The sequence below is a fragment of the Macrotis lagotis genome, chromosome 8, assembly GCF_037893015.1.
Source record: "Macrotis lagotis isolate mMagLag1 chromosome 8, bilby.v1.9.chrom.fasta, whole genome shotgun sequence".
Taxonomy (NCBI): Eukaryota; Metazoa; Chordata; class Mammalia; order Peramelemorphia; family Peramelidae; genus Macrotis; species Macrotis lagotis.
Window position 1 is genome coordinate 26,764,045 of NC_133665.1, and position 144,179 is coordinate 26,908,223.

At 38.1% G+C, this 144,179-nt stretch overlaps 2 protein-coding genes and 1 long non-coding RNA gene across 5 annotated transcripts; 2 read left to right on the forward strand and 1 right to left on the reverse strand.

The window, feature by feature from the left end:
* Nucleotides 1–33,213: 33,213 nt before the first annotated feature.
* LOC141495351 (uncharacterized) lies at nt 33,214–99,873 on the reverse strand. 3 transcript variants are annotated; one of them, XR_012470745.1, is made up of 5 exons: nt 98,535–99,873; nt 77,907–78,047; nt 43,147–43,311; nt 39,281–39,412; nt 33,214–34,077 (listed from the first exon to the last, which is right to left on the reverse strand). It is a non-coding gene; the product is annotated as an uncharacterized LOC141495351 (long non-coding RNA). The 3 variants fall into 3 exon arrangements; XR_012470747.1 differs by lacking the exon at nt 33,214–34,077 and adding an exon at nt 37,434–37,945; XR_012470746.1 differs by lacking the exon at nt 77,907–78,047.
* Nucleotides 82,427–83,916, forward strand: CCL21 (C-C motif chemokine ligand 21). The gene is made up of 4 exons (XM_074196557.1): nt 82,427–82,608; nt 82,903–83,023; nt 83,200–83,388; nt 83,510–83,916. Exons 1-4 carry the CDS (start codon nt 82,548–82,550, stop codon nt 83,550–83,552), a joined length of 414 nt encoding a protein of 137 aa, XP_074052658.1. The 5' UTR covers nt 82,427–82,547; the 3' UTR covers nt 83,553–83,916.
* Nucleotides 99,874–118,670: 18,797 nt separating the features above from the next.
* CCL19 (C-C motif chemokine ligand 19) lies at nt 118,671–120,670 on the forward strand. Its single transcript, XM_074195942.1, has 4 exons — nt 118,671–118,921; nt 119,617–119,743; nt 120,072–120,165; nt 120,356–120,670. The coding sequence occupies exons 1-4, from the start codon at nt 118,870–118,872 to the stop codon at nt 120,371–120,373; spliced, it is 291 nt and encodes a 96-aa protein (XP_074052043.1). The 5' UTR covers nt 118,671–118,869; the 3' UTR covers nt 120,374–120,670.
* Nucleotides 120,671–144,179: the final 23,509 nt, after the last annotated feature.

The window sequence follows — 144,179 nt, forward strand, 5'->3', positions numbered from 1 at the left end:
ATTATATAATGTAATAAGCCTACAAGAATTTCCATTTTTACATTGGAAACTGAGACGGAAGCTAAACGTGGTGGTTTCGTTGTCATCATTGATAATAGCAGATTGTTGTAAAAATACTAGTGAATCTATTCCATTCTGCATTTTTTTTTTGTTCTTCGATTTTTATCTTGAGACACTAAAGCTTAATTGGATTTGATGTCAAGCTTTCTTTAGGTTCATTTTTCCTCTCCACTCTTTTTTTCTGTTTTGTAAGTCAATGCTGTTCATAATCCTTACATTCCTCCTCGGAATCATTAGTTTGACCAGACAGACTTTCACAAGGAATGTTCTATAGTGGAACACAAGATCATCCATTTGCATATCGTTGAAAAAGTAAAGAATAAAAGGTGTAATTGTGAGCATGTTGCATCATATAGCTGAGGAGAAACTCAAAAAACAATAAATAAAAGGTGTCATCAAGATGAGAGATAACAATTGGAAATCCAAGTGCTTTGATGCTACCCTGAGATTTCTGAACAAATTAAGGCTAGCCTCTAGCCCACTGGGTGAACTTTAGAAGGACATGTGCAAGAGTTATATGGGACCAGGCGGAATGGGTGCATTTTGATCTGGTATCATTGCAGGGAATATTCAAAGTAGTGAGATCACAGATCAATTTGAGCATCACTAAAGATATGGCTTGCAAACTGTGGCCTAGAAAAGAACCATTAGTTGATCCATATAAAGGCAAGTGTCATGATCCTGACATCATTATCATCACATTGTCTGACAGAATGAATGATGATGTTTGCCCTTCATTATTTTTTAATATTTTTATTTATTTTTCAATTATATAGAATAGTAGTTTCTACCTATCATTTTTGTATGGTTTTAAATTTTATAATTTTTCCCCTACCTTCTCTTCCCTCCCCCCCCCCCACAGAAAGCAGTCTGATAATCTTTACATTGTTTCCATCATGCTATATATGGATGTAAATTGAATGTGTTGAGAGTGAAATCATATCCTTGAGGGGAAAATAAAATATTAGAGATGGCAAAATTATGTAGCATACAAGATACTTTTTTGGTAATAGACTTTGGTCTTTCTTTAAACTCCATAGTTCTTTCTCTGGTTACAGATGGTATTCTCCATGACAGGTACTCTAAAATTGTCCCTGATTACTATGTTGATGAAATGAGTAAGTCCATTAAGACTGATCATCACCCCCATGTTGCTGTTAAGGTGTACAATGTTCTTTTGGTTCTGCTCATCTCATCCAATATCAGTTCATGCAAGTCTTTCCAGGCTTCTCTGAAATCCCATCCCTCTTGGTTTCTTATTAACATTTTATTTGTTTTCCAATTATATACAATAGTAGTATCTACCTATCATTTTTGTAAGGTTTTGAATTTTACAATTCCCCCTTCCCTCCCCCCGAAGGCTGTCTGATAGTCTTTACATTGTGTCCATGTTATACATTGATGTAAATTGAATGTATGATAAAAGTAAATATAACTCCCCCCCCCAAGAAGATGAGAAAGCTCAAGAATAGAGAGAAAGGAAAAAATGTACTTCAGTCTGTGTTCAGATTCCAATGGCTCTGTCTCTGGGGTGAATTGCTTTCTTTATTGCTTATTGCTTATTCTTAATTGCTTTCTTTAGTCCATCAAAGAAGTTGCTTCAATATTTTTCCCACAGTTGCTATTACTAGCTGTACCTCCACTCTGTTCCTCCCCACTCTCATTTATTCTATTCTCTCTCTCTCCTTTCATCCTGGCCCTGTCCAAAAGTGTGTTGTATCTGAGTACCCTCTCTGTCGATCTTCCCTCTCTTTTGTCACCTATTCCTTCCTTCCTTTCCCCCATTCCCCTTTATGCCATCCCTTTCTCTAGGGTAAGATAGATTTCTATACCCTATTGAGTGTGTATGTTATTTCTTCTCTTAGTCATTTCTGATGAGAATGAAGGCTCACTCATTCCCCCTTGCTTTCCCCCCCTTCCATTCCATTGAAAAAGCTTTTTCTTGACTCTTATGTGAAATTTCTTAACTTCTTCTTCATCTCCTTTCCCTTCTTCCCAGTACTTTCCTTTCTCACCCTTGACTCCATCTTTTTACTATATTCCACCCCTTCCTATGTCCTTGTCTATATATGCTCCTGCTAACAGCTCTTATAAATGAGAAAGTTCATATGAGTTATCAATATCCTCTTCCCATGCAGGAATACAAACTGTTCAATAACATTAAGTTCTTCATAGTTAGTCCCTCTCTTCCACCCCTTTTGTGATTCACAGAGTCCTGTACTTGGAGATCAAACTTTCTGTTAAAATCTGGTTGTTTCAATAGGAAAGTTTGAAAGTCGCCTGTTTTGGGGCAGCTAGATGGCATAGTGGATAAAGCACCAATCCTGGAGTCAGGAGTACCTGGGTTCAAATCTGGTCTCAGACACTTAATAATTACCTAGCTGTGTGTCCTTGGGCAAGCCACTTAACCCCATTTGCCTTGCAAAAACCTAAAAAAAAAAAGGTCCCGTTTCATTGAAAGTCCATCTTTTCCCCTGAAAGATGATGTTCAGTTTTGCTGGGTAGTTGATTCTCTATTGTAAACCAAGATCTTTTGCCTTCTGGAATATCATATTCCAATCCCTATGAGCCCTTAATGTAGATGCTGCCAGATCCTGTGTAATCCTGACTATGGAGCCTAGGTAGTTGAATTGTTTGTTTCTGGCAGCTTTTAGAATTTTCTCTTTGATGTGGGAGTTTTGGAATTTGGCTATAATTCCTGGAAGTTTTACTTTGGGGATCTCTTTCAGGGGGTGATTGGGGAATTCCCTCAATTTCTATTTCACCTTCTGCTTCTAGGATCTCAGGGCAATTTTGCTGTATTAGTTCTTGAAAAATGAAGTCTAGGCTCTTCTCCTGGTCGTGGCTTTCAGATAGCCCAATAACTTTTAAATTATTTCTTCTGGATCTGCTTGCAAGATTGGTTGTTTTTTCAATGAGATATTTCACATTTTCTTCTAACTTTTGGCTTTTTTTTGGAAGAGTTTTAGTTTTTCCTGATCCCTTGCAAAGACATCAGCTTCCTTTAGTTCTATTCTGCATTTGAAGGAGTTATTTTTTTTAGAGAGCTTTTTTATCTCCTTTTCCAGCTGGCCAATTCTGCTTTTTAAGGCATTCTTCTCCTCATTTGCCTTTTGTTTTGCTTTTTCCATTAAGCCTAAATTGATTTTTAACATATTATTTCCTTCAGTATTTTTTTGTATATCTTTCACCAAGCTTTTGATTTGGTTTTCATAATTTTTCTGCATCACTATCATTTCTCCTCCCAATTTTTCCTCCATCTCCCTTAATTGCTTTTCAAAGTCTTTTTTGAGCTCATCCATAGTCTGAGCCCATTTTCCTGTTTCTCTTGGAGGTTTTGGATTTGGAAGCTTCGATTTTTGTCATCATCTGAGTATATGAATTGATCTTCCATAGGACTAAAGTAATTCTCTATGGTCAGATTCTTCTTTTTCTGTTGTTTACTCATTTCCTCAGTCCAAGACAGCCCTTCCAAGGCTTTGGGGTTTTTTAGGGGGGTGGGGGACACCCCACTGGGACCTTTATTCCTCCAAGGTCTTATGCTCTCTTGCCTGTACTTTGATATGTAGATGGACCCCTGTACTTCCCTCTCTGGAGCTATAAGAAGGGATCCAGCTTAGTATGGAAGCCCAAACTGAAACCTGGATCTGAGTGTAGTCTAGCAACAGAGTCCTACCCCAAGGGAGAGCAGAGAAATCTCTGCAGACTTCCTTTACCATTTCTGGGGGGTGCGGGTTGCTTGCTCCAGATTCTCACTGCAGATTCTGCAGCTGGTGCTCCTCACTCCACACTCATTCTGGTGTAACAGGGTTCTCTCACCACCCCTTCAAACTGTTGCCAGTGATCTCCAGGCTGGGCTGGGCTGCGCTATGCTGCAGCCAACCCTCCCATGGAACTTCTAAGTTATCTTGGACTGAGAAAATATATCACTCAGTTTTTCTGTTGGGTTCTGTCCCTCTAAATTTTGGCTAGAGCTATAATTTGCTGGCTTTTGGAATTTTGGGGGAAGGAGTTCCAGGGAAATGCTGCCTTTACACCACCATCTTGGCTCTACCCCCCTCTCTTTTCTGCCCTTCATTCTTGAAGACTATAACATCAGGGAAGTGATGCCATGACAAGCAAGTGAATTAAACTTGAGTGAGAGATGCTGTGCCAAGTCACCAGTCTCACTTTCTCCTTCAGTGGCCTGATATGAATCAGGATAACTGGAGCCAACCCTGGATGCAAAGCAATCATGATTAAGTGATTTGACCAAGGTTACACAGCTAATAAGTGTCAAGTCCCTGAGCCTGGATTTGAACTCCTGTCCTCCTGACTTCAAGGTCAGGCCTCTATGCACTGTACCAATCAGATATCCCCCCCCTTTTTTTGATAAGACAGTGGGTTAAGTGGCTTGCCCAAGGTCACACTGCTAAGTAAGTATTAAGTGACTAAGATCACATTTGAACTCAGGTCCTTCTGACTACAGGGCTGGTGCTCTAACCACTGCTTCAAGTTCTGGGTTCTCAAAGAACTAAGCAGACACTCACAGCCACAATCTTAAGCATTGCTTCAGCTTCCCTAAAGGGACAAAACCTATTGTAGCAACTCTCTCTTGCCTCATAATTTAGGACCTCCTTGTGATGTCTCAAATCTGGGAATTATGATAGTAGTGTATGTCTAGCACACTTTGTCTTTAGGGATGGCTAGTCACTTTGCCTTAGTAGGATTTGAATTCTGTTGAGATTTATGCTTGCTCTTTGGAATAGTGTCTATACTTATATCTTTTGGTCCATGTTCTTTATCACAGTCTTCTAGAAGTTCTGTTATGGGAGTAAGAAACCAGCTAATCAGAACTTCGGCCAGGTAGGCAAACACCTAGGTCTCTTTCCCTCCAGTCCCCAGTCCACCAAAGGGTATGAGAAGCCTAATATGAAAAGACCTCATCCTCTTCATCTTTTCTCCCACCTTGTTTACTTCCTTCCCAATCTTTTCTTCTGGTCTTAAAACCAAGGGTCATATTGAACCATCAGGAAGAAAAAGTCTTTTCTAAGGAAGCCCTCTCTGATATCCTCCTTACAAAGTCAGGAAGGGGGTAGGGTGGAGTGAAGTGGTAAGAACTGGTGAAGAGTTGAGTAAAGATTGCATGACTAGAGAGAGAAGAATGGAGAACTTATGTGAGCTTGTTTCCCTTGAAATGGAAAATAAAAATGAAAGAAAAAGAGTAAATTCCCATTCTCCCACTTACCCTTTGTCTTTCAGTGACAAAGAAAAGTCAAAAGGTGTCTCAAAGACTCAGAACAAAGAGGTAAGATCTTAAATTAAGCCTTTAGCCCTATTCAACCTATCCCAAGCATAAACTTTCCTCATAACTCCTTGGGGTCCCAGAAAAATTCAGAGCCCAGAAAAATTCCTAAAGCTTTTACTCTGTCTATGTTATGAGAATGAAGGAATGAGGGGGATTGGCAATGATCCACCTTAACCCAAAGTGATCTTTTAGAACTCCTGAGGCTGTGAGAGAGAGCCTGCCTTCCCAAGCTTCGGACCAGATTCACCTACTCAACAAGTTCCATCTTTCCTTGTGCCTTATGATGTCCTTCATCCTCACCATGACTTCCAAGTATTCCAGCCTTCAGTTCTTTCTAAAACTATGCCCTTTCCACTGGCTACACTTTTCTCCTTTCCCTATCTTGATGCCTTAGTGAACCAGTCCAAATAGGCACCATCCTCTATATGCATCCAATCCATTGCTCCTTGGCCTATCCTTCCTCATGTCTTGACCCAGCATTGGACAACTACTATCAGCCTCAGCTCCTTGCTGAGCTGGAGAAAGTCATGAAATTGTGTTGACTAGGGCCACTATAGCTGTCCTTTTACACATCCCAAATCAATTCACTCTCATCAAAATGGCTATTGCAAACCTTCTCATCTCTCTTCAAACCCCCCCACACCACTCCATGTCCCTGCTTTCTCAATTGAGGGCTTCACCTCTTACTTTGCTTAAAAAAAAAAAAAAAAACCTTGAGAACCTTAGATAAGAACTCCCTCATAATCCCTCCTCCTCATCCCCTCATCCCACATCATTTAGACATCTTACTCCACTATCTTCTTCATCCATCTTTGGAATAGATGATTCATTCTCCTTGACAAGACAAACCCCTTTACATGGATCTTGTTTTTAAATTAAATTTCATTTTTTTCCAGATCCATATATACTTTCCTTCCCACTTCCCTCCTCTCTGCCATTCCCAACCCCACATTGAGAAAGCAAGAAAAACAAAATCTCTGTTACAGACACATACAGTCAGGGAAAATGAATCTCCCATTGGTCATTTCCAAAAACCATATATGTCTCAAAGCTTGTTAGCGTATTTCAGCTTGAGTCCTGAGAATTATGATTGACCTTTGCTTTGCATGCATCTTCCCTAGCAAGCTGCTCCTTCTGAAAGTCACTTTCTTTTAATCTTCAGTCTCTCCCTATCTACTGGCTCATTCCTTGTTATTTGCAAACATACCCATGGTTCACCATCTTTAAAAAAACCTCTCTTGAACTTACCATCCTTGCTAATTTTCTCTCTATATCTCTCCTCCCTTTTATGACTAAACTCATTAAGAAAGTAATTTACAACTGATTCCTCTATTACTTCTACTCTCTGATCTCATAGATCAACTGAATTTGCTCTCTCCAAAGTCACCAAAGAGCTCTTTTATTTTTTTACTTAATAGGGCATAGAAATCTAGAAGAAAATGGAGATGAAGAGGTTGGGAGAAAGGGGACAAGGGAAGGGAGCAAGCATGTAGGGGATAGAGAGGATGGATCATGGGAGAGGATAGTCAAATATAACACATTTTCGTTTTTACTTTTTGCAAGGTGGTGGGATTGGATGGCTGTCTGGGACCATGGGGCTGGTGGGTGCTGGGTCTCTGGAGGGTAAAGTAAGCTTAAGACCTCTTGGCCCCAGGGCCAGTGCTCTGTCTATTGTGCCACTCAGCTGTCCCACAGCACACTTTTGAAGAGGGACAGTGAGAGGAGAGAGAAAATATAATAACTGGTAGTGGGGAGAAATGGATGGAAGGAATTACAAGCAGCAACAGCAACTGTGGAAAAATATAGAAGTACCTTCTCTGACGGACTTATGATAAAGAATGTGATCCTCCCCAGAGACAGAGTTGATGGTATCAGAACACAGACTGAAGTATATTTTTTTCTCTTTCTTTCTCTTTATTTCTTGTAAGGTTTTTTGATTTTTGTGGGGAGAGGGGGGATCATGTTTACTCTTACAAGAAGACTATTTTAGTAATGTGTAAATAAATAAAAAACATAAAATTTTTAAAAATGCAAAAAATAAAATTCTTCCCCTCTTCACAATCTCCCTATTATTTTTGAAGCCAGTACACTCTCCTAGTCACCTAGACTCACAGCCAGTATCAAACTTGACTCCTCACTCTATATATCTACTCTAGTGCCAGTTCTTATCATCTCCCCCCTTCACATTTCTCAGCTCTGTTCCCTTCTCTCTATTCACATAGCTACCATTCTGGTGCTGGCTCTTATCACCTTATTGTAATAGCCTTCCAGTTTGCCTGCCTGCTCCTAGTAACTCCCCAGTCCTGTCCATCAACTCCTCAGCAGACAAGCGATTTTAAAGCTCTGACCACATCACTCCTACTGCTCACTGAACTCTGTTTAACTTTTAAAGCCTTCTCAAAACTGACTTTCCTAAATTTCCAGTCTTTTATACATTTCTCATTTCTCTCCAGGTATTCCATAATCCTGAAACACTAATAATCTTCCTGCTATTCCTTACATATTACAATCCCATTGACTACCATTTTTTAAAAAGAATGTTTTGTTTATTTTTGAACATTTTTATTTAAAATTTTGAATTCAGGGGGCAGCCAGGTGGCGCAATGGATAAAGTACCGGCCCTGGAGTCAGGAGTACCTGAGTTCACATCTGGCCTCAGACACTTAATAATTACCTAGCTGTGTGGCCTTGAGCAAGCCACTTAACCCCATTGCCTTGCAAAAATCTAAAAAAAAAGTATGTAACAGATTTCCATATTAATCATTTTGTACAAAAAAAGACTCAAATAAAAGAAAATGAAAGAAAGTGATGCTTTCAGTTTGTTTCAGTCTATCATGGTTCTTTCTTCAACATAAGTCTTTGGGCTTTCACCCTTTGGGCCTGGAATACTCTTCCTCATTATCTTTGCCTCCAGGTTGCCTTCAAGAATCAGTGACAATCTCACTTTCTGAAAAAGATCCTTCCTGTTCCCCCACCTCCACCCCAATACCAGTACCTTCCCTCTGGGATTAGATAGCTTGTATCTTAATGTTGTCTCTCCTGAATGTGATTTCTTTGAAGGCAGGTTCTGTTTTTGTCTTCCTTTGTATATACCCAGTGCTTAGTAAGGGATAAATAAATGCTTGTTGATTGATGGATTGATTTGCTCACTTCCTAATTTGGAGATCTTCCCAGGAAGATACCAAGATTCCCTTGGAACTGCTGTCTATCCTGAAAAGGTGATCCTACTCCCTTTTCCCATCTGCCCATTCCCAGTGTCATCTAAATTAATCCCAAATTCCCAGTTTGTGGGGAGGAGGACTAGTGGACCTGGACAAAAGAACTTGCAATGAGTATATTGGATATTTTGTGATTGGAAGATAGGGGGCCCATTATTGTGATAATGCTCAAAACAACAAAAAGTTATTGAATTCTTTATAGGGCTTCCTTTCTAGTAAGAAAAAGATGCCCATAAAGAAAAAATGAGAAGGTAATATGAAACATCTTTTCAAAACTCAGTACTAGCCTCACCAGGTTCATTGTTCCTGGGATTCAAAAGTTAGTAATTGATTAATCTCTATTTTGAAAGGCTACATAAGACAGAACAGAACTACCTAGATTTTGGAGTTGTCCAGCTAGAAAAATGTCTTCTCCATAACTGAGGCATAATCATACAAATTCTCTATCCAGCTATTATACTATAAACACACAGAAAAAGTGAAAACCATAAAATCTTAACTCTTTTAGACTGTCCAGGACTTCCAGAGGTCATGTTCTTTTCCACTGTCTTCAGGCTCCACAGTTGCTAAAATAGGAGCCATAGACTCACAGTCTACAACTCAGTCTATACCAGCAGATTTTCATCTTTTTTTTCCCCCTATGTGTCCCAGATCCCTCTGGCAGACTAGTTTTAAATGCATAAAATAAAATGCAAAGGATTATAAAGGAAACCCATTAAATACAATGCTCAAAATATTTTAAGCTCATGGACTCCAAGTTTATATTGCCAGGCTATGAGTTTCTTAAGAATTCCTGTAGAAGGGTACAGAATGTGACACACTTTTCAGAACTGCCAGATGACATTGGCTATTTGAGGAGTTATAGAATGAGGTTTAGATTCTAGGCCTCAATTAGTTTTAGTATGACTTTCCCTTCATGAATCTTTTCTGTTCCAACTGGCTCCTCTCTTCCCTTCTCTGACTGTCCCTTTCTGTGTCATGTACATCTTTGGCAACCTGGTGAAGTCCATGAATACTTTTCAGAATAATGTTGTTAAAAGCATAAAATCAAATATATAGGATTTGAAAAGGAAAAATATTTATATTGAAATATAGTTATCAAAATAGATTTTAAAATCAATTTCACCAATCTTCTGAAGTATATCCACATACACTTCTTCAGGGGGCAGGAGCTAGCAGGGAGCAGGTACCATGAACCCTGGATTAAGAAATTCTACTTTGGGGCGGGGAGTGGAAATGGAAGCCTCATGGCTCATTTCTAAGGAAAAAGGAGTAACTAGTGTTCTGTTTTCTCAGGAGCCAAACCAGGGTTCCCAAGGAAAGCAGCATTTGGAGGCTGCTGTGTAAGGACCCCGCCTTCTCCATCTATAATTCTGTGGCCTTAGAAACCAAGCACCTGCTATTCGATGAGAAAAATTTGTTGAGCACATCAACTGGGTCTTCTTGCCTAGATGGGATGACTATATCTACTTTGTCTTTTGACCAAAGTTTGGACCTAAGCTCATCTGGGGAATACCTATTGCCCCATTCCTGTCCAAACTCCTTTAACTGAGGTAGGCTCCCAGTCTCCTCCCATGGTCCCTGGACTGAGCTAGTCCAGCAGAACAAGAAACCCAATATAACAAATCCCTTGATTACCCACAAAGGTCTCTACTTCCAGACCAGAGAAACCCAACAACCCAACAACAAAGCACATGCTAGTTTCGGCAGCATATAATACTAAAATTTGAAAAATACAGAGAAGATTAACAAAGCAGGATGCCATTGATGATGGGGACCTGTCTATTAAGCTGAGTAAGCAGACCAAGGATTTTTACATCAAAAGACATGTTGTTGAATACTGAGTTCCTTCAGCTAATCCTCGCAGTTTTGCCTAGCACCCTTTCCTTCCGTAGTCCTGAAGGCCAGAAGATTCTAGAGATGCACATTGAAAAGAGGGTATGTCCAGAGATGGGGCATGCCCAAGAGAGTAGAAGAGTCACTCAAACAACTCAGGCCAGAACCCCCTCTACACTGGGAAGCAAACAGACCCTTTCATCCCAGAGGAGGTCTCCAAGAGATCTGTAGCAGAATTGAGGACTGTAGCACCCCATAACGTGGCACCATGGGAGTCAGAGTAACCTGGGCTGTCCTCCTTGTGCTCCAAGTTGCTCCCTGCTGAACTAGGAAAAACAGAGTTGAAGAGAACTTCTGAAGAGTTCCTAAAACCCATTAGCATGGACATGCCTTCTCTTTCCATCCCTTGTCCCTCTGAATGGGGGGACAAGTGGAGTCAAGACTAGATGCCTACAAGAGAAGTACAGCCAATTTTTCTGGGGTCTTCCCTTTCTGCACAGAGAATCTCTGGTAGCCTCCTTTATGAGTCATGATTCCCTCTCCTCACCCACCACTACCAACAAGCTCTCCCCTATGGACAATACTCTCTTCTTCAATGAACTATCTTACCTTCCCTGGTTGCCACATTCTACCATGCCTTTTCCATCTACTTCAATCAGGAGCATCATCAAAGCCCCTAAAGAGACTCAAGAGACTCATCTACTCTCTCTGTAGATGAATATGAAACCTTGGAGTGGCATCTGCTACAAAGACAGTTCCAGGTGCTGTGGGGTCTGCCCTCCCTAATGCAAATACCTCCACTGTCCCATAACCACCCTGATCATGAACTTGGAGTACTTGGCCTTCTTATCAGGATTACCTGCCCTTTATTATGTGACTCTCTATATGGAAATGTCCCCTTTAGCTATTTCCCAAATTGATATGCCTGATAAGGGGAGAAGGGTCATAAAGAAACAAATTGGTCCCAAGAGTTTAAGGACTGAGGTTGAAGAACAATTCTTCCCAAAGCAGAGGTTAATGACTCCACTGTGAATTCTGAGGACACTAAGAATGAATTACTAGTTTCCCAACAGATAAAAGTCTCAAAGGCAGAACCAAAAAGAGGAGGTAATAAAGAAAGTTCAGAGAGAATAAATGAGCAAAGAGAGTTTGACTACCCACAGTGACCCTATTCACCAAATAAGTCTGTCATCTTGCATCCCCCCCCCCCCAAGACAAAGGTGTTAGAAGTAAATAACAGGCTTTGAAGAAAGCTTTAGATTCCGGGGAAGTCTCTAAAGCTTGGAAAATCTTATTTGCCTGAGACTTACTTAGGACATGTTCCCACAGTTGTGAGTCCAGAAAATCCCAAAGAATTACAAGAAATTCTCAGCCATCCAGAGAAACAAGAGCTCCCAGAAATGAGCTCATAACCAGCAGCTCTAGATGCTGAAGTTCCAAGTTGGGCATATATTAAGGAACAGTTCTCCAAAGAACTAGAGTTCAGTTTGATAAGGATATCAGAAAACCACACTAAAAGCTGCCCAACAGCCATTCAAAAGACATCCTCCCAGATCCCAGGTCTTCAGTTTCCACAGTAACCCAGCCACACAACCAAAGAAAACGCATTAGGGACATGGTTCATGCCTTGATGTTCACATGGAGGCAAAAAAAGAGCATCCCAGGCTAAGAGGAGTACTAGATAGAGCCATAGACTCCCTGGGATCACCAGACCAAGGCCATCAGCTCAATCCCAAACAAGATTGAAGACTCCAAAGGGGAAGATGGAGGGGAGGGGAGGGGAGGGGAGGGGGATGCAGGGTGGAGACCTCTTCTCTTAAAAGGAGCTATGCCCTCAAGCCCAGAAGAGCAACAAAGTTTCCTATCAGGAGGACTCAAAGAATCTCACATCCAGGGAACAGTGACCATTATCAGACTGTTCCCCTCCAGAAGCTTTCCCAATCATTTACCTGTTAGGGACTGTTGTGTGTGGGAGTGCTAAATCTTCATCACCTGATGTTTTTGAACACCAGAACATTGTTTTACTAAATGCCATGGGAATGGGAGTGGATTAGGGTCTGGGAAGGTATTTAAGCACTGGTATTTGGTTTAATAAATGGAGACCTTGGGGAACTTGTCTTCATTGTCTCCAGCCCCTCAATGCTTGCCTGGGGAAAGTTAAGGGAGTCTGGAAAGAGACTCAACATATGATATCTGAACAGGGACTCAACATTTCCCAAAGCTAAAGATTCAGGGGCAGTTTCTGGAGTGCCAGGGAGGAAAAAGATTAAGAGAGATGACTATGAAGGCAGCCAAAGGAAGTTGAAGGACTCATTTTGTCCAACAAGGGACCCTAAACACACTCAATCCAGTGGCCCTAAAAATCCCATCAAAGTGACCCAGAGAGCAACAAGTGTACAGATCTCAGACAGAACAGTTTAATCTTTTCAGAGTCAACCCCCTTCAGAAAACAGCTTTAAGGATAAAATAAAACATTTCCTTTACTGACTCAACCTCTGGAAAAAGCTTAATAGTCACTACTCATCTTACACCTTCCCTTGGGCTGGAATGATACAAACCAAGTCCATCTTGTCCTCAGCTAAAGGCTCCACAAACAAGAAAAAGAAAGCCAAGAATAACATGAAATTTAAGGAGCACTACTACCCCTTCACAAGTAAGAATCTTCTGGCCAACACTGAGGGCCCTCTGAGAAATCAGGTTCACCATCCCGATTGTCACAAGGACCATCAATACTTCTGGAATTTGGAACTGTAACAGTGCTCCAGTCACTGTTCAGATATGTGCATTTCACAGGAAAATGACCCTGCTTCCCTCCTGCCTTTGGCTTTCTCAGAAAAAAAAAAAAAGCCCAATTCTACAAAAGAAAGTTCATTCATATAAATGCATAGATTCTGAAAAGGACAGTATTCATTTCCAATAAAGAGGGGCCACCTTCCTTCCCAAATACATTCTATTCCTCTAATGGGAGAGCAGTCTTATGTCCCTTCATCTACCACACTCCCCTACTTAGTTATTTGAGGATATAGGGGGAAAAGGGGAGAGAGAACCATCTGGCATTTTAACATGCCTCAAGATTTGTTTTCCTTAGGACTTCCTGCAAAATCTCAGACCAGTGTTCCAGAAAGAGGTGGGGCTTGTCTACCACAGCTGTGATCAGAGAAATGAAGGTACCAGGAAGGAAAAGGACTGGGAGTTGAAGCAGTTTCCCTTAATGATATCTGAGCAAATGGGAAATAAATAAATGTGGTTTAAATGAAAATACATTTTTGTGGATTAAAATTGGCTAACCCTCCTCTACCCTTTGCAGTGTTTAGTGACTCTCTTTGTCAATTAGTGGGTTTAATGTGGTCTCACAGGTCTTTGACCCTGGTCAGATTAAAGATTTCTTTCACTGGGCCGACCAGGCAGTAAACAGAGCACCGGCCCTGGAGTCAGGAAGACCTGAGTTCAAATTTGACCTCAGATACTTAATAATTACCTAGTTGTGTGAACTTGGGCAAGTCACTTAATCCCATTGCCTTGCAAAATACAGAAAACCAAGAAAAATCTCTTTCATTGATCTGAATAAAAGACAAAGAAGATAATGTTTTACCAATGACAAAGCTAGGAAGAGTAACTAATAGACAAATTTCAACAGTTTAGAATTCTGAGCTAAAATTTCAGATTCAGTTTTACCAGGGACAAATAAATGTGAGGCATACATTAATCTTCAGTCAAAAAGTTATAGGACAGTTCTGTCCTGTAGGACAGGAGAAAGCCCTCTTAGTGGGAAGAATTTTGGCAAAAGAACAACCTCAAAACAGCTAGGAAGTGTCATAGTGCTCAGTGCTCCTCTGAGCTGGGCTGGGAGTCTGGAAGAGATGAATTTAAATCCAGCCTTGGATACTACATAGCTGGGTGACACTGGGCAAATCCCTTGACCTTTACTTACCTCAGTTTTTTCAAATGTAACTTGAGAATAATGGAGCACCTACCTACCAGGGTTGCTGTGAGAATTAGATCAAATATTTGTAAAGTGCCCAGCACATGAATTCTATATAAAAGCTTGCTAACAACATCATTATTTTCATCATCATCGTTAACCATAATCTCAATTTCTTGTGGCTAGTAGAAAAAAAAAAGGTTAACACTTTTTAGGACATGTTCCCACAGTTGTGAGTCCAGAAAATCCCAAAGAATTACAAGAAACTCTCAGCCATCCAAAGAAACAAGAGCTCCCAGAAATGAGCTCATAACCAGCAGCTCTAGATGCTGAAGTTCCAAGTTGGGCATATTTTATTGTAGAAGTATAATGTTCCCGTAATGGGAAGCCATCACTCCATTGAACTCTATCATCATCTGGAGTACTGTGAACATTTCTAGATGAAACATTTTTAGAAGAAACATTGAAAATCTAGAATGTATGTAGAGGAGGACAATCAAAAGAGAAATCAAAAACCACAGCATGAAGAGAAATAGATTGAAGAAAATGGTTGGGAATGTTCAACTTGAAAAGACTAGAAATACAGAACCATTCCATTGTAAAGCTTTATTATATCCAATTGTGAAGCATTTTCAGACATAAATGTTATAAATGGTGGTTAAAGGCAGCACATAAATGCCTATTTAATGTGTAACCTAATGAAATGTAATACTTTACAATTAGTAATTCAGAACCTAGTAACCAAATCTAACCATATTTCTATGAAAATGCAATTCCAATTCTGCTCACTAGGATATCCTCTGCCCTTTTCTGTGGGTCTAAGAGCTCATCCCCCCCCCCCCCCCCCCCCCCGCTTTCCCCACTTCATTGCAAAGCAGTGGAGGTGTGTGGGATAAGAATCCACTTTAAAAAAAAAATATGGAGACTTCTCTGAGCAAAAAGGAAAGTTTATTTTGGCTTTTCTCAAGAAAAGGGCACCCCCAAGTCTCACAAAGGTAGTGAAGATCAAGGAGCTGCCCCAAGGTGATAGTCAAGCCAGATTATGTGGCCTAGCACAATTTCCCCCTCCCTAACCCCCTCTCTTCCAACCTGATTGGTTAAAGTTTTCAGAGTTAACAATCTTTACAAGTAAAATCTACCCAGCAACAAAGAGAAGAATAAAAGGTTTTCATAAAATATTACCTCACCATCCAGATGTTGAGGGTATCAGAAGATTTCTAATGACCTCCTGTTAAATAAATTGTCTGAGTATGCAAGGCCTTCTTAGTTTAGCACTTATCAAACAAGAGAAGGCAGGCTACTGTTCTCACAGTCCATTATCAAACAGATGGCTAACTAAGACTACAAGGTCTCTTCTCTGAAAGTATTCCACTATTTCCCTCCCTAACAGAATCAATGCAAGGTCTTTCTGGAAACAGTCCACTGTTTCACTCCCTAGCAGAATCAGGAGAGTGTCTGACTGGGAATGCAAGGCCTCTCTCCCTCTTCTAAGAATAGTCTAAGATTAATAGTTTGTCTTTGTTTTAATGATTTTTAACCCTGAGAGGACTTCACTAAGAATATTAACTCTTAAGAGGAATATTCCACTTAAAGGCATTGGTGAGGCCTCCAGCTAGCTAAGGAAAGAATTCAAGAAGGGTAGGAATTTTAGGGCAAGAATTCTAGGGATGGGACTCAGGAATGATCTCCGAGGAATTGAGTGGTAAAGACAGAACTGGACAGTAGGGATCAAATAGAGAAATCTACCTTCAGAGGTATTGGAGTTGGCCTAGCAATGTATAGTTATTCACTCCCCATTCATTCTCTATCTCAATCACACACTCAAAACTATTAAAATACCATCAGGCAAAGTTTAACACTGGGAGAATGTCATCTTTTATGAGTTAGACTGGTTTACTGGAAAGAACACTAAAATGGGAGATAGGAGGAAGAGAAGGGAGAAGGGAGAGAAAATGCATGTTTGTTCATTGGAAAAGAATACTTAAATCTAAAGTCTTTTTACTTTAAGAACTATGTTCAAATTCTTGCAGCAATTGTTAGTTGAATGACCATGAGCAAATCCCTTAAATCTAATTGAGACTCAGTTTCCTCAACTGAAAAAGAAAAAGGGGGGGGGTAATTCTTGCAGTAGTTACCTGAGTCTCAAATGACATGATGTATGAAAATATTGCTTTGCTGGTTTTCATTACTCCAAGGAATTCTTGAGTGTCTTTTCAACTCATAGTTTTAGAGAGACCAAGAACACTGACTCACTGCTAAGATGTTACAGAAACGGAACCTAAACCTGGGGTTTCTGGACTTTGAAGTCATCTCTCTATCCATTGTACTATACTACCTCGCCCACACACAGTCATTCGTTTTTCAGTGTCTATCATGTATTCAGCACCCACCAGAGACTTCTAGTAAGGATCATAAGATGATAGAATTGGAATGAACTTTCAGGTCATAAATCAGAGATCTAGAGCTGAAGGATATGTAGAGGTCAACTAATCCAAACCCTTCATTTTATAGATGAGTATACTAAGATCCAATGAGGTTAGGTGACATGTCCCAGGTCCCACAAGTAGTCAGAATAAAACAGAGACTCCAACTCAAGTCTTCTGACTCTGAAACCAATATTTTGTCATCTCTACCAGGAGAGCAAATAGGATGAAAACCAAGAAGCTTGGAGAAGGATGCTTGACCACCTTCAACCAAAGAGGCTTTGGGGTTTATTTATCCTAGATACAGCCTAACTTGTAAGAGCTACTATCAATACCCTCCTCCCCTAGGCCTTGATGGATTCACAGGCAGAGAAATAGTGTGATGGAGTATGAAGAATATTGCCAGGAAGCAAGAGGTAGCCAGAAAGAGTATTCTATCAGCAAATAAGCCCCATAACTTAATCTCACCTATTGGAACAGAAACTCACTATTTGATAAAAAAAAATTATTGGAAAAACTAGACAGCAGTCTGTTAGAAATAAATATGGACCAACATTTCAAGTTGTATACCAAGACAAACTGCAAATGGGCACATGATTTAAACATAAAGGGAAAAATTATGAACAATGTAGAGGAATACAGAAGAAATTACTTATTAGATCAATGGACTGGGGAAGTGTTTATTACCAAATAAGAGATAGAGAGGTTCATAGGAAATTAAAAAGGAAAATTTTAGTTACATAAAATATAAAGCTTTGGTATAAACAAAGCCAATGCAACAAAAAGAGAAGAGAAATGGGAAATTGAAAAAAATCTTTACAGCAAATTTCTGATTAAGGGTCTTATATTTCTAAGATATAGAGGAAACATTAAAGTTTATAATAGGCATTTTGCAAAAATTATATGCTTAAAGGAAATAAATGGGCAGTTTTCAGAGGAAGAAATCCAAGTTATTGATGGTCATGTGAAAACATGTTTTAAATCACTAATAATTAGAGAAATTAAAACTACTCTGGTACCTCACACCATCAGATTGACAAAAGTTGAGAAAAAGGAAAATGACAAATGCTGGAGGGATTATGAGGAAACAGGTAGATTAATGAATTTATTCAGTCATTCTGGAAAGCTATTTGGAACTATACTCAGCACTAATTTTGAATACTTTTTGATCTAACAATAGCACTAATAGGACTATACATCAAAGAGATCAATGAAATAAGAAAAGGACCTATATGTATAAAGGTATCTATTGCAGCTTTTTTTATTGGCAAAGAATTAGAAACTGAGGAGGTGCCCATCAATTGAGGAATAACCAGACAAGTTGCAGTATATATATGTGATGTAATGCTATTGTACTGTAAGAAATGGGAATGGTTTTAGAAAAACTTGAGAAGATTAGTATGAATTGATATAAAATGATCCAATCAGAACCAGAGAACAATTTATAAAATAACAAGTCTGTAAAGCCAAATAATATTGAAAGACTTAGGAACTCTGATCAAAAATAATGGAATATCCACAGTTCCAGAGGACTCATGATGAAACACGCTACCCACCTCCAGAGAAAGAGGTAATGGACTCAAGAGTAGCCCTGAAACTTTTTTACATATATAGCTTATGAAGAAATTTGTTTGTCTTGACTATATTTTTTATGGGTTTTGCTTTTCTTACTTCTTCAATGGGTGAGGAAGGAAAGGTGGGAGAAAGACAATCTGGAACTGAAAATAAAATTGAATTTGTTTTAAAAAAAAAAGAAGATAAATGATCATTCTATTAAGTATTTCTCTGACTACCTGTGATCTTAGATAAGTCACTCAGAGAATATTAGAATTGGAAGGAACCTCAATCCATATCTGAATGGGAATTTCCTGTATAGCATCACCAACAAGTAGAGACCAAGCTCCACCTAAAACTCTTCAGTGAAGGAATATCTGTTACATCACAAAGGTAGCCTACTTTTAAATAGTTCTAAATATTCCATTACATGAAAATTTTGTGTCACTGCTCTTAAGTTTAATTCTACTCCTAGTTTTCTGAGGGTCTATAAGTCTAATTTCTCAAATGATTTCAAATACTTGAAGATAGTTAACATATTATCCCTGAGTCTTCTTATGGACTAAACATTCCCAGATCTGATCTTCATATGGTCTCCAGGTTTCTCACCATGCTGATAACAATAATCTGAATATACTCAAGATTATCTAAATTCTTCCTCAAGAATAATACCTAGTATTGAACATAATGCCCCAGTTGTGGTGTATGCAGATCAGAGTTCCTCATCTTTCACCACCTAGAGGTTATGCAATCTAGGACTGAGTTAATTTTCGTAGATGTTAGCTCATATTGAGTCTTTGATCTCAAAGAACTACAGCTTTCTCACACAAACTGTAGCCTAATCATACTTCCTTCACACTCTGCCTCTCAAATAGACATTAAGTGACATTAAGTAAAGACCTTTCCTTGTGTCCCTATCAAATTTCTTCTTTTTAAGTTTTTTTATCTTTTTTCATCCATTTGTACATGTCTATTTCCAAGTTACAAAGTTTCCCTCCACCCTTCCCTCCTACCCCCTCCCCTCAGTTGGAAATGGTCAGGTTAGCATTTTACAGACATATTTTGTTAAATATATTTACATATTAGTAGTTTTTTGGCATGAGGAATCAGGATTAAGAAAAAGTGATAGTGGGGCAGCTAGGCAGCACAGTGGATAAAGCACCGGCCTTGGAGTCAGGAGTACCTGGATTCAAATCCAGTCTCAGACACTTAATAATTACCTAGCTGTGTGGCCTTGCTTGGGCAAGCCACTTAACCCCATTTGCCTTACAAAAACCTAAAAGAAAAAAGTGATACACAAGATTCGGTAGGGGTGGGGTTTTTTTGGTGTGTATTTTGTTTTGTTTTTCTTCCTCTGGGTGGGGATAATATAGTCCATAATCTGTCAAATATGTTGTCCTAGCTTTCTGGACTGCCAAGAGGGGTTGCTTAAATCAAGGTTGTTCATCTCATAATGTTAATGTATAAATAGTTCCCTTGACTCTACTCCCTTCACTCAGCATCAGATCCCACAAGTCATTCCATGCTTCTCTAGAGTCTGGCTACTGTTTCTTATAGAACAATAATATTCTATAGTATTCATGTACCATAACTTGTTTAGCCATTCCCTAATTGATGGGCATCCCCTCAATTTCCAACTCTTTGACACTATAAAAAGGGCTGCTATGAATATTTTGGAACATGTAGAACTTTGATTTCTTCTGGATATAGTCCTAGAATTGGAATTGCTGGGTCAAAGGATATGGACAGTTTTATTGCTCTTTGGGCATAGTTCCATATTGCTCTCCAGAAAGGTTGGATCCATTCACAACTCCACCAGCAATGCATCAATGTTCCAATCCCATAACATCACCAACATTGATCATCTTCCCTTTTTCTCATCTTTGCTAATCTAATAGGTGTGAGATGATACCTCATTCTTGTTTTAATTTGCATTTCTCTAATCAATAGTGATTTGGAGCATTTTTTCATATATATATATATATATGTGTGTGTGTGTGTGTGTGTCTGTGTGGATAGATAGATAGATAGATAGATAGATAAGTTTAATTTCTTCATTTCAAAACTGTCTATTCATATCTTTTGGCCATTTATCAATTGGAGAATGACTTGTGATCTTATAAATTTGATGCAATTCTCTATTTTTAGAAATGAGACCTTTATCACAACTCCTGGTTGTGAAGATTGTTTCCCAGCTTTCCACTAATTTTGGCAGCATTGAATTTATTAGTGCAAAAATGTTTTAATTTAATATATTTAAAATCATTAATTTTGCAGTTGATAATGTACTCAAATTCTTGTTTGGTCATAAATTTATCCCTTTTCCATAGATCAGATAGAATATTTTTTAGTCTATTAATTTATCTGTGGTATAGCTCTTTATGTCTAAATCCTGTACCCATTTCTTTATTTTGGTATAGGTGTTAGATGTGGCTTTATGCCTAGTTTTTAGTTTTTGCCATACTATTTTCCAATTTTCCCAACAATTTTTGTCAAATAGTGAGGTCTTATCCCAGAGGCTGATGTCTTTGGCAAATAGTAGATTGCTGTATTTGTTTACTGTGTTTTGTTTAGAACCTATCCTAATCCACTGATCCATTACTCTAATTCTTAACTAGTACCAGGCAGTTTTGATGCCTGCAGCTTTATATTATAGTTTTAGATCTGGTAGAGGTAGGCCACTTTCCTTTACATTTTTTTTTCCATCAGTTCCTTTGCTATTCTTGCCCTTGCATAACTCCAGATGAATTTTGTTACTATATTTTCTAGCTCAATAAAGTATTTATTTAGTAGTTTGATTGGTATGGCACTGAATAAGTAATTTAATTTGGGTAGAATTGTCATTTTATTGTATTAGATCAACCTAACCATGAGCATTTGACATTTTTCCAATTATTTAGAATTGACTTTATTTGAGTGAGAAGAGCTTTATAATTGTGTACATAGAATTTCTGAATTTGTCTTGGGAGGTAGATACCGAAGTATTTAAGGTTGTCTATAGTTATTTTACTTTTTTAATGGGGCAATGGGGTTAAGTGACTTGCCCAAGGTCACACAGGCAATTATTAAGTGTCTGAGGCAGGATTTGTCCACTGTACCACCCAGCTGCCCTTTACGCCACCTAGTAATAGTAATTTTAAATGGAATTTCTTTTTCTATCTCTTGTTCTTGGGTTTTGTTGTTCATATATAGAAATGCTGATGATTTCTGTGTGTTTATTTTATATCCTGCTACTTTGCTGAGTTTGTTAATTGTTCCAAGTTTTTTAGATGATTTTCTCAGGTTCTGTAGATATACCATCATATCATCTGCAAAGAGTGAAAGTTTTGCTTCCTCATTGCCCATTCTGATTCCTTCAATTTCTTTTTCTTCTCTTATTGCTTTTGCTAGCATTTCTAACACTATATTGAATAATAATGGTGATAGTGGGCATTCTTGTTTCACCCCTAAATTTATTGGAAATGCTCCAAGTTTATTTCCATTAAATATAATATTTGTTGATGTTTTTAGATAGATACTATTTATTATTGTAAGGAAAACTCCATTTATTCCTATACTTTCTAGTATTTTTAATAGGAATGGATGTATTTTATCAAAGGTTTTTTCAGCATCTCTTGAGAATGGTTTCATATGGTTTCTGTTGTTTTCACGGTTGATATGTTTAATTATGTTGAAAGCTTTCCTAATGTTGAACCAACCCTGCTTGCCTCATATAAATCCAACCTGATCATGGTGTATTATCCTGGTAATAACTTGCTGAAGTTTCACTGCTAAAATTTTATCTAAGATTTTTGCATCAATATTCATTAGGGAGATTGGTCTATAATTTTCTTTGTCTGTTTTGGTTCTTCCAGGTTTAGGTATCAGCACCATGTTGATGTCATAAAAGGAGTTTGGTAGAACTCCTTCCTCTCCTATTTTTTAAAATAGTTTATGTAGAATAGGAATTAATTTTTCCTTAAACATTGGGCAGAATTCACTTGTAAATCCATCTGGACCTGGAGACTTTTTCTTAGGGAGTTCTTTTTTCTCAAATGGGTTAATTTATTTCCTCTTCTGTTAATCTAGGCAGTTTGTATTTTTGTAAATATTCATCCATTTCATTCAATTTGTCCAATTTATTGACATACAATGGCAAAGTAGTTCCTAGTTAACTCTTTAATTTCCTCTTCATTGGTGATTAGTTTACCCTTTTCATTTTTGATACTGGTTTATCTGGTTATCTTCTCTCTTCTTTTTAATCAGATTAACCAGAGATTTGTCTATTTTATTGGCTTTTCCATAAAAACCAGCTCTTAGTTTTATTTATGAGATCAATGGTATTTTTGCTTCCTATTTTATTAATCTCTCCCTTGATTTTCAGAATTTCTAGTTTGGTACTTAATTGGGTATGTTTGATTTTTTTTCTTTTTCTAGCTTTTTTAGTTGCATACCCAATTCATTGATCTCCTCTTTCTCTATTTTTTAATTCATGTAGGCATTTAGAGATATAAAGTTTCCCCTCAAAATTGCCTTGGCTGCATTCCATAAATTTTAATATGATGTCTCATTATTATCATTTTCTTGGATATAATTAATGATTATTTCTATTATTTCCTGTTTGATCCACCCATTATTTAAGATAAAGTTATTTAATTTCCTATTAGTTCTTAGTTATCTTTCCCTGAAGCTTTATTACATGTAATTTTTATTGCATCATGGTCTGAGAAAGTGTGTATTTATTCTTTCTGCCTTTCTGCATTTGATTTTAAGGTTTTTGTGCCCAGTATATGGTCAATTTTGGTGAAGGTGCCCTGTATTGCTGAGAAAAAGGTATATTCTTTTATATCCCCATTAATTTTTCTCTAGAGGTCTATCATATCTAAGTTTTCTAAGACTTTGTTCACCTTCTTAACTTCCTTCTTGTTTATTTTGTTGTTACTTATCTAGTTCTGAGAGAGGGAAGTTGAGGTCTCCCATTATTAAGGTTTTGCTATCTATTTCTCCTTGTAATTCAATCAGCTTTTCCTCTAGGAATCTGGAAGCTATATCACTAGGTGCATACATGTTTAGTAATGATACAGCTTCATTTCCAATGGTGCTTTTTTAAGAAGATGTAGTTTCCTTCTTTATCCCTTTTAATGAGATTGATTTTTGCTTTTACTTTGTCTGAGATTAGAATCATTTTTCCAGATTTTTTTACTTCAGCTGAGGTATAATATATTTTGCTCCAACCTTTTACGTTTACCCTGTGTGTATCTTTCTGATTCAAATGTTTCTTGTAAACAACATATTATAGGATTCTGATTTTTAATCCATTCTGCTAACCATTGCCATTTTATGGGACAATTCATCCCATTCACATTTACAGGTGAGATTACTAATTCTGTATTTCCCTCTATGCTATCTTTCTCCATTTACATTTATCTATTTCCTTTCCTCTTATTCCTCCTCACCAAAATTTTACTACATTTCTCCTTTGATTTATTTTTTTAATTTAAATTTCAATTTATTTTCACTTATACCTTCCCTTCTCTTTTATCAGTCCCTTCTTCCCTTATCTTCCCCTTTCCCAGTGGATTAAGTTAGATTTTTAAACCCAAGTGAGAATGTATCTTATTTCTTTACTGGGTTAAATCTATTGAAAAGAATTTACACAGCATTCAGATTTTCTCTTCTTTCCCTCTAAAATTATAAATCTTTGTTCCTCTTCTCTTGGTGCTCTAATATGCTTGATAAGCTCTTATTGTTATCAAGATATCATCACAGATTGTTTACTTGGTTGTTTGATAAGCAGCATTGACTCAAATTGCATCAAATTATAATTATAATCATTTTTCACCTTACCCCTTTTCCAGTATCTTTCAAGTATACACAGTCCTCTTCACAAGCCAAAATATCCTCCAAATCCATATCATTTCTTGAACTATTTGTGCCCCTCTCCCCTGGCCTATTTTCTTTCCCACTTTACCTCCCCCCTCCCCACCCAAGGTATTTAATACCATGTTAAGAGAACCAAGGCCCTTTGTGTCTTCCACCTTACCCTCCCACCCACCCAGGGTGCTTAACCCCTTGTTAAGTGAAGCATCCTGATCTAATTAATTGAAAGTATTTTCAAGATCTCTAAGTACTAAGTACTTAAGAACTTTAAAAATGATTGTAAAGTAATAGAGACACTGTCTCAGGTCCTTGAAGGTTTTGATGTCCTCATTAGACAAGGTGCTTAGCACCTTGTGATTAAAGCCAGTCAGAGTGTAATGAAATACTTAAGTTAAAGTTGACAGTCCTGCATTTTTTTCAGGGGTTTTTATCTCAAACATTGTAATGTGGTCTTGAGCCTCTTCAATTGAAAGACAAGATGCAATTAAACCTATATCCCTTAGATTCATTCTCTTCAATTATATTCTACCCTCTAAATATCCTTAGGGAAGTAAAGTTCTAATGAGTTGAAATTGTTACATCTTCCCTTTTAGGGACCAACATTTGTTTAAAACAGTTTGTTTTTTCAGTCCCCTTTTTCATTTACCTTTTTTATGTAGCTCTTCAGTTGTGTATTTGGCAATAGTTTTTTGTTCAATTCTTGTCTTTGTGTCAGGAAATACTAGAAGTCCTCTATTTCATTGAACATCAATCTTTTTCCCTGGCAATATGCTGAATTTTGCAGGGTAGTACATTCTGGGTTGTAATACCACTCGGAAATATGTTATTCCAGTTCTTCCAATCCTCCAGTGTTGAGTCTGATATGTCCTGTGTTCCCTTTTGAGTGGGATATTCCCACTTAAGAGTTAATATTCCTAGAGAAGTCCTCTCAAGGTTAAAAATCATTAAAACAAAAACAGACTACTACTCTTAGACTATTCTTAGAAGAGGGAGAGAGACCTGGGATTCCAAGCCAAGCACCCTCCCAATTCTGTTTGGGGGGAGGGGGAATAGTGGAGCATTTCCAGAGAGACCTTGCATTTTAAATTAGTCAATTATTTGATGATAAAACTATCTTAACTGGGAGAACAGTAGACTGTACCCATGAGAAAAATCTTGCATTCCAATGAAGCTCATAAGACTCCTCTTGGTTGATAAGTAGACTGTTCCTTCAATAAGATAGTTATAATCCTGAAGGTTACGGATGGTGAAGCAATATTTTATGAAAACCTTTCATTCTTTTCTTTGTTGCTGGGGTAGATTTTCACAAGAAGAATGTAACTCTGAAGCCTGAGTGGAATATTCCCCCTTAAGAGTTAATATTCCTTGGGGGTGATGATCAACCCTGATGGACTTGCTCATCTCTTCAGTGCAACAAGCAGGGACAATTTTGAGCTATCTGCAATGGAGAATATCATCTGTATCCAGAGAAAGAATTATGGACTTTGCACAAAGACCAAAGACTATTACTGTCAATTAGATAAAGTGTTATATTATGTAATTTTACTATCTCATACTTTATTTTTCCTCTTTAAGGATATGATTTCTCTGTCATCACATTCAACTGAGATCAATGTATAACATGGAACCAATGTAAACACTAACAGAATGCCTTTTGTTGGGGGGGGAAGCAAGAATGAGGGAAAAATTGTAAAACTCAAAATAAATAAAATCTTTCTTTTGAAAAAAGAGTTAATATTCTTAGTGAAGTATGGGGCAGCTAGGTGATGCAGTGGATAGAGCACCAGCCCTGGAGTCAGGAGTACCTGAGCTCAAATCCAGCCTCAGTCACTTAATAATTACGGAGCTGTGTGGCCTTGGACAAGCCATTTAACCCCATTTGCCTTGCAAAATCCTAAAAAAAAAAATTCTTAGTGAAGTCCTCTCAGGGTTAAAAAATCATTAAAACAAAGACAGACTATTACTCTTAGACTATTCTTAGATTTCCAAATCAGACACCCTCCCGATTCTGCTAGGGAGTGAAACAGTGGACTATATCCAGAAAGACCTTGAATTGATTCTGTTAGGGAGGAAAATAGTGGAATACTCCCAGAGAAGAGACCTTGCAGTCTTAGTTATCCACCTGTTTGATAATGGACTGTTAAAACAACAGCCTGTCTTTTCTTATTTGATAAGTGTTAGTAGAGTCCCTTAGAAGACCTTGCATACTCAGACATTAATTTATTTAACAGAAGGTCATTAGAAATCTTCTTCTGATACCCTCACCATCTGGATGTTGGGGTAATATTTTATGAAAACCTTTTATTCTTCTCTTTGTTGCTGGATAGATTTTTCACTTAAAGATTGTAACTCTGAAAACCTTACCCAATCAGTTTGGAAGAGAGGGAGTTAGGGAGGGGGAAATTGTGCTAGGCCATATAATCTTGCTTGACTATCACCTCGGGGCAGCTCCTTGATCTTCACTACCTTTGTGAGACTTGGGGGTGGCCTTTTCTCGAGAAAAGTCAAAAATAAACTTTTCTTTTTGCTCAGAGGAGTCTATATTTTTTAAAGTTGATTTTTATCCCACACACTGTATTTGAGTAGTTTTCTTTTTGCTGTTTGCAATATTCTCTTTTATTTGAGGGTTCTGGAATTTGGCTATTACAGCCTTTGGAGTTTTTATCCTGGGGTCTCTTTCTAGGTTCTGTGGATTCTTTCAACTGTTATATTGTTCTCTTGTTCTAGTAGATTGGGGCAGTTTTCCCTTATAATTTCCTGCATGATGTTTTCCAAGTTCTTCTGTTGGTCCAGGAATTCTAGTAGTCCATTGATTCATAGATTGTCTTTTCTAGATCTGTTTTCCAGGTCATTTGTTTTCCCTAGAAGGTACTTTACATTTTCTTCAATTTTTTTTAGCCTTTTTATTTTATTGATAGAATCTCACAGTCTTGTAGATTCATTGGTTTCTAACTGTTTTTAGGATTTTATTTTCTTCAATTTCCTTTTGTGTTAACTTTTTAAAGGTGTTGAATTCTCTGGTCAACTTTCCACAAATTTCCTGTATGATTTTCATTTCTTTTTTCCACTTTTCTCTTTCTCTTGTTCTCCTTCTCTTCTTTGGTTTTTAAATTCTATTTTAAGTTATTCAATGAGCCTTTGTATTTGAGTCCAATTTATAGATTACTTTGATACTTCTATGAATGATATTTCCCACTTTCTTCTTCAGATATGGCATTGCTGTCATCTTTATTTGTAAAGTATTTTTCTATAGTGAGTGCTCTTTTAACTTTTTTGGTCATCTTTGTTGTTGGAGTTTTGCTCCTGGGGTATATGGAGTGTAGATCCAAGCTTTTATTTTGCTGGGGCTGGGATCTGATCCCTGCTTGTTCTTGGCCAAGATGCTGCCTATGTAGTACAGGCCTTGCCTTTGCAGAGGGTGTTTTCCCCCCACCTCTACATTCAGGTTCTGACTTAATAGAAGATTGTTCCCAACTCAATCCTGTCTTCTACCCCGGTGTTTCTGAGTTCAGACTTTGTTTGGGGTTGGGATCCTTCTGCTGGTTTGCTATCCACCAACTGGGACCTCTGCTATTATCAAACTGTCAGGAACTGGATTGTTCTGTGGCTAAAATCCTCCTGCTGGCTTTCCCCACTCTCCTGCCTCCTAGACTTTTCTTCCCCTTTTCCCCCAAAGAGAGAGACCAAAGACCCTCCATGATGTCTGCAGTTGAAAACTTTTTTGAATCTTCTCTTTTTCTTGGTGGGATTTGTAGTATGAATGTCAGAACAGAGACTTCATGTATCCTTGGTAGGGAAAGGCTCCGGGAGCTTGTTGACTTCATACCACTATCTTGACTCCGCCCCAGAAGTCCACCCTATCAAATTTCATATTATTAGAGTTGTCTTGGAAAGATTGTTCTAGATCCTAACTATTCCTTGTCCTTTGTAACCTCATGTCATATGCAAAATCATTCATTTTGCAGTTTATAATGTGCGCTAATTGTTGCTTGGTCATAAATTCCTCTCCTTTCCAGATCTGACAGATAGATTATTTCTTGGTCTATTAATTTATTTGTGGTGTCACACTTTATGTCTATCTAAATCCTGTACCCTTTGTGATGTTATTGGGCATGGGTCTATGCCTAGTTTTTACCATACTGGTTTCCAGTTTTCCCAACAATTTTTTTCAAATAGTGAGTTCTTATATCTTTGGGTTTGTCAAATAATAGATTACTGCTGTCATATACTACTGTTTCTTTTGAATTTATCCTAATCCATTGCTTCTAGAATGGATCATTAAAGGGATGGTTTGTGAGTATTTAGCAATAGAAGCAGTGGTTACTAAAAACCAATACAAAAACATTCATAGCAGCCCTGTTTGTGGTGGCAAAGAACTGGAAATCAAGTAAATGTCCTTCAATTGGGGAATGGCTTAGCAAACTGTGCTATATGTATGTCATGGAACACAATTGTTCTATTAGAAACCAGGAGGGATGGGAATTCAGGGAAGCCTGGAGGGATTTACATGAACTGATGCTGAGTGAGATGGGCAGAACCAGAAAAACACTGTACATCCTAACAGCAACATGGCGGCGATGATCAACCTTGATGGACTCACTCATTCTATCAGTGCAACAATCAGGGACAATTTGGGGCTGTCTGCAATGGAGAATACCATTTGTATATAGAGAAAGAACTGTGGAGTTTGAATAAAGACCAAAGACACAACTTTAATTTAGAAAAAAAGACTGATATCTTATTGTCTGATCTTGCTATCTCTTATATTTTATGTTTCTTCCTTAAAGATATGATTTCTCTTTCATCACATTCAATTTGGATCAGTGTATACCATGGAAACAATGTAAAGACTGGTAAATTGCCTTTGGGGGGAAGTAAGATTGGGGGGAAAATTGTAAAATTCAAAATAAATAATCTTTTTTTAAAAAATATTCATAGCAGCCCTGTTTGTGGTGGCAAAGAATTTGAAATTAAGTGATTGTCCTTCAATTGGGGAATGGCTTAACAAACTGTGGTATATCTATGTCATGGAACACAATTGTTCTGTTAGAAACAAGGAGGGATGGAAATTCAGGGAAGCCTGAGTGAGGTGAGCAGAATCAGAAAAACATTGTATACCCTAACAGCCACATGGGGATGATGATCAACCTTAATGACTTGCTCATTCCATCAGTGCAACAATTGGGCACAACTTTGGGGTATCTGCAATGGAGAATACTATCTGTGTCTAGAGAAAGAATTGTGGAATTTGAACAAAGACCAGAGACAATTATTGCATTTAATTTTAGGTTTGGGGGTTTTTTTAGGGTTTTTTTTTTTTTGCAGGGGGGGGTAAGTGACTTGCCCAAGGCCACACAGCTAGGTAATTATTAAATTGTCTGAGGTCACATTTGAACTCAGGTACTCCTGACTCCAGGGCCAGTGTTCTATGCACTGTGACAGCTAGCCACCACTAATTTAATTTTTTTAAATGTTATCTTCTTATGTAACTTTGCTATCTCTTATCCTTTACTTTTCTGCCTTAAGGGTCTGATTCCTCTCTCATCACATTCAACTTAGATCAATGTATACCATGGAAACAATGTAAAGACTAACACAAAGCCTTCTGTGGGGGTGGGGGGAGGGAAGCAAAATTAGGGGAAAAATTGTAAAATTCAAAATAAATAAAATCTTTCTTTTATTAAAGATAAAAAGAAAAGAAAAAAGAAACCAAAAAAAGTGCCTGAGTCACATTTGAACTCAGGAAATTGAGTCTTCTCTGGCCTAGCCATTCACTATGGTGACTCCTAGCAGTCTCTTCTAAGGTTGTTACTATTTTAACATTCTTGCAATATTCTGCAACTTTAATTCCTTAGGAAGAGCAAGGAGATATTGTCATCATCTGTCCTCCAGGACCAAAATTGATCATTTTAAATACATTGTAACATTTCTCTGTGGCATTTGCTTTGGCTTAGACAGCGTCTTCTATACATCCAGGGAGACAATTGACCTCTAAATTAAAATTCAGTAAAAATAAATTTTGATATTTAAACTCATTTTTTTTAAAAAGTCAGATAACTCAAAAATTCAATATCTTAAGTCAACCACCAGGTGGGACTCAAAGCCTGAGTGGTTACACTTAACTGTGACCAAAAAAATCCCACTTTTCATTTCCAGCATGATTTCACCATCCCCATTCTTCCACTGCTTTGAAAATTAAACTATATATCTTTTGACCCAAAGGTACTACTATTAAGCCTTAATCCCCAAAGAGGATAAAATACCCCATTAAAAAAATGTTCACAGCAGCTCTAAGGAGTGTCCAATAATGGGAGAATGGATAAATTATGATTTAGTTTTAATTCAGGGACCAACACTTTAAATAATATTTGATAGTTATTTTAGCTATTTGGCAACATGATCCAGTGACTAGAGAGCTGGTCTTTGAATCAGGAAGATCTGTATTCAAGTTCTCCCTTTTGACCTTGGGCAAACTTGTCCAGGGCTCCAGAGGTATTGACCTATATCAGTAGAAGGAATTTTCTCCTCCAAGAGTTCCATTTTAAAATGAGATAATCATGATCTTTGCCCCTCCTTCCCATTAGGATAATTTAGACTCTTGGCTTCTCTAGCTTTTATAACCAATGACTACAGAGACCCAACATATGGTCCCCCCCCTTCTTATTGTTGAGTCATTTCAATTGTATCCAACTCTCCATGATACCATTTGAACTTTTCTTGGCAAAGAAACTAGAGTGATCTTTTTATTTCTTTCTCTGGCTCATTTTACAGATGAGGAAACTGAGGTAAACAAGATTAAATGACTTGCTCAGGGTCACAAAGATAGGAAGTGTTGAGGCTGAATTTGAATTCTGTCCCTCCTGACTCCAGAACTGTCTCCATCCTCTGAGCCACTTAGCTGCCCTCATTTTTAAAGACTATACAATCATATAGACTCCATTCAAACACTATACCTTTTTACAAGTCCTTTTAGGTATGAGCACGAAGTGTGGTCTTAGGACCCCTGGGCTTCCCAAAACTCTCTTAGGGAGTCCAAGAGGTCAAAAACTATTTTCATAATAAAACTAAGATGTTATTTGCCAATTAAGACACTCCTCTCTTCCAACCACATATCTGTGTAAAGCCAGATTTTCTTCATCCATTTCAACCAAAACAACATATTCCAACAGATTGAACGCAGAAGCATTCTATTAAGCCTTCTATTAAGCCAGATATTAATGAGATTATCAAAATCATTTAAAACAATGATATTCTTACTAAATTTTTGTTTTGAAAATATAATTACTTTCACTAAAAATATATTAATATGTAATGGCATTATTATTAAATGAATAAATATTTTTAAACTATTCATTTAAATTTTTAATATAATAAATATTGATTGCCTTAACCCACAAAGTTCTTTGAGGTTAGTCATTTTTAAGAGTGCAAAGGGATTCTGAGACCAAGGAGTTTGGGAACTGATAGCTCAAACCATGATCCAGAAATCCTCATCGCATTCTCAGGTACATTAACCAGATGTTTGCATGCTGTAACTTGTATATACTGAGGTTCTTTTTCCTACACAATCCTGCTTTTTGATCACCTCTTCCATAGAATCAACAGGCTCCAACCCTTTTCCTCCTCATCTTTCTCTGGGACCTGATCCTATCTGGGAGAAAGATATTTGTAACCCATCAGGATTACAGGGAGAAAAAGGAGGATTAAAAAGCAGATGGAAGCAGGAGAAATTGTCTGCTAGATCCTTGGGTAGAAGAAAAGCTGAGAAAAGAAACCTTCCTCCTTTCACTGAAGGGATGGGGGATAACAGGTGTAGAATAGTATATAAGGTGTCAGATATAATTCCTCCTCCTAATTCCTATCTTGCTAAACTTTGTTTTCTCTTTTTCTTCTTTAATCTTTATTATAAGGGAAGCTTGCAGAGGAACAGAGTGAGATACATATGGAAAGGAAGGGAGGGAGGGAGGGAAGGAGGGGGCAGGGAGGAAGGAAGGAGGAAGGGAAGGAAAAATGGGAGAGAGGAAGGAAGGAAGGAAGGAAGGGTGGGGAGGAAGGTCGAAAGGAAGAGGAGGAAGAGAGGGAGGAAAGAAGAAAGGAGGAGGGAGGGAGGAAGGAGAGGAAGAAGGACTTTTTAAATCCCTACTATATTCTAGGCATTTTACTAAGAGTTTTATTAATATTATCACATTTCATCCTCCTAACAACCCTGTGATAAATATTATTATTATTCCCATTTTACAACTGAGAAAAATGAGGCAGTCAGAGGTTAGGTGACTTGCCCATGGTCACACAGCTAGTAAGTATCTTGAAGTCATAATTGAACTCAGAGCTTCCTGTCTCCAGGCCTAGCACTCTAAGACACTGTGGCAGTGTATTGGAATGCAGGACAAACAAGGGGCATCAACCAGAGTGGGCTGAGAGGTAGCAAGAAGGGCTAAGGAGTCTGGTCTCACACTTCTCCAAGACACTTCAAGGCCCAGAGCCCATTTAACTCCAACTCTACTTCCTCATTTTTGGTTTTACTGTCAAGAAATAGAAAAGGCAAAAAAATTTTCCCAGTTTTCTGATATTGTCTGAATACTGATTGAAGTATGCTATTTCCACTTTCATTTCTTTTATTCTTTTGTTAAATTTGAGTCTTCCCATACAAAATGACCGATATGGAAATATTTTACATTGATTCTCATGTATGACCTATAGCTGATTGCTTGCCATCTCAAGGAAGGGAAAGGGAAGGATGGAATTTGGAACTCAAAACTTTTTGTAAAATGTTATAAAATTGTTTTAACATTTAATTGGTAGAAAAATTAAAAAAAAATTCAGTTTTTGCAAGGCAATGGGGTTAAGTGGCTTGCCCAAGGCCACACAGCTAGGTAATTATTAAGTGTCTGAGGCCAGATTTGAACTCAGGTACTCCTGACTCCAGGGCTAGTGCTCTATCCACTACACCCCCTAGCCACCACAAAAATAAAATATTTATTTAAAAAATTAAAAAGAGAAAAGAAATGGAGCATGCATGAAATAGCTACAAGGACCACTCGGTCACATCTTGGCCTGAAACACCAGGTCTTAAAGCTGCAGAACACAAAGGGACTACATGACCCCTGATGAATCTGAACCATTTCTTCCAATCTGGACTAGGTTCATCCATACCCGTTGCCTGGGCCCCAAAGATCTCAACCTTCTCATGAGCTATAGATGAAGGAGATAGAAAGCCCTTGGGAGAAAGTTAGGAAAATAGAAATAGGCAGAGGGGGGTCCCAGGAGACACAGGAACACTTGTGTGAACCTTTGAGCAGAGAGATGAGATGGCTAAATTCTCTGAGAGACATGGAAGCACTTGGCAGATCCCCCACCTGGTTCCTCCCAGCACTTGGGGGATGCATCTCCTCTTTTACCACATTAAGGGGGTGACTTGATTGGTCTCTTTTATGCCTCAGTTTCCCATTTCCTTTTTACCACTCTGACCCAGGCTGGAGTCAGAAGCCACATAACAATCTCTGACCATTAGAATTGGAAGAAAGCTTAGCAAACATCTAGTTCAATCTGTTCATTTTGTAAATGATGAAAAAGAGGACAAAAGAGATGCTACAACTTGCCTCAAGTGTGTTTTTGGCAGTCAGGGTTGGGATGGAAAGAGCTGGGCCTCTTTCTAAATAACATTCATTGCTGTTTCCAGTTTCCAATAGGATCTCAATTAAGCAGGTTGAACTCAACTGGGCAGCCTGGGTGAAAAGCAGGTTCTGCTCACTCCCTGAATCCTCTGCTCACTACTCACCTTATTCTGCAGAAGGGACTTCTCCAATCTGTGTGACACCTGGATCAGGACAATGCTGTTTAGGAGATGAGTCTCCAGCAGGAGCTATCTCAGGATTTGCCAGTTTGGTGATGTATCCTGGAACTTGACTCTGAAAACTTCTGGGAAAAGACAATTGGGAACCAAATCGGACAAAGAAAATTATAGACCAATCTCGCTGATGAATATTGATGCAAAAAATCTTAAATAAAATTTAAGCAATGAGAATATAGCAAGTTATTACTAGGATAATATGCCATGAACAGGTAGGATTTATACTAGGTAGGCAGGGATGGTTCAATATTAGGAAAACACTCAGCATAATTGAACATCAATAGCAAAACCAAGAGAAATCATATGATTATCTCAATAGATGCTGAAAAAGTCTTTGATAAAATGCAACATCCATTCCTATTAAAAACACTAGAAGTCAGCTAGGTGACTCAGTGGATAGAGCACCGACCCTGGAGTCAGGAGTACTTGAGTTCAAATCTGGTCTCAGACACTTAGTAATGACCTAGCTGTGTGGTCTTGGGCAAGCCACTTAACCCCATTTGCCTTGCAAAAACCTAAAAAAAAAAAAAAAAAAAGTATAACAAAAACTTGGTACAGACCCACATCTCACACCCTATAGCAAAATAAGGTAAAAATGGGTACAGAATTTAGACATAAAGGGCAACACCATAGATAAATTAATAGACCAAGAAATACTCTTATCTATCAGATCTATGGAAAGAGGAAAATTTTATGATCAAACAAGAACTTGACTACATTATAAACTGCAAATGAATCATTTTTATTATATTAAATTTAAAAGGTTTTGCACTAATAAAATCAATACTCCCAAAAATTAGAAGGAAAGCAGAAAGCTGAGAAACCATCTTCACAACTAGGAATCCTGATAAAGGTCTCATTTCTAAAATATATAGAGAATTGCATCAAGTTTATAAGGTTAGAAATCATTCCCCAAATGATAAATGGTCAAAGGATATGATAGATAGTTTTCAAATGAAGAATTAAAGCTATATATAATTATATGAAAAAAAGTTCCAAAATCATTATTGATTAGAGAAATGCAAATTAAAACAACCTCACACTTATCAGATTGGCCAAGATGAGAAAAAAGGGGAAATGATCAATGTTGGAGAGGTTGTGGGAGGATTGGAACACTGATGCATTGCTGGTGAAGTTGTGAATGGATCCAGCCATTCTGGAGAGTAATACCCTTTGATCCAGCAATTCCAATTCTAGCTCTATAGCCAGAAGAAATTATAAAAAATGGGAAAAGTCCTACATGATCCAAAATATTCATAGTAGCTCTTTTTGTAGTGGCAAAGAATTGGAAATTAAGGGGATGCCCATCAATTGGGGAATGCCTAAACAAGTTATGGTATATGAATACTATGGAATATCATTGTTCTGTAAGAAACCATAAATGGTCAGACTCTAGAGAAGCATGGAATGACTTACAGTATCTGATGCTGAGTGAAGGGAGCAGAGCCAAGAAAACAAAATACACATTAACAACAACATTATGAGATGATCAACCTTAATGGAAGTGTCTCCTCTCAGGTGTTCAAAGAGTTAGGACAACCATATTCAACCAGCTAAGGATAATGTTATCCCCATCCAGATTAAGGAAAACAAAACAAAACAAACAAGAAAAACCAACCCTTCAGAATCTGATGAACACTTTATAAAAATTATCCCTTATGTATCTCTTCCCCTTAATCCTAATTCCACATACTGAAAATGACTAATATATAAACATGTTTATCCAAAATATGTATGTACAATGCTAACCTGACAGTTTGCCACTGATGGAAGGAGGGTGGAAGGAAATTTTTAACTTAAAATTTTACATAAGGGCAGCTAGGTAGCACAGTGAATAGAGAACTAGTCATGGAGTCAGGAGGACCTGAGTTCAAATTTGACCTCAGACACTTAATAATTAGCTAGCTGTGTGACCTTGGGCAAGTCACTTATCCCCATTGCCTTGCAAAAAAATTGCGTGTGCATGTAGATGAAAATAAATGAATAAATAAATTTTAAAAGAAAAAGAAAGATAAAAGAAAAAAAGATAATCGGGGGGGGGGGGGGTTCAATTTCTCCTCCATCTTGAGCCATGCAGAAGGAAGTACAGATGGTAAGTAGGATTTTTAGATGTCAGCTCCCTGGCTTCAGAACTGTGACAGAATGCAGAATCCAGATATCAGAACTCATAAATGAAAGGATGAATGCCACCAGTCAAAGGAGAAAGAGTCAGAGAAAGAAAGAGAGGCTTTAGTCAAAGCAGCTGGTACTTATTTATGCTATTTATCTTCTGATGGGATTCTCCTTCCATCCCAACACTGAAATATCTGATTATAAACAGATCAGATTTAGTGGCCACCAAATCCTTTTCTTGTTTAATTAGTGAAAGGGCAGATAGAGATTTGGGAAGACATCTTGTTCATTTGAAAGACAAGAAATACATACTTGCTTCAATGTGGGCTGAAGATGAAGGATGGGAGGAACAGACACTGATCCTATATGGAAGTACCATAAGCAAAAGAGGAGTATTAGTATCATACTATGTGACCATATGTTTCCAATAAACAGCAGAAGTTGTAAGCAGAGAATCATAATATATGCAGACTTTCATATATACATACATATATAATATAAACATACATATCACTACACCTATCTGAGATAAACCCTCAAGGCCAATGGAAGTAGTTCCAGGCTCCTATGGGGTGTTTGTGCTCCATAGGACTGACCCTCATACCATGTAGAGGGAAGTTTCTCATACTTTGCTGTACATGATCAAGGTATATGTGGAGCTGTCACCCTTGTGACCATTCATACCCATTCTCTTAAATATGATCCTTAAATATGGTAGTGCTGCTTAGACATTATTGCACTCTGCTTCCCTAAAGCCTGATAGTCCTTTCTAGACATTATTGAACTCTGCTCCATTGAAGCCTGGACAAGGGAACACCAGCACAATACTCCTTTGCCTTTAAAAAAAAAAAGACACTAAATCAGTGCATGTGACTTGTCCAAGATCCTGCCATGGAACAGGAGCCAGAAATCTGGAACCCGAGCTGCCTGTTAACCAGCTACATCAGCTGTTCTGGAGCTCTGAATTCCTGTAATTCAGGATTTTGGCTTCTTCTTTGGGACACTGGGAATGTCCAATATTTTGTTCTTTCTGGGAAAATATCTGTTTATCATTAACACAAATATTCTTGTGTGCAATTCCCTAAAGTTTCAAGTAGTGAAAGGAGAGAAAGTCTAAACGAACCTTAGATTTTAACAGAAAGAGGAGTTTGCTTCTCTGGGATCTAGCAGCAGCAGCAGCAAAGAAATGAGAAGAAAAATAAAGTGATTTCTCCAGACCTCTTCCATGGGCCCTCTCAAATAGCCTACCTAACTCTCCTGTAACCACTCTGGTTGCTAACTTCCCAATTCCTGAACATCCCAGCCTGCCAACACAACGAGGTCCTTTTGTTTTTCCCTGTCCTTGCAGCTATGGCAGCCTTAGAACAAACAGTCCAAGTTTCTTGGTTCTCCATAAAAACAACAAATCACTGACTCCAGAATATAACCTGCCTATTTATCACTGTCACTCTAACATTTCCTTAAATTTCTCAGGAGAACACAATGGATTGTTGCATTACAAAAACAGGGTGGGGCAGGCATTGACTTCATGGGAAAATGGAATTGCCAAATCACCTGGGGAGGCAATAGCAGAATTAGGGGTAGAATTCAGTAAGATTGTTATTTCCCCTAGGCAGTTAGGTGGGTATAAATGAGCTCTTCTCCTTTGGAGCTTTGATTGTAAATTCCAGAGAATGTCTGCAGGAGAAAATGATAAACAGAGAAGAGCAGAAAAAAAAAAAAAACCACAAAAGAAAAACAAACCTTTTCAAATGTTCCAAGCAAGCATTCCAGTAGTAGCCAGTTTCAAATGCCCAGCCTTTAGGGAGGAAGCTGGTCTTGTGGCTAAAGATATAATGATGAGTAGAAGTGTGTAAGGGATTAAGTGACTGGAATGATGGATTCACAGGTTCCAGTTTTACTCTAAAATTTCATCCATGATTGTAACAAAGATGTGCAGCTACCCACAAGCTTCTATAATGGGTGGGCCTGGTGAATAGTAAGGTTATACTTCTTAGTCAGTCACATGGCAGAAACAAAGATAGGAACAGAAACATACTCATCCAAATAAGAATTCCATTAGAGGAATGGTAGAGAACTCCTGGGAAGAAGAAAGTGGAGAGGGGAACCCAAGGGAGGTCCCATAAAGTTCAGGCATAGTATCTGGAGAGTCCTGATGTCCAAAGGAGGAGGTACTACACTAGAGTAGCCTGATAATGTACAAAGTCCAAGGAGTGAGTGGGATTACCTGCCATGATAGTTAGACTCACCATGTTCCTTTTCCCAGAAAGGTAGGTAGAAGATAGATAATGGTGAGAAGAAGGGTCCCCATATCATGATACTATTCAGAACTATAGGTGTGGATTTATTTGCTTGGAAAATGTCCTTCAGAAAATTAAGCATGTCATCAAATAGTTAAGGGTTGTCAATGTGGGAAAAAGGGAGTTGACTTATTCTTTAAGACTTTAGAGGGATAAACTGATATGGTTCTAAAAGGCAGTTTGGGGCTCATTCTTTTTTTTTTCAGGTTTTTGCAAGGCAAATGGGGTTAAGTGGCTTGCCCAAGACCACACAGCTAGGTAATTATTAAGTGTCTGAGGCCGTATTTGAACCCAGGTACTCCTGACTCCAGGGCTGGTGCTTTATCCACTGTACCACCTAGCCACCCCCTGGGGCTCATTCTAAATCAGAATAACTAATATATAGAGCTGTCTTTTGATGGAATATGGGGTTTTTTGGAGGTAATAAGTTCTCCTTTCTCCTTCAGTGGAGATAATTTAAGCTATGACTAGATGACCAGCTATCAGGACCCAGGGTCTGAACACATTAAGTGCTTAATTAACATGGTGACTGACCATTCAAGAGATTCTTCATAGGTACAGGTTTGGACAGAAAGGCCTAAGGTCCCTTCCAATGCCAAGATTGTCTGAGTTCTATGACGTAGGGGGAATTATTTATGTTTATGATTCCAAACATGCCCAAGAAATGTAGATGGATGTTTACTGAACTATTAAGCTCTAATTTTCTTAGTAATAAAGATATGCAATGCAAGGAAAAGAACATTAGATTCAGAGTCAAAAGACTGGAGCTCAAGTTCCCATTCCATTTACTTTTGGAAATCCAATTTATCTCTCTGAGCCTCAGTTTCCTCATCATCCAGGAAATGCTTGTACAACTTACCTTTATGCTTTGTAAATCATGAGGCACTAGAAAAACTCAAGCCTCCTTCAAGGACCAGATGCAGTTCTTTGAACATGGGACATCCTCAGTAAATTTTTGGTTGATCAATTGATTGATTGCCAGGGTCAGGATCTAGTAGTATAGATTCAAGGAGAGTAAAGAGAGATAAAAAAAAAGAGAAGCTTTTATTGTTGCCTTTGAAGGTACAAAATGGAAAATAACCATGACCTCAGGCCTCAAGGGAAGATGACTTATGAGATGATATATAATCAATAAGATGACATATAATTAACACAAATAAGTACCAATCAATATTAGCACTTTGAAGCTCAGAGGATTAGGGATGAGGTTTCCATGTTGGAGAATGGATGGAATTAAGCTGATAAGATTTATGGGAGGGGTTGTTAGCTTTGAGCTGTTGTTTAAAGGATAAGCAGGATTGGGGTTTGATTGCCAGGAAGAGGAAAGTTTGTGGGGAGGTTTTCCTTCCCCCAAGTGGCCTGAGGCCTGATAGAGAGACCTGAATTGCAGTACTTCAGCTGAAACATAAACACATTGGGTAAGGTTGACTGTTAGAGAATTTTAAAAATTCTGGAGAAAATGGTATGTAGTATTCAGGGTCCCTCCTTCAAAACAGAATTTGTGATCACTATTCCCCTAAGCTTGAAGCATATGGGTGGGTAGAAGTGAGTTTCCAAACCCTAAATCACAGCTCAAGAGACCCCACTACTGTGGTATTTTTTTTTCACTACTCAACTAGCAGACACAGTTTATTTATATCATTATCTATTACTTCATTCCTGCCTTCATTTCTTCATCTATTTATAGGTAGACTTTTAAAATAAATTTATTTTTATTGAATTTATCTATTAATTTTTTGATTGATTTTCAATTTTCTCCCTCTCCTACCCATTAAGAAGACAAGCAGGGGCAGCTAGGTGTTGCAGTGGGTTGAGTACCAGCCCTGAAGTCAGGAGGACTTGACTTCAAATTGGAACTCAAACATTTAACAACTACCTAGTTGTATAATCTTGGGCAAATCACTTAACCCCATTGTCTTGCCAAAAAAAAAAAAAAACGGCAATAAGTACAATATCTATTATATATACAAAGTCATACAAAATGTATTTCCCCATTAGCTTTGTGGAAGAAAAATATAGCCACCTTATCCCTTCCAACCTCCATCCTCATGGCACAAGTTATCATTATTGTTGTTTTGTCCTTCATTCTGGAAGAGGACTGTGACATTAGAGATGTGATGCCATGAGATACCAATGAATTGGATTTAAGTGAGGGAGGGCTGTGCAAAGTCACTACCTCACTTTCTCCTCTGAAGTTATCAGAGTCCAGTGGTCAGATACAGATCAGGACATCTAGAACCTCTGTGAGCAACAGCAGCACAAGTTATCACCAAATGTGGATAAAACGGACACATGCCATCCATTACACAGGACTCACACACTTCTTTTTCATGTGCAGTTCTGCTTGACCTCTACTACATGGACCATTTCCACCCCTTTGGGTGGAAAAACCCTTTAGGGTTTTGCTGTTGTTGTTGATCCTTTTAGTAGTATCTGATTCTTTTGCAACCCCATTTGAGCTTGGTTTCCCACCTCCCTTCAGTGCATTTAGCATTTACCATTAGATTGTAGATTATTTGAGGGCAGGGACTGTCTGTCTTTTTCTTTTTTTTATTCCTAGTGCTTAGCACACTGCCTTAGCACACATCACAGTAGTTCCTTAAGAAATGTTTATTGAATTGAAATATTAGTAGCTCATTTCTCTTAAGAGCCAACATTGCCCTCTGGTGATGATATTTAGATCAGCTATTTTTATTCTTTATTAGTTCTGAAGCTTTGTTCGCATTATCTCTCTCTCTCTCTCTCTCTCTCTCTCTCCTCAAAGGGACTTCAGTGGTCTAACCTACCCCTAAAAGAGGGATGGGCTTATAACATCAATGAGATGCAGTAATCTGCCTTTCTTGGAATACTTCAATGAGCCTTAAGTATGCTATGTGTGTGCAGTATTTCGACTGAAACATAGTCAAACACATACGATAAGGTAGACTTTAAAAATTCTGTAGAAAATGGTGTGTAGTATCACAGGTCCATCCTTCACAACAGAATTCTTGAACACTACTCCTCTAATCTTGAAACATATGGAGGGTAGAAGTAAGTTTCCAAACGCTAAACCATAGCTCAAGAGACCTCACAACTGTGTATTTTTTTTATTATTCAACTAATGGACACAGTTTATTTCTGTCTTTATTACTTCATACCTTCCTTCATTTCTCCATCTATTTATTTATAAGTAGACTTTTAAAATAAATTTATTTTTATTGAATTTATCTATTTTTTTATTTTCAGATACAACTCTCCTTCCTCTTCCACCCATTAAAAAGGAAAGAAGGGACAGCTAGTGACACAGTGGATAGAGCACCAACCCTGGAGTAAGGAAGACCTGAGCTCAAATGTGGCCTCAGACACTTAATAATTACCTAGTTGTGTGATCTTGGGCAAGTCACTTAACCCCATTGTCCTGTGAGAGGGATGAAGAAATTGCTGGGTGAAGACTTCTCAGAGTCTTAGGAAAGTAACCTCTGAAGTGTCTCAAGAAATATTGTACAACTATCCCATTCTTATCTTCACAGAAGCAGACCCCTGTAAAAATAACCCCACCTAGTCTCAAAAAAAACAAAACAAAACAGGGCAGGTTGTCAAGAAAGAATCATGTCTTGCCTTACCAACAGCTTAACAATGGGGGCAGAAAGACCCTGATGGGTGATGACAAGATTGTGAGCCCCTGACAACAGAGAGGGACAGGATGGGTGTATGAGGAAATGCAGTCAAAATTTGTTTATCAGTATATAAAAATCTATCTTGCTTCTTCCATTTCGCCTCACTCTACCAGACAGACTTGCTGGTGGAGGTAACTCCCTATTTCTGCAGAACTGGAATAAAACTGCTTTGTTTCTACCTTGAGAAGCCTCTCATTTAATTATTTTAATTAATTAATCATTTTAATTAATCAGTTGTCTGTCCCACACACCTGCCAAAACCAAAAAAGAAAACAAAAGAAGACAAGAAGTACAATATCTATTTTATATATAAAGTCATACAAAATGTGTTTCTCCACTAGCTATGTGGAAGAAAAATATAGCCACCCTATCCCTTCCAACCTCCATCCTTATGGCACAGGTTATCATTATTGTTGTCTTGTCCTTCATTCTGGAAGAGGACTGTGATATTAGAGATGTGATGCCATGATATGCCAATGAACTGGATTTAAGTGAGGGAGGGCTGTGCAAAGTCACTACCCTCACTTTCTCCTCTGAAGTCATCAGAGTCTAGGGGTCAGATATAGATCAGGACCTCTGTGAGTAACAGCAGCACAAGTTATCACCAAATGTGGATAAAAGGGATACATAGCATCCATTACATAGAACTCACAAGCTTCTTGGTAACTCCATTTTCTCATGAGCAGTCTTCTTGACTTCTATTTCATGAACCATTTCCACCCCTTTTTGTTATTGAGTCCTTTCAGTAGTATCCGACTCTTTGCAACCCCATTTGAGCTTGATTTCCCACCTCCCTCCAGTTATATACCATTAGACTGTAAACTACTTGAGGACAGGGACTGGTTGTTTTTTATATTTCTAATGCTTAGCACACTGCCTTAGCGCACATCATAGTAGTTGCTTAAGAAATGTTTATTGCATTGAAATGCTAGTAGCTCAGTTCTCTTAAGAGCCAACATTGCCCTCTGGAACAGTTATATTTAAGTGTGTGCGGGGTGGGAGGGGCAGACTTCAGTGTTCTAACCTATCCCTAAAAAGTTTTTAACATCCATGAGATGCATTAACCTACCTTTCCTGGAATACTTCAATGTGCCATAGGTATGTTGTATGTGTATATATTTTTTTCTCCTCATCATCATCATCCTCCTTTTCTCCTGATTACATTCCAGCTTGACCATAGGGTCTTTACAACCAAGACATGAAGCATTAGACATGAGTCACATCAAGTCACAACCTGAAGATGAAGGAAGGGAAAAGAAAGGATGAGAAGCAGGAGGAGACAGGCAGAATTCTAATTGTGAGAAAGTTTTTTTCTTAAGTAACAAGTCATTCAGAGGACCCCCTAAAGAATATATTTCAGTGCCTCAAAGAGATGGCACTCCCTTCCCATCTGGAGAAGTGTTAGGATCCATTGAGAAGCTTTCGATTTTTCAAGGCCAACTCTGCCCTGCAACCATTGTTCCTTTGAAACACAGAACATTTTCAAGGGGACTCTCTGAAGACCTATTGCCTTATTATCAAGTCTATTATATTCACATCAGGCCTAAACTGACCTCTTGATAACTTCTATGCTCCTAATTCTGTCCTCAGGGACGCATAAAAAACTTTCCCTAATCCCTGTGATTGACCTTCAAATGTTTAAACTCAGTTATCCTCCCAAGTCTTTCTTTTTATGTATAATATATTCCCAGTTCCTCCAACTGCCCACTAGATGAGGTAGTGGGTAGAATGTTGGAATTGGAGTTAGGAAGACCTGAGTTCAAATTCTGCTTCATAACACTGGGCAAGTCATTTAACTTGTCTGTATATTATTTATAAAATGAGGGAGTTGATGGAGACCTCAATTTCCTTCCAGTTTGCATTGTGTAAGTCTGTAATGCCAATGGGCCATAGATGTCAAGTCCTTCACCATTATATGATTGCCCTCCTCTAGACACTTTGTCATTGCCCCTCCTAAACTGTGAGAGTCAGAACTGAATACAGATGTGGTCTGACAGGGTAGAGAATAGTGGAAAGTTCACCTTATTCCTGCAACTAGTGCCTCTCTTAATACAGTCCAAGACGACATTAATTTTTGATTGTTATATAACTATTGATATTATCAAGCTTGTGGTCTGCTAGAAATCACAGATCTTTTTCAGACAAACCATTGTCTAACCATGCTTCCTCCATCTACTTGTAAGCTTGATTTTTTTTTGAACCTGCTAAATAGTCAATTTGATCCAGAGTTGGCAGGTAGGTGGAGCAGTGGATACAGCGCTACTGGACCTAGAGTGAAGAAGACCTGAATTCAAATCCAGTTACACTTAATAGTAAATGAATAAGTCACTTAATTTGTTTGACTCATTTTCCTCAACTGTCAAATGGGAATGAAAATAATAACATATTTACCTCCCAGGGTTGAGGATCAAATGAAATATATTTATCCCTTCCACTTCATGGGGATTAGGAGTGCAGCACCCTTACAATTTGGAATATCCACAAATTTTTAGGTCCTTCTTTCATACCAGAGGTCTGAATTGTTTTCATTTTTATTTATGGAGTTTATTGTACCCCATTTTAAAATTTGGATTATGTATTTGGTCATAGGCCATATTATACAATATTGTATATAGTTATATATATATATATATATATTATATATTTATGAATTTCTAAACTTTTTCTGTGTCATCTGCTGATCTTCTTGTGTTGCCTGAGTCTTCTCCAAAATTCCCAAAAAATGTCCATTTAATTTTTATGTCGATCCATGATATATCAAAAGCACAATGGGCAAAATCACAATGAGGAAATAATAACTGTACTATTTGTAAAGCAGTTCACATATTATTTGGCACACAGTAGGTGTTATATAAATGGTAGTCATGATGAGGATGATCTGGATCAGTCAAGTTCTTAATCTGAGGTCTGTGAACTTGATTTTTAAAATTATTTAATAATTGCATCTTAATAAAATTAGGTGTTTTTTTCTCTTTTTCTAATATGAATTTAAAAACATCATTCTGAGAAAAGGGTACCTAAGCTTCAGAAAGAAACCATGAAACAAAAACATTTTGAGTATTCTCATTCTAGTATTTGTACTTTTTTGCTTTTTTACTCCCATCAGCCAAAGAGGTGGTCTGGAACAAGGAAGAGAGAGATCTGACCTTGAAGTCAGGAAGACCTGGATTCAAATCCTATCTAACAGATACTGGCAAACTTGGTGTCCTAGATCAAAGATGTCAAAACACCTGCCTTGCAGATCCCCTAGGCTAGCAATACTTTAGAGGCAAGTGGTAGATGCTCCTGGTGGGAACTATTAAACAAAATAAATAAAAATACAACAGAACATAAAGTTAATATATGATATTCTAAATTAAATTTGTGTGAGGAGGCTCCTTCTGAAAAGTTTAGTGTTCTTATTTTCATTTGAGTTTGACACTACAACTCTAAGCAACTTTCTTAACTTATAATTTGTGGGTACTCCCTAGATCTGCTCTGATAGAAGGAGTATCTTTACTGAAAAGTTCCTCAATTAAAGGACATCACAGGCCCAATCTATTTTCCTTATTATTCCATCTAACATCTTAGCCAACTCTTTTTTTTAGGTCTAGCCTTTTGTCAACTGGAGATTTGGTAAGAATCCTAGAAATCTATGCCTTTATACATGTGAGTGATTAAAAATATTAAATGAAATGGGATTAAGTACAGATTCCTAGGTAACTCCACTGGAGACTAACTCTCTACTGGCATTTCTACAACAGTGGCGTTAAATGATCATTGTAGACACATATTGACTTAGAAAACCACAAATTAACATTATCTTGGTCATATTGTATTTCTTATGAATTTTGGAAAACATTTTCCAATTACATTTTAATCTGGTTATTCCAATTTTGACACCTCAGCTCTGTGTGGATGCTGGTAAATAGCAAACTTATTCCTATTGCTATTGGAATTTGACAAACTGGGGTGGCTAGGTGGCACAGTGGATAAAGAACCGGCCCTGGAGTCAGGAGTACCTGGGTTCAAATCCAGTTTCAGACACTTAATAATTACTTAGCTGTGTGGCCTTGGGCAAGCCACTTAACCCTGTTTGACTTACAAAAAAAATTTTTTTTAATTTTAAAAAAAAGGAATTTGACAAACTAAGGCAGTTCTCCCAGTGAGTTATCATTTGTTAGCAGAGGCATGCAGCTGGTATTACATTAGGTTTTTGGCTAACTTCCATTTGTGCCTTGGTGTGTCTTCCTTCTGACTGACAAGACTGTACAACATTTGGCCTTCCCCTGGCCGATGCAAGGCAATCATGATTAGTGGACATTTTAATGAAGTGGTGGCCTAAGATCTCAACTCCTGTCTATTACTTCACTTTTGGGTAGGGGTGGGAACAGTGAATAAGGACAACCTTCTTCAAAATTAGAGTTCTCTAAAAGGGGAATAGATTAACACAGGAAACAGGAAATTCTGCCCCACAAAATGTTTTCAAGAGAATATTGGATTACTCTGTTAGAGATTTTTGCAGAGAGAATTGTTCTTTTTAATTTTTTTTCCCAATTACATGTAAAAACTATTTTTAACATCCATTATTTTGGGGGGGTTTCAAGACAATGGGGTTAAGTGATTTGCCCAAAGTCACACAGCAAGGTAATTATTAAGTGTCAGATTTGAACTCAGGTCCTCTTGACTCTAGGGCTGGTGTTCCATCCACTATACCACCTAGCTGTCCCTTTAACATCCATTTTTAAAAATTTTGAGTTCTAGATTCTCTCCCTTCCTCCAGGTCCTTGAGAAAACAGCATTTTGATATAGAATATACATGTGCAATTATGCAAAATATAATTTCCACATCAACCAATTAAAAAAGAAAACAGACCCAAAAAAAAGGCCAACAAAAATAAGGGGAATTTTAAAAGTATGCATTCGTGTCTACCCTGGAACAGTATCCAAAGCCCTGCTCCTCCATGGCAATAATTGTCTCATTCCTTATGACTTGGGTCCCTGCTTTCCTGCAGCCACAATTACTAGTGTTCCTTTCTATCCTGCACATGAGACCAGGGATCCTGCTCCCTTTCCAGTGACCACACATACTCATCTCTGTCCTATAGCTGTTACCAGGGCCCCTGCTCCTCTGTGGCCCCAAAAACTAGTGCTCCTCTTCACCCTGGGACTGCAACATGTATCTGACGGGCAATGCAATAGGGTCCTGTACCCAGTGCCACCAAAGGGTCCCCTATATTCCACCACTTCCAAGGCTTCTGATGATTGTTTTCAGAGTGACCTGTGACCCAATCCTGACCGGCCCCCTCAGGGAGACAGACCTTTCCTGTCAACCTCCTAAGTTGTCAGACTGGAAAACTGATTCACCTAAAACTTTTGTTTCCCATTCCAGAATCTGTCTTGATGCCTTATTTTATTTTGAAGTTGTTTGAAGGGAAATTTGGGAGAGCTCAAATGAATTCTTGCCACTACTCTACCATCTTGTCCCTCTCTCTCCAGGTGTCTGTTCATAATTTTCATAAGCAATTTCCAAATAGTCCATCAGAAAGAATCCCTCTTTACAAAATAAACTTCTAAGTCACTTTCCTTCAGTTGTGAGAGGACCTTGTTTCTCATTGAACTGCTTCATTATTTTAAAACTTCACAACTTTCAACAACTTTTCTCACAGAGTCATGAAAAAAATCTGAAGATTCAAGGGACTGAAACTCTGGCAAGTCCCCAAAGAACTTCACAGATATTTACTAAGTCTGTAGTACTTTCCCAAGCTGTAAGTAATTATTATTATTATTATTATTATTAATTTTAAAACAAAATATAATCAATTAAATACTTGACAGCTTGTTTTAACCCTAACAATATTTCCTATAAAAAGAGGAGTCAATTTTTCAATGAATGATTCCCCAAAAATCATAATGCAAGAAAAATTAGAAGCCTAACACCATAAACAATATTATGGATTTTAAAAAAAAACAGAAAACCTATTGCCAGTCAAATAACATCAATTTGGTTGAATGCATTTCCAAATCATCTTACCTAGTAAATCACTTAATCCATCTATCAATTTGACAATCTGTACTAAAACAAGTAGGGAGGGCAACTAAGTGGTCCAGTGGATAGAGCACCAGTCCTGGGGTCAGGAGGATCTGAGTTCAAATGAGGCCTCAGAAAATAATTCCCTGTGTGACCCTGGGCAAGTTACATAATTCCACTGTCTTGCAAAAAAGGAAGAACAAGTAGGGAATAATTATACTTTTATTTCTTATTCATGCAGCATCTAAGTAAATAACCTTAATGCCAAATATCAAGTATATTTTCCATTAAAATATTGGATGTAAAAGTGTTTTACAATTAAAAAAGGTCATTCACCAAAAGATAAGTAACAAAACATATGAGAAGTTCTCAAAAGAAGAATTGCAAACTATTAACTTCCATGTAAATCACTAATAATAAGAGAAATAAAATCAAAACAACCATGAAATTTCACTACACTATGCAAATTGGCAAGTATGACAAAAATTGGGAAAAGTCAATATTGGAGGAGGCTATAAGAAGGTAAACACATTAGTGCATTAGAGCTATGAATCTCTAACACCATTTTGGAAAGCAATTTGGAATAATGAAGATAAAGTGACTAACACCAAACTCTTTGACCCAGAGATTCCACTACTAGGTTTATAGGAAGTCACTGACCACAAGAAAGTCTCCATACATATGAAAATGTTTATAGTAGTACTTTTGTGATAGCAAAGAATTTGAAAGTAAATCTCATCATTTGGGAAATGACTAAAATTGCATGCATGAATGTAATTGCTATAGGAGAAATATCTCCTCTGTAAGTTTGTGTGGTAGATAACTGTTACAAAAATAAGTCTACCACAACACAGAAATTATAGAGGTAAAAATCTAGGTTTCACTATGATTGAGTACAAATTCAGGAGGACAATTAGGTGACACAATGGTTCAAACTCAGGAAGAACTGATTTCAAATTCAGTTTCAAACATTTATTATCGGTAGAGCCAAGATGGCGACAAGAAGGGATCCAGTCTTAGGAGCTCTCTGATAAAATTCATCAGCTAAGGACTCTAAGTAAACTTTCGAGAGACCCAGTGAGGCAGTTCTCCTACTCAAGGTAACCTGGAAAAGAGCAGAAAGGCTCTGCTCCCTGGGGATTGGAGAGGCAGCCTGCCAGAGGGGTGGCCCGCCAGAGCCAAAGAACTTCAGCCTCCCGGAGGCAGCCCCAGGGTGCTGGGAGTCTCAGCTCACAGCAGCGGGGGAGTCTCCTGAGCTGCACCCCAAGGAGCACCAGGCACAAAGTGGGGGGAACAGCAGGGGACCTCTGCCAGAGCCAGCATGTGGAGCCCAGCCCTCAGGGCACACAGCAAGCAGCTTGGTCTTTCCCCAGCCCTGATCCAGGAAACAGAAGCAGGCAGAGCTGGTAAGCAGGAGCCTCCAGGGCATGAGCCCATTGAGCTGAGGGAGTGGAGTGAAGAGAGACTGCAGAGCTCTGTGCTCTGCCTCTGGAACAGGACTCTGGGGCTCTGACCACATTCAGATCCTGATCACAGTCTAGGCCCCCCCATAGAACAACAGGGCCCCCCATCTCAGCCCCGTGGCAGAGTGGGGTGCTTATGGTCATTCACAGACCAGGAGGGAGGACAGAGCCTCACACACTGAGACCCTTGTGGGAGTGTCCCAAAAGCTTAGGAAGCACCCCCAAACCAGGCCCAGGCCAGGAAAATGAGCAAGCAAAGAAACAAAAGGAAGACTATTGAGAAATATTTTGCAAATGAGCACAAGAAGGATCAAAATACTCAGTCTGAAGATGAGGAAGCATAAGCTCCTGCATCTAAAGACTCCAAGAAAAACAGAAATTGGGCTCAGGCTATGACAGAGCTCAAAAAAGACTTTGAAAATCAAATGAGGGAGTTGGAAGAAAAACTGGGAAAAGAAAGGAGAGAGATGCAGGAAAAACATGAAAATAAAGTCAGAAGCTTAGTCAAGGAAATCCAAAAAAATGCTGAAGAAAATAGCATGCTAAAAAAACAGCTTAGGTCAAATGGATAAAACAGTTCAAAAAGTTATTGAGGAGAAGAATGCTTTAAAAAGCAAAATTGGCCAAATGGAAAAAGAGATAAGAAAACCCTCTGAGGAGAACAAATCCTTCGGACAAAGAATAGAATTCAGGGAGACTGAAGAATTTAACAGAAATCAGGAGTCAATACTTCAAAACAAAAAAATGAAAAATTAGAAGAAAATGTGAAATATCTCATTGAAAAAACTGATATGGAAAACAGACATAGGAAAGATAATTTAAAAATTATTGGAATACCTGAAAGTCATGATCAGGAAAAGAGCCTTGACATCATTTTCAAAGAATTACTACAGGAAAATTGCCCTGATATTCTAGAAGCAGAGGGCAAAATAGAAATGGAGAGAATCCACCGATCCTCCCCAGAAAGAGATCCCAAAAAACCAACCCCTAGGAATATTATAGTCAAGTTCCAGAATTCCCAAGTCAAAGAGAAAATATTACAAGCAGCCAGAAGGACACAGTTCAAATATCGTGGAGCTGCAGTCAGGATCACACAGGACTTAGCAGCAGCTACATTGGAAGCTCGTAGGGCTTGGAATACAATATATGGGAAGGCAAAAGAGCTTAGAATGCAGCCAAGAATGAACTACCCAGCAAGGCTGAATGTCCTCTTCCAGGGAAAAAGATGGACTTTCAATGAACCAGGGGAATTTCAAAGGTTCCTTTTGGAATGGCCAGAGCTGAACAGAAGGTTTGATCTTCAGATACAGGACTCAGGTGAAGCATGGAGACTGGGGGAGAGGGGGGAAATATGAGGGACTTCATGATGATGAACTGCATGTATTCCTGCATAGAAAAATGACACTGATAATACTCATATGAACCTTCTCAGTTAATAGAGCAGGTAGAGGGAGCTTTTATAGTTGAAACACAGGAGAAAGCTGAATTTGAAGATAAAATATGGTGTAAAAATGGAGTCAATAGAAAAAAAGGGAAATGGAATGGGAGAAAGAAAAAGGAGAGGGGGAATAGTCCAAGATATTTCACATAGGATTTTTTTTATTACAATGAGATATTGCAATGATATGGAAGTGGGGAGGCAAGGGTCAATGAGGGAACCTTTGCTCTCATCAGAGATGGCTAGGAGAGGAAACAGCATATATACTCAATGGGGTATAGACATCTGGAGTAAGAAAGAGGGGGGGAGCAGGGGGAAGGGGTAGGGATGTGAATAAAGGAGGAGAGGATGGACCATGGGGGGAGAGTGGCCAGATTTAACACATTTTCTTTCTTACTTCTTGCAAGGGGCTGGGATTGGAAGGCCTGCCCAGGACCATAGGGCCAGGTGGATTCTGGGCCTAAGGGGTGGTATGGGGGCTCAGGGCTTCTTGGCCCCAGGACCAGGGATCTGTCTGCTGCGCCACTCAGCGACCCTACAGCAGAGTCAGAGTGAAAGGAGAGAGAAAATAGAGTACATGGTAGTGGAGAAATAAGAAAGGAAGGAGTTGCAATCAGCAATGGCAATGGTAGAAAAATGTGGAAGTAACTTTTGTGATGGACTTAACATAAAGAATGAGATCCACCCATGACAGAGTTGTTGGTGTTGGAACAAAGACTCAAGCACATTTTTTGTTATTATTATTTGGGGGAGGAGGGCAAGTGGGGCTGGATGGCCTGCCTGGGGCCACATAGCAGGGTGATCTTTGGGTGTCTGGGGCCAGATTTGGACCCAGGTGCTCCTGGCTCAAGGGCCAATGCTCTGTCTGCCACCCAGCCACCCCTACTATTATTACTATTTTATTTTATTTTGGGTCTTTTTTTTCTTTCTTTTTTTTTTTTGGTTTTTGCAGGGCAGTGGGGATCGGGTGGCTTGCATGTCACACAGCTGGATGATTGTTGGGTTTACAAGGGGGTGCTCGTGGCTCCAGGGCTGGTGCTTCATCCATTGCACCACCTGGCCATACCTACAATTATTACTATTATTTTATTTTTATTTTTATTTTTTTCTCTCCCCTTTACTTTTTTCGCCCAAGCAAGTCTATCTGTATTCATGGGGGAGGAGGGGTATTTTGTTTACTTGCAAACAAGAATATTTTATTAATGTAAAAAACATTTGTACAAAATAAGAATAAAAAATAAATTAAAAAAACATTTATTATCTATATGACCCTGGGAAAACCACTTAAACTTGATGCCTCAGTTTCCTCATCTGTAAAATGATCTGGAGAAGAAAATGGCAAAGCCACTCTTAAGAAAACCCCAAGTCGGAGCAGCTAGGTGGGACAGTGGATAGAGCACCGTCCCTGGAGTCAGGAGTACCTGGGTTCAAATCTGACCTCAGACACTTAATAATTACCTAGCCGTGTGGCCTTGGGCAAGCCACTTAACCCCATTTGCCTTGCAAAGAAAAAAAAAAACCTAAAAAGAAAACAAAAAGGAAAACCCCAAGTCATAAAGAGTAGGACAGGATTGAAACAACTAAACAGCAGTAATTGTTCAGAATTTTAAAACAACAACAAAAATCTCTGAACCAAGATTGGAATTTCTGTCAGATTTTATAGAGAAAATTTTATCAGTCAGAAAAATAATTTTTTAACATTTTAAATATTTTTATAGCCTCTAAGGCCATGAAGGTTACCCAAACCTAGTCAAATGAATCCAATTCAATTCCTTTTTTTTATTATTTTTTTAATTTATTTAAGGCAATGGGGTTAAGTGGCTTGCCCAAGGCCACACAACTAGGTAATTATTAAGTGTCTGAGGTCACATTTGAACTCAGGTCCTCCTGACTCCAGGGCCTGTGCTCTATCCACTGTGCCACCTAGCCACCCCTAATCCAATTCAATTTCACTTATGCTTCTTTAAGTAAGGCTAAACAAACTAAATCAGAATCAGAATCTCATACCTTTGCTAAGGATAGTTAAGCAGATTCTCCATATTCTCTAAATAAGATTACATATTAAACAACCCTACACTTAAAATCTACAAGATTACATTTTAAAGAAGTCACAGTTTGAAAGAAATTGAAAAAAAAGAGATTTACATGCTTCAGATTTGAGTCAGGAAAATTCTCAGATAAAATCTTTTTTGGAAGGTTTTAGAAATTATTTCCATTTGATTTCTTATCTCAGTAATGTCAAACCCTTCACTTAAAACTATCATCATTTGAGTCAAGGGGGTTTTTTTGTTTGTTTTTTAGCCAGGTGCGGTCAATATTAACAGCAAACAGATTTCAAGAGTCAGGCAGATATTTAGAAGAAATGCCATAATAAAAGGAAAATGGAACCTTCCCATCACATAGCAAAATATTACTGTGTTGTAAGAATGATGAATAATATAATGAATATAGAAAAGCATAGGAGGAGCTGTATGAAGTGATGTAGATTGAAGGACCAAGGAAACAAAATACACAATAGTTATAATGATGTAAATAGAAAAAAACCCCACAATTAATCAATAAACACTAGTTATATGACCTTGGGCGAGTCACTGGTACCAGACACTATGCTGAGCCCCGAGGATACAAACAGAAGCAAAAAACAACCCCTGCCTTCAAGGAAATCACAGTGTTATAGGGATGGTGACAAATATATACAAACAAACAATATACTATGATGTATATGATGTTTGTTCTTCATTCTCAAAGATGACCATGGCATCAGGAAAGTGATGCCATTACAAGCACATGAATGAAATTTGAGGGGGAGGTGCCTTCTCCTTCAGAGTCATTTGGGTCCACTGGCCAGATATGAATAAGGACACCTGAAGATGGCCCTGAATGGGAAGCAGTCAGGGTTAAGTGACTTGCCCAAGGTCACAAAGCTAGTAAGTGTCAAGTGTCTGAGGCCAGATTTTACACAGGATAAATAAGAAATAAAAGAGAGAAGGCATTAGAATTAAGAAGGGTGTAAAACTCAAAACCTTGCAAAAAATGGTTGTTGGAAACTGTCATTGCATGTAGTTGGAAAAATATAAAATATTTTTTAAAAAGAAAAGAAGAGGGGTTGGGGAAAACTTCCTGAAGAAGGTGAGATTTTAGTTGGGACTTAAAGGAATCCTGGGAGGTCAGTAGCTGGAGAGAAGAAAGAACCTTCCAGGCAAGATTGGTAACCAAAGAGAATGCCTGAAGCTGAGAGATGGAGTGTTTATAGAATAGCCAGGTGACCAGAGTCATTGAATCTAGTATGTGATGGTACTGGAAAGATGGGAAAGGTAAAAGGGGGCTAGGTTTTGAAGGTCTTTGAATGCCAAATAGAGGATTTTGTATTTAATATTGGAAGCAATAAGAAGTCATTGGTGTTTGAGTCAAGAAGTGACATAATCCAAACTAAGTTTTAGGAAAGTGGCTGAATGGATGATGGATTAGAATGGAGAGTCTTTGAGGCAGGTAGACCCATCAACAAGCTATCGTAATAATCTAGGAATGAGGTAGAGAGAACCTGAAGTATTGGTGGCAGTGTCAGAGGAAAGAAAAGGACTTATTGGAGAGATGATATATATATATATATATCATCCTTTTGAAAAAGGAATGTTGCAAATGTTGCAAAAAAAAAGAATAAGCACAACTTCAAAGAAGATATCCCACCCCATCCCTTACAAAAATAGGAGGTCTGACATGTGGCAAATATTTTCATATTTTTTGATATATTGATCAGCTTTGCTGACTTTTTCTTTTTTGTTGTTGTTGTTGTTTTAAAATTTTGTTATGTAGGGTATTTCTCCAGGAGGGGAAAGAAGGAAGAATATGGGGGAAATGTTAATGGTGTTTTTTTAAAAAGACGTAAATAAAATTTACTGGATAGCTAGGTGATACAATGAATAGGATACCAAGCTTGAGTCAGAAAGACTTATCTTCCTGAATTCAAATCCAACTCAGCCACTTTCAGTGTGATCCTGATAAAGTTACTTAATCCTCTTTGCTTCAGTTTCCTCACCTGTGAAATAAACTGGAGAAGGAAATGATCAATCACTCCAGGATCTTTGCCAAGAAAACTCAAAAACTTAAAAAAAAAAAATACTCCACAAAGAGCTAGACATGACTGAAGAACACCAATAAAAATAAAATTTAGTTTTTTTAATTGCTTTGCAAATCTTTAAAGTACTCCATTAATGCACAGTATTATTTCTTCCTTTTTTGGTGGGGAGAGCAAGGCAATCAGGGTTAAGTGACTTGCACAAGGTCACACCACTAGTCTCAAGTGAGGCTAGATTTGAACTCAGATGTTTCTGACTCCAGGACCAGTATTCTTTCCACCTATCTGTATTATTTCAAGAGACAGTGAATCTTGACAGAAAAAAACACTGAACCTGGAGTCACAAATCTCTGGCTATATAACCCTGAAGCAACCTCTCAAACTTCAGTTTCCTCATCTTTAAAATAGGAATTACATCACCTATTTCACAGTATTGTGAGGATTAAACAATATGGCAAGTGCTCCACAGACCTTTAAGAGCTATTTAAATGGGTCCCTCCTCATTTCCACCTCCTGGCTTCCTTTAAACCCCAACTAAAATCCCATCTTTCTCAAATCCTATTAATTCTAGTGTCTTCCCTCTATGAATTATTTCATATTTAACCTGTGAGTGTGTGTGTGTCTTTGGGTGTGTGTGTAGTTTGATTTGTTCATTTTCTCCTTCATTAGACTATGATCCTTGAGAGCAGAGATTATCTTTTGACTCTTTTTGTATCCCACATTTAGCAAAATAGCTAATAGCAGGTGTTTGGTAAATCTTTTTATTAATTAACTGATAGAATTAAGAGGGACTGGGAAAATCTATAGAAGATGAGATTTTAATTGAGACTTGAAGGAAGCCAGGAGGCAGATTTAAAAAGGGAGAAGATTGCAGGTAAGGGTGATAGCCAGAGAGAATGCCTGAACCAAGAGAGACGAAGTGTCTTGTTTATGGAATGGCCAGGAGGTCAGTGTCGCTGGATTAATAGGTACCTGGGGGAATAAAGTATAAGAAGACTGGAAAAGCATAGGTGAGGGGAGGAAGATATGACATTATGAAAAGGCTTTGAAGTCCAAACAGAAAATTTGATATTTGATGCTAGAGGTGATAGGGAGCCAGTGGAGTTTATTGAGTAAGGGGAATGATGTTGTCAGATCTGAACTTAAGGAAAATGGCTAAATGGAGGATGGACTAAAGGAAGGAGAGATGAGGCAGGCAGATCCACCAGCAGGCTCATGCAATAATCCAGGTATGAGGTGATAAAGGTTTGCACCATAGTGATGGCCATGTCAGAGGACAGAAGGGGGCATATTTGAGATATATTGCAAAGATGAAATCAACAGATCTTATTAATAGTTTGAATATGTGGGGGGGGGAGACAATGGATTGAACTCTAGATTGTGAGTCTGAGAGACTGAAAGGATGGTATTGCCTTCTTCAATAAAGGGGCATGTTGAGTTTAAGTTGTCTACTGAATATCCTGTGTGAGATGTCTGCAAGATTGTAGGAAATGATAGTCAATGAATGATAGTCAAATGAAAGTCAATAGAGAGGGATTACGGATGGAAAGGCAAAAATATGGCACTTTTATGAAGTGTAGGTGTCACTAAAGGGATGGGAGTGGCACTGTTTTGGGTAGATAAGCAACTCTTTCCATCATCAACCTGCTAGTAAATAAGTTCTTGCCATGAATAGATTTCAAGGATTCATGAATTTTTTTTATCTCAACATAATTGGTTCCCTTTTTATTCAGATTACCTAAGGGATCTATGACACAAAACACATACACACACACACACCACCCTCTTCCTACTGCAGGTTGGCTACCTAACTTGGCCAATCTGCTCTGTAAAGCTAGTGTTGACTTCATTCTTGAAATACTCAGAACAGTTCACAGGGCAAATTGCAAACCCCAGGCCTACTCACAATACCCCAGATGTTTGCCTAGAATGACAACACAAGCAAAAATCAAAGGTGACCTCTGGAGCAATCCTGCCAATCTCCTCCCCAGGGATTGGGGAGCCAGTAAGCAAGCTTTCCAGAGTGGAAAGTGAAGCCCAGGGGAGGGAAGTGAATCACCAAGGGTCAATTAGTAAGTGAATGGCATCATTGGGGTGAGAAGACAGGCATCCGGATTTAAAGTTCTGATCCGAACCAAGCCATGAGATTGTATCATGTACAGAGCTTCCATGATTAAGATGAGAGTGATAGGACATAGCCCAAAAGGAGAAATTTTAAAATTCCATTCTGTATGGCCAAAGGAGAAGAATTATATTTTAAAATCTATATAAAATCCTGTAAGATATGAATTTTATTCCCAAATTCTCTCCTCCTAGGTGCAGACTTGAAGTTGGAGGAAAATAACCTGAGAACAAATAAAAATGAATACAACAAAGATAACCTCAATACATGTATGAAATGGGTTCAGAAGCCTGGATGAATGATTATGAAAAGCTGGCAGGGGTGGCATTAGGGAGAGTATATTTATGTACCCTTCCATGTCATGTTCTTTGGTGTCTCTGTGAGAAATAGAATTCTGATCCAAGAAAGCGATTCTCATTTTCTTTTATATTTAGAAGGAAGCTTCTAAATTATTCAGTATGGGGCTATCTCCTAGGATCTAAATATTCTTCATAAAAGAGCCTGTGATACTTCCAAAGTATATGTTTCAATTTCATTTACTCTGAGTTGGAAATCATGGGAAAGGCAAAGAGATCCCTTACTCAAGGATAGATCTAAGAATTGCCCCCATCAATGATGATTTTTCCCTACTAACCTAGAGGCTTCTAATCAAGGCCCAGGACCTCCCATTTTAACTCCAATCACAGCATCATGGCACTGTCCCTCATCACCTCTCTTTAAATCCTGCATCATTCCCAGGCCAGCACTTTTGTCATTACTTACTTTCCACAAACTATAGAGCACCAACTCTCTCTGAACATCTCAAAGCATTTCATTGACTCTAGATTTCAAATTCAGGGAAACTTTTTTTATTTAATAATATTTTATTTTTTCTAATTACATGTAAGGACAATTTTCAACATTCATTTTTGAAAGTTTTTAAATTACAAAATTTTCTCTCTCCCTCCCTCCCTTTTCCCCTCCCCAGAATTGTTAGCAATCTTATACACGTTGTACCTGTTAATCATATAAAATATTTTTCCACATTGCTCATGTGGTGAAAGAAGAAACAGAACAAAAAGAAAAAACCACATGCAAAAATGTGAAAATAGTAGACTTTTAATTGCATTCAAACTCCATTACTTCTTTCTCTGGAGGTGAATAGCATTTTCCCGAATATTTTGGAATTGTCTTGGATCATTATACTGCTGAGAGAAGAGCCAAGTCAGTCACAGATGATCATTACACAATGTTACTGTTACTGTGTACTGTTCTATGTTCTTCTCATTCCAGTGAATACTTTTTTCCAGTGAATATTTATTAAGGAACAACTATGTGCTAGACATACCACCCAGATACTAGAAAGATCACACATTTTTAAAAAATTTTTATTATATTTCGAGTTACAAATTGTCTCCCTTCCTTTCTCCCTCCTAATCCTGCATTGAAGGTCAACATTTGACATAGATAGATGGATAGATAGATAGATAGATAGACATAGACATAGACATAGACATAGACATAGACATAGACATAGACATAGACATAGACATAGATATAGATGATGATAGATTAGATATAGATATAGATGATATAGATGATATAGATTAGATATAGATATAGATATAGATATAGATATAGATATAGATATAGATATAGATATAGATATAGATATAGATATAGATATAGATGTAGATGTAGATATAGATATAGATATAGATTAGAGATAGATATAGATATAGATATAGATTAGAGATAGATATAGATATAGATATAGATATAGATTAGAGATAGATATAGATATAGATATAGATATAGATATAGATATAGATGATATAGATATAGATAGATTAGGAGATGGAGAGAGAGAGAAGAGAGAGAGAGAGAGAGAGAGAGAGAGATCAATACATGCTTCCATATATCAGTTCTTTCTCTGGAGGTGGATAGTATATTCTAAGTCCTTCATAGTTGATTTGAAAGGTCCTATTATTCAAAATAGCTTAGTCATTCTCAGTTGTTCTTTGAGCAGTATTGCTATTACTATATACAATGTTCTCTTGGTTCTGCTCATTTTACTCAGCATTACTTCATGCAAGTTTTTCCATGTTTTCCTAAAATTAATGTATTGTCATTTCTTAAAACACAATAGTATTCTTCCATCACAATCATTTCTCAATTTATTTCTTAATGTATTCAGTCATTTCTGAATTGGTGGGCACCCAAGTGGGCACCCAATTGGCCACCAAAGAAGTGCTATAAATATTTTAGAATGTAAATCTTCTTTTCTTTTTTCCTGATCACCTTGGGAAGTAGACCTAATAGTGATATTGCTGGGTCAAAGGGTATAGACAGTTTTTAAGTCTTTGGGAATGATTCCAAGTTGCTCTCTAAAAGATCACAAAATTTAGGAAAGCTTGGATCCCTGCTTTTGTGAATCACAGGAACATAGATTTAGAGTTGTGAGGAAATGTAGCAGCCATCAAGTCTATTCTCCTTATTTTACTAATAAGGAAATGAAGTTAAATAACCTACTCAGAATCCCACACTTAGCAAGGACTTGAATTTATATCTTCCTGCCTTTGACTGGCATTAATGTTCCTATACTAGGCTAAGTTTCATTGGTGCATGACACATGGCATGAATAACTATAAACCAAAAGATTATTTAAGAGATTTTTTAAAAGGCAGGTATGAAAAAATACCTATTTGTACAAAAATATTTAGAGCAGGTCTCTTTGTGGTGGCTAAGAATTGGAAATTGAGATGATGTTCAAATTGTAGTATATGATTATAATGGAACACTATTATGTATTATGCTATAAGAAATGATGAGCAGGGGCAGCTAGGTGATGCAGTTAATAGAGCACCAGCCCTGGAATCAGGAGGACCCAAATTCAAATCCGGTCTCAGACACTTAATAATTGCCTAGCTGTGTGGCCTTAGGCAAGCCACTTAACCCCATTGCCTTGCAAACCCCCCCAAAAAAATTAAATGATGAACAGAACAATTTCAGAAAAAAAAAACTGAAAAAACTGAAAGGAACTGATAAAAAGTAAAGTGAGCAGAACCAGTAGAACACTGTACATAGTGATAGCAATATTGTATAATGAACAACTGTGGATGATTTAACTATTCTTAGCAATACAAAGATCCAAGACAATCCCCAAAGGACTCATGATGAAAAATGTTATTCACTTCCAGAGAAAGAATTGGACAGATGGTGTCTGAATATAGACCAAAGTTTCATTTCTTTCTTTCTTTCTTTCCTTCTTCCTTCCTTCCTTCCTTCTTTTATTTTTCTTTCACAGCAATGGAAATAAGTTTAACGTGATTGCACATGTATAACCTTTATCAGAGGGGAGGGTAAGGGATGAAGGGATAGAGTTTGGAAATCAAAACTTTCTTAAAATGTTAAAAATTGCTTTTACATGTAATCAGGAAGAAAAAATGTTTTTACATGTAATTGGGAAGAAATTTTTTAGAAGAAAAAACAAGTGATCTTAATTTGAAATTGAAGAAATTGAGTCTGCAAACACTTATTAAGTCTACTATATGTAGGTGTGCCAAGAGCATTATTTCCTAGACTTCTGCCATGTGAGTCAGCTGAGCATTTCCTAAGGTCCTACACCTACCAAAACTAGATCGGTTGCTCCTTCAAAAGTACTGAACCCCACCTCCAGATATATATAATTGTTCCAAGAAACCAAGGCTTGAGCTTTTGATGTGGCTTCCCAGTTGCCTTGCCCTTGAGAAGTTAGTGCCCTTCAGGCTTGATCTGTTACTATTGCATTTTTTTAAAAAAATTTTAATATTTATTTGTTTTTTCCAACTACATGCAACAGTAGTTGTTGCCAATTGTTCTTTTTTGCAAGGTTTTGAGTTTTATAATTTTTTCTCCCTCCTTCCCTTCCCTCCCCTCTCCCAGTGAAAGAAAGCAATCTGATATAAGCTCTATATTTTTTTTAATTTTTTTTTAGTTTTTGCTAGGCAATGGGGTTAAGTGGCTTGCCCAAGGCTACACAGCTAGGTAATTATTAAGTGTCTGAGGTCAGATTTGAACTCAGTTCCTCCTGACTCCAGGGCCGGTGCTCTATCCACTGTACCACCTAGCCACCCCTAAGCTCTATATTTATAACCATGCTAAATATAGATCAGTATTGAACATGTTGTGAGAGAAGAATCCAATCCAAACAGAAAAAAAGAAAACATTAGAGAGAAAAAAAATGACATAATACATAAGACACTTTTTAAAAATTGAAAATAATAAGCTTTGGTCTTCATTTAAATTCCACAGTTCCTATGCTAGATCTGGATGGTATTTTCTATCACAAGTCCTTTAAAATTGTCTTTGAATATTGTACTGCTGAAATAAACAAGTTCTTCATGACTGATCATCACCCCATGTTGCTGTTAATATGTAATGTGTACTTTTGTTTCTGCTCATTTCACTCTGCATTAATTCATGCAAGTCTTTCCAGGTTTCTCTGAAATCCCATCCCTCCTGGTTTCTAACAGAACATACATATACCACAATTTCTTCAGTCATTCCCCAATTGATGGACACTCATTCAATTTCCAATTCTTGGCTACCACAAACAGGGCTACTATGAATGTTTTTGTACAAGTGATGTTTTTACCCTTTTTTCATGATCTCTTCAGGGTATAGACCCAATAGTGTTATTGCTGGATCAAAGGATGTGCACAGTTTCATTGCCCGTTTGGGTGTAATTTTAAATTGCTCTCCAGAAAGTTTGGATCAGTTTGTAGCCGCTGGCTACTTGAGTTCTGTTCTACCTGTGAGGAATCATTATTATTCAGACTTGGAAAAGCAAGGGTGGAAATAAAACAAAAATTTATTAAAAGAAGTTACAACACATAGGAAGGGATGGGAGAGAGAGAGAGAGAGAGAGAGAGAGAGAGAGAGAGAGAGAGAGAGAGAGAGAGAGAGAGAGATGAAAGAACAGCCAAGCAGCTGGGGCTGGGCCAATAGGTCAGAGAAGACTGCAACCCTGAGTGGGAGTCCAACCAAGGTTTTTATGTCTTGCCTCTCATCCAGAGGGCAAAAGGTGAACTCTCTTTCCTTCACTGGACCCAGAATTAGGTAGAATGTGAAGTCTAAGGATATCAGGATACAAATTTTACATCAAGAATGGGGATCTCCACCCAATTTGACAAGATTAATAGCCTTTAAGATTACAAATTTTGTTTCTGTTACAATCATAATTGTCTATATCTTTTCCACAGTAGTCAATTTACATCTCAAAAGTAGGTGGTAATCAATTTACATCTCTACCCAATTTCTAGTCACAATTCTCTTAATCTTTCCCCTGCATCAAATTCACAACTCCACCAACTATGTATTAGTGTTCCAGTTTTCCCATATCCCCTACAACATTGATCATTTACCTTTCTAATCATATTTATTGGTCAATCTGAGAGGTGTCAGGTGTTGTTACCATTCCATTTAACACATCTTGAACTTTAAAAGATCCCTAGCCAAGGCAATAAAGAGTTGTCTTCCTGGGATCTAAATGTTCTCCATAAAAAGACCAATGTTGTATCCTTGCTGACCAAGTAAATCTTTTGTTAACTGTTAATTGAGCAATCTCATTTCCTTCCAATCTTAAACCTGAACCACCAGAATGATCTAAACCAGGTCTCTTGGCTTACAGTGGTCAAAGTACTGCACTAGGGACTGTGTATCCAAAGATTAAAAAGAAAAAAAATGAAACTGTCTTTCCCTCAAGGAATTTACCTTTTACCTGGGGAAAATGATATGTAAAGGGATAGGAAAACACAGATAGGAGAGAATAGTTAAAAACTGAAAGGATCAAGGAAGGTTTTCTTTATGAGGTTTCATCTAAGCTAAGCCTTCAAGAGAATTAAGAATTATAAGAGGAAGAGGAAAGAAAGAAATCATTTCAGGAACAGGGAATAAATAGTTTGTGCAAAGAGACAGAGACACAGTGACCCTGGAGTCAGAAGGACTGAGCTCAAATATGGGGTCAGACACTTAATAATTACCTAACTGTGTGACCTTGGGCAAGTCACTTAACCATACTGCCTTACAAATAAAAAATAAGTTTGGGGAGAAAGGATAAGTTGTGATTCACTACAAATTTATCTCATCTAGTTTCTCTGTGCTGCAAAGTAATTCTTTTATTCTTCTGATAAATTCTGTTTCACACTTTCCTCAGCAGTTCCTCAGTTCTTTTCATCCTTTTTCCTTCAACCTTTCTGAAGACCTTGCCTTCTATCTTATTTACTGAGAAAATTGAAAACATTCCTCATGAGCTTCCATTTCACCCCTACTCCACACGTCAAAAACCACTTTCCTATTCTCTTCTTTATTTCAATCTCTGGTCACACTTTTCTTTGGAAAGACCACATGGAAAAAAGAAGGGGAGGAAGGAAAAAAGGAAGGAAACAAGGAAGGAAAGGATTGTATTTCATTCCCAATAATTTACCAAGAGGTCACATACAAAATGAATTTCTTAATCTGCATATTAAACTATCTCTGTCATGAAATTTGTAGCATTCTTCTTTATAAGTTCTCTGAAATCATGGCTAAATGTTTGGCTGATCAGTTTTAAAGCCCTTCAAATTTGTTTTTACAATATTGACTTTATAAATTATTCTTAGATTTTGCTCACTTCACTATACATCAGTTCATATAAATCAGTTCATATAAAATCTCTTTGATATCATCTTTTCCCTCATTTCATATATTAAGACAGTATTACATTCATTCATAAATCCTAAATTTTTCAGTCATTGCTCAATTCAACCTGACTTCTGCCCTCCACCATTGAGAGAAACTACTTTCTCTAGGGGTTTTGATGCTTTCTTAATTGTGAAATCTAATGGCCTTTTCTCAATCCTAATTTTCTTGACTTTTTGGTAGCCCTTGACCCTGTATATCACCCTGTTCTCCTGATTCTTCTCCTACCTATCTCATTCTTGGTCTCCTTTTCTGAACCCCCTAACTAATAGTTTCCATCCTCCAAAGCTCTATACTTCTTTCTCTAGCCCCCTCTCTTTGGGTAATTTCATCAACTTCCATGGTTTCAATTACAACTTCAATATAGAAGCCTCCAAATCCATATATATCCAACTCTAATCTCTTTCTTGAGTCACATCCCAGAACACCAAACTACCTATCCAGTTCAAATTCAAAAATGTTGAAAATAAATACTCCTTCCTAAACCCACCACTCCTCCTTACTTTCCTTTTTTCATTAAGGGCAGCATTTCCATTATTAAAAATCATACAGATTAATGACTTCAGAGCCATAATCACCTTTTCACTTTTCTTCATCCAAATAGTTGCTATGTGTGGAAGAAGCACTATCCTAAGGTTGTACCCCCAAAAGAGTTGGTTAATTTTTCCTTAAAAGTTATTGAAATTGGGCAGCTATGTGGCACAGTGGATAGAGCACCGACCCTGGAGTCAGGGGTGCCTGAGTTCAAATCCAGCCTCAGACACTTAATAATTACCTAGCTGTGTGGCCTTGGGCAAGCCATTAAACCCCCTTGCCTTGCAAAAACCAAAAAAAAAAAAAAAAAAAAAGAAAAACAATTATTGAAATCAAGCAGCTAAATGGTGCAATGGTTAGAGCACCAACCCTGGAGTCAGGAGAATCTGAATTCAAATTTGACCTCAGATATTTAATACTTAGTTGTATGACCTTGGTTAAGTCACTTAACCCATTGCCATGCAAAAATCAAAACAAAAACAAAAAAAGTATTGAAAGCACCCTTGATGTATAATTGGTCCCTGGGACTAACACTGAACTCTTCAGCTTCCTTGTGATCTCAGTGTAAAAGATAACTAGAAAGAGGTTTTTGAGGTGGACCAGTATGACAAACAAAGGGGCAGGGAAACTTTGTCCAGCTGAATCAAATATATATCCTAGTTGAATACCCTTTCTATTCTATACTTAAACCTTTCTATACTATACTATGAATAGTCTATTCTATACTATGCTCAAGCCTTTTTTTTGTCAGCTGTTAAATGATCTATGAGTATCTTGCTTCATTCCAATCCCAAATCTGAACTGCTAGACCAACTTATGTCAGATGTTGGTCTATGACATCATGCCATGTCTATTCTACCTCCTTGACATCTTTCACATTCATCTCCTTCTCTCTACTCACAAAGCTCTTACCCTGTTTCTGGCTGTTGTTTTCACCTAGACTCCTGGTCTGCCTAATTGATCTTCTAATCAACCAATCAATAGGCATGTATTAAGTATATAGGCAGATACTGTGCTAGACTTTGGGGAGAAAAGATAAAAAAGTTCTCAAAGCAATTAAGCTAAGAAAAGACAAAATAGATGTATATCATATATACATATTTGTAAAATAGATATAAGATGATTTGGTGGATAAGAACTATGTAGCAGCTGAAGGCATCAGGGAGAGCTCATGTAGAAGATTGTACTTGAGGTGAATCCTGAAAGAAAGTCCCAGGTTATATGACTTTCTTTACTTGGAAAGTTTGGACAAGACATAAGCAGCAATAAGACAAGAAAGGGATTCCCTGGTAGGGGGTGATGTAGAGTTGAACTAACTATCTATAGCTAGAGTTGGTGATTTCAAAGAAATCTGAGAAGATTTTTTTGAATTGCAGCAGAATGAAGTGAGTAGAACCAGAACAATCTGTACAATAAAAACAACATTGAAAAGACAAACAACTTTGAAAGACTTCTGGAGGACTCATGTGATAAAATATACCACCCACCTTTTAATAGTGATGTGATGGACTCAGGTGCAAATTAAAACATTTCTTTTTTCCTTTGGACAAAGAGTTAATATAGGAATTTCTTTTGTATCTTTATAAATTTTATTTGAAGGATCTTATTTTTCTTTTCTTTTTTATTGGGAAAAGAAAGAATGAGGAAAGGAAGATAAATTTTCCTTCATTAAAAAAATTAAAGTTTTATAAAAAAAATAGGCTAATTTTTTTAAAAGGAAGGAAAGTGGGCAAAGAGCAGGGGTAATAATTAATCAATGAATAAACATTTATTAAGTTTCTACCATGTGTAAGACACTTGATAAGTGCTAGGAAGAAAAAAAAAGACAAAAGATAATCCTTCCTTGAAGGAGCCAATCTAATGAAAGAGACTATCTGAAGAAAAGCAAGCTAAACAGGATAAATAGGAAATAATTAACAGAAAAGGAAGGCAACAAAATTAAGAAAGATTAAAGAAGTCTTCCAGGTAAAGAAGGGATTTTAGTTAGGACTTTAAGAAAGTTATGGGAAAAAAAGACTGGAAAAGCATGAATGAGTATATTTACTGAGGTTTAAAGTAAGGACAAAGAATAACTTTCAGAAGAACGGGGGGGGGGGGGATAGAAAGATGTAATGTTGTGCTTCTTCATTAGAATGTAAGCTCATTGAAAATAAAATTTTCTTTGTATTTATTTTCCCAGTGCCTGGCATATATGATCAATCCAATAAATGGGTTTTTTTAAAATAAATGGTCAAATGATATGAATAGGTGGTTTTCAGATGAAGAAATTAAAACTATTGATAGTCATAAAAATGCTCTAAATCATTATTGATTAGAGAAATGCAAATTAAAACAATTCTGAGGTATAATCTCACATCTATCAAATTAAGCAAAATGACAAAAAACAGGAAAATGATCAATGTTGGAGAGAATGTGGGAAAATTAAGACATTAATACGTTGTTGGTGGAGTTGTGAACTGATCCAGCCATTTTGGAGAGTAATCTGTAACTATGCCTGAATAGTAATAAAACTGAACATACCTTTTGTTCAGCAATACCAATAGTAGTTCTACATCCCAAAAAAATCATAGAAAGGAGGGAAAGATCCAAATGTACAAAAATATTCATAGCAGCTCTTTTTTAGTGTCAAAGAATTAGAAAATGAGTGTATGCCCAATTGAGGAATGACTTACAAATTTTGGTATATGAATGTGATGGAGTACTCTAGTTCTGTGAGAAATCATGAATGGTCTGACTTCAGAAAAGTCTGGAAAGATGCAATTGCTTGACCTAATGCTGAGTGAAGTAAGCAGAATTAATAGCAACATTGTGAGATGATCAATTTAACTGCCAACTATATCCAGAGGGAAAACTATAGCATCTGAATGCATTGAAAAGCACATTATTTTCACTTTTTTAAGCTTCTTTTATAGTTTTTCTTTTTCTCATGGTATTTCCCCCCCTTTAGTTCTGATTCTTCTTTTACAACATGACTATTAAGGAAATCTATTAAACATGATCATACATGTATAACCTATAATAGATGATTCGATGTCATGGGAAGGGGGAGGGAAGGTAGAGAGGTAGAAAAATGTGGAACTCAAAAGTTAATGAAAAGAGGAATGTTCAGAGGAGCCCAGGGATGGTGTCCACGCTCTCCTGCTCCAGAACTCTCCCCCCCCCCCCGGCCCTGTTGGCAAGCTCCAGAGGGTCAGCACCAACACCAGTGCCTCTACTCCCTAGTTGACTCAAGCCCTGCCATCTAGCCCCACTGCTGATCTAGCAGGTCCGGCTCTCGGGCCCTCAGACTCCCAGATCCAATTCAGCTGTTAATCTGGTTGATCCGGGGCTGATCCTCCCTCTGAGCCCAGACTCACCTGCCCGAATTCGGCCAATGCTGCCACCGGAGACAAATCCTGAGAAAGAGGAACTAAGAAAAAAACACAAGAATGAAATGGAGCAGCTAGGTGGCACAATGAATAGAGCACTGGCCCTGGAGTCAAGAGGACTTGAGCTCAAATCCAGCCTCAGGCACTTAATAATAAGTGACTAGCTGGGCAAGTCACTTAATCCCATTGCATTGTAAACATGTAAATCTTATGTTTTATGTAGGTAAGAATTAAATGTTCAGCTTTAAAGAAGTAAAATTGCAGATTTCTTCCCCCATATTAATTGCAGACTCAGAAGGATAGTGTATAAGAGATTGGGAAGTATATCTTAACTGCAAGATATTCTTCCAATAATATTGAATAAGTGTTGGAGGCACTGAAAAATGTTTGGGAAAATTAAAATTTATTGAACCCTAATTAGAAAACTTCTTGATGAATAAAATGTTGAAAAGTTTTTATCAGTCATGTGACCTACTTTTTAAAAATATAAGATATAAGTTATTTTACAATAATGATGTCAAAGCCTGGAATTAATAATTGATTTCTTTATAAGGGATAATGAGGGAAAACATCAAAAGTCATGACACTCTGGGATCCCTGAAATTTTAAACAATGTGTTGGATCTTGTTTTAGATCTGTAGATCCATGTATAAATGCAATAATGAAAAAATTATTTTGCAAAATCGAGTAATGTGTTACTCTTAATACTATTTATTACACTTGAATGTTAGAACATCATCTAAGATGTTCTAATGGTTTGAAAGAATTCTAAAAATAATGATTTGTATTTCAAACATGGTTAATAATTAAAAAAATTTATTATAGAGAATTGTTTATTGATTATATATGTAAATTGGGATTATTATGGTTACATAATTATATATTCATATATAACATATATGTATATGAAAACTGTGGTTGTTTGCTTTCAAGTAAAGCACCTGCATAATAAGGGAAAGATAAAAATAATGACACTAATTTGAGCTTTTTCTGTGAAAATCTCTGGCTAATTGTTATATGAGAATTTTGGAGATGATCTCCTACCCAAAGGAGGTGTTAATCTTTTGTGTAATGTAACAGACTAGAAGAAGGGGTCTCTAGTCAAGAGGCCTCTGATATAGCATCTTCAACTAGGGAAAAAAAGCAGATATGATTTCAGACAAAGGGCTGTGAGGCTGGGGATCAGAAGGTAGTGTCATAAGGAGGGTCACTCAGTGTAGATATACATGTAAGGAAGGAGGCTGATTGATTTTGACCCCCATCCAGATTATAATTAGTATTTAGTCCTTGTGAAATAAATTCACTTGGAGGTTTAATTAGATGGAATTACTATTTCAGATCATGGGACTTTTAATTCACTTTTGTTCTGTGTCTGATATCAGGATGCTCAGCAAAGTAAGTACTGTTGGTTCAATGTTCTTTGGAAGCCCAGAAGCTCAATGGGAGTTTGGAGACCACAGGTCATTGGGATAAAAAAATTAAAGGAGTGTAACCTAAGGTTGCACCCCTTCTGACCTGATTTCACCAAATGTGGCATTTGAATAATGTCTCACTAGATAAATTTAAAATTTGGCTTAAGACATTTGACTACTCCCATGACTTCTGCCTGGAAACTGACACTAAAAATTATATCCATAAAGGAATTTTCCTTTGTTGGCCTGGATCTTTATAGTAAACCACTGTAAGCAAATCTGATATAAGAATTTTAGGTCAAATGGAGTTAATAGCTAAATAAGCTGGTGTGGTTTTTATTTTGCTTTTAGCTATATACATTCTGACAATAATTAAGATCCCTTGATTTCACTGTTAGAAGGGAATATTTAGATAATAAAAAGATTTTTGTAATTTCAAGATACAATTCTGTGCAATAGCAGTTTTAAATAATACTTTAAGAAAGGGAATGTAATTCAGTTGAGTATATCAAGAGAAGAATCACCTGTAGTATATTTGGAAACATTTTGGGAAGAAAAATCCATTTTAGTTATGCTCAAATTGCTCTTGTAATTTTCAGCAAATTCACTTGTGCAGTGAAACAATTATGGAAGTTTTATTTTGTTAGAGTGAAACATGTATAGCAACATGACAGTGAGTAAATTGAGATGTAAATTGCAATAATTCTAGGATTTTATTGTCTAATGATGAAACTATGAGTCTTAGTCTGATAAGATTTTGTGCCAAGAAGTTCATTTTCCAGAAGAGAAGACCTCAATAAAATCATCCAAACTGGAGAGAATTTTTTGGAATGGATTCTAAAGATACAGAATAATATTGAATGTCTCCAGGGGGAAAGTGAGAGACTGGACAAGTTCATCTAAAATCTTATGTTTGTTGCCTGTCCAGTGACAAGAAGAAGATGATGGGTCCCAATTGGAGAGGAAGAGAGAATACAACCTGAGAGGAATGATGATATGAGAATCTTGCTGGGGGGGGGGGGGAGATATATCAAGGATAGTGGGAGATGGTTTCGGATAAATATATATTGAAATAAAGAGGAAAGGATTTAGAGAGAAAATTCCTGGTGAAATACTCTCAGGATTCAGAAATATTTTTTGTCAAGAAAACCTTGCATTCCACAATGTCTCCTATTTTGCAATAAAACTTTTAAACCCTATTTCTTTCTAGTTAAGATAGTTATGAAGGTCACTAGAACCTTTTAAGTTACCTTACCATCTGGTGGGGAAAATATTATAAAAACATTTCATTCTTTTCTTTGTGTTTGTTGCTGGGGTAGATTTTCCACAAATAGATTGTACCTCTGGGGACCCAGCCTATGGGTTGAAGGAGAAGGAGGTTAGGAAGAAGAATTGTGGTTAGGGTCTATATAAACTTGCTTCACCTTGCCTTGGGGAGGCTCTCTGATGCCCTTGAGAGAGAGAGTGAATAAACTTTCTTTTGCTCAGGAAAAAAAAAGAAAAGAAGAATGTTGAAAACTATCCTTGCATATAATTGAAAAATAAAATAACATTTGAAAAATGAATGTTTATTGATTGCTTAACTGAGGAAAGAAATTTAGATTTCAAGATTATGAAGGTAAAAGTTAAAGGTGACAGTGAGGTCAAAGCACTGATCCTAATCATCTCCCACTCCAGTTATAAAGAACCCTGATCACAAACATCACTGTGCCCATATGCTATTAGTCCCATCATAGACAACATAGTTATACATGTATGACCTATATCAGATTAATCACTGTCAAGAGGAAGGTGAAGGGAAGACAGGGAGGGATAAAAATGTGGAACTCAAAATCTTACCCAAAAAAATTAATGTTGAGAATTATTTTTGCATTATTTTCATTATTTATATATATGTGTGTATATACATATAAATTTATATAATTATATATTTTATATAATGTTTTATATATATATATAATTTTAAAAAGAAAAAGAAAAGTTTTTTTTAATCACCATACCTTTAGCCCAGCCTAGTCACTTTACTGACTCTGAGCTAATATGATCTCCAATCACCATATTCTGAATCCATCATAGTAGTGACTCTGATCATCCCAAAGAGATGCCAGCCATGGTATTGATCTCAATGATCAAATTCTGAACCCAAATGATAGTGACCATAATCATTAGAATTTTAAATTCCTTGAGGACAAGGATTAGCTTTTGTGTTTTTTGTATTCCCAGTGCTTAGAATAATGCCTGATCCAGAGTAACTGATTGATTAATTGATTGATAATCCCAGAATTGACTTCTGTCCCCTCACACAGGTGGCTAGTAGATGATATTTGTGGCATCATAATAGTTGGAGAAACCAAGATGGATAGAATATTATGCATGGAGTCGTCTCCATTTCCTCAGACAAACATGTTCTCTTTCTCTTAAAATATTAACCAGGATTCTTCCTTTGCTCTCATTCCTCCATGTCTTGTTTCATAAAGACTTGTATATATGTTGCATCTCCCCATTAGAGTATTAGTTTGAGGAGAGGTGCTAGGTCACTTTTTTAAAAACTCTTCATCTCTCCAGCATCTAGCATTGGTGACTTTTCCAAAGTTGACACTTGATAAAAGGTTTTGGATCTGTTGAATTGAATTTTTTATACAGTTGCAGGATAAGCCTGTATCTTGATGAGATTAAATCCTATGGCTAACTTCAGGCTTAGGTACAAGAATGTGGATTTTCTTTTTCCCTCAGTTAATCAAATTCTGAGAACTGACTCAAATTTACCAGAAACTGAAAGACAATATATTCCAATAATAGCTGAGTGGACTAGCTAGTGGAACTGAATAATGCTGTTATCTGGTCAGCACAGTCTCTTCCTAGTGGGAAAATGTAATTGAAATTTGACCAAATCTCTCATTGTACCTTTGTGGACTAAATAGAGAATGGTGGGCCTATTTGTAGATAGGTTAAATGGATTTGAAATTATTGAAACAACTATTCCCAAAGAATAGTGATTAATCATTTCTCATTCCCCTCCAAGGTGTACTCCCAACTCTCCCTTTCATGTAGAAGCCTCTTGATCTTAGAAGCTCTCACTCCTGTCTTGGAATTCACACATCCTGATTGGATGGCTCTTCCAAGAAGCTCCATTTAAGCAGAGTGCCCAGGTCAACTATGTTGAATTCCTCTTTGGACTGCACCCTGGACTTTCTCTATTATGCTCTTCCATGATGGATACCTTAGTATCCCTACTTACCCTTACTCTTTTTATGTGTTATCTCCTGCCTTTAGATCATAAGCTCATTGAGGATGAAGACTGCTTTTCTTTTGCTTTTGGTTCTGTTCTGCTAGACATTTTTTTTAATGGATTAGGAGAAATGGCACAAACATGCCAAGATGTCATAAAACAAACACTTTGGATAATAGTTTGTAATCAAAAAGAATTCCACAGGCTAAAAAAGGATGGACTCAAAACTTCATAAGTTGAAAGTTAATTAATTCCTACATATGGGTTAAAAAAACAAATAAACTGAACAGTTAGGGGAAGAGTGTCATATGGCTGGGCAACAGTCATGTGAAAGAAAGTTCAAGATTAAATGAACTCAAAACATGAGTTTGACACAGTAGACAAAAAAACTAATGTGATTTTGGATGATATTAATAGAAACATAGTATTTAGAATAGGGTGGGGGCTGTTGAGGTATAAATCCTTCTGTTCTTTGACCTGGTCAGGCCATGTTGGAATGTTTTGTTTAGTCCTGGGCACCATATTTTGGATAGGTCATTGACAATTTGAAATGTATTCAAATGATTGAAACTAGGTGATGAGTAGAACTGAATCCATATGCTAAAAGGATTTTGTGAAGGAACTAGGAATGTTTAGCTTGGAGAAGAGAATATTTAAAGGGAATAAGGTGGCTATCTTCAAATATTCACAGGGCTACATTCAAAAGATAGATTAGGTTTATTGTGCTTGGTTGGGGATATTCTTTGTTTTCTATGGAAAAAATCTAATAAATGAATTGAGGTTAGTGAATTCTTCTCAAAGTTTTGGCAACAGGAGTAGGGCAGGGAAATTAAATGGATGTTTTTCCTATTGCTGAGCCCTTAATAACCTAACACTAGAGAAAACATTTTATGAATCCAATGTGGAAGGAAGTGAAAAAGCAAGGTAGGAGAAAATGAGAATAGGAAGGAAATGAGGCAGTAGTGAAAGGAAATTGCACCTTGGCCAGTTGGTACTAGCCATCGATGTGATCCAAAGTGTGTACACTGACTGTGTTGGCTGCCCCAAGACTTTGTGCATGAAGAGAAAAGGGAAGAAGGAATGGAAATCTCAAGGAAGCAGACAAGAAGGTTATAGGCTTTGAAGCTTCAGTCCCACCTGGAAGAATGGAATCCTACAGATACCACTGTGATCCCTAGTGGCAGCTGGCAACAGTCATGAAAAGTCTGCATAAGGAAAATGTGAGAGGGGATAGCAAGAAAAGGAAATGGGTAGAGAAGGTTAGGGTGACTTTTGGGAAGAGTTTGGGCAAGAAACTTGAATTTTGGGCATTCTAGAAGATGCCAGGAAAGGTCCAGATAAAGATCCTAATTTCCAGCAAGAGGGGCCCATTTAGCCAGCTCCTCCTTCCCCCCTAAACCCCTCTTCCATTAAATCCCTGCCAGGAAAGAAGTAAGGGGCTTTCCAGAGTTTGCAGCTTTCAAGGTCAGGACCCTCATAGAGGCTGGACCTGGGTCTGGGCAAGCAGCCTGTGGGAATCTGGACTTCGGGAAGACCTCCTTATGCTAAATCATTAGTGGGGGAGGAAGTGAGGAAATAAGGCAGACCCTATGATAGCACAATTCTTCTATTCCGCACTACCCCATATATGTATATGCATACATATACATATATATATATGTATATGCATACTCATATATACACAAAGTATACCTATAATAATGTTTTCTAGACATTAGAACAATGATTCTTAGCATCAGGAGAGATTTCCAAGGGAATCCATGAACTGAAATTCAGCATTTACTTCAATTATTTTAAAATTGTTATTCTGAAAAGGGATTCCATCAATTTCATCGCCAAGGGGTCCATGCCATAAAAAAAAAGTTAAGAATTCTGAATTCAGGGGTTATGATATATCTGTGAATTTGACAGGATATATAAGGGTTCCACTCCTGCCTCATACCCTTATTAGCAGTTTGACCCTGGCAAATCACTGTATAATTCCTTTGGGCTTCAGTTTTCTCATCTGTACAAAGAGGTTGTGTTCGATGACTTCAATCCAATAAACATTTTTTTAGAACCTATTTGGGACTGCTAAGTGTTGCAATGAATAGACCACCCACCCTGGAGTCAGGAGTACCTGAGTTCAAATTCGGCCTCAGACACTTCATAATGACCTAGCTGTGTGGCCTTGGGCAAGCCACTTAACCCCATCTGCCTTGCAAAAAGAGAACCTACTTAGTGCACTGAGGGTACTAAAAAATAAAAAGGCAAAAACAGGCCCTGCCCTGGGCAGCTAGGTGGCACAGTTGATAGAGCACTGGCCTTGGAGTCAGGAGTACCTGAGTTCAAATTTGGCCTCAGACACTTAATAATTACCTAGCTGTGTGGCTTTGCACAAGCCACTTAACCCCACTGCCTTGCAAATCTTAAAAATAAATAAATAAATAAATAGATAGATAGATAGATAGATAGATAAATAAATAAATAAATGGATGAATGAATGAATGAATAAATAAATAAATGAATAAATAAATAAATGAACGGGCCCTGCCCTCAACGAGTTCACAGTCTAATGAAGGAGACAAGAGACAAACAAATCTATACAAATCAAGCTATATAAATAATATGACTAGGAAATAATTAATAGAGGAAGGGTATTGGAATTAAGAAGAGTTGGAGAAGACTTTCTATAGGAGATAGGATTTTAATTGGGACCTAAAGGAAGCCAGATATTCAGGATTAGGGTAATTTAGAATTCCATCCTAAATATGGAATCCCATACTCCTTATCATTTTAGAGTCAGTGGATTATGCAAGTATATTCTACCAACTCTTGATGAAGCATACTATCTACCTCCAGAGAGAGAATTTAGGAACTCAGAGTATATATTGAAGCAACTTTTTCTTCTATTTCTTTTTACTTGCTTTAAAAAAAATTTTTTTCAAAGAATATGGCTAATACAGAGTTTCATTTTGCATAGCCATATATATTTGAATGGGTTTTATTTTTCTTGTCTTGGTGGGTTAGGGAGAGAGAGGAGAGAGGGAGAGAATTTAGAACTAAAAATAAAATAAAATTGAATTGAATTAAAAAATGAAAAACAAATATTCCCTACTAATCCTTTAAGGTCCATTTCCTCCATGAGACCTTCCTGGACTGGCCCATTGTGATCTTTTCTCCTATATATTCCTTTAACATTTACTTCTTTATATTACTCACATTGTCTTTCCTGTACTGTGTACATTACCTTCCCCAATTCTTCTTCATTTAACTGTTGGTTCCTGTGGATAAAAGACCATATCTTCATCCCAGATTTTCTCAAACACCTGGTCTAAGGCAGTATACAAAAGGGTGCTTAACACAACCTTACTGGATGAAAGAATGCATGAACACCAAGTGCTTAGCATTAAGCCAGTAGGTGCTTAATATTTAATTGACTAACCCTGCACCACCAACTTCATTGTTTACCCAAATATTAACCATAGATATGGACCTACAGAGAAGACCCACAGTCTTCTCTGTTTTTTATGGACCACACCATCCTCTTCACATCTGTCAAAGATTGGGAGTGAGACTAAACCCAGGATCCATTCATATAGAACTCAATACACTAGTCGAACAATTTGAATCCTAACTCTTGCTGAAACCCTAACTAGACCCTGAAACCTAAATAACCTTCCCTCTTACCTTAGTCCAAACTCATCTAAGCATCACTTTTACCCAAGCCCTACACCTATCATTATCACAAACCTTAAACTTTGCTCTCATCTTAAACCTAGCCCTTACTCCAGTTTCTTAAACCTGAGTTCTAACTAGAACAATAGCCCATGATTTTAAAATCATATTTGACCCTCAAACAAGAGTATGCTGGTAAATGTTTTATAAACTTGTTCTTAAAAAAAATGTCCATTGGTACACACTGTAAAGTTTAATTTTCTGGTTAGCATTTTTTCCATCATTTTCTTAAGTCAAACAATCAACAAAACAATAAATCAAACCCTGATTTGTAACATTTCTGTGGTGTAAATTCTCACACAGAAAATTTAACAGTCTGGCTCTTGGCCCTGTGACTTAACCCTTTCCTCACCAATAGAAGGCACAAGCAAAGACTAGACACTGAGCATTCAGATTCAACAATAATTGATTAAGTTGTTGTAATTTGCAGCAGCTAGGTACTAGAGATACAAAGTCAACAAACAAACAAACAAAAAGATCTTTGACCTCAGAGAGTTATTTAGAATTATCAAGCATAGCATCAAAGCTAAACTGAATCCTAAAAATAGTCATTCATTGTGCAGATCTTAACTCCAACTGCCCTTTTAGGCTAACTCCTACCCTAACCTTTCCTGTCACCTAGTTCCCTAATCGTAAATATACATTATATGGTTCATATATAGATAATATATAACATAGCAGAAAGTACTTTGAACTCAGAGCCAGAAGAGCCAGTTTCAAATCCAAAATTTTATTAGTTCTGTGATCCAGGGCAAGGTCATTTAATGCAAGCCTCAATTTCTTCAACTGTAAAATGGGCTTGATTGTTGTGAAAAATTCTATGTGAACCTAAATATGCAAGACAAAAGTGAACCACCATTCTTGAGCTACTAGACCATGTCCAACCTTCAAAACACTCCAATACTCATTCATACTCACACACTCTCCACAAAAAGCCAGCCCCCAAAGGGCTCATTCACTTTATCTGGTCCCTCTGCTAAGACCCTATTTTCTTCTGATTTTTACTACTGTAACTAAATCTCAGGAGGTGCAGATAACTGAGACTACAAGAGCCCCATTCCCGTACTGGCCCAACCCCTGAGCTCACGCTTCCCGGCAGAGCCCTCCCTGGACTCTGGTCAGCCAAGTTATGTGTGTCTCCTGCCTGAAAGGATCCACCAGCCAGGAGCAGTTGGGCCCTGGGGATCTTTTGGGGGAGTAGGGTAGGGATTGATGAGTTGGAGATGGAGGGCTGTCCTCACAGGATGGGAATTTCTACTCCCTTGAAAAACCCACACCTGGAGAGTGGACATCTTTCCCTATACACTGTTTTTTAGGGTTTTTTGCAAGGCAATGGGGTTAAGTGACTTGCCCAATGTCACACAGCTAGGTAATTGTTATTAAGTGTCTGAGGCTAGATATGAACTCAGGTACTCCTGATTCTAGGGCTGGTGCTCTATTCACTGCACCATCTAGCTGCCCCTCAAGTGGACATCTTTCCACTAGCCTCTGCTATATTCCTTATCCCAGAATGCAGGGGACAAGAGCTGAAAATAAGGCGAAGACCAATAAAGAGAAATGCATTATCATCTTTCAACTGCGACCCCCCAAACTGTGTAGAGCAGGTAGTTGCTATCTGTTTCCAAGATATCCAGTGAGTCAAAACTGCTAAATAATAGCCTTCTCAGCTTTCTTCCCTCCTCCCTTACCCCCTCCCATCCCCACCCCAGTGTTGCCTTTCCAACAAAAGAATTTTTTTCTACCTTTCCCTTACCAAACCAACCTGTTTTCTCTCGACTGAGGGTATTCCAGGAAAGAAAGGGTTCTGGGAAGCCATTCCTGCTGAGGTATCAATACCTACAGGCCTTTGTGTACTTCATCCTCTCAGCAAAATTTGCACTCTCCCAAGGGACAAGGTTTTAACCTGTCAAAAGAGAAACTAATGGTAGACTTTTAGGTTTTGTGACCAGGAAGCCAATGTAGGAGCTATTGGGGAATTGGGGGGAGGAAGGAAACTGGCAGTTCTGTCCCCATCCCATCACACTCTATTGGGAATCTCAATCTCTATGTAAATGTCAGGCTGCCCTAGTTCCTAGGCATGGGAGACCAGCACAGTGCTCATTCATGGGACTCTGAAAAGTAAAGAGCCCAAGACATCTTGGAGACAGATGATGGGACTCAGGGAACTAGAGTGGTCTGAAGGTGGATTTCTACCTGTGTTTCCACCAAACACCTAAGGGAGAGGTCCCATCTTTCTCCTTGGAAGCTAAACCTGCCCTGTACCCTCACAAGCACACACACACACACACACACACACACACACACACACAAGCCTGGGGAAGGGAGGCAATCTTCCTGGTCCCAGGACAGCTGCATCCTGCCCCAGCATGTCCACCAGTCAGGCTCCAAACCATTGCAAGCTATATCCTGTCCCTTCCCTCTTTCTCAAGCCCTTGGCCCCCAGGGTTAGATTCTAACCCCTTCCTCAGCAACCAGTCCAACTCCCTTGAGAGTGGAGCAAGAGGGAAACAGGTACATTGGGAGGTATCAAGTTCAGATATCAAACCAAAACAGATAATAAAGGACTGGTACTAAGTGGGGGAGACTGGGGAACAAATGAAATTGAAGGATTTAACCTCAAATACCATCAAGAAACAGACTGTTCTGAGAAGGGGCTGGTCTACCCAGAAGTCAAGGGATAGATGGAACAACATTGAAGACCAGGAATTCTAAAAGGAGATGCAGATTTGCTGCAAAAATGAGGAGGCTCAGAGCAGCTAGGTGGCACAGTGGATAGAGCACCGGCCCTGGAGTCAGGAGGATCTGAGTTCAAATCCGGTCTCAGACACATAATAATTACCTAGCTGTGTGGCCTTGGGCAAGCCACTTAACCCCATTGCCTTGCAAAAAAAAAAAAATGATGAGGCTCTGATGGGTGCAGTTCCTCTCAGCAGTTCAGAGAGCTAGAACAACCCTAGGAGACCAGCTATGGACAATGCTATCGCCATCCAGAGGAAGAAAAACAAAACAAACCTTCAAAATCTGAATGAACAACTATATTCACTTTTTAAAAATTTGTCTTATGTATTTCTTTTCCACCTCAATGTTTTCTTTCTTTTCCTTTAATCTTAATCCTCATATAGACAATAACTAATCTGCAAACATGTTAAACACACACATGTGGGGGGAGGGAGGATGGAAGGAAACTATGTAACTTAAAAATATGAATATGCATGTGGATGAATGTAACATGTAATTGGAAAAATAAAATAAAATATCAATTAAAAAAAGAATAAAATAAAATGACAAGACTCTAACTCAACCTCCTCCCCTTGGCTGCCTTCTCCCATACATGCTCCACTGGCAGTGCCAAACTAGAAAGTCACTCTGCACACATAAAGTGAACCCTAATCCACTTCACCCCTACCTTAGTCTTCTACCACCTGGCCTGGAAATCTCCCCATGACCCCTCTCCATTCTAGGGTCTTCCCCAGATTTCCTTTTCAGATCAGTTCTGTTCTCAGGGATAGAAAGAATGGGAAGCTTAGTTCCTATCCTAGAATCAATCTTGTCTCCCTCATGGACCATATGCGGGGCTAAGGTCAGGTAGCCCTCTCCCAGTGCTTCCATAAATCAGAAATCTCAGAGGCAAAAGGGAGGCCAATAGTCACTGGAACAACCTAAAGCTAACATTTATAACATCCCTGCCATCACCTGAAAACCTCCCAGTAATGAGAAACTTGCTACCTACTGAAGCAGCCCATTTCAATCTTGGATCTCTCTAACTGCTGGGAAGTTTTTCCTGACATGGAGGCAAAAATCAGCCTCTGTGGGACTCATTCACCATTCCTGATTCTGACTTCTGGAGTCAAACAGAATTTGTCTGATCTGCCTAGAGTTGTCTCATCTATGCCTCCCCATCCCAAAAACTTTTTTCATGTCCAATAATCCCTTTTTCTTCAATTTTTTTTTTTTTTAGGCATTCTACCCTTTCACTAAGGAAAGACAGTCTGCTAGTGACCAGAGGGCTGAGAGAAGGGGTATGATGTGGGGCAGCTCTCCTCCTACACAGTGCTCAGTTCTGCCTAGAAAATCCAGAACTATCCCTATTCTCTCATTCATCTCAGTGCAGTAACCAGACTCACCTGTCTGAAATGTCTAATTCTTTCTATCACCTGGCTTTCTTCCTTGCATCAATCGACAATTACTTATAAAATGCCTATTTTAGTGGCTACACAAAATCAAAAGACAAAACTCATTTTCAGATTTTAAGGAATTTGTCTCCTGTCAGGGGAAATTACCAATACACAAAGAGGTATACATATTTAAAGTAAATTCAAAATAACTTCTAGGGCTTCTATTAGCTGTGACTGGGGGAGGGATGGATAAGGAAAGGCTCCATAGAGGAAGTGGCACTTGATTCTACCTTTAAAGGGAGGGAAGGAAGAGGTAGAGATGTGTAGAGAGGACATTCAAGACCTGAAAGAAAGCCTGGCAAAGGTATGTAGAATAGGTAGAATATGTAAGGAACAACAAATAAGTCAATATAGATGAAACATGGGACATAGAAGGAGAGGAAATGTATGGTTAATTAGACAAGGTAACCCAGGGCCAAACTGTGAAGGTCTTTGAATGTACAACAGAAGAGTTTTTAATCTTATCCTGGAGTTATGAGGAAACCACTGGAGTTTTCTGAACAGAAAGCACAATGGTCAAATCTGTTTTAGGAATATCCTTTTGGTAATTGTGTGGTAGACAGAGAGAGAAAAGATTTGAAACAGGGAACCCAATTAGGAGATTATTGCAGGAATGTAGGCAAGAAGTAATAAGGATCTGATATGCATTTGAATCTCTAAATGGTTCCTCATAGGAACCTCCTTATGTGGTCTGAATGTCCTCCTCTCCTTCATTTATCCTCTGCTCCTATTACTCATGTTACCTTCAACATTCTCCTCACCTGAAATGTAGTCCACTGCCCTGCCACCCTATTACCCCCCCCCAGTCCAATTTTCCATTTACAAAGAAACTAATTGACTCTGAGTATCTCTGTGCATATATTGTCCAGCATTGTTCTTCCTAGCTAGATTATGGGTCCCTAGGAGGCTGTGACTAAATTTTATTCACCTGTTTCTTTATTTCCTTTACAAAGCCTAGGCCTGGGCCTCAGATTTCATTGATATCAGACAGCTATTCTCAAACTCTTTTCAAAACAGATTTCTCAGAGAAACTTGGGAAGATTTTTATGAACAGGTGCAGAGTGAAATGCACAAAACAAAGAAAACAATTGATACAATGATTTGAATAGTGTAAAGGCTAACAACCTTGAAAAACTTAAGAATTTTTCCACATAGTGACCAGGGACAACTTCAGGCCAATGATAAAGCATGTTTCCTATCTCTTTGCAGAAAGGTGAGGGACTAGAGGTATTGAATGTGATGCACATTTTCAGACATGACCAACATTATCTTGTTTGACTATAACTAATTATTAGAAGGACTTTTGGGGATGGGGTAAGAGTTGCTGTAGGGAAAGAGAGCAGTGTTTATGATGACCCCCCTCAAAAAGAGTATCAGTGAAACATTTCTCTAAATACATAGAGATAAGGAGAAAGAAATTCAGAAAGGGATATCAACAAGAAGGGTAGTATTGATAGTACCATGTTAAATATAACAAATTCTTTACTGAGCTAAACTAAGAGATAATCAGTCATTCCCAAACATATCTTCTCTTCTTCCTGAAAAATGAAAATTTTATGTTTGTTAATATTTGTCAAACTCACATTTTTTAAAAGAAATATCTTCCTCTTAAGCCTATCTTTATATCTAAAATTCCATAATTGGACTTTTATACCTCTGGTTTCAGCATCAGTTTCTCTTTTATACCATAACTACCTTGGTAGGGGGAGCCTATTCAGCCCCTAGCCTGTCGTGTTTATCAGAAGCTTCTCTCACTGATAGATGGAGCAACAAAGCACTTGAAAGAGACAAATAAATGAGAAATTTCTCCCTCTATCCACCAAAAAAAAGAAAAACTTCAACAATTCTATCATTTTTCTCTCATCCCACCTACAGGATACTGGAGGGCTTCCCAAGCTTATCCCCACACACACACACACACATCTCCCCTTCAATCCAAGATAGAAAGGGAAGAAGAGAGGCTGGGAGCCAAGGCAGGGGTAGGGGCAGTAACCATTCTTCCAGGAAAAAGGAAGGGAGATCTCCATCCTTTTTTCTGGACAGCCCAGGACAGAAGGGCTGGGTGCCAAGGGGGAAGTGAAAGTGATGAGACCTCATAAAAAGGGAGTGGGAGTCTACACAGCCCACACACTCAGCCTCCTACTCCCACTTCCAACAGCCCGAATCTAACTCTGAGTCTCCTGAGCTCCTCTCCACGTTCCAATCCCAGATCCTGGTCTTTGTCCTCCATGGCGCTGGCTCTGATGCTGACCTTCCTAGTCCTCACTGTCTGCAATCCAGGCACTCAAGGTACTGGTTGAACAAGACAAAGTGTTTCAGCAGCCCCCTGAAGTCAAAGGAGGGACTTGGGGAGGATGGGAGAGAGGAGGGCATTGATCTTAACTGAAAGGAGGTTCCCCAAAAAGGGAGGGAACTTTCTAGATTGGCAAGGGTTATCACTCAGAGAATCTCCCAACCCTCTCATTGACTATATACTTTTGGAGCAAAGAGGAATAAGGATGCTTGGATTCAAATTCTCAGCCAGGTTGGTGTGTGACTTCTCTACCCCAATTCCTGGACTCTTGAATTTCCCCCATGCTTCAGGTAGTGACAGTGGAGCTCTTGACTGCTGTCTCAAGTACAGTCAGAAGAAAATTCCATCCTCAATCGTCCGAAGCTACAGGCGGCAAGAAATCAGTCAAGGCTGCTCCATCCCAGCCATAATGTGAGGGCACACCTGGGGAAATATCTGTGGGGAGAGGGATCAGAGGAAGAAGTTTGAGAGTCTAGACTGGGCAAATCCCTTAGACATGACTGGAGGGAGAAACTATATTTGGTGGGTGGGTGAGGAGATCATAAGCTGGGATCTGGGCTCATCTCTGTTTAATATGATCCTTACAGATTTACTCCTCGGAAAAACTCACAGGCAGATCTATGTGCTGATCCTTCAACAAAATGGGTGCAAGACCTGGTGAAGTGGCTTGACAAGCATGGGGGAACCCTTCCAAAATCCAAACCCCGGAACTGCAAAAAGGATAAGGGAACTACCAAGTCAGGCAGGAAGGGCCGAGAGACCAGGGGCTGCAAGAGGTGAAAGAGAGGGCTTCAGATGGAGGCAGAGGGGTTCAGAATGGAGGGAGGGGGTTGTATGGAGAGGAGCTGTAGTCCAGGTTCCCTTTACCTTTTTCCTCTCTATTTTTCCCTTTCCCAGGACTGAGCAGACCACAGTCTCCAAAAGACCTGCTACTGAGTGATTGGTCCCCTCCTCCCAGGCTCTGAGCCATAAAATTCTGGTCATGCCTGACTGCCTAGCTCACCCCAGAGACACCCTCTTTTTTATACTTTGATTTTCCATCTTCCCAGGGCCTCTAGGGCCTAGAACCACAGAGACACTGCAAGATTTCCCAGAGCGAGGTAGGGGGGACAAGGGATTGACCCAGCCCTTTCTGGGAAAGGTTTCCCCAGTCCCTCCCCTGGGACTTGGCTCTGGTCTCTAGGCCTATGCTGGCCCTTTCCCCTTAAGTCTACCCTGTGGGAATCAAGACTGACATGTCCTTCTCCCCTCCTTCCCCCATTGTAAATACTTTTTGTATCTAGACTCAATAAAATGTCTGAATCCCTAGCTTCTGCCGTCTCCCCTATATCTTGCGAGCGTGTTGCTATATGTGATTATAAAATACATATATATATATATATCATATATGAATGCAAGTATATACACATATGATATGAAACCAATAGGTATCTGTATGTGTAGGTATATATGTGTGTGCAAGTCTTATCTTTCTCTGCATGCACATGTGCTAAGAAAAACTCACATTTTGCCTAGAGTACATAGGGTGGGGTGATGTCAATTCAATTTGACCTAGATTAGCTGATTATTCTATACTGAATTAAGGTTGAAGCTTGAAAAAGATACAAAGTGTAAATAAGACAATAGTCCCTCTAATATGGAAACATATTTAATATGATTGTACACATATAACCTATAACAAATTATTTGCTATTTTAGGGAGGGAGAAAAATTTGGCACTCAAAATCTTGCAAAAATGAATGTTGAAAATTATCTTTACATATAATTGGGAAAAAGAAAATACAAAAAAAAGACAACTGCCACATGGAGTTTATGATCCAGTAGCAGCCTATGACATATTAATAACATATAATAATAACATAAAATGTATTGAGTGAAGCAGAAAAGTATGAGATTTGCATAAGTCAAAGTTCCAAAAGGACCAGTGGTGAAACATGCTTTCCACCTCCTAAATAGAGAGTTGAAGGACTTGGGATGCAGAATAAGACTAGTTTGTGAGGATTACTTTTATATTTGTTTCAGGAGTTTTATTTTTCTTTCTTTTCCATTAGGTGGGGGACTGAAAGGGAGAGGAGCAGAATAGAGCTGCTCCCCCACACACACACACCCCAATGGAAATAAAAAGAAAAAAACAAAGGGAGAAAAAATAAAGTGTCTTATTGCCTGTGTGGGATCAGGAAAGGCCTTGAAAAGGAGACAGCTCAGGAAGAGCTTTTAAAGGATAGGTTGGCATTCAAAAGAGCCAGGAAGATAATCCAGACATAAAAAACAATATAGGCAAAGGAATGGTAGCATGTAAGTGCAATATGACTCCCTAGGGACAAGTTCAATTTGACTGGAGCAGCAGAGTTAGTGGTGCACAAGAAAGGGCTGAAAAGATAAGTCCAAAGAATTTGGACTTTATATGACAGGCAAGAAAGAGCTACCAAAGATTTTTGACATGAAGAGACACATGACATGACCAGGTCTCCATAGAAAGAATAGATTGGATAGGGAAGAGAATGGCAGTAAGAATAACTTTCAGGTGTATAACCTATATCAGATGACTCAATGTCTTGGGGAAAGGGGGAGGGATAGAGAAAAATGTGGAATTCAAAAGCTTGCAAAAAGATGAATGTTGAAAACTACCTTTGCATGTAATTGAAAAAATAAAATAAAATGACATTTAACTCCCCAAAAACACAAATAATAAGAAATAAGAAATAAACTATCAACTGATATCACAGTAGTTTAGGCAAGGGGTAACAAGGAACTGCAATAATAATAACTCACATTTTAGTACTGTCCTACCAGGACAGTTAGTTCCCAGTTAGATGGGAAATGTAAGAATTATTAATCCCTAATCTTCACCACTACCACTATTTTACAGATGAGAAGAATAATGATCCATGAGTTTAAGTGACTTGTTCATGATGGAACAGCTTGGAGATCTAAGTGAACCCAGGCAACAGGCTATTAAGCAATGTTCTCAAAGTAAGGAAGATTTAGACTCAAATCTTGCCTAAACCCCCTGCTTCTGACCTCATTATTGAATTGAAATTTCATATTCCAAAGTTATCAGTGGTCTCTTAGTTGCCAAGTCTAATGTCTTTTTTTTCAATTCTCATCCTTCTTGATGTCTCTGCAGCTTTTGATTCTATTCATCATTTTCTCCCTCCAACACTGGCTTCTTCCGTCTCTCTGACTTCAGTCTGTCTGACTTCTGGTTCTCCTTCAGTGTGTCTGCCTTCTCCTTCTCAGTCTCCTTTTCTATATCATCATCCATTTCATATGCCACTAATACTGGTTGATCCTTAAAATTCTGTCCTGCACGCTATTCTGTTTTGCCTTTATAGTATTTCACAGGATGAATTAATCAGTTTCCAAGGATTCAATTATTTTTTTCTATGCAGATGATTCCCAGATTTACATATCTAGCCCTACAAAAACACATCAAAATATCTTTTAGCTATAGTAAATTAGTCATTCTATAATCATCTAAAACTCAACATGTCCAAAATAAAACTAATTATCTTTCCCCACAAACTCTTCTCTTTTTACAATTTTCCTATTTCTCACTCAAACTCAATCTATGCATCAAATCCACTCTCCCATCTTATTATTTTTACCTTCATATTATCTCTTCATTCACATAACCACCACCTTAGTACAGAACCTCATCACCTCCCTCCTGGACTATTATAATAGCCTTCTAATTGATCTCCCTATCTCAAATCTCTTCCCTTTCCAATTCATCATCTACTTATCTGTTAAAACAATCTTCCCAAGTGCTGCCTATGTCAATATAATCCCCCAATCAATAAATTCCAGGAGCTTCTTGTTACATCTAGGACTAAATACAAAATTCTCTCTCTGGCATTTAAAGTCCTTTTTATGTTATATTTACAAGGTTATATTTATAACCTTCCTACCTTTCTAGTATTCTTACAGTTTAGTTCATGGTATAGTTACACACTGGGCTATTTGCTATTCTACATACACATCCATCCCCTGACTCTGAGTCTGTTCAGTGACTGTCACCTTGTCATCTTCAGGGAAAAAAAGAGATATTACATCTATATACTCCTTACATATTGTTAGTCTAGGGGTTTGATTTTCAGGGTCAAGCTTTCAATCACTATTTTATTCATGGCAGAAGCAGGAATCCAAGATTTCTATCTAAAGCTTGATTTCTGTTCCTCTACAAGCCAGTTCCACATTGAGCACATGTAGAAATTAGCAAAAAAAAAAAACAAAACTCTATTTATCCAATTCCATAGCAAAAAAATAAAATAAAATAGAAGAAGATACATAGAAGAATATACACAACTAAACCTAGAAAGCTTTCCCCTCCTCACTTTCATCTCCTGTACAATCTCCAGAGCCGTTTCAATTTTAAGCCCATTCTACTTCTTGAAGGGTCCTAGATCCAGTAAATTTTATCCATATATAAACCTACCATCACAAGAGCAGTGTGCACCTCCTTCTCCTCTTTTCATTCCTGCACCTAAGACTGAACTTCTTTCCTTTTTTTCCCTTTGAAGTTCCACCAAATACCAGTTCCACATTGAACACATGTAGAATTAGCAAAAAAAATCCATTTATTCAATTCCATAGTGAAGCAAAAATCAGAGAAAGTATACACAGAAGAATACACATTACTAAACCTAAAATGCTTTCCCTTCTCACTTTTCATCTCCTTTCATCTTGTTTTAAAATTCAACTAAAGGATTTCAGAAAAGAAAGACTTAAATGAATTGATGCTGAGTGAAGTGAGCAGAATCAGGAGAATATTATACACAGTAACAGCAACACTGTATAATGTTCAGTTATGATAGACTTTTACTCTTCTAGCTGTTGACATAGCAATACAATTATCCAAGACAATTCCAAAAGATGAAACAAGGATCAGCCTTCAAGAAAAAGGGAAGGGAGAACCCCATCTTTCTCTGGACAACTGGGGACAGAAAGGGCTGGGTACCAAGGGGAAAGTGAAAGTGATGAGATCTCATAAATAGGGAATCCATAAACTCAGTCTCCTATTTCTACCTCCAACACCCAGCATCTGGCTCTCAGTCTCCTGAACTCTTCCTCCAGCTTTGCATTCCCAGATCCAAACTTGGTCCTAGTCTTCCATGGTGCTGAATCTTATGTTGACCTTCCTGGTCCTCATCATCTGCAGCCCTACATACCCAAGGAACTGAATGAACAACATAAAGCGTTTCAGTAATCCATGAAATTAAATTAGGGATCTAGGGAGGATAGAAAAGGAGGAAAGGGGGTGGCTAGATTGTGCAGTGGATAGAGCACCGGCCCTGGAGTCAGGAGTACCTGAGTTCAAATCTGGCCTCAGATACTTAATAATTACCTAGCTGTGTGATCTTGGGCAGTCACTTAACCCCATTGCCTTGCGAAAAGAAAAGAAAAGAAAAGAAAAGAAAAGAAAAGAAAAGAAAAGAAAAGAAAAGAAAAGAAAAGAAAAGAAAAGAAAAGAAAAGAAGGAAAGCATCTGTCTTAATAGAAGGGAGGTCCCTAGGAGAAAGGAAACCTTCCAAACTAACAAGGGCTATCCCTCAGAACATCTTCCAACCCTCTCACTAATTTTCTACTTCTGGAGCAGAGGGGAACAAGGATACCTGGGTCAAAGTTCTCAATGAAGTTGTGTGTTTCTCCTCACTGTAATTCCTGGACTCCTGTATTTCCCCCACCCTTCAGGCAGTGACAGTGGAGCTCTTGACTGCTGTCTCAGTAGAAGAAAATTCTATCCCAGATTGCCTAAGGCTATAGGTGACAAGAAATCCACTATGCTCTATATGGGCATAGCTGGGGAAATGATAGGGAGAGATGCCATCCACATCCACAGAAAGAATGTAGTCTGAAAGTAGATCAAAGCAGACTATTTTCAATTTTAAAAAAATTTTTTGTGTTTTATTTTTTCCTTCTATTCTCTCCTTTCATAATATGACTAATGTGGGAAAATGTTTATATTATTGTACAGGCATAACCTCTATCAGGTTGCTTGCCATCTTGGGAAGTGAGAAAAAGAGGGAGGGAGAAAAATTTGGAACTTTCAAATCTTTCAAAAATGAATGTTGGGGGTGGCTAGTTGGCACAGTGGATAAAGCACTGGCCCTGGAGTCAGGAGTACCTGGGTTCAAATCTGGCCTCAGACATTTAATAATTACCTGGCTGTGTGGCCTTGGGAAAGTCATTTAACTCCATTGTCTTGCAAAAACCTTTAAAAAATAAATGTTGAAAATTGTCTTTACATGTAGGAAAAAATAAAATATTATAAAATTCAACTTGAATCCCATGGTTAAAAGGTCTTTCCTGGTATTCCTTTTTGTACCCACCCCCCTAACACACCTAAAATCCTACAAGTACCTTTTCTCTGAAAGTTGCTTTTATTTATAGTGTATATTTTTATATGTACATAATCATTACATATTAATTCCTTCTATTAGAATGTGAGATCCTGGAGAAAAAAATATTGTTTTTGCCTTACTTCTCACTTGAAATATAGTAAATATGAAATGAATTCTTTTTTTGACTTACTGACCCAATCATCATATTATAGTAGATAGAGCAGTGAATTTGGGATCATAAAGAACTGTGTTTGAATTCTGCCTCAGATACTGACTAGCCGCATGACTCTGGACAAATCATTTATCCCCCCCTGGACCTGAATTTTATTTTCTTTCTTTCTTTCTTTTTCTTTTTGAGGCTGGTCCAGGGTCACATGGCTAGTGTATCTGAGATCAAATTTGAACTCAAGTCCTCCTGACTCCAGGACCAGTGTTAATTGTCCCTTGGTTTTCTTATTTGTAAAATCTGGGGCTTGGATTCAATGACTTCTAGGGTCCTCCTAGTTCTAAACTTATATATCTCCAAGACCAGCATCCTGGCTACTATACCATTCTAGTATGGTAGGCCTGAGAATAGAGAAAGGAGGATGTATATAAAAACCTTTTACTAAAGTAGAAATGATAGGACCTAGTAACTGATTATAATGTGAGAGGAAGAGGAGTTGAAAGAAATAAAAGTTAATCCCACAGTTTCAAACATGGGAGATTGGGTGATTACTGATGCAACTAACTGTAGCCTTCTCCATATCCATGCCTCAAGTCTGTATCTTTATTGGTAGCTTCCCAAGTGCTAAATATGTCTGTGTCCAGTTCTGTCTGTGCCAAGCTTTCCAAGATGCTCCAGTTGAGGATTTTCTTACTGATCCACCTTTGCCATTAGCCCAGGTATCCATAGGTGGTCTTTAGGAATGAGCTCACCAAGGAAGGAGGTTTCCTTCCTCTATTTATACCCACTCCTGCACTATTCTTAGGATAAAAGCTTCCCCAAAAGTTGCTCTTGAGTTGGACTAGCTTATAAATCTATATGTGGTTCAAGGGAAGAAAGGGTCTACATGGAATTAGGGAAGGTTTTATGAAGCAAGTGGCATGGGAGATAGACTTAAAAGAAAAAGGGAAAACAGAGGTTGACAAGAACTCCAGGTCACAGTGTCAGCTTTCACCTTACACAATTCAACAGATTGTGGAGCAATAAAAAGAACTAAATTTGGAATCAGAAGAACAGAGGTCTTTGACTCTCTAAACCTCAGTTTTTTCACCCAAATAGAACTAATGACATTTTGCTGCCTACCTAGGAGGGATATTGGAAGGACCAAATGAAACAATCTCCAAAAATAGAGTTTTATAAATAATTGAACAAGTCATAAATGTCTGCTATTAATATCACATTGATGTGAAATCAGAAATGGTCATGTAAAATGATGGACAACGAATGGACAATCTGAATGTCCATTGCTTCATTGGTATTCATCCAATATCAAGAAATCTACAGGAAAGTCCCTAGAACCCTGGGTCAAATTTATAGGAAGATATGGATAAGATTTATATAACATGATAAAGCATGGGTAAGTTATGATCTTCACCAGTAGATTGAGTACCCACAAAAATTACATAATATTTATCAAAATATTGAGTTGTTATTCCTTAAACAGTTCAATCTCGGGGCACGATCCCATTGTCTTTCATGATTTCTCTCTTCATTTATTTCTCCAGGATCATCACACATTATTTTCCTTCATAAACAGATTAAACCATTTACCCAGAGGTAATAGTTAACTAAGTTAACATCAAAAGAATCTGAACACAGGAATATCTAATGTACTTTCCACCAGAGCTATAACTAAGGTAGCACACCTAGGACTTTTCCCCAGGGCACAAAAAATTTCAACAAATATGCTTTGTCAGGTCCCATTCCCACTCCCATTCAACTAAACTTTCCTTAATTACTTTGTGTAGTGATTTCATATTTGACCCATGGCCCAAAATCCCAAAATCCCAAGGCCAAAATTAGAGAAATTCTCAAGATCACTCTTTGGCTCAAATCTCTGCCAAAAACTTGCTCTAGAAATAGCAATATCTGATTTACTTTGCACATACCCAGGCCCTCTCCATTAAGAATATCAAAATTTTCACTCTAGTCAACAAATAGGTAAGATAGTTCTCCTTCCCTCTCCAGTGACTGCCATCTCTTCCTAGACACTATCCTGTTGGATAGTCCTACAGATTTATAAAGCTAGACTGTGAGTAAAGCTCCTCCCTAAAGTGAAAAGCATCTTTTCCCCAACAAAAGGGAAAGATATTTCAGGTCACTAGAGAATTGGCTTATACTTTCTGGTGATAGGCAGCTAGGTGGCTTAGTGGATAGAGTTCTGGACCTGAAACCAGAAAGTTCTGAGTTCAAATCCAACTTCAAATGCTTACTAGCTATATCACCCTGGGCAAGTCACTTAACCCTATTTGCCTCAGGTTCCTCATCTGTAAAATAAACCAGAGAAGGAAATGACAAACCACTCTGGCATCTTTGCCCAGAAAACCTCATGGACAATTATATCCATTACAAAAATTAGACATAACTGAATGAAACAACAATCCAATCCAACATTCTGCTAACTACCCCTTCCCCCAAAGGACTTATAAGGCATTCCAGAATGATGGTACACCCTAAGGTTGAAAACTCTCTAAAAAGGGATTTTGCATTTGAGATTTTTAGAGTCAAACCTGAATAGTAGGAGTAGATTGTGTGGTCCAGGTTTGTTCCTCTAAGACATGGCTCTTCTCTCTTCATCTCTGAGGTCAAGTGATTATTTCTTTTCTTTAAGAAAATCAGGTTCAATGAAATAGGGGCAGAGCCAAGATGGCAACAAGAAGGGATCCAGTCTTAGGCACTCTCTGATAAAACTTGAAACTAAGTACTCTAACTAAACTTTCGAGAGACAGAACCCACAAAGGGACCCAGTGAGGCAGTTCTCCTACTCAAGGTAACCTGGAAAAGAGCAGAAAGGCTCTACTCCCCAGGGTTGGAGGGGCGGCCTGCAAGAGGGGTGGCCCACCACAGCGAAAGAACTTCAGCCTCCCGGAGGCAGCCCCAGGGCACTGGGAGCTCCAGCTCACAGCAGCAGGGGAGTCTCCTGAGCTGCACCCCAGGGAGCACCAGACACAAAGTGGGGGAACAGCAGGGGACCTCTGCCAGAGCAAGCACTTGGAGCCCAGCCCTCAGGGCACACAGCCAGCAGCTTGGTCTTTTGGCAGCCCAGATCCAGAAACAGAAGCAGGCAGAGCTGGTAAGCAGGAGCCTCCAGGGCATGAGCCCATTGAGCTGAGGGAGAGGGGAGTGAAGAGAGACTGTGGAGCTCTGTCCTCTGCCTATGGAACAGGACTCTGGGGCTCTGACCACATTCAGATCCTGATCACAGTCTAGGCCCCCCCCATAGAACAGCAAGGCCCCCCCACCTCAGCCCCGTGGCAGAGGGGGGGCGCTTATGGTCATTCACAGACCAGGAGGGAGGACAGAACCTCACACACTGAGACCCTTGTGGGAGTGTCCCAAAAGATCAGGAAGCACCCCAAAAACAGGCTTAGGCTGGGAAAAAGAGCAAGCAGAGAGACAAAAGGAAGACTACTGAGAAATATTTTGCAAATGAGCCCAAGAAGGATCAAAATACTCAGTCTGAAGATGAGGAAGCACAAGCTCTTGCATCTAAAGACTCCAAGAAAAACAGAAATTGGGTTCAGGCTATGACAGAGCTCAAAAAAGACTTTGAAAATCAAATGAGGGAGTTGGAAGAAAAACTGGGAAAAGAAAGGAGAGAGATGCAGGAAAAACATGAAAATGAAGTCAGCACCTTAGTCAAGGAAATCCAAAAAAATGCTGAAGAAAATAGCATGCTAGCCAGCTTAGGTCAAATGGATAAAACAATTCAAAAAGTTATTAAGGAGAAGAATGCTTTAAAAAGCAAAATTGGCCAGATGGAAAAAGAGATAAGAAAACCCTCTGAGGAGAACAAATCCTTCAGACAAAGAATAGAATTAGGGAAATTGATGAATTTACCAGAAATCAGGAATCAATATTTCAAAACCAAAAAAATGAAAAATTAGAAGAAAATGTGAAATATCTCATTGAAAAAACAACTGATATGGAAAACAGACTTAGGAAAGATAATTTAAAAATTATTGGAATACCTGAAAGTCATGATCAGGAAAAGAGCCTTGACATCATTTTCAAAGAATTACTACAGGAAAATTGCACTGATATTCTAGAAGCAGAGGGCAAAATAGAAATGGAGAGAATCCACAGATCCCCCCGAGAAAGAGATCCCAAAAAAACCAACCCCTAGGAATATTATAGCCAAGTTCCAGAACTCCCAAGTCAAAGAGAAAATATTGCAAGAAGCCAGAAGAACACAGTTCAAATATGGTGGAGCTGCAGTCAGGATCACACAGGACTTAGCAGCAACTACATTGGAAGCTTGTAGGGCTTGGAATACAATATATGGGAAGGCAAAAGAGCTTAGAATGCAGCCAAGAATGAACTACCCAGCAAGGCTGAATGTCCTCTTCCAGGGAAAAAGATGAACTTTCAATGAACCAGGGGAATTTCAAATGTTCCTTTTGGAATGGCCAGAGCTGAACAGAAGGTTTGATCTTCAGATACAGGACTCAGGGGAAGCATGGAAATTGGAGGAGAGGGGGAAAATATGAGGGACTTAATGAGGATGAACTACATGTATTCCTGTATAGCAAAATGACACTGATAATACTCACATGAACCTTCTCAGTTAATAGAGCAGGTAGAGGGAGCTTTTATAGTTGAAACACAGGAGAAAGCTGAATTTGAAGATAAAATACGGTGTAAAAATGGAGTCAATAGAAAAAAAGGGGAATTTAATGGGAGAAAGAAAAAGGAGAGGGGGCATAGGCCAAGATATTTCACATAATAAGATTTTTTTATCACAATGAGCTATTGCAATGATATGGAAGGGGGGAGGCAAGGGGGAATGAGGGAAGGTAGCTAGGAGAGGAAACAGCATATATACTTCATGGGGTATAGACATCTGGAGTAAGAAGGAAGGGGGGGAGCAGGGGAAAGGGGTGGGGATGTGAATAAAGGAGGAGAGGATGGACCATGGGGGGGGAGGGGAAGTGGTCAGATATAACGCAATTTCTTTTTTACTTCTTGCAAGGAGCTGGGATTGGATGGCCTGCCCAGGACCATAGGGCCAGGTGGATTCTGGGCCTAAGGGGTGGTATGGGGGCTCAGGGCTTCTTGGCCCCAGGACCAGGGATCTGTCTGCTGCGCCACTCAGCGACCCTACAGCAGAGTCAGAGTGAAAGGAGAGAGAAAATAGAGTACATGGTAGTGGAGAAATAAGAAAGGAGGGAGTTGCGATCAGCAATGGCAATGGTGGAAAAATATGGAAATAACTTTTGTGATGGACTTATCATAAAGAATGTGATCCACTCACCACAGAGTTGATGGTGTTGGAACAAAGACTAAAACACATTTTTTGTTATTATTTGGGGGAGGGTGCAGGGCAAGTGGGGCTGGGTGGCCTGCTTGGGGCCACATAGCAGGGTGATCATTGGGTGTCTGGGGCCGGATTCGGACCCAGGTGCTCCTGGCTCTGTCTGCCACCCAGCCACCCCTACTATTATTACTATTTTATTTTATTTTGGTTCTTTTTTTTTTCTTCTTTTTGGTTTTTGCAGGGCAGTGGGAATTGGGTGGCTTGCATGTCACACGGCTGGGTGATTGTTGGGTTTACGAGGCTGGATGTGGACTCGGGTGCTCGTGGCTCCAGGGCTGGTGCTTCATCCATTGCGCCACCTGGCCATACCTACAATTATTACTATTATTTTTTTAATTTTAATTTTTTTCTCTCCCCTTTACTTTTTTCGCCCAAGCAAGTCTATATTCATGGGTGGGAGGGGTATTTTGTTTACTCGTAAACAAGAATATTTTATTGATGTAAAAAAATGTTGTACAAAATGAGAATAAAAAATAAATTTTAAAAAAAAGAAAAAGAAAACATGAAAGAAAAAGAAAAAAACAAAAAAAAACAAAAGCTGAGGAGAGAGACAGAAGTTAAGATGAAGCAATCCAAAGTAGTGGGATATAAAAGGAGGCTGGCCTGGGCACTATCCTTAAACAAAGATTCTGGGAAGAGCCTTCCAACCTTCAATTTGAAGAAGAAGCCAAAAGGGCAGAGGACATATTTCTGATATGTGATTGCTATGATCTTCCATAATAAAGAGGTTTCTGGCAAAAAAAAAAAAAGAAAGAAAGAAAATCAGGTTTACTGAGCCCTATGCATTCCACATGACTGGCAAAAATGTCAAGTATCAAGTTATTACAGATTTTTCAGGCCTTAATGCTAGGATGGGAGCAAAGGCTCAAATGGTTTTGAGGCAGGTATATTCTGATTGATTTGTTAGTGATTTCATGGGCAAGCCTGTCAAAACATGAAAAACAATCAAAACAATTTTAGCACACATATAAGTGATGCTGAGATCTTAACTTATTAATTAATGCAAACAAGAAAGCGACTACTTTCAGCTTTTGATCTGCACTCTTTTTATGTGTCTCAATGACTTGTAGATTTATTTTGAAAGCCCTTTTAAAAATAGAAAGAATGAAAAATCTAAATATTCTAGACATTCCAAAAAATTTAATCATGTGTACTCAGAATTTTATGAATATTTTACCCCAAAGGATCAATTTCACTTAAATTTGGCTTTCTTAGAACAAGATTTTAATTGTAAAGCTGAAATTCTCTTTATGGTATTCACAAATTTTATTGTGATTTTTGTGATTTTTTTTATTTTATTTTACTTTTTTAATTCTCATTTTGGACAAATGGGTTTTTTTACATTAATAACAAAAAGGAAGGAGATGGAAGGGAATAGGGTAAGCATGTTGATTGTATGGTACATTAAACTATGGTTACCAAGTTTTATTTCAGTGTCCATGTTGCACTTTCTATGAATTTTCTATGAAATTTCTATGAATTTCTATGAATTTTCTCATTTTGTGCATACTCCTTAGATTTTTTTTTAGTTTTTGTTAATAGTTAAGTGACTTGCCCAAGGTCACACAGTTAGGTAATTATTAAGTGTCTGAGACCAGATTTGAACTCAGGTCATCTTGACTCCTGGGCTGGTGCTCTATCTACTGTGCCACCTAGCTGCCCCTACTCCTTAGATTTTTGTAATTCCAAGTGGAGATTATAAATGAACTGAAATTGTTTGCTAGAAAAGATATTGCTGCATATATCAATATGCATTTTATATCCAATTGCTAATCCAATAATTAAGACTTTCTCATCTTATTAGGGCATTGTGTACTAGAATTTTATTTAAATAGATTTTAATTGTTTCTTCATTTCTTTTACTTGTGACCCCCAAATTATCTGAAGTCTTCTCCTTTCCCAACTATACTTTCTTAGATCAGTCTCCACTTGGGCTCAAATAAATCAGAAATAAAATCCTCTACAACATCCTTTGAGCCAGCCATTGGTATGCCAGGTAACCTTTCAATTGCATATTCTCATGCTTCTTAAGTTGTTGCTTTATTCAAAGAGTACAAAGTTTAAGTCTCAAAACAGAAGTAATAGATAACATCTAGCTCCCTACTAATTGCCAACCTGGAATCCCTGAAAAGAAGGAAGCATTCCTAATATCTTCAGTTATAATTTCACCTGTTCAAAAAGGAAAAATCAGGAAGCTATCTCTGGATTTGCCATATCCTCATCTCAAGCTGTACCCAGACTTCAGGGACCCCCTTCATCCCACCTCCAACCTTACTGAGGCTTCAGTCAGGTATGCAGAAAGAACATTCTTAAATAAATCTCATTTGGACATTTAAGTATTAGGAAAAATTTTCTCCTTTTCCTTATCCAAGGCTGGATGCTGAGTTACCACATAATAATTTTTCAGTTGCAAAGATCTTTAATGCCAAATTGGGAACTGAAATTGATAAGAAAACAGATCAGGTTTCCTAGTTTTAAAACTCCTAGAATTCACTGAGAGAATACTTATTCATACTTATTTACATTGAATATCCCTAATTTGGAAGGTGAAGGGGGTGGAAGTGGAATATACTTAAAGTTAGAACTGAAGAAAGAAATCAAAAAAGGTACAAAGTCCCAGGATGTTGGGCAACACAAGTCATGGGAGAGATGGAGGGAGGAAGGAACCAGGCAGGAAGAGGAAATTCTAAGCATTGTGTATTAAGTGAGTAAGCTTATTGTTGTCTTACCTTCCTTCAATCCTGATATCCTTTCAAGCTCTTGCCTACTGAGGCCCATATAATAAACTAATAAATAAACAACACTGATGTTATGACCCCCACTACTGAACATTCCCAATCTGAAAAAGTTAAGGCCCAGAGATGTTAAGAAATTATATAAAATAAGTTAAGGAAATGATCTTCCTTCATTGAGTTTATTCTACTTATAACCAATCACATTTCCTTCCCCTAATTCACCATAAAATCCTATTGAGTTTCCTCCCTCTATTCTCACCCCTTCACATACACGCAGAGAGAGAGAGAGAGAGAGAGAGAGAGAGAGAGAGAGAGACCTTATAGGAGTCATTGCATTTAGAGATGAAAGAAGAAAAGACAGATCTTGTTAGGGGGGATAAATAAATGTTCAAGGCTTCAGATTAGGCATTCTCTTCTCTTCTTTCTGGAAATAGGAAATGGGAGAGGGGATGAGGGGAGGATTGAAAGTTTAGGGTCAGCCAGTGTAATATAGTGGAAAACAGAATGTCCTTGGAATGCTGCTCATATTTATTAGTTGCATGACCTTGGACAAAAGCACTTTCCCACTCTGAGCCTAAATTTTCTCATCTGTTAAAGAGACTTACCTAACAGGTTTGTCCTGAGAAAACCCTGGAAGCCCCATATAAATGTAAGTTATTACTGACAGGTAAATGAAGATAAGTGGGGAGAGTTCAGGAGCAGCCCACCTATTCATTGTCCAACTTTTCATCCCCAAGAGGGGATGAGATTTCTCCCCCATTCTTTCCCCCCTTTACACCCTCTCCCTCAGCCCCTACCCTAGTCAGAAGGAGGGAAAGGATAAATATACCGTTATCTCTAATGCAACCCAGTGGCGTGCAAGAAATTTTTTTTTCCTAAATGTGATGAGGTTTTTTTATTTTCAATGACAGAAAAATCTGCTTTCCCTGACCCATGATAAACCAAGTCAATCAACGTTCCAGTTAAGTCTCAAAGCCACTGGACCTAGGCTGGACCACAATTTCTAAACGCAGGAGGGCGCGATTTTCAAAGTTTGAGAAGACCCACAAGTAGAGCCTAGGTCTCTCGGGTTCACCACCTGAAAGTCCTTCCCATTATCCCCCTTACCTCAGTCCCTCCTCCTGCGGCCACCGCTGGGTCCGTAGGTATCTTGTCTTTCTACCCTCGGGAGTAGATCACAACTACACCCCCCCCACACACACACACACACAAGTCCCTTGGGAAACGGAGGTGGGGGTGGGGGGTGGGAAGGAGGTGGAAAGAGCAAAAGGCTGCATTCCAAGAATCGGGACTTTTCCAAGGCTTAGACTGAGTCACTCACCCGGCCGGTAATTTTCTCTCTGTTCCGTCAATTCCCATCCTCTTTCCCCAGGCTCCGGAGTCCGTAGATTATTCTTCAAGAACTGAATAGTTAGTTCTGGTGTGTTTATGTATAGTGACCTTACAACTAGAAATCCCCCTCAATTACGTTTCCCAATACCCTCTTTTTCCCTTGAAGGGGTAATTGTTGTTCAGTCATATCCTACTCTTCGTGAGCCTATCTGGGATTTTCTTGGCAAACATACTGGAGTGAATTACCATTTCCTTCTCCAACTCATTTTACAGATGGGGAAACTGAGGCAAACAGTTTAAGTGACTTACCCAAGATCAGACAACTAATAAATGTTTGAGGCTGCGTTTAAACTCAGGTCTTCCTGACCCCAGATCCAGCACTCTATCCAATGTGTCACCTAGCTTCCCCTTAAGGAGGGTGGGGCACCTTTACTCTAAATCTCAAGATACCCCCTGGTATCCTACAAGAGATGAGGGTTCAGTAAAAATTCATTGCAGGAAGGTTCTGGGGCTGTATACATTCACCCACACAAATACATAATCAGACACAAACACACAGTCACGTGCCTCTATTGACTGTTATCAATGGAGCAGTCAACTTGGCCCTCTGGATACACTTATCAACACGCATAGGTTCAAAATATCAGGAAACTCCTACAGTCACATAGCTCCCAATATGATGAGACATACACATCCTCACTTCCCCACACACATTCATGTAGAAAAAACCCAGGAATCAGCCTCCTTTTGAAATGAAAAACTCTTAGTGCTCATGATTCAAAGTTCTGTCTATTCTGGGTCCCAGGAAGCACTCATTATACCTTCACAGCTTGAAGCAGAGTGACTACTTAAAGTAGTAACCTGAGGGTGACACTCCCCTCCCCACAAAAAGTCATTCAAAATCAGTGGAAAGTGTCCAGAAGCTCCATGGTAGACACTAGAGTTTCAAGGCAGCTAAGTGGGGTTTGCTCCCTATATTCCCTCAGCTACCCAACCATTGTCTAATCCAAGAAATAGCTTCCCTTCTGATAAATATTATTTTTCCAAAGAACTCAATGTACCCAAATAAGTGATAGTAACACAATGCTGGTCCATAGTAAGTATTTAACAAATAAATATTTCTTGCCTTGCCTTGTCTTTTTAGCCTGGGTGAGGTCCTCTTGAGCAATGTTGAAAATATTTTAAGATTACTAGAAAGCCAATAACAATATATCCATGCATTGGAATAGGTATTGGGGATGCAAAAATAAAAATAAAATAATCCCTGTTCTTAAGGACCTAACATTCTATAGCAAGGGACAACATAAGAATTTACAAAATAAAAAGAGGCTAAACTGAGAGACAGAAGGTGCTGGTAGCTAGGAGAATCAGAAAAGACTTCCAATAATAATAATAGCTAGCATATATATATTCATATATTCAATAATAGTTAATATTGATATATTTAATAATAGGTTTTTAATAATAACATTCATATAGTATGTTTAAAAGTGGTAAAAGTGCTTTATACATGTTGTCCCTTTTGATCCTCACAAAAAATAGATACTGAGATGAAGATAGATTAGATAACCTACCCAGTATCACCAAGTAAATGACTAGGGCAGGATTCTCAGTAAGGTTTTACTAATCCAAGTCCAGCACTCTCCCCAAGGTGGTGTTTTGAATAGAGTTGAAGGAAATAAAGAATTCCAAGAAGCAGAGATAAGGAGGAAGTGCATTCCAGATATGTGAGAAAGCTAATAAAAAAATGTAGAGATTGAGTTGCTCCCTGCTGAACTGGGGAAAACAGAGTTAAAGAGAACTTCTGAAAAGTCCCTAAAACCCATAAACATGGACCTGCCTTCTCCTTCAATCCCAGTCCTGAGCAACTTCTGTCCCCTGAATGGGGGGACAAGTGGAATCAAGATAAGATGTCTACAAGAGAAGTACAGACAATTTTTCTGGGGTCTTCCCTCTCTGCACAGTGAATATCTTATAGTCTCTTTTAAGAGGCATGATCCCATCTCCTCTTCCACCACCACCAACAAGCTCTCCCCTATAGATAATACTCCCTTCTTCAATGAACTATCCTACCTTCCCCATTTGCCACATTCTACCAAAAGTGTAGAAAAAGAAAATTGAGTATCTTGTATCAGGAATAGCAAGAGGCATAGTTTGTTGATTGGACTTCAGAAAAGCCTGGAAAGCCTTGCATGAACTGATGCTGAGTGAAATGAGCAGAACCAGAAGAATACTGTTCACTTCAACAACATTGTATGATGATCAACTATGATGGGATTGCTCTTCTCAGTAGTAAAATAATCAAAGACAATTCTAAAGGATTTGTGACAGAAAATACCATCTACTTCCAAAAAAGGAACTATTGAAACTGTAGACCAAAGTATACTATTTTTAATTTTTAAAATTTGCTTATTTGGGTCTAATTCTGTGAGCCTACCTATAACACTGGATTCAGATTTTTGCATCATTTCTTTAGTTATCTGTTAACTTATAACTCTTGTTAAAACTATAAACCAGTCCATGACAGTTTTTTATACTTGTTAAAGGACTTTGATTCAGTTTTCATTATGATTGTCTAAGGAGACTGACAGAGGAGTTCTACACTGTCCTGGACCATGTGAATTACACTTAAGATGTATTTTGGTTCTCCATCACAATGGCTTACCCCGATGTCCCCAACACTCAGAGGCACATGTCCCTGTTGCAGTTTCCATTTGCATTGTATTGCTCTGACAACTGTAATTTGAACCTGATCTGAAAGAGGTCCAAAATAAAATAAATTTTGAAATTAAAAAATAATTAAATAAATAAAAATAAAATTTGCTTAATGTTTTATATGCCCTCCCCCCAAGAGAAGAACTCAAATCTGGCCTTAAACACTTGACTCTTTCTAGCTGTGTGACTTTGCACGAGTCACTTAACCCTGATTGCCTCACATCCAGGACCATTTTTGGTCATCTTGATTCATATCTGACTACTGGATCCAGATGGCTCTGGAAGAGAAAGTGAGGCAGGTGACTTAGAACTGCATCCCCTCACTCAAATCCAATTCACATGCTTATCTCAACATCACCTCCTTGATTTCATGGTCTTCTTCAAAAATGAAGGACAAACATTATTAACATAAAATATGTTTAACATAGTTATACATGTATAACCAATATTAGATTACTCTCTTGACAAGGGGAGGGATGAGAGAAGAGAAAGAGGGAGAAAAATGGAGAACTCCAAACTTTGCAAAAAATGAGCATTGAAAACTATCTCTACATATAGTTGGAAAAATTAATTAATTTTTAAAAATTAGGGATAGTTTGACTAAATTGCAGCATGCCGGGAAAAGAAGCAAGCTAAAAATTAGGATGGAATGGTAGGTTGGGAACAAGTTGTAAAGAACTTTAAATGTCAAACAGAAGAATTTTTATTGATCCTAAACATATAGGGAGTTAATATTGAGAAGGGGATGGCATGATCAGACATGTACTTTAGGAAAATCAATTTAGTGCCTATGTGTGGGATGAATTGGAGAGGAGAGAGATGAGTTCAGAGGACTAATTAAAGGGCTTTATTTTCTCAGCTGAGCTGATAAGGAAGAGAATGGTGTAGGAGGCTTGATGAAAGAAAAGAAAGTTTGGAACCATCTCTTTGGGGAGTTGGATAGAGAGCCAATTAGGAAGGAGTAAAAGATTGTCTTGCTGAGGTGACAACCCAATTAAAATTATATAAAATAAATGTTGACCCAATCAACAGAATTATCTGAATTTCTCCAGCTCTGCTCAGCAGCAGAGTAGGAGTAGAAGGGGAAGATGGTCAGAGCAATCCAGGACTGGGGCTTGGTGAAGCTTGAGCATGATATTGCTGGTTGTAGTAGCTGTTGTTAGTAGAAGTAGATAGTATTAGTAGTGGAGGTTGTGGTAGTCATCATCATAGTAGCTAGTGCTAATAGTCCTACTTAATAGTTGTAGTAGATATCACTGTGGTAGTATTAGTAGTGATGGTTGAGACATTGGTAATAGTAGTTAGTGGTGGTGCTGAAAGCACTAAGTAAAAGTTGTTATTAGTAGTAGTAGTAGTATTTGGGGGTAGTAGAGGTAGTTAGTAGTTGTTACTAATAACAGTTAGCTGAAATTAGTTTAGAGTGGAACTAGTAAGTATAAGGTCTCAGTACTAGTAAAGGACAAGATCAGGGCTTGCTCTTCAGTGAGGCTCTGGTTCTCCTTTCTCCTTGGTTCCAACTTCTGAAGTTCTAGGATTGCACTAGAACTTAGAAACTCCTCCTTCACTCAAGGGCAGAGAGTCCATCCATCAAAGCTGACCTAGAGCCTTCTTTTACAGCCATCCCTGTTGTTGATAGGCAATCAAGCATTTATGAAGCATTTTTGAAGAATTGACTGGACCAGCTCTGGGGATATTAAGAAAGTTAAGAACAAAAACTACAGTCTCTGCCCTCAGGTTTTCAATATGGAAACACTGTGTAAATATCTAAATATATACAATTATATACAGAATAGATGATGGTCTTCTGAAAGCGGAAGGTATTTGATGTGGGGGGGGGGGGGAGTCAGGAAAAGCCTCCAGCAGAAGACTTAGAAACGAGTGTGGAAAAAAACCTTGGAAACTAAAACACTGAATTGAGGAGGAGGCAGAGGGCATGGGAATTAGCCAGTGCAAAAATATAGACTATAGTGGATTATTATGCTCCAGGAACTGCAAATAGATTGAAGCCAAACTAGAGTACATTGTAAGGTATAAGATGGCCAGAAAGGTAAGAAAGGGACAAGTTATAAAGATCTTTAAATGCCAGAAAACTTCTAATATTAGTAATATAATAATAATATAATAATATATAGTCTAATAATAGTAATAGGGAGAGACTTCTGGGGCAAAGCCAAGATGATGGTGTGAAGCTAACATGCTTCTGGAGCTTTTCCCTACCAAAGATAAATGAAGTCTCTATTTTGACATTCAAACTACAGATCCCACCAAGAAAAAGAGAAGATTCAAAGAAGTTTTCAAGGGAAAACATTGTGTAGATCTTCAGTAAAGTTCTGATTCTTTGGGGGGGGGGGGGGAGAAGTAAAACTGAGCAAGGTGGGAGAGCAGAAAAAGCCAGCAGGAGGCTTTTAGCCACAGTGCTTAACAAAGCAGAGGTCCAAAACCAAACAAACAAACAAATAAAGCAGAGTTCCTGGCAGCTAGATAGCAAGTCAGCCAAAAGGATTCCAACCCCAAACAAAGTCTGAATCCTGGGAACACTGGGGTAAAAAACAGGACTGGGCCAGGAACAAACCACTGCTATGTCAGAATCTGGACATAAAGGAGGAAACAAAACTCTGCAAAGACAAGGCCTACACTGCACTGCATAGGCAACATCTTGGCCAAGACAAGACAGGAATCAGACCCCAGCTCCAGAAAACTAAAACAACTTGGATCTATACCCCTATACCCCAGGAACAGAGCTAAAACAACAAAGATATGCAGAAAAGTTAAAAGAGCACTCTATAGAAAACAGATAAAGATGACAGCAATGCCTAAAGAGGAAATTACTGAAAAATCATTCATATGGGAAGTATCAAAACAGTCTATAAATTGGACACAAATAAAAAAGCTCATCAAAGATTAAAAAAGAATTTAAAAACCAAAGAAGAGAAGAAGAAAAATGGAAAAAAAGAATGAGAGTTGTGCAGGAAAATTATGAAAAAATCGACCAAAGAAATCAACTCTGTTAAAAGCAAAAATAACTAACTGGAAAAGGAAACACAAAAGCTAATTGAAGAAAATAAAACCCTAAAAATTAGAATTGAACAAATAGAAACCAACAAATCTACAAGACTCTTACAAGAATTCATCAAACAAAATAAAAAGGCTGAAAAATTTGAAGAAAATCTAAAGTACCTTTTAGGGAAAACAAATGTTCTGGAAAGTGGATCTAGGAGAGACAATTTATTAATCATTGGACTATCAGAAAGCCTAGATCAAAAAAAAAATAACCTGGGAAACATCATGCAAGAAATTAAAAGGAAAAACTGTCCAAATCTACTAGAACAAGAAAACACAGTATAACCATTGAAAGAATCCACAGAACCCCTCCTGGAAGAGACCTCAAGATAAAAACTACAAGGGCTGTTTAAAGCCAAATTTCAGAACTCTCAAATAAAGGAGAGAATATTGCAAGCAGCAAAAAGAAAACAATTCAGATACAAAGGAAATACAATCAGACTCACACAGGAATCTATAAGCCTCAACAGATAGGAAGACCTGGAATACCATATATTGGAGAGCAAAGGACTTTGGATTACAACCCTGAAGGTACTACCCTGCAAAATTCAGCATATACTGTCAAGGAAAAAAGTGGATGTTCCATGAAATAGAGGACTTCCAGAATTTCCTGACACAAAGATCAGAACTCAACAGAGAATTCAGTTTCCAAATATATGACTAAAGTGTTGCATTAAAAAAAAATGAAAAAGGGAAGGAAAAAAACAAAACAAATGTTGGTCAAGACCATCAAATTGCCTGCAATTCTAAAAGGGAAGATATAATCTTTCTAATTCTTTAGAACTTTATTTCTCTTAGGATAATTAAAAGGTTGGATATAATTGAAGAGAATGGACTTAAAGGATATGGGTATAATTGAGTCTCATCTCTCCATTGAAGAGGTTCAAGATGACATCATTATGTTTGAGACAAAAGAACCCTGAAAAAAAGCAGGGGTATTAACTTTAAATTTAAGTGTCTCATTATCCTTTGACCCACTTTAATTATATTGTGCTTAGTACTTTGTCTAATGAGGGCATCATAAACTGTGAGGTCCTGAGTCAGTATCTCCCCTAATTTATAGTAATTTGTAAAGTTCTCAGGTGAGACCTCCAGAGCCTCCCAGGGTTTAGAGATCTTTAAGATTATTGTAGTTAATTAGATCAAGGTTTCACTTAATCCAAATTTAACTTAACAAAGGGTTAGCTACCCTGGGTACCCCTGGGAGTGGGGGGAGGTAAAGTATGAGAGAAAGTAGGCCTGGGGGGGGGGGGGACACAAATCATTCAAGAAATGATATGGCTTTGGATGATAACTTTGGCTCATGAGGAAGACTGTGTATACTTGAAGGATACTTGAAAAGAGGATGAGGTTAAAATGACTATAATTATAAATTGATATAATTTGAGACAATGCTGCTTATCAAATAATCAAGCAAACAATCTGTGATGATACCTTGATAACAATATGATAACAATACATTGATAACAATAACCAAATAATCAAACAGTAATTGATGACAGCTGATTAATAGTATTAGCGATAACACCAAGGGAAGAGGTACAAAGAATTATAATTTTAGAGAGAAAGAAAAAGAATGTGAATGCTGAGTAAATTCTATTCAATGGATTTAGCCCAGAGAGGGGAATAAGATACATCCCCACTTGGGTTCAAAAATCTAGCCTAATCTAAAGGGAACTGAGGCTTGGGAAAGGAAAATATAATGGAAGAAGGGACTGATAAAAGGGAAGGGAAGGTATAAGTGAAAATAAACTGAAAGTTAAATTTTTAAAATAAAAATCAAAGGGGAAAGGTAGTAAATTTTTAGTGAGAAGGAATAAGAGAAAGGAAAGAGAAAAATATAAATGGAGAATGATAGCATGGAGGGAAATACAGATTTAGTCATCTTAACTCTTTGTGAATGTGATGAACTGTCCCATAAAAATTGAAGCAGATAGCAGAATGGATAAAAAAACAGAATGCTACAATATGTTGTTTATAAGAAACACATCTGAAGGAGAGAGAAACACACAGAGTAAAGGTAAAAGGTTGGAGCAAAATAGATAATGACTCAGCTGAAGTAAAAAAAATCAGGGGTAGCGAGCCTAATCTCAGATAAAGCAAAAATCAATCTCATTAAAAGAAATAAGGAAAGGAAAATACATTCTCTAAAAAGGCATCAATGATATCATTGGTATCATTTCTAAACATGTTTGTACCCAGTGGTATAGCATGGAAATTCTTAGAGGAAAAGCTGAGTGAATTACAAGGACAAATAGACAGCAAAACTTTAATAATGGGAGACCTCAATCTCCCTCTCTCGGAACTAGATAAATCTAACCACAAAATAAACAAGAAGGAAGTTAAGAAAGTGAATGAAATCTTAGAAAACTTAGATATGATAGACCTCTGGAGAAAACTTAACAGGGATAGAAAAGAATATGCCTTTTTCTCAGCAGTACATGGCACCTATATCAAAATTGACAAAAAATTGACATCAAAATGAGGCACAAAAACTTAGAATCAAATGCAGAAAAAATAAACACTTCTCAGACTATGATACAATAAAAATTGCATGTAATAAAGGGTCATGGAGGGGCGGAGCCACGATGGCAACAGGAGAGGGTCTACTCTCAGTTGCTCTGGAACAAAATTTATAAACTAAGGACTCTAACTACATTTTTGAGAGACAGAACCCACAGAGGGATCCAGTGAGGCAATTCTCCAACCCAAGGTAACCTGGAAAAGAGTGGAAAGGCTCGGCTCCATGGGGTCAGAGGGGTGGCCCACCAGGGGGGTGACCCACCAGAGTGAAGGAACTTCAGCCTCCTAGAGGCAGCCCCAGGGCACTGGGAGCCACTGCTCATAGCAGTGGAGGCAGTTTCCTGATCTACACCCTGGGGAGCACCGGACACAACTTGGGGGAACAGCAGGGACCCTCTGGCAGAGAGAGCACGTGAATCCCAGCCCTCAGGGCATGGCAGCCCAGATCCAGGAACCAGAAGCAGGCGGAGCTGGTGAGCAGGAGCCCCCAGACCATGAGCGGGCTGAGACTAGGGAGGGGAGGGGAGAGAGACTGTGAGCTCTGTCCTCTGTCCCTGGAACAGGACTCTGAGGCTCTGACCACATTCAAATCCTGATCGCAGTCTAGGCCCCCCCCATAGAAAAGCAGGGCCCCCCCCACCTCAACCCCATAGCAGAGTGGGGCACTTATGGTCATTCACAGCCCAAGAGGGAGGACAGAGCCTCACACACTGAGATCCTTGTGGAGGTGTCCCAAAAGCACTCCAAAACCATGCTCAGGCTGGGAAAATGAGTAAGCAGAGAAAAAAGAGGAACACCATTGAGAAATACTTTGCCTGTGATCCCAAGAAGGATTAAAACACTCAATCTGAAGATGAGGAGGTACAAGCTCCTGTATCTAAAGACTCCAAGAAAAAAAGAAATTGGGCTCATGCCATGACAGAGCTCAAAAAAGACTTTGAAAATCAAGTAAAGGAGATAGAGGAAAAATTGGGAAAAGAAATGAGAGAGATGCAGGAAAAAACATGAAAATGAAGTCAACAGCTTAGTCAAGGAGATCCAGAAAAATGCTGAAGAAAATAACATGTTAAAAACCAGCATACAGTTCAAAAAGTTATTGAGGAGAAGAAAGCTTTAAAAAGCAGAATTGGCCAGATGGAAAAGGAGATAAGAAAACTCTCTGAGGAAAACAAATCTTTCAGACAAAGAATAGAACTCAGGGAGATTACTGATTTTACGAGAAATCAGGACTCAATACTTCAAAACCAAAAGAATGAAAAATTAGAAGAAAATGTGAAACATCTCATTGAAAAAACAACTGAGGGGCAGCTAGGTGGCACAGTGAATAGAGCAGCAGCCTTGGAGTCAGAGTACCTGGGTTCAAATACGACCTCAGACACTTAATAATTACCTAGCTGTGTGGCCTTGGGCAAGCTACTTAACACCCATTGCCTTGAAAAATCTACAAAAAAAAACTGATATGGAAAACAGATTTAGGAAAGATAATTTAAAAATTATTGGAATACCTGAAAGTCATGACCAGGAAAAGAGCCTTGTCATCATTTTCAAAGAAGTATTACAGGAAAATTGCCTTGATATCCTAGAAGCAGAGAGCAAAATAGAAATGGAGAGAATCCAACGATCTCCCTGAGAAAGAGATCCAAAAAAACAACCCCCAGGAATATTATAGCCAAGTTCCAGAATTTCCAAGTCAAAGAGAAAATATTACAAGCAGCCAGAAGGACACAATTCACATATCGTGGAGCTGCAGTCAGGATCACACAGGACTTAGCAGCAACTACATTAAAAGCTCATAGGGCTTGGAATATAATATTCCAGAAGGCAAAAGAGCTTAGAATGCAACCGAGAATCAACTACCCAGCAAAACTGAATGTCCTCTTCCAGGGAAAAAGATGGACTTTCAGTGAACCAGAGGAATTTCAAATGTTCCTGTTGGAATGGCCAGAGCTGAACAGAAGGTTTGATCTTCAAATACAGGACTCAGATGAAGCATAGAGAGTGGAGGAGAAGAGGAAAATATGAGGGACTTAATGATGATGAACTTCATGTATTCCTGTATAGAAAAATGACACTGATGATACTCATATGAACCTTCTCATTTAATAAAGCAGGTAGAAGGAGCTTCTATAGATGAAGCACAGGAGAAAACTGAATTTGAAGATATATTGTGGTGTAAAAATGGAGTCAATAGATAAAAGGAAATGTAATGGGAGAAAGAAAAAGGAGAGGGGGAATAATCCAAGATATTTCATATAATAAGATTTTCCTTTATTACAATGTGCTATTGCAGTGATATGGAAGGGGGAAAGACAAAGGGGAATGAGAGAATCTTTGATCTCATCAGAGGTGGCTAGGAGAGGAAACAGCATATAAACTCAATGGGGTATAGACATCTGTAGTAAGAAGGAGAGAAGGGGGACAGGGGGAAGGGGGGGGAATGTGAGTGATGGAGGAGAGGATGGACCATGGGGGAGAGTGATCATATATAACACATTTTCTTTTTTACTTCTTGCAAGGGGCTGGGATTGGATGGCCTGTCTGGGACCATAGGACAGTCCAGGTGGATGCTGGGTAAGGGGTGGTATGTGGGCTCGGGGCCTCTTGGCTCCCAGGCCGGGGATCTGTCTGCTGCACCACTCAACTACCCTACAGCAGAGACAGAGTGAAAGGAGAGAGAAAATATAATTCATGGTAGTAGAGAAGTATGAATGGAGGGAGTTGTGATCAGCAATGGCAACGGTGGAAAAATATGGAAGTAACTTTTGTGATGGACTTATCATAAAGAATGTGATCCACCTGCGACAGAGTTGGTGGTGTTGGAACACAGACTGAAGAACATTTTTTATTATTATTATTTTCTGGGGGGTGTTGCAGGGCAAATGGGCCTGGGTGGCCTGCCTGGGTTGGGTATCTGAGGCCAGATTTGGACCTGGGTGCTCCTGGCTCAAGGGCCAGTGATCTGTCTGCCACCCAGCTGCCCCTACTATTATTATTACTATTTTGTTTTATTTTGGGTCTTTTTTTATTTTTGGTTTTTGTAGGACAATGGGGTTGGGGTGGCTTGCATGGGGTCACACAGCTGAGTGATTGTTGGGTGTCTGGGGCCAGATTTGGGTTTTGGTGCTCCTGGCTCCAGGGCCAGTGCTCCATCCACTGTGCCACCTGGCCATACTTATTATTATTATTATTATTATTATTATTATTATTTAAATTTTTTCTCTTCCCTTTACTTTATTGCTTATGTGGGTCTATATTTTCTTGGGGGGAGGGGGTATTATGTTTACTCTTAAGCAAGAATATTTTGGTAATGTAAAAAAATTATTTGTACAAAATAAGAATAAAGAAAGAAAGAAGCTAAGAATGTCAAATAAATTGCTTTTATATGAAAATAAAATAAAATTTTATTTAAAAAATAAATAAATAAAGGGTCATGGAAAGATAAACCAAGAACTAATCTGAAATCAAATAACTTTATCTTAAATAATAGGTGGATCAAACAGCAAAGAACAGAAATAATCAAAAATTATATCCAAGAAAATGATACTAATGAGCCATCATGCCAAAATTTATGGAATGCAGTCAAGGCAGTTTTGAGGGGAAACCTTATATCTCTAAATGCCTATATGAATAAATTAGAAAAAGAGATCAATGAATTGGGTCTGCAACTAAAAAAGCTAGAAAAAGAACAAATTAAAGATCCCCAATTAAATACCAAATTAGAAATCCTGAAAATCAAGGAAGAAATTAATAAAATTGATCTCACAAATAAAACTAAGAGTTGTTTTTATGAAAAAAACAATAAAATAGACCAGCCTTTGGTTAATCTGATTTCAAAAAGTAAGAAGATAAATAAATAACCATTATCAAAAATGAAAAGGGTGAACTAACCATCAGTGAGGAAGAAATTAAAGAGATAATTCAGAGCCACTTTGCTGAGCTGTATGCCAATAAACTGAAAGAGAAATGGATGAATATTTTCAAAAGTACAAACTAGACATTAACTGAAGAAGAAATAAATTACTTAAATAACCTCATTTCAGAAAAAGAAATTGAAGAAACCATCAATAAACTCCCTAAGAAAATGTCTCCGGGTCCAGATGGATTTACAAGTGAATTCTACCAAAGATTTAAGGAATTAATTCCTACTCTACATAAACCTATTCTACATATACATTAAATTAAATACAATTAATTCCTATTATATATATATATGTATATATATATATTTAAAAAATAGGAGGAGTTCTGCCAAACTCCTTTTATAACACCAATATGGTGATGATACCTAAACCAGGAAGAACCCAAACAGACAAAGAAAATTATAGACCAAACTCCCTAATGAATATTGATGCAAAAATCTTAAACAAAATTTTAGCAGTGAGACTACAGTATGTTATTACTAGGATAAAACACTATGATCAGGTAGGATTTATACCAGGTAGGCAAGAGTGATTCAACATTAGAAAAACACTCAATATAATTAAACATATCAATAGCAAAACCAATAGAAATAATATAATTACCTCAAAAGATGCTGAAAAAGCCTTTGATAAAATACAACATCCATTCCTATTAAAACACTAGAAAATTTAGAAATAATGGAGTTTTCCTTAAAATAATAAATAGTGCCTACCTAAAACCATCCACAAATATTATATGTAATAGGTATAAACTTGGAACATTTCCAATAAAATTAAGGGTGAAACAAGAATGCCCACTATCACCATTACTATTCAATTTAGTATTAGAAATACTAGTTGTAGAAATAAGAGTAGAAAAAGAAATTGAAGGAATAACAATTAGCAATGAGGAAGCAAAGTTATGGACAATGCTATCCCCATCCAGAGGAAGAAAAAATCCATTTAAAGTAACTATAGACAACATTAAATACTTGGGAATCTACCTCCCAAGGCAAACCCAGAAACTGTATGAACACAATTATAAAGCACTTCTCACCCAAATAAAGTCAAATCTAAATAATTGGAAAAATGTCAATTGCTCATAGTTAGATCAGGCTAATATAATAAAAATGACAATTCTATTCAAATTAAATTACTTATTCAGTGCCATACCAATCAAGCTACCAAATAACTACTTTACTGAGCTAGAAAAAATTCAACTGGAGCAACAAAAGAATAGCAAGGGAACTGATGAAAAAAAATGTAAAGGAAGGTGGCCTACTTCTACCAGATCTAAAGCTATACTATAAAGCAGTAGTCATCAACTACCTGGTACTGGTTAAGAAATAGAGTAATGGATCAGTGGATTATGATAGGTTCAAAAAAAAAACCACAGTAAATGACTACAGTAATCTACTATTTGACAAACTGAAAGACTTTAGCTTCTGGGATAAGACAAAAAATTGTTAGAAAAATGGAAAACAGTATAGAAAAAATGAAGCATAAGAGCAGCTAGGTGGTGTAGTGGCTAGATCACTGGCCCTGGACTCAGGAGGACATGAGTTCAAATCTGACTTCAGGCCCTTAATAATTACCTAGCTATGTGACCTTGGGCAAGTCACTTAACCCCATTGTCTTGCAACCCCCCCCCCAAAAAAAAAAACTAGGCATAGATCCATATCTCACACCCTATACCAAAATAAGGTCAAAATGGATACAGGATTTAGACATAAAGAGTGACACCACAGATAAACTAATAGACCAAGAAATTATCTATCAGATCTATGGAAAGGGGAATAAATTTATGTCTAAGCAAGAATTAGAGCACATTATAAACAGCAAAATGAATGATTTTTGAACTATATTAAGTTAAAAAGGATTTGTACTAATACAATCAATGTTGTCAAAAAAGCTCCAAACCATTATTACTTAGAGAAATGCAAATTAAAACAGCAATGATATATCATCACACACCTATCAGATTGGCCAAGATGAGAAAAAGGGAAAATGATCAATGTTGGAGAGGTCGTGGGAGGATTGGGACATTGATCACTGGTGGAGTTGTGAATGGATCCAAACTTTCTGGAGAGCAAAATGGAACAATTCCCAAAGATCAAGAAAACTGTTCATAACCTTTGACCTAGCAATTCCAATTCTAGGTCAGAATAAATTTTTTAAAATGGGAAAAGTCTACATGTTCCAAAATATTCATAGCAGCTCTTTTTGTAGTGGTAAAGAATTGAAAATTGAGAGTATGCCCATCTATTGGGGAATGGTTAAACATGAATACAATGGAATATTATTGTTCTATAAGAAAACATAAATGATCGAACTCTAGAAAAGAATGGAATGATTTACAGGATCAGATGCTGAGCAAAGTGCATAGAACCAAGAAAATAATGTACACAGTAACAACAACATTATGAAATGAACCACCTTGATGGAAACAACTCCTCTCAAGCAGTTCATAGATCTAGGACAACTGTAGTAGACTGGCTATGGACAATGCTATCCCCATCCAGAGGAAGAAAAACAAAACAAAACAAAACACACCAAAAAAACAACCCTTCAGAATCTGAAGAACATTCCATAAAAATTCTTTCTTATGTATCTCTCTCTTTCCCTTAATCCTAATTCCTCATACTAAAAATAACTATTATGTAAACATGTTTATCAAAAACATGTATGTAAAATGTTAACCTGACTATTTGCTACTGAGGGGAGGGGATTGGGAAGGAAATTTTGTAATTTAAAAATATATATGTGCATGTGGATGAAAGTAAATAATTTTTAAAAAGAAGTAATAGGTAGCTACTAGAGATTATTTGGTGTCAGGTTTGGAGTCAGGAATCTTAATCTTCCTGAGTTCAAATCCAACCACTGACACTTACTAGTTCTATGATCTTGGGTGAGTCCCCTAATCCTTTTTGCCTCATTTTCCTCATCTGTAAAATGAGTTGAAGAAGGAAATGGCAAACCACTGCAATAGCTTTGCAAGGAAAAAATGACTAAACAGAATTTACTGGGGGGAGGGGGGGACTGGAGAGTGGAATTTGACATGATTAGACCTATGATTAAAAAATATTACTACTCCAATGCTTTAGAAAAATAACCTTGGCACCTGAGTGGAGGAGACTGGATTGGAAAGAGGTTTGACCTGAAGCAAGGACTGCCAGGCATTAGTCCAGGTGAAGGGTAATGAGGGTGAACCAAGGTGGTGGTTGTATGAATGAAGAAAGGGGTACACAAAGAAGAGATGATGGAAAAGTCGATTGGAAAAGATTTTTTACTGAAATAACAAAGTACAAATATACATAAGTGCTTCTCTCCAGGGAATGCAATCTGTGTCTTGGTATGACCCTTGCATCATTAAAGAAACACAGGTAACAGGCACAGTGGAAAAAGGGTGAATCTGAACTGAAAGAACCAGGATTCTTCTGTTTAATCCTAGTGTGGTCTTAGCCAAGTCACACCAGAACCCTCTAGAATATGAGAATGTGTTCTTAATATATGATTCCAATGACCATCTCTCTCTCTCTCTGATTTCCCTTTAGAACTCCCTTTTAAAGTCATGGACATAACTCAGTTGTACAGTTTCATAAACTAGCTTCAGTTGGTACCAGAACTAAGAATCATTTAATATGATAATAAGGACTTTAGACCTTACTCAAGGGCTTCAGTTCCTAGCAAGGAAGAAGAGGAAAGGAGGGTTCTTGGGGCATATGGAGAAGTAGGAGTAGAAATTACTGTTGTTGTAATTATTAGTAGTAGTAGTCATTATTAGAAGTGGTAATAGAAGCAGTAGTTAGTGGTGGTAGTAGCTTGCAGCAACAGTAATAATTGTTATCAATTATAATTAGTGGTAGTGGAGGTAATAGTAGTGGTTGTTGTCATTGTTAGTAATAGCAATTAGCAATGATGGTGGTGACTGTGGTGGTCATAATCATAATAGAGTTAGTAGTAGTAGTTGGTGATAGTAATAGCAGTAGTATTGTGTTGGTTGGTAGGTGGTTGGTTCTTGTTCTTCATTATTAAAGAAGAAGAAAATGGCACCATTATGTTTGAGACAAATTACAGACTGTAGCTGATCAAACCAATGCAAGTTTGAAATACTCTACCACAAGTTGGGTACTAATAGTCCATGTGAACACCTAGGATGGGTACTCTAAACTTACATATGTCATGTTTCCTTTGAGCTACTTCAATTTTGCCTTCTTTATAGAGTGCGGCATCCTCTCTGATGAGGACCGCCATGCTGGATGATCCTATGCCAGTGTCTCCCAAACTGTACAATCAATTTTTTTTCTTTTTTTTTTAGGTTTTTTTGCAAGGCAAATGGGGTTAAGTGGCTTGCCCAAGGCCACACAGCTAAGTAATTATTAAGTGTCTGAGACCGGATTTGAACCCAGGTACTCCTGACTCCAAGGCCAGTGCTTTATCCACTACACCACCTAGCCGACCCTTTGTACAATCAATTTTAAAGTTCTTCAATGAGATCTTCAGAGTATCTTGGGAACACTTCTGATATCCTTATGAGTGCTTGCCCTGTATGAGTTCTCCATAAAATAAGCTTTTTTTGGCAAGCGTACATCTGACATTCTAACATGACCAGCCCAATATAGTTGTACCCTCTGTAGTAATGTTGGATTGTGAGGCAGTTTAGCTCAAGAAAGAACCTCAGTGTCTGGTGTCTTTTCCTGTCAAGTGAACTTCAGAATCTTCCTAAGACAATTTAAATGGAAGTGATTCAGTTTCCTCACATAACACTGGTAGACTGTCCAGGTTTTCCAGGCATATAGCAAGAAGGTCAGCACAACAGCTCTCTAGACCTTCAATTTGGTAATCAGTCTAATATATCTCCTCTCTCCTACACTTTTGGAGCCTCCCAAACACTGAGCTAGTTCTGGTAATGCATGTGTCAACCTCATTGTCAATGTGCACCTCCTTGGAAAGGATACTGCCAAGGTAAGTGAATTTGTCCACAGTACTCAAAACTTCTCCCTTTTGGTTCCACATATGGATGGTGTGTTGCTGGCTGATGGAGCACCAAAATTAACAAAAGCTGCAGAGAATCAATCCATACTTTGTTGCATTTCAACTTCAGAGGCTGCATTAAATACACAGTCATCTACAAACAGAAGATCGTGCACCAACACTCCCTCCACTTTGGTCTTGGCTTGTAGCCTTTTTAAATTAAAGAATTGCTCCCATACTTTTTAACATGATATTTTCAGTCATGTTATCAAACACCTTCACTGAGGATGAACATGGCCTGAAGGTCAGCTATTGCACTGATGGCAAATTCTTCAACTTGAAAAGGCTTCAAAGTCAAGACCAAAGTGGAGAGAGTGTTGGTGCACAATCTTCTGTGTTTTAGTGGTAGTTGTTGTTAGCCATAGTTGTGGTAGAGATCATCATTGTAATAGCAGTAGTAATTGTAATAGTTTTAGTAGACATCATTATAATAGATGGTTTTAGTAGTGGTGGTGGTAATAATTTGTAGTAGTAGTGCTAATGATGGTAGTTGTGGTAGTCATAGTAGTAATAATATATTAGTGGTGGTGATAGTAAGTAGTAAGTAATAGTAATAGCTAGTAGTGGTAGTAGTAGTAGTAGTACTAATAGTAGCTGTTAGTGAGAGGTGCAGTAGACATCATCAAAGCAGTTAGTATTAGTAACAGTAGTAGTAGTTAGTAATAGTTTTAATAGACATTATTGTAGTAAATAGTGTTAGTAGAAGTTAGTAGTGGTGGTAATGGTGGGGATAGTAGTGAGTAATAACAGTAGTTAGTAATGGAGCTGGTGGTAGTAGTAGTAGTTGTTGTTAGTAGTGGTAGTTTATAGTAATTAGTGCTAATAGTGATAGTTGTGGTAATCATCGTGGTAATTGCTAGCAGTTGTGGTGGTGATGGTAGGAATAAATACTAGTAAAATAATCATTGTAGCATTTGATAGTGATAGTAGTAATAGTAGTGTTAGGAGGAGTGGTGGTGGTAGTAGAAGCAGAAACAACAGCAGCAGCTAGAATTTATACAATAGTTTATGGTTTATAAAGCACTTTACATGTAAGTTTCAAGGCATCTCTCTGAGGTCGAGGATTCCATTTTACTGGCTTCCTGGTTTCCCTACTAAAATCTCACCTTCCACAAGAATCCTTTCCTGATCTAACCTTACTTCTAGTGCCTTCCCTCCAATTATCCTAAGGATAGCTTGTTTTTACCCAGTTGTTTGCATGTTGTCACTCCTTGGGGGAAAGAACTTTCTTTTGCCTTTCTTTGTATCTCTAGCATGACTCTTTAGAGGTATTTATTAACTTGCTAAGGTGGAGAAAAGTTGAGTAACTTGTCTAGGGTCACAGAGCTAGAAGATATTTGAGGCAGAATCCTAATTCAGGTCTTCCTGACCCCAACTCCTATACTCTCTCTAATATGCCACTTAATGAAAGTAGGAAAAAGGAAATAAAGGTACCTCTCATTGTAAACTGGGGTCTTTTTTTGTCCTTCTGGGAAAAAGGGCAGGACTCCAGAGGAAGCTGAAAGGAGATGTTCCCTCAGTATCCCTTTTGTATCCTTGAAGAAGGAAATGGGCAGCTCTCTCTGGGTTGGAAGAGGGAGATCTCTTTCCAAAGCCTATGTCCTCCCCCTTTTTAGGTTTCCCCAGATCTCCATCATATTACTGTTCTATAAAGCTGGTCAGACCCTCCCCAACCAAAATTCCCCTCTTGATTCCCAGGATGAGAATAATAGAAGGGGGGCTTCCGGCCTGCTTCTCCCCTTTTTCCTAGATGATGTTCCATCTGACCCAGTGGCAATTGCTAGGTCATTGGAGTGGAAAGGGGGGGGGGGAGGGATGAATTAAGAGGGTGGAATGGGGGCAGGGACAACCCTCTAAGACAATCTCCCTTATTCCTACCAACCCCCAAACAAACTACTTCAGGAAAAGCCACAAATAGACTAATTTACCTTAAAGATATAGGAACAAAATATGATGGAAGTTTAGAGCTTTTAAAAAAGATTCCTTTAAAAGTCCCCATTAGGTTCTGCTTTAATACAAAGGAAAGAAGCTTATGGTAGAAGCTTTTTCCATGTAAGGGTGTCCAGAAGGATCCATTCTCTCTTTCTCTCTTTCCTGCCCTTTCCAAAGCATTCATTAGGGAGGGAAAGAGATATGAGGATCTGGCTAATGTGTCCTCCTTATTCTCACATCTACATGGAACATAGACCAGCACAGCAGAAGGCTAGATGGAGCTTCAAATCTGAAAGACAAATATGAGTCTTTTGATATTTATTTTCACCAAGTAATCAATGGTGCCTAACTCTGGTACCTTAAACCTCATTTCTAATATTGATTCATTCAACCCTGATCCCCCCAACTTCTATTCCTTATTTCTCAATCTTGAATCCCCAAGACCCTATTTCCCTGACCAGCAGTGTCTTCAGTACTGACCCTTAACTTGGATCCATTGATCCCTCAACTCTAATGTCCAACTCTGATTCTTTCAAATTTTAGCCCACACAATAGCATTCCTTTCATCCTTTGTCTTTTTTGTCACCAGGAAGGAATAGTACAAATAACCAACGACTATATCAGGGCTTACAGGGTAGTCATACCTCCATGTATGTAAACTACCAGTGTAATAAAGAAGAGTAATGAAAGAATAATGAAGAAACTGGTAAGGTATGTATACTTCTCTTACAGGACTATGGACACAAACTGATCACTCAAAATGAAGAGGAAAGAAAACAGAAAGGAGGGGGATAGGACAAAGTCCAGATATCCCGAGAGTGGGAGTTCAGCCCAGTGTAGGGGTACTGCCAAAGACATAAGTGTGGATGAGAGACGATGGGAAAGAAGACAGGAAGGGGGGAACAGAGGGGGGGCTAAGCAAGGGAAATGGTGGGGCGGGACACGAAAAGCGAAAGTCTACACTGGAAATAAATAGAAGCACAAGAGAGGTTTCAGAACTCACATCCACACTCAAGCTCACACATACACACACAAACACACACACACACACACACACACACACACACACACACACACACACACACACACTGGCCCTTGGCAAAATCCTTCGGATTTCTCTGCAATCCAACTGTTTGGTGGGAAATCTGTTCAAAGGATACCATGAGGTCCCTCCTGCTCCTCAGTCTGCTTCTTTTCTGCACCATTGACCCAGGTAAGGAAGCAGAATCTCTCTTTTCTGTCACACTGAAGAACAAATGGAATATGTATATATATACATCAATATCTATGTATTCATATTTAGCTGCCTACGGGGTTTGATCCTGCTCCTGACTGTGTCCCTAGGTCTCTGGGTGAAGATTTCATTGCGTGTCTGTGATTATGCTCATATGGGATCTAGATTTCAAACCGGAAAGAACCTTAGGGATCATTCAATACAGCCTTGTCATTTTACAGATGGGGAAACTGAGCCACAAAGACTTTTATAAATTACTGTGCATGTCTGTCTGTGTGAGACTGTCAGTATAGCTTTCAATGTGTCTCTGGGTGGTTCTCCCGCATTTATGCCCTACCTCTGTCGGAGCGTGTGTCAATGGGTACAGATGTTCTTGGATATTCTATTCCAAAGTTTCCCCTCGAAGTTTTCTTCGTGGTCTGTTGAGAAAATAATTAGCGTGTCCTGGGAGCTGGATGATGGCCCGTGCGAGAAACACCTTCGGGGCGGGGGGGGGGGGGGGGGGGGGATATTTGAGCATCCAGGTTCACAGCTCCCTCTTTGACTTCTCTTTGGAAAGTACTGGGCTGGGGTACGGATTGAGTGGCTGTGGAAGCAGACCCCTATGAGATTAGGTTCTGAGCGCCCCTACCCTCCGCCCAACTCGCTCCCTCTCCTTCGAATCCCTCCCGCAGCTTGGAGCGGTACCAACGACGCAGAGGACTGCTGCCTGTCCGTTACCAAGCTCATCATCCCCCGCCACATCGTGTGCGCCTATCGCCGGCTCAGTCCAGAGAACGGCTGCCGACTGCCCGCCGTTGTGTGAGTGACGATCCAGTCGCTGGGATCCAGCCCACAGTGCTGACCTCCTCCCCTTTCCCGTCTTCCCTCCATGGCCCCATTTGCTTCCAATCACTCTAAATCTTCATTCGTCGCCAAAAGAATTCCTTGTTTTTGCCCAAACTCCCCCTTCCTACAAGAAGCCTTCATCCACCCCAAACTCTAGCAGCTTCGATTCCTATCTCTTTGGGTTTCTGGCTTTGCCCCTACATCTGCTTATATCACTGTTTCTTCATCAGACTTGGGAGTTGGGGATGGGGATCTGTCAGCTAAAAAGGAATGTTCACTTTCCTCCGACCTGTGTCCCTAGGTTTACAACACAGAAAGGTCACCAGCTCTGTGCCCCCCCTGACCGTCTCTGGGTGAAACGGCTCATCAAGAGACTGGATAAAAATAATTCCCAGGTAAACTATCTTCCCATCCAGTTCTCAGTCCTAGACCCACACCTCCCCAAATTCAATCCAGTTCCCAATTCTCCCATCTTCCCATACCCTTCAAGTCTCCTCCCTTCAGGAAGTGACCCCCACCCCAGGGACCTCCATTGACCCCAGGTGATCCCTTAGAGATAGGGGTTTTTTCCCCCTTTTCCTTCAGTTCAACAACTGCAGTTAATTGAGACACAGTATGAGATGTGGAAATAATTTGGACATCAGGATGGAAGTGTTTGATCCAGCAGCCAGTTTGGAGGAGATCGTGGCGCCCCAGGATTGATGAGGAGAGAAAATCCAGAAAATCCAGCCTGGAACTGAGATGGGATTGCTGGGGGGGAAGGGAGGGAAGAGAGTAATTCTGAGTTGTTTGTTTGAGTGTGAGTGCCAGTACATATGGGCATGCAATCTCTGGGGTCAATGAATCTAGTATATGATGATGGTAGTAGAATAGTTTCAAATAAATCACTTTTGCCCTCCATCTATCTGTCAGTGTCTCTGTTCTATGAGTTAAGGTGGTGTGCTAATAAATGTTTAACAACTGGCTGTCTGAAAAAAGCTGGACACATTTTTATGTTTAATCTACATTATTAATATTTTCTCCATCACTTTCTTAAATCTAAATGTCAACAGAACAATAAATCAAACCCTGATTTGTAGTGTTTCCTGATTTCAAAGTATTCCAAAGTATTTTGCTCATATTGAAAATCTAACAATTGACTTTCCCCAGTCAGTATTGATTGGTTCTAGCACACCCCTGGGTGGGGAGAAGCAATAAGGTACAAGAAGAAAGGAAAATAAATAGAAGGTTGGAAGAAGAGGAGAGAGAAGAGTCGGTCTGAAGAGAAAGGACTGAAGAAAAATCTAATTCTTGCCCCTTTAGCCTGATACTCCTTACTTTGTAGTAAAATAATTTCTGCACTATACTCAGTAACTGGGATGAGTAAAATACTTTCTATCTCTGAGGAGACAAATTTGGGATTAATTCTTAAAAACTATGAAGCCTAACCTGATCTCCAGAGCAAAGTCTGGAAAATCAATCCAGAATGACATTTTCTTATTGACCAAAGCAGCTTTACCCTACATCGAAGATAGAATTTGGGGCATCAGAATTCTGGGGAAGTCAAACTGACATGAATCTGGAAATGTACAGAGGTTTACAGAACTAAGAAGTCTCTATGTAACACTTCTTTCCAAATCAGCATATCAATTAATCCATGTTCATTTTTTCCAGTTACATATAAAATCAGTTTTTAACATAATTAAAAATTCTGAGTTCCAAATTCTCTTCCCCAAATCTCTAATGTGCATTTATTGAACATCAACCATGTGCCAGCACTAAATAAACTAAATAAACAAAAATTAAATAAATCCCATCCTCAAAGAGCTTATATTCCACAGGACAATGATTCTTCACCTTTTTTGTGAAACTCTGAACCCCTTTGGTAGTGTGGATACCTTCTCAGAACACTTTTTAGATACATAAAATAAAATACATAAGATTACAAGAGAAATTAATTATATAGAAAATAAGATGGAATTTTGTTACATCTTACAAGTTTCTGAACTTTCCAAAATCTAAGAACCTTGCTGTAAGAGAACATGGCATATGAACTTAAATTTTTTTGTTGTTCAGTCATTTTCAATCATGTCTGTCTCTTCATGACCCTATCTGGGATTTTCTTGGCAAAAATGCTGGAGTGGTTTGCCATTTCCTCCTTCAGTCATTCTCCAGTGGAGGAAACTGAGGTAAACAGGGCTAAGTGACAAACCCAGAGTCATCCATCTGGTGTCTGAGGTTGGATCCTGATTCTAGGCTTTCACTGTATCCATTGTGCCACCTGGCTGCCCAACACTTTAAAAAAGAACCATAATAATTACCTTGTATTTAATTATTTGGTACACCTATATACTAAATAAATAAATACAAGGTAATTTTGGTGGGGGCTTAGGGAAGGCATTGTATATAGATTTGAAATAGCTTTGAAGGAAAGGAGAATTCAGAAAAGGAGGAGTTACAGATGTGATGCATTTCAGGCTTGGGTGACAGCCTGAGAGGAAGTTCAGTGATGAGTGATGGAGTGCCATGCATGAAGAAAGATAAGAAGGCACTAGCTTGACCGGATTGTGAAGTGCCTGGAGGGAACTAATATGTATTAAGATAGTTAAGGTAGATTAGAGCTAGGTTGTGAAGAGCATCAAATGTCCAAAAAGTAATTTGCATTTGATCCTATAGGTAATTGATAGTCATTGGAGTTTTTTGAGTAGGGAAGTGATCTGATTGGACCTGTGTTTTAGGATGAAAAACTATAATTATGTGTTATATACTAAATTAACTGATTGTTTTTTAGCATTTTTCTCCCTTTACCCTGAGATTCCTTATTTTGTACTACTCATTAGCAACTGGCTAAATAAAATCCTGCAGGATGTTTAATATGCAATTGATTTTTAAGTCCCAGTTCTAAAATTAACTTGTTATATGATCTTGGATGAATCAATTAAACTTTCCAAGCCTGTTTTTCTCCTCTGCAAAATGGGATTAATAATCTTTAGATAGCCTAATTCTCAAGTTTGTTGTTGTTTTTACAAAGAGCGTTATAGACAAAGGAGCTATAACAATCTTCTAAAAAATTGTAAATTATTAACAACAATATTGTGAGATGATCACTACAATGAATGCAGCTCCTCTCAGCAGTTCAGTGATCAAGGACAATCCTGAGAGACCTGTCATGGAAAATGCCATCTATATCCAGAGAAGAGACTTGTCATGGAAAATGCCATCTATATCCAGAGAAAAAACTATGGAGTCTGAATGCAGAGCAAAGCATACTATGTTCACTTTCAAAATTTTTTTTATGTTTTTTCCTTTCTTTCTCATGTTTTTCCCCCTTGGTGCTAATTCATATTGACTAATATGGAAATATGTTAAACATGATTGTACATGTACAACTTTTACCAGATTGTTCACTGTCATAGCGATGGGGGAGGGAAGGGAGAAAAATGTCAAACTCATAAACATGCAAATTGTTGAATGTTGAAAACTTCCTTTGCATGTAAGCAGAAAAATAAAATAATGAAAAAAATGTAAATTTAGGGGGTACACCTCAGACAATAAGTCAGAAATATGTCTTTTAGAATAAATCATGAATATTGGGTATTTTAAAAGTCATAGGAAATCAATAAATATTACATTTCAAATAGAGACATATCAGAAATAATATATGAGACTTTGAAGCCTGCAAAACTCTTTGCTTATGACAGCCCCAGGAAGTAATACTGTAAATAACAATAATTACAATAATTCCTAGCATGTTTAAAAACTATTATTTCAGTTGATCCTATAACAGTCCTGGGCATTAAGGTACTATTATTACCCCAGTCTTTGAGTTGAGCAAACTGAGGCTTAATATCTTTTGTTCAAACAACAAGGTCAGACAGATAGTAAATGTGGAAGGTTGGATTTGAACCCAAATTGTGAGGTCTTTCTGACTCCAACTCCAACAGTCTAGAATTCTTATCTACTAGGTCAAATAGTATGATGTTTGACCTTCATTTTCAGAGAAGAGTATGACATCAGGGAGGTGATGCCATTACAAACACAAGAACTGTTTTTCAGTGAAGGGGTGCTGTTCTAAGTCCCCAGCCTCACTTTCTCTTCCAGAGTCATCTGGATCCATGACAGATATGAACCAGGATGACTGGAGATAGTCCTGGATGGGGGCAATCAGAGTTAAGTGACTTTTCCAAGGTCACACAGCTAGTAAGTGTCCAGTTTCTGAGATGTGATACAAACTTCCATCCTTTTGACTCCTAGGCCAATGCTCTATCCACCATATCATCTAGTTCCCCACCCCACCCCCAGTAGTATTATCACAATCCTAAAGATCAGGAAACTAAGGCTTAGTTGATGGGGATAGTCTTTCACATTAAATTAGTAAGTCAAACATGGTTTGTTGTTGTTCAGACTTCTCTGACTCTTCAAGATCCCATTCTTTTTTTTTTTAAGGTGTTTTTTTTTTTTTTGCAAGGCAAATGGGGTTAAAGGGTTAAAGCGGCTTGCCCAAGGCCACACAGCTAGGTAAATATTAAGTGTCTGAGGCTGGATTTGAACTCAGGTACTCCTGACTCCAGGGCCAATGCTCTATCCACTGTGCCACCTAGCCGCCCCTATGGGGATATTCTTGACAAAGATATTGAACTGGTTTGTTATTTTCTTCTCCAACTCATTTTAGAGATGAAAAAACCTGAGGTAAACAGGGTTAAGTGACTTTCTCAGGATCACACAGATAGTAGTGAGCTCAGGAAGTTGAGTCTTCCTGACTCCAGGTCCAGTGCTCTACCCACTGTACCACCTTGGGTTGAATCCAATAAGACATAATTTAACAGAGGGGAAAAAAAGTAAAGTCTGAAATAATTGGTTTAAACAATCACATTCTTTTTTACTGTGTATAGTATTTTATTTTTTCTAAAATATAGTTTTCAAAAGATAGTTTTCAGCATTCATTTTTTATAAGATTTTGTTTCAAATTTTTTCTCCATCTTTCCCTACCACTCCCTCTCTCCAAGATGGCAAGCAATCTGATATAGATTATAGATGTGCAATCATGTAAGCATATTTCTTTTTTTTTTTTAGGTTTTTGCAAAGCAAATGGGGTTAAGTGGCTTGCCCAAGGCCACACAGCTAGGTAATTATTAAGTGTCTGAGACCAGATTTGAACCCAGGTACTCCTGACTCCAGGGCCAGTGCTTTGTCCACTGCGCCATCTAGCCGCCCCCATAGATCTTTCTCTGGATATGAATAGCATTATCCATCATGAGTCCTTTAGAATTGCCTTGGATCATTGTATTGCTGAGAAGAGCTAAGTCACTCATAGTTGATCATTGTACAGTGCTACTATAACTGTAAATGATGTTCTGGGTTTGCTCACTTCACTCAGCATCAGTACATGTGAGTCTTTCTAGGTTTTTCTGAAATCTGTCTGTTCAGCATTTCTTATAGTATAATTGTATTCCATTATATTCATATACCACAATTTGTTCAGCCATTCCCCAATTAAGGAGCATTTCCTCAATTTCCAATTCTTTGCCACCACAAAAAAAAAGAGCTGCTATAAATATTTTTTGTACATTATAGGCCCTTCTTACTTTTTTATGATCTCTTTGGGATTTAGATCTAACAGCAGTATTGCTATATCAAAAGTTATGCACAGCTTGATTGCCCTTTGGGCATAGTTTCAAATTACTCTCTAGTTCATATCTCTACCAACAATGCATTAGTGTCAATTTTACCACATCTACTCCAACATTTATCATTTTCCTTTTTCTAAACAATTACTTTCAGGAGTACAAGATGGGGGGGGGGGGCACAGTTAGCAATTCATCTGAAAACTTTAATATGAGTCAATAGTATGAATTGAAAACCAAAAAGAAAAATACAACCCCAAAATAATACAGTCTGGGGGGGGGGGGGTACATTAAGAAAGTCATATGAGAGTTTCCAAGAATAAGCCTGCTTGATTCTATTTTGGTCAGACCACAACAGCTGAAACATACTTTATAATTCTGGCCATCACAGTTAAGAAAGGGCTTTGACAAGCTGTTCAGAGACAGAGAAGATTAGCCAGGATGGTTCTAATGCCAATCCAACTGATCTAGAGAACTAATTCTTAAGTTTTTAGTGTGAGCTTTCATACTTCAATCACACCAGGGTTCGATTTATTGTTTTATTGATTATAGACTTAAGAAAGTGCTGAAAAAATGTTAATAAATCGGATTAATCTTCAAAATGTGTTGGATGAGCAGAGATATAATGGCAATAAAATATATACATGTAACATATATATATATATATATATATATATATATATATTATATATAGGAAAAGGGGAAAGAATTTAAAATAGATTTACAACCAGATATGGTATCACCTGAAATGTAATGTCTCATATTCCCCCCTTTTTTTAACTATAAGGTACTTGATTAGATTTCAGTTGCTGCTGCTTTACACAGAAAATGCCATGTTCACTGATTGTGAATATAGGAAAACAGCTTGTTCATGCCGCTTTGCTTAAATACAAATCATCTTTCTGTAATCTGTACAATATGTAATTATTCTTTTTCCTTTGTCATTTCAAAAATGTATATTTTCTGGTTATTATCATGAATTGTTAACATGTAAAAACAAAGGATAAATATTTGATATTCTCCTATATAATAAATTCCCGTGACTAAGAAAAAAAAAAGTATGTTGGATGTAAAATCTTTCCCACCCCAAAAGAGTTAGTTGTTTAAACACCTGCCATCATATCCTTAGTGAAAGACTATGAACCTATACTATATAAAGATAATATGAATCAGTCTAAAGATGTACAGTGATTTCTTCCACATGGTAGGGGTTAGGGGCCTCCACAATCAGGAAAATCTGCATAAAAAACTTTGGCCCTCTCTTCCATTCAGAGAAGTTTGAATTTTCTTTTTCTTTTTTTGGAATATTTATATTGTAATATGTTGTAAATATATTGTAAAATTTGGGTTGTTTTGGTCTTAGACTCTAAATAGTCTGCTAACCTTTGCATATTATCTGTGGTTTCTGCTAAATTCCCCAAAAAGTTCCATTTAATTTCTTATGCCTACCTGTGATAGATCAGAACTGCAATGGGGAAAGTCTTAATGTAGAAGGGATAACTATAGAACCTGGAGAAGAATCAGGGGAACATGGTAACATGATAGATGGTCCTCAAATATTTGAAGGATGTTCATTTAGCAGAATGATCATACTTATTCTGTTTGCACTCAAAGGTCAGAATCAGGAACAGTGAAAATTTCAAAGAGGCAAGATGCCACAGTTATTTGGGTATACCTTAATTTGCCCTTAAGCACCCAGGTTTGGTTCTGGGGGCTGATTCTCCTATGAATATATTTTCCCTACCCTAAGTTTCCCTACTCAAGGAACTATAAATATAGAAAAAGTTCCCTGTGCATATGACATAGTCTGTTTTGTATGGCTCAGAGGAAGGCAGGATATAGTCTTACTCTCTTTTCTCCTAACCTTCTCCAAGGGAGAATATAATTCCTGACAGGAAGGGAAACAGGAGATAGAAAGTAGAGGTTGATCACTCACCTCTCCTCAGAAAGAAGAGGTACCAGGCTAGAATTTCATCTATTCACTTCCTTAAATGTTATTAGGATAGGGGATGTGGTTTTCAGGTTTTAACTAAACTTCTGGTTGCTATTCATTAATGGGGAAAGGAAAATTCCAAACTTTGTATTCAAGACTTGACTGCTTTCTCATCAATTACCAATTCCAAAACGAATACACATAAAGCAGATGGGGAAAATCTCATTTATCCAAATTGATAGCAAAACAGAAATCAGAGAAAGTATATATAGTATATGGTAGACAATGTTGAGAAAAGATGCTCTTCCATTGGGAGCAAGACACCTCAGCACAACCAAGAGAGAGAAAGGTCTGGATCTCAACAAAAGGAAAAATTCCCTGAAAACTCTAGTATAGGAAACTTGGAATAGAGGCATGATGAAGACTGCAAGTTCTTCTCAGAATCTTTTCTCCATTCAGCAACCTGAAGTGGGGTTAGCATCATCTATCATATTTCTGAAAGATAGAATCTAGAAGAGCTCAAGAGATCCAAATAGATTTAAGAGATGTGCCCTTGTACAAAAATATCCATAGCAGCTCTGTTTGTGGGAGTGAAGAATTGGAAATCGAGTGAGAAGCCCTGAAAGATTTGCATGAACTGATACTGAGCAAGAGAAACACAACCAGAAGAGCATTTTACACCCCAACAGCAACATGGGAGTGATGATCAACCTTAATGGACTTGCTCATTCCATCAATGCAATAATCAGGGACAATTTTAGGGTCTATGATGGAGAATTCCATCTCTATTCAGAGAAAGAACTGTGGAGTTTAAACAAAGACAAAACACTATTACTTTCAATTTAAAAAAATATATATGTACTATATAATTTTGCTATCTCTAATATTTTATTTTTGCCTCAAGGATATGATTTTTCTCAACACATTCAATTTGATCAATGTATAGCATAGAAACAATGTAAAGATTATCAGACTGCCCTCTGTGGTGGGGAAGGAGGAGGGAAGGGAGGGTAGGGGGAAAATGTATAAAATTCAATACCTTACCAAAAAATGATAGGTAAAAACTACTATTGCATATAATTGGAAAACAAACAAAATATTTATATAATAAAAAAAGAAATTTAAGAGATGTGTCAAATGAAAAGTCCAAGACATATAGTTTCTGAGTAATTAATAATCAATTTCTCTTATAAATGAAATCTTGGCACCTTCCTTCTCTCCCCCACCTGAACATTTAAATATCCTTGGTGAGTGAGTATTCCCAATTGGGGGAAATCAACTAATAGAGAGAATGGAACTCTGCCTAACTCTTTCTATGAAACCAATATGGTACTGTTACCTAAACCAGGAAGAGCTAAAACAGAGAAAGAAAATTATAGACCTATTTCCCTGATGAATATAGATGCAAAAATCCTAAATAAAATCTTAGCAAAACGACTAACAACAAGTCATCACTAGGATAATATGATCAAGTGGGATTTATTCCAGGAATGCAGGGTTGGTTCAATATTAGGAAAACTGTTAGTATACTCAATTATATCAATAATAAACCTATCAGAAATCATATGATCATATCAATAGATACTGAAAAAGCTTTTGACAAAATACAGCATCCATTCCTATTAAAAACACTAGAGAGTGTAGGAATAAATGGACTGTTCCTTAAAATAATTAGTAGTATCTATATGAAACCATCAGCAAGCTTTATATTCGATGGGGAGAGGCTAGCGGCATTCCCAATAAGATCAGGGGTCAAACAAGGGTGCCCATTATCACCACTACTATTCAATATTGTATTAGAAATATTAGCATCAGCAATTAGAGAAGAAAAAGAAATTGAAGGAATTAGAATTGGGAAGGAAGAGACAAAACTCTCACTCTTTGCAGATGACATGATGGTCTACCTAGAGAATCCCAAGAAATCATCCAAAAAACTACTGGAAACAATTAGCAATTTTAGCAAAGTTGCAGGTTATAAAATAAACCCCCATAAATCCTCAACTTTTCTATATATGTCTAGCAAGAAACAGCAGGAAGAGCTAGAAAGAGAAATCCCACTCAAAGTAACCTCAGACAGTGTAAAATATTTGGGAGTCTATTTGCCAAGACAGACTCAGAATCTTTTTGAAAACAATTATAAAATACTTCTCACACAAATTAAATCAGATTTAAATAACTGGGCATATATCAACTGCTCATGGATAGGGAGAGCTAATATAATAAAAATGACAATTCTACCAAACCTAAATTATCTGTTTAGTGCCCTACCAATCAAAATTCCAAAAAATTACTTTAATGAGTTAGAAAAAATTGTAAGTAAATTCATGTGGAGAAATAAAAACTCAAGAATTGCCAGGAGCTTAATGAAAAAAAATGCAAACGAAGGTGGCTTAGCACTACCCAATCTAAAATTATATTATAAAGCATCAATCATCAAAGCTGTTTAGTATTGGCTAAGAAATAGAGTGGTGGACCAGTGGAATAGACTAGGTGTAAAAGCAGGAGATGATTATAGTAATCTACTGTTTGATAAACCCAAAGAGTCCGACCATTGGGATAAAACCTCCCTCTTTGATAAAAATTTCTGGGATAATTGGAAGTTAGTATGGAAGAAACTTAGATTAGACCAACACCTCACACCCTTTACCAAGATAAGATCCAAATGGTTACAGGACATAGACATAAAAAACAATACTATAAGCAAATTAGAAGATCAAGGGCTAGTTTACCTGTCAGATCTATGAAAGGGGAACAGTTTATGACTAAGGAAGAGTTGGAGAACATCATCAAAAACCAATTAGATGATTTCGATTACATTAAATTAAAAAGCTTTTGCACAGATAAAACCAATGTAATCAAGATCAAAAGAAAAGTAGTAAATTGGGAAACAATCTTTACAATTAATGATTCTGACAAAGGACTCATTTCTAAAATATACAGAGAACTGAGTCATATTTTTAAAACAAAAAGCCATTCCCCAATTGACAAATGGTCAAAAGATATGCAAAGGCAATTTACAGATGAGATCAAAGCAATCCATAGCCATATGGAAAAAATGCTCTAAATCATTAATTATTAGAGAAATGCAAATTAAAGCTTCTCTGAGGTACCACCTCACACCTCTCAGATTGGCCAATATGACCAGGAAGGATAATGATCATTGTTGGAAGGGATGTGGGAAATCTGGGACACTATTACACTGTTGGTGGAGCTGTGAACTCATCCAACCCTTCTGGAGAGCTATTTGGAACTATGCCCAAAGGGCAACAAAAATGTGCATACCCTTTGACCCAGCAATACCACTACTGGGTCTATACCCTGAAGAGATGAGGAAAAAGGGTAAAAACATCACTAGTACAAAAATATTTATAGCAGCCCTGTTTGTGGTGGCAAAAAAACTGGAAATCCACTAAATGTCCTTCAATTGGGGAATGGCTTAGCAAACTGTGGTATATGTATGTCATGGAACACTATTGTTCTATTAGAAACCAGTAGGGACAGGATTTCAGGGAAGCCTGGAGGGATTTGCATGAACTGATGCTGAGTGAGATGAGCAGAACCAGAAAAACACTGTACACCCTAACAGCAACATGGGAGTGATGTTCAACCTTGAAGGACTTGCTCATTCCATCAATGCAACAATTGGGAACAATTTTGGGCTGTCTGCAAAGGAGAGTGCCATCTGTATCCAGATAAGGAGCTGTGGAGTTTGAACAAAGTGCAAGGTCTATTCCTTTTAATTTAGAAAAAAAACAGATATCTTATTGTCTGATCCTGTTGCCTCTTAGAATTCTCTTCTCTTTAAGGATATGATTTCTCTCTCATCACACACAATTTGGATCAAGGTACAACATGGAAACAAAGTAAAGACTGACAGAGTGGTTTCCATGGGGGGGGGGGAAGCAAGATTGGGGGAAAATTGTAAAATTCAAATAATATCTTTAATAATAAAAAAATAAAAATTTAAAATAAAATTAAAAAAATAGAATGAATATTATGAGAGGTAGATTTCTTCTAATTAGTGCAGGGAGAGGGGATGTGACTTGGATCCTGTCACTCTTGGTGAAAGAGATTGATCTGCACACCCAGATCATTCTGCCTCTGGCAATCTATATAAACTCTAACTTCTACCCAGACCATTTATGTAGTTGAACAATGAGACAGAATTCACTTAGATAAAATGGTCTTTACCTTTTTATCAGAACTAAGCTTTCCCAGTTGGGAAATCCTCAAGATTGAGGAGAATGTTAAACAAATCTCATCATTAGTCCTTGAGTGAATGAGGAAAAAAAAAAAAGAGAAAAAAATTTGGATCTCCCCTATCCCACATTAATTAGTTATTAAAAAGAAAGACCAGAGTTCTCCTCTCTCACCTCTTGCTAGCTCCTCACAAAGTTACAGGAAGTTCTGTATCAATAAACTTCAGGACTTGGCTTACATACATAAAATTTAGATTGGAACTCAAAATCTAAAAAAATATATATATTTTAAAAATTATTTGAATGTTGAATGTTATTAAGAAGAAAATTCAATGTAAAAAAAAATAAAGCTTAGGAATGGCTCCAAAAGAATAATAAAATGGGTAGCGACTCCTACAAATACACTAGATGGACTATAAAGATATTGGGTGTGAGATAGATTAGATTAGATTTGGATATTTATGAAGAATTTACTATGTATACCACTTGATGATACTGATACTGATATGATACTGAATAGACAAAAACAAGCAAAAAGAACAGCTTCTGTCCTTTTAATGGGAGAAGACAACACATAAAAGAGCACAAAGGATAAGGTAGAAGAGTCAGCTTCTACAACTAGGTGGGCACAGTGGATAGAGCTACTGTCCTAGCCTCAGAAGGCTGAGTTCAAATCTGACTCAGACACTTGACACTTACTAGTTGTGTGACCTTGGGCAAGTCACTTAACCCTGATTGCCTTGAATCCAGGGCCATCTCCAGTCATCTTGATTCATATCTGACCACTGAATCCAGATGAATCTAGAGAAGGAGGCTGGTGATTTAGCACAGCACCCCCTCACTCAAATCCAATTCACTTGCTTGTGATGGTATCACTTTTCTGATGTCATAGTCTGGCATCAAAAGAATCAAGAGTTCATTCGGTTCAGGAGTGAAGCAGGGCTGGCATGATCATTCCCTAAAATGAAAGTCCAGATTTTTTTATCCTACACAGAAAATGCAAAAGACAAAATGAACTCAAAGGTGACTGTAAACATAAAAGATTCAAACAGCACATTTTATTTCCTCCCCAAAGAATAAAGATACTTTGTAGACTGATGAACAAATCATTTTCATTCACTTCTTCATGAAAACTGAGCAACTCACAATAATAATCTCACAGTAATAATAGGGGTAGCAACAACAACCATTAATAGTAGAATTAGCAAAGTTCCCATCTCTATCCATCCTACTATATCATGGCTTTAAATTTTCAGTTGCATGGCAATCCTTTTTAAAGGATACTATTCTTTTTCCAAGAAGCACACTGCCAAGGAAATCTCCCTTGAGGAAGACAGTGCCTAAATTATGGAATTATGGAGCTCTCTAATTTGGGGATTACTTATGTGGCACTGTCCAGGAAAGCTCCTTTTCCATTTATAAGACTAGATTCTGGTAGCACTTAACCTATAAAATTCACAATTCTTCCTATTCCAACTTACTATTGAGGTTTAGGAACAATATAAGAAAGGTCTGCCTAAGAAAAAGGAGAGAGAGAGAGAGAGAGAGAGAGAGAGAGTGTGTGTGTGTGTGTGTGTGTGTGTGTGTGCATACACCACTTCTGCTGGGAAGAAGGGTGAAGGAAAGGAAAGAGGAAACCCCCTCTTTCTGTTTCCTGTGCTGCATTCTAGAAGAAAACACAAGAAAAAAAGGCAAAGAGGGAAGGAAATGGGGGGGGGGGGGGGAACAGAAACAGAGACACAGAGAGAGAAACAGAGACAGAGAAACACTACTGGAATTAGTTTGCTTTTATTGACCCTGAAGAAAAACAATCATTGGTTTTCTTTAGTACAATGACTCAGACCTGATAATCTCCTCAGATGACTTGGGAAAATTGATCCTGGGTAGCTCTTATCCACCACCATCTACACACTCTTTATATAAATTAGACTTCAGGAGAAATTTCCTAACAATTATTCAGAAATGAAATGAGCTACATTGGAAAGTAATGAGTTCTTCACAAGAGGTCTTGAAGCAAATTCAGCATGATTATTGTCATGTTAATTATGTTGAAAATGCCAATTCAGATATGAGCTAGAATTACCCCCAAGTTTCCTTCCAAAATTCTGTAAGGTCTAGTGGGGGCTAGGTGGCGTAGTAGATAAAGCACCAGCCCTGGAGTCAGGAGTACCTGGGTTCAAATCCGGTCTCAGACACTTAATAATTACCTAGCTGTGTGGCCTTGGGCAAGCCACTTAACCCCATTTGCCTTGGAAAAAAACCTAAAAAAACAAAACAAAAAAAATTCTATAAGGTCACAGAGTTGGGTTAGGATTTGAACTTGTGTCCCCTGACTCCAAGTACAGCACACTATTCTTCAAATCACTTCTGTGCCCCACTTCTTCTTTTAGTATATGTGCTGCTGAAGCGAGCACTCCCCACTTCCTCTTAAAAAATATAGTGGCCCAAGAATAACAGGCTGGAAGGATATCAGTAAACTGAAACATATACAGGAGAGCAACCAGCATAGCAATAGGACCCAAAACCATGAAAAGAAGGTTGGATTGAAAGATTAAGGGATGCTGAGCCTGGAAAAGAGAAGACTGAATTGAAACATCAAAGATATATTAAAATATATTAGCAGTTACCTTTTAGAAAAGAAATTACATTTATTTTACTTTACTTCAGGGAGCAGAATTAGGAGCAATAAAGTGAAGATGCAGAGAGATAGATTTCAAGTAGGTATAAAGAAAAGCTTTGGAATTTACAGTTGGTGAGTGTTAATGGGATGCCAAAGGACAAGGGTGTCTTTACTAGAAGTCTTCAAGAGGAAGGTGGATGACATCACTTTTTCAGGAATGTTATAGAAAGGATTATTGTTCAGTTACAGGTTGGACAAAATTTGAACTCAAGTCTTCCTCCCAACTCTGGGAACCTATAAATTGGACAGAATCCCATGAAAAGAGTTTGGATAGAAAGGAGAGAATAGAAATTAAAAGGATGATCCAGAAGGTAGATCACACACACACACACACACACACACACACACACACACACACACACACATTCCTTTTTCTTAGGCAGACATTTCTTTTTTTTTTAGGTTTTTTTTTGTGGCAAGGCAAATGGGGTTAAGTGGCTTGCCCAAGGCCACACAGCTAGGTAATTATTAAGTGTCTGAGACCGGATTTGAACCCAGGTACTCCTGACTCCAAGGCCAGTGCTTTATCCACTATGCCACCTAGCCGCCCCAGACATTTCTTATACTATTCCTAAATCTCATAAATAAGTGTTGAGGTGGGAAGAATTGTGAATTTCATAGGTTGGTGATCTAGCCTTATAGCCAGAAAAGGGAGATTTTCTGTACAGCACCACATAAGTAATCCCGACAGACAGCCTCTGGAAGGATAGGGCTAATAAACTGGAAAGAACCTCAGGTAAACCAAAGAGCTTTACGAATTTTATTTCATTGTATCCTCATAGACAGATGAAGCATAGAGGTTGTGAGGTAGGTTCTATTATCTTCATTTTACAGATGTGGAAACTGAAGCAGATAAAAGGATAAGTATCTTGCCCAATGTAAGAAAGTGAGCCAAGATCTGAACTCAAGGCTTCCCATCCAATGCATAACCTAGATGTCCTCAGAGGAATGAAAGGATGATATAAGGAAGAGTATAAAAAGAGATAGCAGAAGGATTCTAAATATTTGATCTAATTTCCTCAGTTGAGGAAATAAAGCCCAGAATAGAAAGAAAAAACTTCCCCAAGAGTCTGATATTGAATTAGAAGCAAAGTTGGGATCAGTTCTCCCAGAACCCCCAAAAGTCAATGATGTAAGAGTAGTTAAATATCATTCTAGTCTAACCCCTTCCTTCTATAGAAGAGGAAACTGAGATTCCCCAAAGGTTCAATGATTTGTCCAAGGTCACACAGCAAATTAATAGTGGAAGTGAAACTAAGCAGGTCCCCTGATTCCTTTTTTTTTGGGGGGGGGGGTTGTAAGGCAGTGGGGTTAAGTGACTTGCCTAAGGCCACACAGCTAGGTAATTATTAAGTGTCTGAGTTTGGAATAGAACTCAACTCTGTCCTCCTGACTCCAGGGCCAGTGCTCTATCCACTGTGCTACCTAGCTGTCTCAAAGCTGGGAGGGCAACCTTGCCATAGCCTAAGGAAGGGTACTCTTTTATTTTTTGGTTTTTGCAAGGCAACAGGGTTAGTGAATTGCCCAAGGTCACACAGCTAGGTAATTATTAAGTGTCTGAGGCAGGTCCCCTGATTCCTAATCTACAGTTCCTTTTTTTTAACAACTCTATTTTCCTATACTAAGTGGAAATAGATCTTCTTATAACTTTTCCCCATATTGATCCTAGTTCCTTCCAGTCTATGGAAAATAATTCTATTTTCTCAGAATACTGATTGCTCTCTTCTGCATGTCAACTAATAGTTAAGTGAGCAGGCCAAAAGGGAAAATAATCTCACTGCTCTGGAGTATTGTATTCAGTTCTGGACATCATATTTTAAAAGAGACATTGGCAAATTGGAGTTCCTCCAGAGAAGGGCAACCAAAATGATTATAAGATCATGGCCTAAGAAGTCAGTGAAGGCTGAAGAAGAGAAGAATTCAATTAGGACAAACCTGATTTTTATTTTCAAATAGTTAAAAGATTGTCTTGTGAAAATGGGTTAGAGATGGATTTGGTCCCCATATGAAAAAGAGTTAGAACAAATGGAAATGAGTTTGGTTTTAATTAAGTGAGACAGATTCTAAGGTCTTTGGAGGTGGGTGGGACTTGGAACCAAGGCATCCTATCCCTAGATGACTCCACATTGGCTGAATCTAAAATGGAAAGTCCCTGGTCTTTGTTCTCCCACTCTTCTCCCAACCCTCTGAGGCAGGTAGGCAATGGGCCCTGGAAACCCCAGTTGTCCCATACAGATCATATGACACTAATTGGGAGGTAGGAGAAGGAGGGGGAAAGGACTGGCGTCAGAAACCACTGGACTGTGACTAGAAAAAAACAAAAACTGATGTGAGAAAGGAGGCCTGGGTTCTGATCTCATCTTCCAGATCCAAATGATTCTCTCTGGTCACAACAGACGCTCAATTAATCATCCTGGCTAAACACACAACTCTTACCTGTATTCATTTCTAAGGAGAGCTCCACAATCCTCCTTGTCACCCAATTTCTCATTTTAGTTTTAGGTTTAGTATCTTCTCAACTTTACATTCTCCCTAAACCCAATAGTTCACTGAGTTGCTACATCTTATCACTTAACACCCTCCTAATGGATCTGCTTGCTTTGTCTCTACCACAGACAAATAAAAAAATGATTTCCCTAGAGCACAAGCCTGAACATATCACTCTTATTCAACAAATTCTAATGGTTTTTTTATTTATTACATCTGGACCAGGAGTGGGGAATGACCAATCAATCCTCAGGTCATTTGGTCTACCTCTGCCATGGCAAGCATGAGAGCATTTTAGGAGTGCATTAATTAAATGTTTGACCAAGTATAGAAGACAAATGTTATATCCAAATGACTCTTAGAGGAAAAAAAGGTTTTCTACCCCTGTTCTAGGCTCAAATATAAATATCTTGACTTGGATTTTAAAACTATTCACAGAACTGTGCCTTTTCTTAGATGATTCCTAAGGCTGGGCAGTCCCTCTCCCTCACCTTGGCATTGGGAGTGTCATTACACTGAGGCCAGAGACTGTCTTTTCTTCCTTTTCATCCTAATATTTAATACAGTGTCTATAATAGAGGAGGCACTTAATAAATGTTTAGTGACTTCCATACCTCTTTGGAATCCCTTTGAAAAGTTTCTTTCAAAGCTCAACTTAAGTAGCACCTTCTGAATGAAGTTTCTCCTGGTCCATCTTGCTTTTAGGGACCTCCACAAAAATTGGGGCAGCTAAGTGGTTAGAGTGTTGTCCCTGAAATGAGGGACCTTACTGAGTTCAAATCTGGTCTGAGACATTAGCTGTGTGACTCTGGGTAAGTCACTTCACTCTATTTTCCTCATCTATAAAATGAGCTGGGGAAGGAAATGTCAAACCAGTACAGGATCATTGCCAAGAAAACCTCAAATGGGATCACAGTATTGTACACAAGAATTCAACTCAAAAGCACTTTAATTTTCAATATAGATAATACTAGCATTGACTTTCCTTCATTATTGTTGTTAATGTCCTTTTGGGGGAAGAAGCCTGGGAGTCAAATTATATCATCTCTGTCTCCACAAAATGAGGCTCATGTGAGTTTATAGGCTTAAGTGGTGCCAGTGCAGAGACAGGACAGAATTGTTATTTTTGTAATTGAAATTTTATTTTATTTTTCCAATTACATGTAGTTTTTCAACATTTATTCATTTGCAAATTTATGAGTTTCACATTTTTCTGCCACCCTCCCTTCCCTTCCCCCTCCCCACATGGTGAACAGCCAGGTAAAAGTTGTACATATACATTTGTGTTTAACATATTTACATATTAGTAACGTTGTAGAAGAGAAATTAGATCTAAGGGGAAAGAAAAAAAATGAGAAAGGAAGGAAAATATAGAAGTTTTTTAAAAAGTGCATATAGTATGCATTCAGACTCCATTGTTTTTTCTCTGAATGTGAATAGCACTGTCCATATCGGGTCTCTCAGGATTTTTCTTCTATCTCTGAACTACTAAAAGAAGCTGCATCCAAGTTGTTATTAATATGTATGATGTTCTCTTGATTCAGCTCACTTCACTCAGCAACAGTTCATGCAATTATTTCCATGCTTCTCTGAAGTTCAACCACTCATGATTTTGTATAGAACAATAGTATTCCATAATATTCACATACTATAACTTGTTTAGCCATTCCCCAATTGATGGGTGTCCCCTTTTCAACTCTTTGCCATTACAAAAAGCACTTCTATAAAAATTTTTGAACATGTGAGGCTTTTACTTTTTTATGATTTCTCTGGGATATAGAATTAGGATCAGTATTGTGGGATGAAAGGGTATGATCAATTTTATTCTCTTTGGGCATAATTCTAGATTACTCCCCAGGATGGATGAATTAGTCCATAACTCCACCAACAATGGATTAATGTCCCAGTTTTCCCACCTCCTCTCCAACAATGATCATTTTCCTTTTGTCATTTTTGCCAATCTGATAGTTGTGAGGTACCTCATAATGGTTTTAATTTACATTTCTGTAATTAGTAATGATTTGGAGCATTTTATATGACTATATATAACTAATTTATTCATCTAAAAACTGCCTGTTCATATCCTTTAATCAGTTATTAAACTGAGGAATGACTTGGAATCTAATAAATCTTTTTCAGTCTATATTTTAGAAATGAGTGCCTTATCAAAAATACTAGCTGTGAAAATTGTTTCTGACAGGACAGAATTATTGAAAGTTATGTTGAAATGTAAAGACAAACAGACTGCCTTCTGTGGAGGTGGGGGGAGGGAAGCAAGATTAGGGGAAAAACTGTAAAATTCAAAATAAATCTCCTTTAAAAAAAAAGTTATGTTGACTCAATGATCCATTGTTTTCAGCCTTACTTGTCAACCAAGTTAAAGGAGGACACACTGAGTCTTCAGCTTTTTGCACTACTTGTCCTTTGGCACAGTTGCACCCTTACCTGCGGGTGAATGGGCTTGTCAGGAAGGACTAGCACCTCTGGTGGTATGAGGGCTTGCCAAGCCCTTCTCAGAACTGCTCATCCAGTTCTTACCTATGGTTCCAAGAAGCTATAAAATGAACAGTGGCCACACCCTGGTAAACTTTCTTAATAGATGGGTTAAACCAGGTTGAGGGAAACCAACAGGCCTCAAACCCATCTATGAGTTAGGGGATGTCTATACCAAGCACATGAAGACTTTCCAAGGCAGCGTGAGTGGGTGAGAAAAATTTGAGATGAGAAAGTGGCTAAAGCAGGAACCTTTAGATCTTGGTCAGACATTGAAGATGTTAAGGTCATCCACTTAACTTTAGACACTTTAGACACTGAACTCTGATGACTCTGGAAGAGAGAGTGAGTCTGATGCCCTTGCACAATCTGCCTTGTCTAAATCCAATTCACCTAAAAGTCAAGACATCACCCAATGATGTCACTAGTCTTCTTCTAAATAAAGGATAAGCAACAACTTCAACCTGTGATATTTGTACCCCTACTTGCAAATTGTCACAAACTTGCTACCTTTGGGAAGAACCGAGATGCAAGGGTCCAACCTCTTTTACTAATATTGACCTATGTGAATTGTCTTTATCTCACTGCAAAAGTTGATTATGATGATGTTTGTCCTTGTTCTTGAAAAAGGTCATGACATCAGGGAGGCAAGGCCATGAAAAACACATGAATTGGATTTGAGTGAAGGGGTGCTGTGCTAAGTTACTAGCCTCTCTTTCTCTTCCAGTCATCAGGGTCCAGTGGTCAGATATGGATCAGGACACTTGGAGATGACCCTAGTTATGAGACAAGATTAATAGACTTGCCCAAGTTACACTGTGCCACCTAGCTGCCAATTTTAAGCTTTTTAATTAATTAAACTTATTAAAAATCGGCCTCACTTTGAGTCATTGCTGTTCTTCTGTGATCTGCTAGTCAACATTGTTTCATTCTCTTTGTCCTGAATTTTGCCTCCCTAATCAGGTTGAATGTCCAAAAGAGTTTCCTTTCAACAGTGTATTGGAAAGGACATCTAGATTGAGAGTCAGAAGACTTTGGTTCTAGACCCAGAGAAAAGAGAGGCTAGATTTCCAAGGTCCCTTTCAGCTCAAATCCTTGTGATTAGATAACCTCTAATGAGGACTGGGAGGACTGTAGTCTTTTCTATGTACATAAACATCCTGCATGATGCAAAGCAAATCACTTATTCTCTCAGTATATTGGACCACCAGATAAGATTATTAATTGCAGAGCAGGGTGAACATGAACAAATCTCTTAACTTCTCACGGTTCCTAGGTCCTCTAAATTGCAGAGGAATTGCCAATCTGCATTTGTGGAAGGAGTTACCCTATGCCAAACCCTCTTTCTACCCTAACCATCCCCAAAAGACAGAAGACTTGATCCCTTAGTCTTTGGGTCAATAGGCAAAAATCTCCATTGTCTCCCTATCTCACCTCCACAAACAGTAGATCTGGAGCCAGCATAAGAATTCAATTTTCTAAACCCATGATCTTATTATATAATTTTGCTATCTCTTATTATTTTATTTTTTTTCTTCTTCTTAAGGATATGATTTCTCTCTCATTACATTCAACTTAGATCAATGTATACCAAGGAAACAATGTAAAGACTAACAGACTACCTTCTTTGGGGAGTGGGGGGAAGGAAGCAAGATTAGGGGGGGAAATTGTAAAATTCAAAATAAATAAATAAATTTTTTTTAAAAAAATTCAGTTTTCTCCAGGGAACACCAGGGTTTTGAGAGACTTGGGACAGAGGTCCCACTTGAAGATATAAGGTGTATAGGAAGAGAGATCAATTTCAGCATTCAGCTACCTAGGATAAAGAAAGAGAGGAATGTGATGAGAGAATTTCTTTCAAGACCAAGGTACATGTCTGTGTTAGTCAGTTTATGTGTGATGAGGGAAGGAGGAAGGGAAAAGAATCATGGTTTTCTCTGCTTGACTGAACATATTCTTCCACACTTTCCCTCTGCCCCTCCCCAACACCATCACCTGTCAGATACATGCCCAGACAATCCTACTTTAGCCACCATTAGCCCATCTGGTCCGGTTTGGGAGATTCTTAAGGAGATACATTAGAAAAGTTGAGATTTGGAGAGGGGCAGAGTTTGAGCTAAAATTCAATAAATATTGTAATATAATCTAAGTATACTAGATTGGGACTCAGGAGACATGAATTCTTCTTGAAGTCTGCCACTAATTACTCTAACAAGTCATTTCCTTACTCCATATCTCAGTTTTCTTGAGTGTATGTAATCTATAACCCAGAATCAAATGATCGAAGCTACTTGAACTAAGTTTCATCAGAAGAGTGAGAGGTGGGGGGAAAGATATCAAAAATCATGATCATACCTCCCATGCAGGGAAATATCAGAATGTGACTCATTTTTGCCTCCGTCTAGGATTTCCACTAGAAAAAAAAATCAGGATTTGGCATATGGTCTAAGACCCCACCACATGCCAGTTCTATGAAGACCATAGCAAATAAATCCAAAGCCAAGGGCAAATAAAAATCAAAAAAATTTGATGAGGATATATCAGACAGCACAGAGACTGAATGAGCTTTCTCACTGGGAGTAAGAGAACTCTCACCTCTCTGAGGAGAGAGAGAGAGAGAGAGAGAGAGAGAGAGAGAGAGAGAGAGAATCCCAGATTTCATTCAATGGAAAATTCTTCAAAATTTGGGGGGTTAGGGATTTAATAAGGGTTCTGGCTGCTCTACATCCCAGGTTTTTCCCAAAGTCTTTTTCTTTCTTCAGGGACCTCAAATAAATATGGAATCATATTTCTTTGGTTTCAAAGCAGGAAACTTAAAATCTCTTTTCTCTCAGGCTCTCAATAAATCCTCCCATTGTACAGATTTTTAACAATGAATAATCTGACTCTATCCATGTGCTAATTGTATTTGAGCAGAGAGTTATATTCATTCTACCATGTTGGATCCTCCCAAGGAGGAAAGAATTTGGGAATGATAGAGTTAAGGTCTCTTTCTCCCCCAATTCCCAATAATACAATCTGCACAATTTACAGTTATCGGACACCCCCCACAATCTAGAAAATCCACATAAAAATTTTTTGATCCTCCCTTCATACTAGAGAAGAAATCTAAATTTATTCTTTTTCTTTCATAGAGTGTTTACAAAACCTTATTATAAAATTTTGATTGATTATATATAATACTATACATATACTTTTATGCTTTTTTAATTTCTAAACTTTTTCTATGTCTTTTTGCCTTTCATCTGCAACTTCCTCAAAACTCACCCTAAATTCTCATTTAATAATGCCAACCTGGTGATATAGTGAAGCCTCAATGGGGAATATTGCAATGTGGAAGGGATGACTGTATATGACCAGTGAAGAGCAAGGTACAGGTTGATTTCTCTACATGTAGCTCCTGTTTAATCCAAGAATTCCTTGCTTGATCCTAGAAACTTAAAATTACCAGAAACATTTCTTCAGGAGTTTTGATAAAGGAACTCCTCCATCTCTAAGAGGATCAATAATTCCAGAATTTCGCTTTGTTCAGAAACTCCATTGTTGCTGGTTTGAGTACCTTATTCTCTTGGTTTGGTCCAGGAATTTTTCACCCTATTCTGATCTCTATTTGTTATTGTCTCTTGGCCTCTATAGTGATCTCCTTTCTTGGAGGGAGGAAGGGACTATCACATGGTTTATTGATGCACTTCATTCCATGAATTGGCCACTTGGTCAAATAGGGCTTTCAGGGAACTGGAGCCTATGGGTCCAATCAACCACCATCTTAACTTTTGTTTTCTTTAGTTCATTTATAACTCTCCCTAGCTCAGCTGTATTACTAGCCATGACTCAATTAATAATCCCTAATGTGGTGTCATTGGTCCAATGAGCATCCAAGACAAGGAATTAACCTCGATAAAGAACTAGCTTTATCAAGGGAATTTCAGAGGAGGGTCTTGAGAGTCGAACTCAAAGATGACCAGGGTCCCTTCGAGCTCCAGCTTCTATCTCTTCATGTTTAAAGTGAGGGGTGGAATTTATTGATCTCAAAGGTTCCTTCTAATTTACTATCTAAAGGGCAGCTAGGTGGTGTAGTGGATAAAGCACCGGCCTTGGAGTCAAGAGTGCCTGGGTTCAAATCCGGTCTCAGACACTTAATAATTACCTAGCTGTGTGGCCTTGGGCAAGCCACTTAACCCCATTTGCTTTACGAAAACCTTAAAAAAAAATTTGCCATCTAAAAAAGAAAACAAAACTAAGATATTCTTTGATTTTTTTTTAGGAGTCCTAGTCTGTTCCACTTCTGTGGAGAAACTGAGTCTGAAAATAGAGAGTCTCAGTGAGGCCAGGGAAAACATCTATACCCTAGTTACTAGCAAGCTCCACCCAGTCCCTTTTTTCTGGCCTCCTCAAAAACATCTGGAAGCCCCAAAAGCATTCTGGAACTCCTTGGAAGTGATAGTATCAGAAAAGAGTGGAACTTGCCTAATGGGGTTTTTCCTATTGAGGATCTGCCTCTTTATTTTATATCTGTCTTTGCCTCTATCTTTAGAGATAAAGGTGACCTCTCTGGACAGAAAACTAAATAGTATGTTTTTCCTAAGAGGGGGGTGGATTAGGACTTAACATAATATGTTTATCAATGACCCAGAAGAAGGAATGTTCAGAAACATCTTGAAATCTGTAAGAAGAGAAGGGCATAAGCTGCAGACAGTTCTCTTAAGGAAAAGACTTTAGAACTCTGCCCAGAACAGTGATCAATCATGACTTCAGAAGGCTGGTGGTGAAACATGTTTCCTGCCTCTCAGCAGAGAGGCAATGGATTGAACTAGAGAAGCAGAATATGGAATACATCTTCAGACGTGGTCAAGTGATTTGTTTTTATTGGCTATAACTTGTTATATTATAAGGAAGGACTTCTTTGGGAGGGCTCCAAGGAAAAAAAGTACATATTTTTAAAAAACATCAACAAAGCAATACAAATGACGTAGAAGAAAAAAATTCAGAAAACACAAGAAGGGTAATAATTTTG

Bases quoted from the DNA above. Each gene is read 5' to 3' on its own strand.
- CCL21 (XM_074196557.1), top strand. From the start codon at position 82,548: ATGGCGCTGGCTCTGATGCTGACCTTCCTAGTCCTCACTGTCTGCAAT. The intron at 82,609-82,902 runs GTACTGGTTGAA...CCCATGCTTCAG, and splicing joins CTGCAATCCAGGCACTCAAG to GTAGTGACAGTGGAGCTCTT. The intron at 83,024-83,199 runs GTGAGGGCACAC...TGATCCTTACAG, and splicing joins TGCTCCATCCCAGCCATAAT to ATTTACTCCTCGGAAAAACT.
- CCL19 (XM_074195942.1), top strand. From the start codon at position 118,870: ATGAGGTCCCTCCTGCTCCTCAGTCTGCTTCTTTTCTGCACCATTGAC. The intron at 118,922-119,616 runs GTAAGGAAGCAG...TCCCTCCCGCAG, and splicing joins TTTCTGCACCATTGACCCAG to CTTGGAGCGGTACCAACGAC. The intron at 119,744-120,071 runs GTGAGTGACGAT...CTGTGTCCCTAG, and splicing joins TGCCGACTGCCCGCCGTTGT to GTTTACAACACAGAAAGGTC.